The sequence below is a fragment of the Micropterus salmoides genome, unplaced genomic scaffold (assembly GCF_014851395.1).
Source record: "Micropterus salmoides isolate LMB-PRFRI ecotype aquatic unplaced genomic scaffold, ASM1485139v1 Ms_hic_scaffold_21, whole genome shotgun sequence".
Taxonomy (NCBI): domain Eukaryota; kingdom Metazoa; phylum Chordata; class Actinopteri; order Centrarchiformes; family Centrarchidae; genus Micropterus; species Micropterus salmoides.
This window is the reverse complement of record NW_024041262.1, coordinates 9,873,952-10,003,171: the sequence shown is the minus strand read 5'-3', so window position 1 is coordinate 10,003,171 and position 129,220 is coordinate 9,873,952. Positions and strand designations below refer to the sequence as shown.

The 129,220-nt window shown below is 40.2% G+C and overlaps 8 protein-coding genes across 13 annotated transcripts; 5 read left to right on the top strand and 3 right to left on the bottom strand.

The window, feature by feature from the left end:
* Nucleotides 1-4,637: 4,637 nt before the first annotated feature.
* tom1l2 (target of myb1 like 2 membrane trafficking protein) lies at nt 4,638-18,919 on the bottom strand. Of its 5 annotated transcripts, none has more exons than XM_038735312.1 (16): nt 18,788-18,919; nt 18,282-18,366; nt 17,519-17,597; nt 17,043-17,192; nt 15,728-15,862; nt 15,447-15,611; nt 13,564-13,680; nt 13,277-13,410; nt 13,074-13,125; nt 11,177-11,185; nt 10,189-10,357; nt 9,662-9,788; nt 9,250-9,325; nt 8,357-8,416; nt 7,461-7,497; nt 4,638-7,354 (listed from the first exon to the last, which is right to left on the bottom strand). In XM_038735312.1, the coding sequence occupies exons 1-16, from the start codon at nt 18,837-18,839 to the stop codon at nt 7,206-7,208; spliced, it is 1,596 nt and encodes a 531-aa protein (XP_038591240.1). In that variant the 5' UTR covers nt 18,840-18,919; the 3' UTR covers nt 4,638-7,205. The 5 variants fall into 5 exon arrangements, 3 of the variants coding, with proteins under 3 accessions (XP_038591240.1, XP_038591242.1, XP_038591241.1); XR_005446980.1 differs by having other exon boundaries at nt 7,303-7,354; nt 8,357-8,555; XM_038735314.1 differs by lacking the exon at nt 8,357-8,416.
* Nucleotides 18,920-19,137: 218 nt separating this feature from the next.
* Nucleotides 19,138-23,956, bottom strand: atpaf2 (ATP synthase mitochondrial F1 complex assembly factor 2). Its single transcript, XM_038735516.1, has 8 exons — nt 23,555-23,956; nt 23,428-23,472; nt 23,020-23,168; nt 22,513-22,610; nt 22,157-22,237; nt 21,930-22,042; nt 20,918-21,033; nt 19,138-20,121 (listed from the first exon to the last, which is right to left on the bottom strand). The coding sequence occupies exons 1-8, from the start codon at nt 23,670-23,672 to the stop codon at nt 19,984-19,986; spliced, it is 858 nt and encodes a 285-aa protein (XP_038591444.1). The 5' UTR covers nt 23,673-23,956; the 3' UTR covers nt 19,138-19,983.
* Nucleotides 23,957-24,158: 202 nt separating this feature from the next.
* On the top strand, nt 24,159-29,992 carry LOC119915781 (glucose-induced degradation protein 4 homolog). The gene is made up of 6 exons (XM_038735517.1): nt 24,159-24,529; nt 24,956-25,015; nt 25,583-25,690; nt 25,777-25,878; nt 25,964-26,094; nt 28,343-29,992. The coding sequence occupies exons 1-6, from the start codon at nt 24,338-24,340 to the stop codon at nt 28,404-28,406; spliced, it is 657 nt and encodes a 218-aa protein (XP_038591445.1). The 5' UTR covers nt 24,159-24,337; the 3' UTR covers nt 28,407-29,992.
* A 20,964-nt stretch (nt 29,993-50,956) lies between these two features.
* noxo1b (NADPH oxidase organizer 1b) lies at nt 50,957-54,570 on the top strand. Its single transcript, XM_038734988.1, has 8 exons — nt 50,957-51,102; nt 51,211-51,291; nt 51,399-51,471; nt 51,837-52,020; nt 52,123-52,331; nt 52,455-52,562; nt 52,858-52,975; nt 53,102-54,570. The coding sequence occupies exons 1-8, from the start codon at nt 51,028-51,030 to the stop codon at nt 53,760-53,762; spliced, it is 1,509 nt and encodes a 502-aa protein (XP_038590916.1). The 5' UTR covers nt 50,957-51,027; the 3' UTR covers nt 53,763-54,570.
* A 7,240-nt stretch (nt 54,571-61,810) lies between these two features.
* On the bottom strand, nt 61,811-76,231 carry tex2l (testis expressed 2, like). The gene is made up of 11 exons (XM_038735020.1): nt 74,789-76,231; nt 72,225-72,425; nt 71,450-71,777; nt 68,290-68,568; nt 66,812-66,966; nt 66,634-66,733; nt 65,886-66,018; nt 64,473-64,610; nt 63,723-63,932; nt 62,557-62,677; nt 61,811-62,464 (listed from the first exon to the last, which is right to left on the bottom strand). The coding sequence occupies exons 1-11, from the start codon at nt 76,199-76,201 to the stop codon at nt 62,285-62,287; spliced, it is 3,258 nt and encodes a 1,085-aa protein (XP_038590948.1). The 5' UTR covers nt 76,202-76,231; the 3' UTR covers nt 61,811-62,284.
* Nucleotides 76,232-84,170: 7,939 nt separating this feature from the next.
* neurl2 (neuralized E3 ubiquitin protein ligase 2) lies at nt 84,171-85,895 on the top strand. Its single transcript, XM_038736143.1, has 2 exons — nt 84,171-85,187; nt 85,582-85,895. Exons 1-2 carry the CDS (start codon nt 84,407-84,409, stop codon nt 85,695-85,697), a joined length of 897 nt encoding a protein of 298 aa, XP_038592071.1. The 5' UTR covers nt 84,171-84,406; the 3' UTR covers nt 85,698-85,895.
* Nucleotides 85,896-86,769: 874 nt separating this feature from the next.
* On the top strand, nt 86,770-91,063 carry msrb1b (methionine sulfoxide reductase B1b). 2 transcript variants are annotated; one of them, XM_038736145.1, is made up of 5 exons: nt 86,770-86,962; nt 87,647-87,789; nt 87,921-88,038; nt 88,798-88,822; nt 90,676-91,063. In XM_038736145.1, the coding sequence occupies exons 1-4, from the start codon at nt 86,908-86,910 to the stop codon at nt 88,812-88,814; spliced, it is 333 nt and encodes a 110-aa protein (XP_038592073.1). In that variant the 5' UTR covers nt 86,770-86,907; the 3' UTR covers nt 88,815-88,822; nt 90,676-91,063. The 2 variants fall into 2 exon arrangements, with proteins under 2 accessions (XP_038592073.1, XP_038592072.1); XM_038736144.1 differs by having other exon boundaries at nt 86,771-86,962; nt 88,798-91,063.
* A 15,951-nt stretch (nt 91,064-107,014) lies between these two features.
* si:dkey-121b10.7 (heparan sulfate glucosamine 3-O-sulfotransferase 6) lies at nt 107,015-126,088 on the top strand. The gene is made up of 2 exons (XM_038736688.1): nt 107,015-107,849; nt 124,373-126,088. The coding sequence occupies exons 1-2, from the start codon at nt 107,371-107,373 to the stop codon at nt 124,989-124,991; spliced, it is 1,098 nt and encodes a 365-aa protein (XP_038592616.1). The 5' UTR covers nt 107,015-107,370; the 3' UTR covers nt 124,992-126,088.
* The last annotated feature ends 3,132 nt before the right edge of the window (nt 126,089-129,220 follow it).

Sequence of the window (129,220 nt, the reverse complement as noted above, 5' to 3'; positions counted from 1 at the left end):
CAAACATCCAAGTAAAGCAAGAAGGAAAACACATCTCGGAAAATTTAATTTTACAAATATCAACAGAAAAAAAAAATGGGCCTTGCTTTTGCTTGACCTCCTATTTTTCAGTTGGTAAATTTTCAAAATGCTAATTAAAGTAGAATTTTCCAGGCCTTTTCCTTTGAGCACTGTAAGATCAAGATCTTGCATACTGCCTAGTTTGAGTATGTTCAATTTTGGCCATTTGAACAGCTGTTGTTAATGTTGTTAGTAGCCTAACACCTGTACTTTTGCTACTATGACATGTCAGCTATATTAAAAAGGCCTACTCTGAGCTCAGTTGTTTCAGACATTCTGCAACACATTTTGCAAATTCTTTCATTGACCTTTTGAAATCCTGATTGACTGACACTTAAATTCTAATCCAGTCACTCCTTATTATAATATATCATATTCACACACTTAAAAGAGGCCTAACAAAACAGAGGTCTGGCTAACATTTCTTGCCTGTACAAGGGAGATCAATCATGGCGTGTTCCTGTACCGTTGAAGGGACATTTTTCAATTTAACCTTTATATTATGTCTTGACTACATCAGAGGAGGGTTTCAACGCACTTAACATGAGTGGCATTTAATATAGCGTAACACTTGCAAGGTGAGGCCGAGATGTGACCCTATTTAAATACAGGGGCCCCTGCCTGAGTCTTAACAGCAAAACCTCCCCCAACAAGCTGGCGCGCGCGCGCACACACACACACACACACACACACACACACACCACGACGCAAATTATAATTAAACACACCTTATGCCTCCTTTGCAAATGCCCCTCATCGATCTGAGGGGTTTTTAACATTCATATGTGAACTGCCCCCCAGCAAAAGTCTGCGGCGGCACAAACGTTTATGGATCAGCAAGTTTCCATTAACAAAGTTGTTGATGTTGAATAGCAGGGCTGCTGCTGCTGCCGCCGTGATGCCGCGGATATATTTGGGTAAATTAACTTAGCATAAAGTGCTCCGAGGCTACGGGTCTTCTGAGGCAGCTAAAGAGAAAGCAAGGCACCAGTCAGGCCCGAAAAGTCAATGCACATATTGCGTTGCCAGTGAATGTATGAAAGTGTCGCTACTGGCACAGTACAAATGAACGGCCTCTATTAAATAACCAAAATGATCCTCTTTGTTTCCTATTTAATCCTTGTAACATCTCGAGCCAGTTGTTTATAATTAGGCCTACACAATAATAGTTCTCATTTGTAGGAGCGGGGGAAATGTGTTTCGTTTGGGACTTCATTATGTGAATGCTTCCAGGTAAAATGAGCAGCTCAGGGGCAAGAAACAGCAGAATTGCAGGTGGAGATTGGGAAACCATTGATCTTCGACGTTAATATAAAGTAGGCCTAAATCATAAACACAAATAGGTCATTTATCTTGAGTGCTTGTTTAGCGAATGGATTTCAGTGAGGCTTTGGGGAGGATTATGGGGATGAAGAAAAATACGAGTGTCTTGTTTTCTCTTCATGAGAGCATATAGCCTATCTTTGGTGCAATTTCTCTGCGCTTAACTGTTTCCTTGAGCTGTGTTTTGGAGGAGTACGAATAATCTACACTGGAAAGATAATGAAGATCAGTGAAATAGCCTGAGGACCTTGACATACACACATCCCTGCCCTTTGTCTGAGCTGCCGCAGGTAAACGCACTTTAAGGCTGGAATACGATATGATTTTTAAACGGCTTCAAGTGTGTGCGGGTCAGTAATGAGAAAATCAACACAGCATGTCAATCAATGGCAGTTGGGAGACGTGTTTACATCTGGACTGTTGGAAGGACGTCCCTGCTAGGAATACGATAGAAGTGGTTGACTGGAGGTGACCAGAAGGGTTTCTCCAGAAAGAAAATGGAAAATAGGCAATTTAATAAAGGAGAGGGGCCTGACATTCAAATGAAAATATAACTCAGAAATCTGCCAGATGTCTGTATAAATTTGTCAGTTCTCATTTGATAAACACTTCACTAGTGGTAAATTTTCAGGAAAGGTGTTCAGTATTTATTACACTGGAGGGTCCCAGTTTGACCCACTGTTTGATATCAGCTGCAGCCGAAAACCACTAAGAACTCTCAAGTCATAAACTGGACAAAAAACAGAAACACCTGCAATTTGTATAATGTAATCTGATACAGCAGTCGCAAGTATTGTGATATTGAATTAACTAATCTCTGACAAACTCCAAATAAAAGGTTTTAAGCTTAAAAATGGCAGATTTTCTAAAAGCAGCAATACCACAGAGTAGAAATAAAGTAGGTCTGTTAGAAGTGAAAGTCAAACATTCAAAGTTTTATGTATTAAGCAAAAGTACAAATGTATTACCATCAAACTTTAACTCCAAGTACCAAAAGTAAAAGTACTCATCATGCAGAAAGGTCCATTTCGAAATCATGTATATTATATTTCTGGGTTATAATTGTTGATGCACTAATGTGTAAGCATCACTTTAATGTTTGCAAAGATGGGACTTTAAAAATATTATACACTGCTGGGTATGTTGTGAGTTTACCCCCAGAAATTACTAAACAATAAAAATCAATATAATAACAATAACAACAACAATAATAATAGCCCTGCGATGGATTGGCGACCTGTCCAGGGTGTACCCCGCCTTTCGCCCGATGTCAGCTGGGATTGGCTCCAGCCCCCCGCGACCCTGTACGCAGGATAAGCGTTTGACGATGGATGGATGGATGGATGGATGGATAATAATACATTCTAATTATATTTTATTGTTAACATGAGTCTGCAATGTAACTAAAGTTTTCAAATAAATGTGGTAGAGTAAAAAGTACAATATTTCCATCAGAACTGTAGTGAAATAGAAGTATAAAGGAGCAGGAAAACGAAACACTCAAGTACAAGTACCTCAAAACTATACTCAGTTACTTTCCACCACTCAAAAATGGTACCGGATTGCAGAAATGGCTAAACAGTCAAACACAGAAAAAACATGCCACACAATAGGTAAAACATAATACATTTTCAAATCAAAGGAAGACGTTCCGAGAGGAATTTAAACAGATATCTCTATAAAATATAGAAATAATAGGTGTACCCTGGTGGCCTACGAGTTACATCATCATGTTGGATGTGATTCCCCATCTCCCTTTCCTCTCATGTCCTGTCATATGTCCACATTCAACTATACAATACATATACATACATACATATTCCCCTAACATTATATTGAAATTATTTTTATACCTAATTCTATATGATAAAGAAATAAATGTAGTAATCAAAAGTAGTAAGAAGACAGGAAAGTTTGTGTATTCCCTGAAAGTACAACAGTAAGTACAATTTTGATGCAAGTGAGTTTCTGTATAAGAACAATTGCTGAAGCAGTGAGTTGTTATTTGACCAAGTTCTGTGTTGCAAAGCAGATCCATTGCACTTTGTGAGCGTTAACATGCAATGCAACTACAATGCACCACAGCTCTGGCCGGCGTTTCCACTCTCACTGGACATTTGGTAAATGGTTGATCCAAAGGTTGTTGTGGAGATTGCTCTTCTTTTGGGGCAGTGGTTTTTTGCTGCTTTGTTAGGGAGGGGGGGGCAGTTTTACTGATGGTTCACATGTGCCATCAGGGTCTGTAGTCCAGCCACCAGGGTGTGCTAATGAACTGCTTGTGGAGAGGGGAAGCACAAAAGGGAAAAAGGATCCTCTGTATTTTTGCACTTCAGTGGACCATTTTTGGAGTCCAACAACTCTGTACGCTCAGGCCTCTGCAACAGATGCTAGGGTTAATGTGATGCTTGCCAAAATGTGATCAGTGTGCCTAATTCTTATTTGAAGGGGAGAACACTCATAGCTCAGCTGTGTTGAATCTCTGCCCAGATCACAGTTTCACTACAAACACATACCTTAAAGCTGCAGTTGTGGTGGCACATGCTATCACACAAACAGTAACATTTGCACAATCTCACACCTGCAAGCAGCACATGGTACCTCAGCTACTTGTAAAACATGATTTGTTTACTGAATTACCATCAGATCTGGATATATTTTTACCTCTAGCAATGTAAGATACATTCTAAAGAAATAAACATTACAACTTTTTAATTTAAATTTGACTAAGTTAAAAACATAAAAGCATCCATTTACCTCTTCAAGACAAATCCACAAGCTCTTCTGTGCAGTGTGACTTTTAAAGATATTGTGAGGTAGTTACTCATTGAAAATCTGCACATGTTGAGTCACACAGGGATCCTGTGTACTGGTGTATTCCAGTCTACTGTCCGACAGACACACCCCTCTTTCTTTTTGACCGGGAAAAACGCTCCAGTGACTGAGGCAGAATGTGAGTGGCCATGTTGTGGGATGAGGCGATTCTAGGCAACCAATGGGGAAGCCCCTGGTGTGGGGCCCACGGGCCTCCAGAGAGAGACGGGGAGGGATGGAGCGAGTAAGGTAAATGTAAAGGGTTTACTACAGGTCAGTTTCAGCTATTAACATCTGAAAAGGGATCCAAGCGAATGACGGTGTGCCAAGGAGAGGACTGGAGTGGTGGCAGCACGTTGTAGTGCAGCAAATAACAGGTTACGTACTGCACAGAATATCTGACTTTTACCATGACGACAAAATAATGACAAACAAAACAAGGATGCGGACACACTGCTAATGTTTTATTAGAGTTCATGCACAAGTCAACCAACACAAAGAAATGAGGCAACTCAGGAAAGGAGCAGTCACACAGCACAGCCTCCCTTATCAGCATCTCTTCTCATATCATCTAGAGGCGCACAAGGAAACGTATTGTTCCTCTGAAGAACAGCTCTGAGGGGACTCAGGCAAAGTTTTGGGGACTGATATAAACCAGGCTGATCCTGGGCGGTATCAAACAGGATAGTAACATGTATTCTTTAAACACACATTTGGAGGCTTCTTTTTTTTTTCCCCCCCTCCCCCGAAATCAACTGAGATAAAAGATTTCTGCGTTACAGAACAGCTGACACACACACACACACACACACACACGGTCGAACACTAAAACAAGGAAACGGAAGGAGAAATAGAGGTTTCCCTTTCAAAATGTGCAATGTTGATGATAGTGTCCTAAGTAAGTTAGTTATGTCTGTTTTTGTCATGTGCTTGTCAGTCCATAAAACTCTGAGTGAGTGAAACTATTAAAAAAAGAATGTATCCTTCATGAGATAGATGGGCAAACGGGTGTGTTCTCTTCCAGCTATGAATCAGTGGTGGACTGCACTTATAAACTCTGCCCATATCTTTACTGTATGGACACATTCAACAGACAAGAATATCCACATAACCATGACAAATAAGAATCATTAACCAGCAGCAATGTATAAAAAGGAAAATGTGAACTCCATAAACAAAAGCCAAAAACACTAAAAACACACACCGTTATGACAATTTCTCATTCTGTCCCTAGACGTAGTTCATTTCCCCGATTTCCTTTCGTACAGTATAATTATTTAAAATACTGATCTGAAGAAAAACAAAGTGCTGAATAAATTATTTCTACACCTCTACTCAAATATTTCACTTCATGAACAGTTCTCATTAATTACATCTGGGTTAAGTGTTAAGTGATTTACAGTACAGGTTGAAAAAGGTAACGCGGCTGTCAAAGTGCGGGCTTGTTTTAAGCTTGTTGTGATTAAGTAACATGTTGCGTTTATTATTGTCAAAGGAGCTCAATGTCTCATTTGAAGCAGTGTGTCTGCAGCCAGCTAATTTCTGAAAACAAATGTCACGTTGAAAGGTCAGGGCCTTCTGAGATGTCAGCATAAAGAAATAACGGAGAAATGCATAACGATAATGTGCAAACGGCTTCTTGCACTGTGATATTGAATTCTCATTTTCGTCCCTGGATGTTAAGCTGCGAATTTTGAGGTCAAAAGAATTTTCCTTCCACATCTAGAAGAAAGCACAAATTTGGTCCTCTGAACTCAGTTTCAGAACAGTAAGCATACAACAAAAATCTGCTCAATAAAAAAGGAGTTAGAACCTACAGCCAGTGAGTAAAAACTCACCAATGACAACATGTGTCTCTTCAGCAACCAGTACGACCAGCTCTGACCGGGATTCTGTTCAAAATAAAATTAGCGCTGTCTGTGTCTGCTGTCTTACGGTTATGACACAAAGAACCTGCATTCTGTTTAAAGAGGATTACATAAATGAGAATAATTAGTACTTTTCAGAAGGTGGAATTAAGCAACTACCAACTACCTGCAAAAACTCAGACAGCAGCTTTAGACTGATAACATCTCAGCAAAACAATCTCTTGTCACCAACATATCCTCAAACAACTGTAAAAGAACATATTTATTGGTGTGGTGCGCAATTATGCCGATCGCAAAAACTAAAATCCCTTCTTCTTCATCTCTTCATTTAAAGTATGTGTATACTATTCCCTTCTCTTGTGTAGACGCTGACCCCAGTGAGGTACTTTCCTATCGTCAGAGCAGCTAGAATATGAACCGTTTTTGTATTTATAAATCTACATTAAATCAACATCTCTTTCATACATATGTAGCTGAAATATACACACGACTAATAAACTTGACATTTGTCATTTACAGATTTACAATTCAACTTAGACTGACTTGCAATGGAACTGATACAGACACCAAAACAATATCCTCGCTCAATGCTTCTGCCTACAACGGCCATTTCCGCATTAACAACCATAATGTTGCTGTTGTGGGTTTTTTTTGTTTTTTTTACTGAAATGATCAAGTTTGGTGGTGTTAATGCATGCTTTAAGGGCTCGGGTAAGAAACTGATTTCCTACTAATGACGAAGACAGCAGGACGCCTTTTTTATAACACTTCACGTGGTCTTTTTAGGATTAGCTGCAACATGAAGCTCTGCAGTCCACAGCAGGCGGAAGGAGATTCTTCACATGTAAAGAAAAAGGATAAAGCAGGCACAATCTCTGACTCTGCTCACCACGGGGGCGAGATCCATCTGGTGGCCTATCAAATAGGCTATTTGTCTGGGTTTCCCTTTCTTGTCAGAATTTAAAAGAGAACCTGAATAATTCCCTTTTCATAAAGGACAGCATGTACAAATCTCTGTAGTGTAACTGAATAGTGTTGTGATGGATCAGAATGGAGGTGGATGTGTTTTAGTGTCATGTCAGTCTGTCCTCAGGTGATGCTGCTGGGCTGTTTGGGTCTTAGGCTGGGGATCAGAGGTCAGGTCTACATGGCGAGCAAAGTGTCCTCCGGCCTGTCTGGCTTCTTGCGGCTGGGGGTTCCCTGCGCCACACCTGGGTCGCCACTGGGGGGCGACGGTAGGCTGGGGACCATTTCTGCAGCTTTGGCTCTCTCCTCAAGGAACTTGTCGAACTCTGGAAGCATTCAATCAAATGACGGGAAAGAAACAAAAATATGAGAGGAAGTGTGGTTGAACTGTTGCTGGAAAATGAGAGAAAGGCAGCATTTACATTGCCCTACCTTCACTGGTCACGCCTTCCTCACCTTCATCTCCTTGCTGTTGAAACACAAACACAACAACGTCACACTTGAGAGTTGACTGTGCAAAACCCAAACCACTGTGAACCACCACAAAACAAAGTACAATTCTGAGCCTGTGAATGTGCCCAAAACCACCCACAACAACACCGCTGCATATGTTTCCACACACTCACTTTTTTTTTTTTTTTTTAAACAAAAAGCCACTTACCCATCATAACCACTCACCCAAAATTGAGAAAACACATTTGGAAAACATCACCCACCAGTTGTTTCCCCAACCAAAACAGCTGAATTTTTTTATATATTATATATTATAACTCAATAATGCAACACAGTCTCGTAAATTCGTGTAAAATGAGCATGAACTCTTGTAATGCTTTATCACTCATTCTGGTCCGCTAAAACAAAATAACACATTAAAAAGTTAACTGTTGGAAAAGCTTAGGAGTGTCATAACTTTTGGTTAAGGTTAGGCAACGAAAATTATTTGACCAAAGTTGGGACTCCTTACAAAAATGTAGTAACAGTAACTTAAAATCTGACACAGAAGAATAAAGATTATGCCTGGTTGTCAGAGCTGAGCGCAGGCGGATACAGAATGCTAATAGTGTGTCCTCTGGAGGCAGGAAAGCATCATCTCACACTGTCTGCATTCAAAACCTCATGCTCATTTCACAAAATGTTGCCATAATGTCAGTTTGTCCACACAACACACGGTTAGTAACTTAAAGTGAACTAAGATATTAAGATGTGACTGATGAAAAAGTGAGGAAATGTCAGAGAAATGTTACTTTAAAAATGGAATATGGGGATAAAACAGAGTGAAAAAGGGGACAGAGAACTGCAGGCAGAAATAAAAATCATGATGGGCTCACCACATCAGTACACAGCCACTCCTCTATGTCATCCATGACAGAGGACTGACCTCCAACACCCTACGTGACAGCAGCAAGACCGCCAAAGATGGCCGGGGGAACAACAGAAAAAACAAAAAAAAAAACCCCGCCCCAAACACACACACACAAAACTTAAATGAACTTCAAAGTTAACTCAAATGTAACTTAAATAAGTATTCTGTGAGGAAAAAATAAAGAAATAGAGATGCTTATGCATGGCGTCACACACACAAACACAGACGACAATGACAAGGAGTCACGTCAAAATGCAGGAGAATCCACTTTTACATTTAAAGAAACAAAAGACTGAGCATGTCACACAAGTTGATTAATTAAGCTGGGAATTCAATGAAAAGCTGGTGAAGATGAATATTGCAAGAAGCGTCATATTTGACATCACAGCACCCCGCTTCAGCCAAAAACAACAGACAAGACAAAGCCAATGTCATTCTTGTAAGTAAGAAAAAAAAAATCAACAGCAGCCAAGTATGAAGAAATTCAACTTGCTGGAAATTTGTTGAGAGCCACACAGAGCAACAACGAAAATGTTAGAAATGTAGCTCCAAAGTTTAAGCTAATGCTGTTAAAGCTGCAGGCTCAGTTAAAAAATGCAAAAAAACAAAATCTAAATCTTCCAAGACAAGCTTAAACTTGTTTTTCCCAATCTGTTAACTAATTGAGCGATTAGTAGCATGATCCAGCAGCGCGAGTGCATTAATACATGAGGAGAATGTCTGCTTCGTCATGGTACAAGCTCACTGCGTGGCATGTATACAAACAAACACTCCATATGTTCTTTGTGTGGTTATGAAAACACTGACTGAAACTGATTGCGAACACTGGACAGCCAAGCCTGTGTCTCTGAGACTCACCGCTCCTGCAGTTGGCTGTAGGACATCCAGAGTGGGAGGAGGGCCGCCCCTGGCATTGCCATCTTCTGCTGTAGAGCTGAGAGAACAGGTTGAAATAAGCTTTTTAATAATGCCGCTGGGAACTTGTTTTGGCTAATTTTTGTTAATGGAAAATATCAATAAAAAGGTGGAGTGATTAGTTGATCGACAGAAAATAAACATAGAGTCTCTGGTTTCAGTATTTAAAAATCACACACACACACACACACACACACACACACACACACACACACACACACACACACACACACACACACACACACACACACACACACACACACACACACACACACACACACACACACACACACACACACACACACACACACACACACACACACACACACACACACACACACACACACACACACACCTCTTGTGTGGTTCAGACAGAGCTCCAGTCCTGGTTTGAGCAAACACATCAAAGTCATCCTGGGAAGGTGGAGGCTTACAGCTAGATAGAGCGCTCAGGGTACTGCTCACACTGTCTGCACCCATGTCTGGAGGGGAAAATACAGTTGATTGTCAAGTAACCGTACAACATAAACCATAAGTACACTGCGTGAACTACAAAGCTGCTGGAATTGTGTATATTTTTCACATATTTTCTACAGAGACTTTGTTATTATGTCAGAAATCCTCAGCTAGCAAAGCCACTCATGCTGGTGTGATTCAGCGAAGCCTTTGTTTTTTGTTCAGAAGCACAACCAGCTCTAACAGCTATTGCTAATAAGATAGAGAATCCATCCATCTTCATCCGCTTATCCGGGGTCAGATCGCGGGAAGATACAGAATATGTATTTTAATTATAATTATAGACAATTGCAATACGTTGTATCAGAATAAGAACGTTTTGTTGTCTCAGAGTGAGCACTAATGTCTGAGGGAGGGTGTGCATACCAAGACCAGCCAGGCGGGAGGCCAAAGTGGCTGGGGAGGAGGGCCTTCCCGCTGGGGCAGTGATGGTGTGGGGCAAGCTGGTTGGGGCTGCGTTTGTCATGTTGCTGACCACTGCTGGGGAGCCTGGGCCGAGGTCTATGAGGTTGTCGTCTGTAGCCTCGCTCAGGACCTGGTAAAAAAGATACACACCGTAGATCTTCTTTCACGTAGAAGCAGAGAGAAGGATTTAGGGTTTCTGGCTTATGGGCAGCAAAACAAATCCTTTGTTTGGAAAGGCAGGACAGAATATAGTTCCTTGACAGTTTCTTTCAAAATTATGAAAGAAAAATTTAAGACAAAAATAAAATTGGGTGGTCTAAATGAAAAAATTTAGGCATGGTGAATAATGAGAAATACAAACTTGGAAAACGTGTTGGTTAGCTTCAGGAGAGCATGAAAATGTCCGTAACTGAGGATAGCAGGAAATTAAGTAAATTTCTGAAAGACAGTTTCTTAAGGGGGTTGAAAGAATATTGCTCTACACTAGACGCATGTTTAGGTTTTAAAAGGGGCTGACTAGAGACAAACTCACCATAAATTATAAAGAGTTGCCATTAACAATAAAAGTACTGATTATCAATAAAGAAAAAACAATCCCCTTAAGAAGGCAGAAATACAGCAGGGAAGGAGGAGGGAAGATTCAATCTTTGGACTCTGGAGGAGTTAATATATCAAGACCAGTTTGCAAATCCCCAACACTTGATGTAAACACAACATGACAGTGATTCTGGGGATACATTTATTTTAGTGCCATCTTAAGCTTGTGTCACTGTCAGTCTCCCTCCAGGTTAATCATATAATTGGCTGTTGGGGGGAGGGGGTGCATAGTCAAAACATGCCATATGGGGTGACAGATACTGTTAGGGCCCATATTATTTAGCCATGTTTTAACAATCGCTGTGGGGTGACACTGGTCATTTAGGGAGGTTGACAATATTTTCATACTTGCCTGTCTCAGCTAGCCACAGAACAAGAAGAACAGAAAAAACAGAAAGGAAGAGACAGTGATTACCATTAACATGCCTGTGCAGGGACAATGTAATGGCATGATAACTATGGAAGACACACCATGCCTAAATAAAACTGGAAACCCAGTGAAGAGGTAAGAATGTGCCAGAGTATCCCTGACTCACAATTTAAAACAAATAAAAATACAAACTCGTTTGAATCAGTTAATACAGAGATGAGGTGGGGACAACAGGAAACTAACAAAAAGGCATGAAGCAAGAAACGCCTCTACTGTGTTAGATAAAAGTAACAATTATACTGAAACAAGGCTTTCAACGATGCTGTCAGGTCTTTTGGCTGATAAATCCCAACTCTTTTCAAGCACATCACTATGCAATGACTTTTCTTTGCACTGACTAGTGTATTGTCAAAGTCAAGGTTTCCTCCTAATGGACAGGACTTACAGTATATCACAAAAGTGAGTACACCCCTCACATTTCTAAGCAAATATTTGATTATATCTTTTCATGTGACAACACTGAAGAAATGACACTTGGCTACAATGTAAATTAGTGAGTGTACAGCTTGCATTACAATGTAAATTTGCTGTCCCCTCAAAATAACACGCTGCAACAAATTGGTCTGCATGCATGTGGTCCCAGAAGGAAGCCTTTCTAAAGATGATGCACAAGCCTATTCGCCAACAGTTTGCTGAAGACAAGCAGACTAAGGACATGGATTACTGAAACCATGTCCTGTGGTCTGATGAGACCAAGATAAACTTATTTGGTTCAGATGGTGTCAAGCGTGTGTGGTGGCAACCAGGTGAGGAGTACAAAGACAAGTGTGTCTTGCCTACAATCAAGCATGGTGGTGGGAGAGTCATGGTCTGGGGCTCCATGAGTGCTGATGGCACTGGGGAACTACAGTTCATTGAGGGAACCGTGAATGCCAACATGCACTGTGACATACTGAAGCAGAGCATGATTCCCTCCCTTCAGAGACTGGGCCGCAGGGCAGTATTCCAACATGATAACGACCCCAAACACACCTCCAAGACGACCACCGCCTCACTAAAGAAGCTGAGGGTAAAGGTGATGGACTGGCCAAGCATGTCTCCAGACCTAAACCCTAGTGAGCATCTGTGGGGTATCCTCAAACGGAAGGTGGAAGAGCGTAAGGTCTCTAACATCCACCAGCTACGTGATGTCGTCATCGTGGGGTGGAAGAGGACTCCAGTGGCAACCAGCGAAGCTCTGGTGAACTCCATGCCCAAGAGGGTTAAGGCAGTGCTGGAAAATAATGGTGGTCACACAAAATATAGACAATCCAATTTGGACATTTTCATGTAGGGGTGTACTCACTTTTGTTGCCAGCGGTTTAGATATTAATGGCTGTGTGATGTGTTATTTTGAGGGGACAGCAAATTTACACTGTTATACAAGCTGTACACTGACTACTTGGGTGTTGTCAAAAGATAGATCAAATATTTACAAAAATGTGAGGGGTGTTCACTTTGAGATACTGTACATGCAACATACATGCTCTGACTGTATCTTAGAGAGACAGTGGAAAACAGAATATTCAAAATGAATACCAAAAATGTAAATAAATTATATTTGCATTGAATTTCACAATGAAAAGGAAATGCATTTATGTCTTTGTAGGGTTTCCGTTTAATTAGGCATGTCCATCTGGTAAATCACTAACAGGAAATTGACAGATAACAGCACTTGAAAGACAGTGTAAAGCCTGACTGGCAATGTAACATGCAAGTCCATACTACTGGCACTGAAAGCTGCCGACATCAGAGAATAAGAAAAAAGAAAACATGAGCACATCAGCAGCAATGCAAACGTTGGGCATTTCACCACCTGAGTTACTAACTGCTGACTCACCCCATTGTTGACACTCTGAGCGGAAGACCTCCCAGATCTGAACCTCTCATACCTGAGGCAAAGAACAGAATGAAAAAGCACTCTTAAGTTTACCTAACCAATTCTGTGGAAACCTACAATGATGTCAAGGTAGAGACAAGTTTGTGAATACTTTTTTCCTCCAAGTGAGGAGTTTGCACCTGTGTTTGTCAGTGTGTTCTAACCTTTCATAGCGTAGGAAAATGTTATTGAGGTCATCATTGACATGCAGCAACTCCTCAGTCACAGCCTCATTGGAAACACAGGAGATGAGCTCCACTATCCTCTGCTGCATGGCTCTACAAGTCCTGTTCAGCTCCTAAACACACACATGCACGTAGTACATATACATTCAAACACACATGTGTATGCATCGGTTTCAGTCTCCATTTTCTGTATAGGGTTCATTCACACATACTTCAGAAAGAACACACAGACGGGCAGAAACACACACCCACCCACACTTACTTACCTGAAGTAACTCATAGTCTGAAGCATCCTCCTGTCCTGGGACCATCTCAGTCAACATCTCTGACATCACCTTAGTGTTTCCACGAACAATATCCAACTCGCTACGCAGCCGGCAAATCTAGATGTCACAGGGTTACATTTATGTACAGTTAGTCTATTATTACGCAAATTGCTGTTTTTCAAAATGATCAATTTTGCAGCCGATTGTATTCCTTAGGACAGTGATTCCCACCCAGGGAGTAAATGGAAAGCTCAACTAATAATTCAACTTAGCCAACTCAACTAGAAAATAAAAATTGTGTTTTGATTAATAAAAAAAATAAAAACTGAATTTTTTTTATGTGTGAAGGAGGAAAATAAACAGCCAAATAGGATTACAAATTTTATAATGTTGACCATAAGTACATTTACAATAAAGCAGTCGCCCATCAGCAGAGAACTGGCCATATTTGGATGAGACGGTGGAGCTAGTTATATTGCTTAGCTAGGTGCATCTCTAATTTACCTTAACTGTCATATCAACAGGGCTGACAATTTTGTCGAGCAAACAACAGTCTTAAAACTAAATGTACTCACCAGAGAAAGTGAACAGCCAACTCCTAATAAGCTTTTATAATGGCGCTGGTTAAATTTACACACTGCCGTGGGTACGAGTCACTCTCGCCTGATTGACAGGTAACAATTAATCCCGCCCTGAAGCATAATCTGTTTTATGGTCTATTTTCCTCTAAATGGGACCATAATTTACTAAATGAACCTCATGTTGTATTGAATACTTGAGACCATAAATTCATTTTGAAAGTGTTCACGTAATAAATCAGGTTAGAAGTAGGGTCATTTTACAATTATTTCTAATGGAACTGGACTTCTTTTTGCAACCAGAAGAGTCTCCCCCAGCTGGCCATACGATAGAATGCAGTTTGAGGGACTTCCGCATTCGCCTCAGGTTTCTGACCGGAAGCTTCTCGCTTGATAATGTAGACACCTTATTTTTTGTGTATCCTCACGCTAAATTCAGTGTGACCAATTTGATAAATAATGTTGTATGTGGTTCACGTATTGCATAACATGAAGACTTCACAGCCTCTCTTCAGGTAGGCCTCTCAGACTGTAACACTTGTCTATAAAGAGAGAAACTGACAGGATAAAGTCACTAAACTACATGTCAGCTTGCACTGGTCTGTTTCAGTGGATTTACCATTAAGGCTTTAATACGTGTGCACTCCAAATGTAGGTGCGGCTAGCTTAATCGCCTTCTCACAGACGAGCGACAGAAACAGACCGTTAATGTTACCATAGTCACCTCAAAAGAAAAATGGTTGTCTCGAGTCGGATGCCAAAGTATGCGAGTGTGCAAGTTTACAGCAGCGCGGAGCAGCTCCCACATAACACAACGTTAGAGATCTGTAAGTTATTATGAGATGTGTAAAAATATTTTGGTTCATTTTGAAACTAGCGGAACAAATTTGACTGTGCCGGGCCGCCATGGTCTCATTAATTAATCGGAAACACCGAGCTAAACGTAAGGAATAAACAGTTGAAATAGATACAAGTAATGAATAAACCGTTATGTAATGACCAAAGCAACCTTGACAGTGAAATTTCAGTTATTATATATAAAAAAATGATTGCAACAATATCCACTTCTACATAACAGGGTTATATAACACTTAGTTTATAATCAATTCATAACAACATATTTGGAATGTGACAGGTGGTGTCAAATGACGGGTTATTTGAGTTCATCTGAAGCGGTTGTGGGAGGTAAGTCTGACAAAAAAAGGCTGAGATTTGGAGCCACCGGCTTAGTGTTTTAACCATTTTCTTTGTTTGTGTGGACAGATGTGTGGCAGTTTCAGTGCATTTACAGGAGTAACACTGTACCTGTTCAGGTGTGGGATTGATGGATCCAGATGGATGGATATTAGGGACCTGAGGAGTGGTGTAAGCTGGTGGGAGGGCCTGTGGTGTGGGCTGAGTAGTAGTAGCAGTAGGAGTAGTAGTGCTGTACTTATGTAGGGTGGAGTCGCCCTCTGGAGCAGAAGCTGCCTAGAAATAACAGAGACCGAATGTCACAAATGACCTGGGAAAATAATCTCACTTAGCGTGGTTTTTGCACAGAAACTTTTGTACACATTTGAGCTGCTTAGTATGATGCCTCCTACCCGCTGAGGTGTGTGTATAGGGGACAGGGTCTCCAGTTCTGACATGGGGAACTCAATGCCTTTCCTCTTTAGCTCCTCATAGATCTGGACCACGCCTGTAAGGTCTGGAATGCTCCTGAATGCATCAGCCCATGCCTGGAGAAGGCAGAGTAATAAAAGAGTTAAAAGAAGAGAAAGGGAGAGACTGAAAAAAACAAATGGGTAAAGGGAGGGCTGACACAGCAAACAAAGCAAGGGATGTCAGAACAGTAAAAGAGGCCTGTTCTCTGATCATTTCTGCCTTGAATACATTCAGTCAACAAACCACAAAGCTCTTGTCTTCTCTCTCTCAGCAGTTGGCAGACTGAAAAGAACTAAACTAAAGCTAAACTGGGCCATTACAACAGCTGAAACACATGACACACCTTTAAAAAAAACAAGTGCACAAGGACAAGGTCTTTATGCGAAAGTATTCACTCACTTCAAACTGCAAGCCAGTTTGATCTAAAATTGAAATCACCACAATGATTCTCTCACTTTGGTTGAAGTGTGTCTGAAAACAACATAAGGCCAAACACCAACACTCCAACCGAGGTTGGTAAGAGTTTGGCTAGAATTTATCAACTCAGAATGACTTTGAACTTAAATGCTGTAAGGACTATTAATTGTGCACACAAGCTCACTTTCATCAACTCCAAGGTACACACCTGAGAGATGAGACAGATGGTTAGGGGGTTGTACAACACAACCGCAGTCTGTTGGCCTACTGGGTATTTACGCATCTTACTAAAAGAAATGCCAATAAAGAGTACTGTTGGGATTTCCTAACTTCTGCTGTTCAATACATTTTCTCAGTTTTCCCAGCTAACCCTCCTCTCACAAACCTGTTTGTCCAATGACTACACAAACAGTCCCCCCCCCCCCACACACACACAGCTACTGTCTGCCCCGCTCCTGGATCCATGCTGTCACATGGCTTACCTGGTGGAAACAAGAGCAGCCCACATGAGCCTTAGGGATACATGAGCTATGACAGGTAACTAGAGCTGCTTCTGGCTGAAGCCCTTGAGACAGTGTACCTGAGGCTGTGCCTGGGGATGACAGTACTCCCTCTGGACTGCTGCACGGCCACAAATACTATAATTAACGCCTACCTGTACACTTCTCATGAACTGACTCAATCAGAAACATCGGTTTTCTCTCACACTGATGTCCAGCAGTAAAAAAGAAAATGTGGAGACTCAGTGCCTGTCATGGGAATAACCTATTAAGATGTATTATGGGCACTAATTATGCTAACATGAGACACAACACAAGGCAACAATTGTTATCTTACCTGAATCAGGGCGAGTACTTTATCTTGAACAATTGAAGGTGGGTTGTTTTTAGGGGAGATGATTTTAACAAGGACGCCATCAACAAAGTCCCTGCTAGTGACCAAAGCATGAAAACGATGGCCACAGTTCTTCACACACGTCTCAAGGACCTGAAGGACGCAGAGAAGAAAACCCTGTCAGACTGCGCTAATGTCTGACAAACTGTAAATCGAATGTTAACCTAGGCATGTAATATCTAAATGGGCATGATATTGCAAATTCGCTATGGATAATGTAATACAATGGAGTGACCCAAAGTAATTTGCTCTACATGCTATTGCATTATATGAGTGAAAAAAAGCCAGTAACTTAATTTGGCATGCAATTCATCAACTTATTGTGACATTAGGAGAACTAGACTACATTAACAACATTTCTAATTTTGCACCATGTAAATAGAGTGTAGCTGCCCTCACCTTGCCCACTTTTAACTCACCGTTAAAGCCAACATCACCTCCCTATAGTTCCTATTGCCATTCAGCCTCTTCTTCACTGCTCTAATGGCATCCTTTGGCCTGCACATAAGCATAAACACACACGTAAAAGCACACATTAAACACAAAAGGATAGCATAGGGCAGTACATCCACAGCTTTTAAATGGACAGGAAGAAATTAACAACAGAGGGCTTTAAGGGGCATTTTGATTGCCACTGACATGATTCTTTGATTTTACACACCCTCTGCCTAGGTGTTGTGACTGTTTTACCCTGAGGTAGAAATAATTAATTGCCTTTTGAATTCTTTGACCACTACTGAGATCAAAACAGCGTCACAGCAGTGGGCGTTTGACACGCCTTGCCTTCCCCAGAGAGAAGAAAAAAGTAGAGTCAGACCTCTTTTTACAGAGTGCTGATACACAGTACACTAGGCTAGACCAACCTGAGCCAGTTTACAACACTCTAATCAAACAAGACCTGGACGTCACACACCAGCTTAAACATACAGTACAAGGTTAATGGAGGGATGAGATAAGCAGTGAGGCCTTGCATAAATCCACCTTAAAACAGCCACAGCTAGGTTTCTCATTGTGAATGGAACAGATGAATTAAAAAGGGAAAGGACTGACTCTAATAGCATATCTTGCTGTAGCAGAGCATTAAGTAAACAGCACAGGAGCAAGGAAGATAGAATTAAACTAGTGCATATAAGAGAGTTAATCAATAACAGATGGTGGATATTGATTCATTTCGGTACTCACCCATCCTCTGTTTCATTGATGATGTCACATATCTCCATGTTGAGAGCCCAGTCTTCACTTTGCAGAGAGCCATCAGTGGCTCTCTCTGGAAGACACAAGCAGTTAGTGAAGAACATAACCTAAAAAGACGTCTCAGTAAAACACCAATTGTATAGCGATGGCTGGTGGCTAGCTAACTGTTAGCCAACTTAGCCACTGGTCACCTTTTAAGATAGAAGTAACTGTATTCGTTAGTGTTTTTAACGCTGACCTAAAAACTGACAATGACAGAAAACAGAGATTTAGTTTGTTAACGGTTTTTCTAGCACAGTGACAGCAGATGTGACCGTTACTACTAGATAGCTAGGCGGCTAACTTGGCTTTCCAGCTGTACAGAACTCACTCAGGGACGTTAGCATGCTAGAGGCAACAAGACCGTAAATGACTATCGCGCAACATACACACATTTCCACGACACATATATCTTTCTTCACGCGATGTAGCTTCCTAAACATCTGGTTACATACCAATGCAATGCCCCACTGGGGTACTGTACGGATTTCCCAAAAGGAACTCCATCTTGCTCGACCACAAACAAGTCAGTCCATGGGAGGATAATGATGATACATGAGGAAACGTCCACAAAGTCCCGCCCACACTGCAACGGAATTGGCCAAGAAATCCCAACCTTTACTGTGATTGGACAGCTGGAACACCCATCATGACAGCTGGGCGATTGTAAATAAAAGGCACCAAAGGTTGCATCAATAAAACTCAAATAGCTGTTTTATGACTGTTGTGCACTCATTCTGATAAGAGATGCCGGTCCGACGCCGCAGACACAGAATTTGCACATATGGTGATTAATCATGCCAGATGGCGCAAAAACATTTATTTCCATGTTTGGCTTTTAATTCACAATAAACTTTGCTGACATACAGTATTTTGCTTACAATAGTTGGTAAGGGCACAGACAAACATGAGTCAGATAATACTACTCTTTTAGTTGCTTTGATTCATTTCATCTGGAAACACAACAAAACCTTCAGCTTTGTATGTGAAAATACTGCTGGTCGAGGATGCAGTCCAATTTTCCGGTAAAATTCAACTTTTTGTAAAAGCAAAACTGCAGCGGAGATCATATGGAGGAATGGGCTTTTTTGTGTACACCTCATTACCACAATGAAAATGCTAAAACAAAACAGCAGGAATGATGACACTTAATTACAGATTTTTCACCTGTTTATATTTTTATATGCAGTGTACCCTTATCAAACAGTAAACGCAGCGCAGCAGGTATGGATAGTGTGCTGTTAGGATAACATATGTGCTTTGCAGTCTTCAAATGTAGCACCCAGAGAAAGCAGACATGGAAGTCACATTCCACTGCCAAACAAAACAAACATCATTAGTCACCATTCTCCTGAAACCATACGCAGTGTCCAAAATGTCATAGGCGACTGAGAACAGACTGGAAACTCTGTAAAGGGCATCAGGCTTGGCAGCTGTCACATATAAACACTGCAAAAACAAAAACAATGTTTACTGCCGTGAGATGACATCATAACAAATCCCAGACAGAGTAGTTGACACTGCTAAATAGAACAAGCAGAATGTGTTATGTTTGTCTGCATGGGTGTAGAAGCATAGATGAACTAAGTTGCTTGGGGTGTTGCTATGTACTCATTTTGAGTTTTATTTATTTAGTTTGAGCTTATGCTTCTCAGTCCTGCATAAGTTTGCGTTTGACAGTTGAACTCTCAGTTGACAGGTGAACAAAAAGAGCTCCGGCAGCAGTTCGTGCCCTGAGCTCATACATGTCGTAGTCATGGGCCCACTCCACATTTCCCCAGCTCCGAATCTGTGCAAGAGAAAAAGCATAAACAACAGAGTAGCATGTCAATATTTGTGTTTCTCAAATGTAGAAGATAAATCACTTTTATTGGCCAGGTATGTGTACACATGCGAGGAATCTGACTCAGGTCTTAAGTTGCTGTCGATGAACGTACATAATAGCATAAACACACAAACAAACAAACAGGACAACAAGTTCAACAAAAACAAACAATGTACAGACACGCACAAGCATAAAGAAAAACAACATCTTTTGTAGACAAGACAATAGCCTAACGGAGCAGAGTGCAAAGGATGCTGGAATACATCCTTGTTAAACTGAAGGCATTACAGGCAGCAGCGCAAGATCGCAAAATCATTTCTATTAACAAAGACATTTGTAGAAGTTCTGTAAACAAGTAAAGCCTGGACTCAAGAGCAAAGTCAGCCTGTACACTGCATTGTGTGCTAGCAGGTTAGGTTTCATGGAAAATATGATGAAAACAGAAGAGGGCACTGTTCTTCCAGAGTAAATGAAGCAAACATTTTGAGTGTCTGGAAATTACAGAAGGTGAAAGCAAAAAACAACAACAAACAGGTCCAACCGCTCTGACTGACTGAAGAAGCAAAGATGCCCGTAGAAAGAGAAGTACCAGGATTTCTGGGAAATGTGGTCATGAGAAACTGTAGCACAATGACATTGTCAGAAGATAGAGTCCGCTCAGCATCTTAACCAGGGTCTCATTTGCTTATGGTTATAATGGGAAACAAATATGCTAAACAATACTAACTAGAAGAGTTAATGGGAAAACCAACTCTCCTACCTGGTATTCCTCCTCCAGTCTGGAGAGCAGCACAGCCTGTTCCACACTCAGATGTCTGTCAATCATTCCCAGCGATAACACAACAGACTTCAGCTGGGTGATCACATACTCAAGCCCTGCACAGGAAAAAAGCACATTACTGTATAGCTCTGCCCTACTACTATTACAGCTTATTACACATACCTAAAATTCACAGTTACCACAGAACCAAAATAAAAACCATTCTATTCTTCATGTACAGTGATGCTTGAAAGTTTGTGAACCCTCTAAATTTTTCTATTTTTCCTGCACAAATATAACCTAAAACATACTCAGATTTTCACACAAGTCACACAAAGTAGATAAGGAGAAGCCAATTACACAAATGTGACAAACTTATTGTACTTTTTCATTTTTTCATAGCAGAAAATGGTCCAATATTGAAAATCTGTGAGTGGCCAAAGTATATGAACCTTTTCTTTCAGGATCACAGAAAAATAGTTAATAGTCAAAACTCAATCCACAGTTAGATAGACTACAAATGGATGAAATTGAAGACCACTGCTACACTCCATGGGAGTGGTCGACCAACAAAGATCACTCCAAGATCAAGGCGTTTAATAATCCATGAGTTCACAAAGGAACCTAAGGTTAATTCTAGGCCTCTCTCGCATTAGCTAATGTCAATGTTCTTGAATCCACCTTCAGGAGAACACTGAACAACAATCGTGCGCAAATCAGAGAATTTTGAAGAGATCTGCAATATTGGATCATTTTCCTCAATGAATAAATGACCAAGTACAATACTGTTGTTTAATTGGGTCCTCCTGATCTACTTTGTGTGAAAATCTGAGTATATTTTCAGTCGTATTTATGTTGAAGTATAGAAAAATTCTAAAGGGTTCACAAAAATTCAAGCATCACTGTATCCTAATATTTAGTACAAGTACACATAAACCAAATAAAGGCCTGTTTCGAAAGAGCACGTAATTATTTGAAGTGCTGATCTTGGATCTGTTTGGAGATGTTTTACCTATCAGGGACCAGAAGTTGTAAGAATTCAGGTGTTGCCGGAACGTGTCTTTGGTTGCCTCTGGGATCTCAGGACCCAAAATACTTGAAGAGGAGCCAATAGTGACATTATATCTGCAATTGAGTTGTGGGAGAGAAAGAAGGAGATTAATACAGTAGCTTCATTCACAAGGGCTGTATCGTCATTTGGGGGGACTTGACTATGACAAAAGCTAATGCTGCTGTTACCTGTTTTCAATCCAGTGAAGAACTGGGTCCCACTCATACTTTTGAAGCTCAACCAAATCATGGGGCTCATCTACTCTGTAACTACACAAAACACAAACACCATTAACATTTCAAGGCATAACTGCAGCTATGTTGATCTCTGTCTTCTACTGCCATTAAATGCATTGATGTGTAGACAATGGTTATATTGACCTTTAAAACCTATTAAGGGAGTATTGTTAGAAGTTAGCTCTGGCTATATACGGATGTAAAGAACACTGAATAAGTTATTGTTGGTATTCATAGCAACAATGATACCAGTAAAAAAACTGATTACTTTAATAAAAGGCTAAAGTGAATAGTAATTAGTATTATACCAGACAGTATCAGTCTCGAGGAACTTCAGGGCAGCATTTATCATTTGGTCCTTATTACGTTCGGTGGGATTGTCCAGAGCTGTGTTACACAGTGTAGTCTGCAGAAAGAGTATTCCAACATTACTATTTCAGTTATTGGTTAAAACATTCTTAGTGAGTGTTGTGAAAAAGCTATGATTGCCATCACCTTGTTTTCTAAAAATCAGTTAGTTCTGGAGTAAACCCCCCAGGATCTGGGTTGCAGCTACACATGGCATATCCTATGTTTCTTTCAGTCTCACACACGCAAACAATAAATCAGACAGTCGAGTTCTTTTGGGAAACCATGACCCAGATTTAACATCCCAAACTCTCACCACCTTCCCACACAACAAACTGTCAAGTTGTCATATCAATTAGCATATACTAATATATAAATAGCACTGGGAGAGCTCCAACCCTAAATTAGGTCTGACCCCAAGAATTACAAACTTTAAACCCTCTCCACTTCCCGGTCCAAGGCCGTACCAGGTGCATCGTGTAGAACTTGAGTGTGTCCCTTTGAGCATCCCACTCGGTTGCCACGGCGATGGCGAGGGTTTCATTTGGCACTGTGAACAGCTTCCCTCCAGGAGTTTTCAATTTTCTTTTGTCTAGGTTTATCTCATATAAACCACCTACATGAAAATGTAGAATTTTTTGGAATCATTCATTAAGTAGAAGAATAACACAGATACAGAGAGGGAACATCCAGTTACAAAACAAACAACTAGTTGTCTCTATATTAAAAACATTAAATGTGCACTTATTACCAAACTAAGAAAGCTAAGAGACACACTTCCATATCGGGGAGACCTGTTTCCCCTTCCAAATTAACTTAAGTGTCCTCAATAACAAAACTGCTATACTCGACCAAGAGCGAAATTTGACACTTACCGTCACCTTGGGATATACTGACATCTTGATAAAATCTTCTTCTTCCTGGAAACAGCAGAAAACATCACATCAGTCCACTCTCGCACAATGTAACAATACAAATGCATTGCTACACTGATAATCTCACCTGCTGTTGCTGTGGAGTATTTCAAAGCAAACCGAAAGGGCTGGCTTCTTGGGCACTCTTTACCGAGTAAAAGGGTATTTCTAAACTGACCCTGAAGTCTAAAAAGGCTTCTAAACATAGTGGCAGTTATATGAAGATGTAACGTTAATGTTTTTAAGAAAAGCTAGCTGAAAGGCTAGCAATATGTTTCTGCTAGCCTAATGTTACCTGTTTCTGACCGCAAGTCGTTATTTAATTAGATACAACATTGTTATACGAGTGTGTGTTTTTCGAATTAGCATTAATGATCGTTTATACTGTACTGGCTTAGTGTATAAAGTCGCTATTTCTCTATTTACTGCCGCACATTTCTTCCTCAGCTTTCAGTTCAAAAACACGCGTGTGACCTTCTGTGCTTGACACATAGCGTTGCTAATACTTTTAATAGGTGGGATATGTAGTTTTATAAGTGATTCTACGCACCTATACACAACAGAAACAAACTACATCGAAATGTTCCCATAAAGTCTTCCGCAATTGGAACCAATGAGCGTTGAAGATCTTAGCCAGGTGAATTTAGTTGACCAATGAGAGCAGATTCTGCTGCCTACGGGGCCGCGTCGAAGTCCACTTACTTTTCTGGGAGCTTGGATCCCGGTAAACTAAACTGTGGAGGTATCGGGGGGGGGTTTGAGTGTTGGTGGAACTCTTCAGTACTCCTCATCCTCTCCGTAGACGCTGACAGAGTCCATCGCCCAGACGGCAGTTGCCCGCGGTCGGTGCCCAGCCAGCGAAGCGGGAGCCATGCCTGTCCCCGCTGGATACCTCAGCGACTCCCCCGCTGCGGCCTTCATATCCTCGGCCTCGCTTATCCCGCCGCCACCGATAAACACACAGCAGCCCGGTGTTGTCACCTCGCTGCTGTACAGCGGCTCCAAGTTTAGGGGCCACCAGAAGAGCAAAGGGAACTCCTACGACGTGGAAGTAGTTTTGCAGGTGGGGCTGTGAAGCGGATAGTTTACTATTCAGGCGAGCTGTTAGGGGCATTTGATGAACTGTCAAACGGGCGGTGTGATGATTGACAGCTGGAAAATCAATGAGCCCTGGCCTGTGGTTGAGTAACTCGCCTAGCTAGCTGAGGGTGTAGCAATGCCAGCGACTGGTTACTAGCAAGCAACCCTATTCAACTAAAAAGAGACATTATTTAATGTTATTACAAAAAATACAACTTCTGTAGAGGTTTAATCATGTTTTACTTCCGTATTTGTAAGAAGACTTACAAACCTGCACGTTTATGGCTGTTTTGTGTGAGAGGATATTAACGTCAAATGTCGTGCATTCAGTTCATAAATCTCAACATTCCCACTTACTGCCATTTGAATATGAAGTAAATCTCAACACCCTCTGTTGTTTATTTTTAAGCATGTCACCATGGAGGATTCCTACTTGTGTGGCTACCTGAAGATAAAAGGACTGACTGAGGTGAGAGGAGTAATTCTCTTTATTAAGCCACAAACAGAAGTAATTTAAACCAGTCTGGCCACCGCTCATTGTGTTTGATTTAAAGCGAGGTCTGCCAACTACTTATTGTGTGTATGTGTCCTTTTTAAGAAACCGGTACAGTCCAGAGACAGGCTTTCCCATTCTAGACTTTACTGGCACATTGGCCAGAATGAGCAAAATATGTTATGGAAAGTCATTGTCCAGATCATATCAGTCACACTGAGTCAAGTGTCACAGAAGTAAATCTGTGAGAAATATTGATTTTTAAATGTATTTTTACTGTATACTACAATTTACAGTATCATAAAAATGTACAATACGACTACAGTGATTGAAAATAAACAATGAATATCAGCATGTGTAACTCACTTCTTACCCTGTAATTTGTTATGGAATGAAAACATTGAACTGACAGACTTATCGTCAGCATTTTCTGTGCCGTTCTTTCACTTACTTACAAAGAGAAGAAAAGACAAAGCAGTATCAGGTTGGCTGCGGCAGAGCAAACAAAACATCACTATTTTTCTGTTGCATTCATTCTCGCAGGAATACCCAACTCTGACCACGTTCTTCGCTGGAGAGATCATCAGCAGGAAGCGGCCTTTTCTCACCCGGAAATGGGATGCAGACGAGGATGTGGATCGTAAGCACTGGGTAAGCTTGTTCATTCATAATCTACACAAGTGCTCCACAGCTGGCTGGTTTACAGAGACATAATCCTTTTTGCTTGTTGTGTCAAGGGCAAGTTCCAAGCCTTCTACCAGTATGCAAAGACATTCAACTCAGATGATTTTGACTATGAGGATCTGAAGAACTCTGACTATATTTTCATGAGGTGGAAGGTAAGGTACCACCTTAATTGAGCCTGACCATATGTCGTTGTAAGTCCCCTCTAAACTGCAGCTGCTTCTATTTCTGTCCCCTCAGGAGCAGTTTCTGGTCCCTGACCACACAATCAAAGACATCAGCGGCGCTTCCTTTGCTGGATTCTACTACATCTGCTTCCAGAAATCCACAGCAACGATCGAGGGCTACTACTACCACAGGAGCTCTGAATGGTAATGCTTCACAACACTAGTTACTGTGAGGAGAAGTTGAATAAAGTTGGCTCAAATACCAGACCAGCTAGAAAAAAACTGGGTGGGGATAATCATCATCAGGCAAAATTTCCAGCTTTCTGCAGCTTATGTCAAGGTGCCCTTAAATCTTAATTTCTCCATGGAGCTGCACAGATGATTAGTAGATGGATGTGGCCGCTCCAGATTAGACTGCATGCAGCCTTATATGGATGAAGTAGAGCAATCTAACCCACAGTTTGTTACATTTGACTTATGTTGTCATACTGCCTGGTTATAAGCAAGCTGAGGCCTGCTTGTACTCCATCTGTGTTTTAATTTTTTTGGACATTCTTTAGCATTGCTTTCAAATCCCTCTACAAATAATGGTTTTGTTTCCCCCTCCAATCGCAGAATAGCTCTACTTTATGCCATTTGTGGAAAATGATCATCCTATGAATATGACACACTCACTATTACTTTGGCATTTAGCATTAGCACAGAAACAGTATCAAATGCAATGTGAATGTTGTTCACTTATAAGTTTACTTACATTCATTTAGCTGACGCTTTTATCCAAAGCAACTTACAATTGCTAATTATGTCAGAGGTCTGGAGCAACTAGGGGTTAAGTATCTTGCTCAGGGACACGTTGATAGATGTATCGCAGTGGGGGATTGAACCTGGGTCTCTCACACCAAAGGCAGGCATCTTATCCACTGAACCAGCTCTTTGCTGCCTTTTACCACATCTTTTGTGAAGCCTGCAAACCACTCCCTCCTTGATTCATTTTGTAGTATAATTACAGTGTTTCCCACAGGAATTTAAGAGACTGGTGGGTGGGCTTCGGACCCTCTCGTCGGGGTTCTGGGGGCATGCCCCTGCCCCGAAAGAAGACTTTGTACATTTTAAAGAGGTGGTTATTATGCTCATTTTCAGGTTCAAAATCCTATTTAGGGGTTGGACCAGAACAGGTTTACATGGTTTAATTTTCAAAAAACACCATAATTCTTTTCATACAGCACATTGCTGCAGCTCCTCTTTTCACCCTGTGTTGAAGGCTTCGTTTTAGCTTTGGAGTGATACATCTTGTCTCTACACAATCTTTGTTGGGAGTTGCTAGTTAAGGACTACTAGCCAATCAGAAGCAGAGGAGGGCGGGTCAGTGAGAAGCAAACATGGCTAAGGTTCAGCTGTCCATGTTGCCGACCAGCTTAGCAACATAGACTGGAGCAAGAGTTTCAGAGTGGTGAGTCATTAATCTGTAACAAAAGTATCTTTCATCCATAAAGTTTTAACTGAGCTCTGTCTCTACATCACAGTAACAACTTTATGTCCACTGGGTAGCTAGTGTTCGGAAGGGAGAGGAGAGTTGTGTGCTGCAGCTCACACCGGTGTTTTTGAGGGTGTGTTGGAGTAGCCGCTTGGCAAGCGTTATTTGAGGCGCATTTAGCTTTTCAGCTAAATGCGCCTCAAATAACGCGAGTAGAGTTTTCTGTGGGAGATGGGAACTCCCTTTGGGCTGGACTTTGGGCTTTTTCACTTTGCAAACCTATTACATCCTACAGAAAAGGTATATAACTCAATAAAGGAGAGGGAAAAAGCCAAAAAGCATAATACCAACTCTTTAAAGTTAAATGCATAAATTTGGTGCAAAAGTAAGAGGCTATCTATGAAGAACTTTGTACGCTTGTAAACAATGTTGTGCTCTAATAAAAAACCCTATATCAAAGAATAGAAAATAGAATGAGTAATTTCCCTAACATTTTCTTGTTGTTTTTTTTTTAAACTTTTATTGGACAAGTAACATTTTATACTTTCTAGTTTTTTTAACAATGAAAACTAGTATATAAGGAGATAATGACTGAATGTAAAAACATTTAATTGCTTTTGCTGAAAAAATTCAGGCAATAAATAGTTTCAAAAAAGGATCTGTCTTTAAACTAAAAAAAACACTTAAAATTATCTGAAAATGCATTTGAAAACAGGTGTATTTTAGCCCTTAAAAGGTTGAGATGCTTGGTTTTCACAGGATAGTGACGTCATTCAGCCTAAAAGCCTTCATGAATAAGCAAACATGCCTATACACCATGTACATGCTTTTTCAGATTAACAATTCATAACATAGGCAACTTGTGATTGGTGAGTTTATGACAAGGTTGTCCTGTTCACCCTTATTTTTTTCTAACATTAGCCACATACTACTAACACAGATACATTGTGTGACATATGCCGTGTTATTACACTGCAGGTACCAGTCTCTAAACCTCACGCACGTTCCCGAGCACAGTGCAGCCATCTACGAGTTCCGGTGACATTGGCTGGCATCGTGGATCTCTTTTTTTGTTATGGAAAGAGACTACAGGCAAAGCAGAGGTCTACGGATGCTACCGAGGAGGAAAAGGAGAATGAATGACTGGGGATGGGGATTTGGGCTTTGGAGAAGTGCAAACTCTTACAAGCTCCCAATAAATGGAGGGATAGCTGATGGACCAGTGGATGGGATATTGGACACGTGAATGTAGGAAAGGATAAGATGAGAAGAAACTGCAGCTCTGCTCCCGGGCTGGAATTTGTAAAGTTAGAACGAGCAGCAGAGACTGGGCATTGCTCATATAGTGTATCCCTTTGTTCATTTGTTTTAATGTCTGTTTTTAAAAACAATTGGCACGGTATCAGTCACTTTATAAGCTGAGTTGGGAATTCCCCTTCTTGTTTTGCAATTAGAATCGTTTCCAGCTTTCATCCAGCCGATGCGGAGTAAGCAACATAAACACATTTGCCTGCTGTTCAGACAAGGATTCCTCATGAGGCGTCTGCTCTTACGAACACAATCTCTAAAGAAGTGAATCACCAAGTCTGTGTGGAAGTAAAGCAAGAGAGAAATTTGGGTTCATGATTGATTGATTGATTTGATTGGCACAAGCTTTAATCAGCCCATAAGCTAGAATGACAGTATTTGTTTTGTTTTTTAAGCTAAGCTGGTTCTTTGTTTGCCTGCTTAAGAAGATATTTTGTTATTTTACTCTAAATGATGGACACAGAGTGGCACTTTTAAAGGCTGCAATGTGGGTGACATACAACAAGCTTTTCCCCTGTGTTCATACGATTGCTTGGGAGATTATCACATGTGATTGCTGTGGATTGTGTTCTATTGATTTACATTTGCACAAAGATGGACTATGTTACTAATGCTTACAGTCAGGATTTTACCCTCACATGCCCCAGTACACAAGCATCAAGGTGACAGGTCAAGCTTTTAGGCTAGTTTTTAAGAGTCTGACTGTTTGTGTGGAGGGGGTGTTTAGAGCCAAAACAATTAAATTAAGTATTCAAAAAGAGAGAGTATTTTTACCCTGCACTCTGCATTAAACAAATAGCTTTTTACTCCCTCGTGTCATTTTAACAGCAGAACCCCACTACCCCTACATATGTCTCCTAGACTATGCAACACTTTCAACATCGCACTTGGTGCATAAAACCTTCAGTTTTCAGAGACAAAATTTTATTCTATCCTCAAAGTATATAGAAAAAAAGAGTATATCTTCATTAAAGGAAATATTTTTGTCAAATTGTCTATAAAAACACCCCTTAATCATGTTCCCTTTCCATGTGATGGTGCCATCTTTCTAAAGCTTATCAGAGTTGTATTATAACAGTGTTTGAATTTGACTGGTGTTATGACTGTATGGATAAGAATGGATTATGGATTTTAAAAAACCATATCAAAACATCCCTGACTGTGTCTTGCTTGTTTGAGCACTATACCACATTATGTTTTTTTTTTTTTTTTTTCCTACCACAACTAACATTAATTATAAAGTTATTTACTTGTTTTAAAGACTAAATCCAACTTTTAACTGTATTCAGTTAAATTGAAATTAAAAGTATTTGTCAACGCTGACATTTTTTTTCCTCAAACAATAAACTTTGATAGTGTGCTGCATGCTATACATGGAGTTATAATGCTGCTCCTGGCTGAACTTTTTGTTGAACTGTCACTTTTTACCCTGCACTGCCCTCTGGTGTGTTAAAATATTTCATACAGTCTTCTGGTGTTTTTAGCATGAAGAGTTGACAGAATAACAATGTGAGAGCAGCTGTTGCACAAGAAACATGCACCAACGCAGCTTAAGGGTAACTCTGATAGTCCAAAAAAATAACTACAATTCTTAAAATTAAATCTAGAATTTAAAATCTAGGGTTGTGCACAGTAAAGCATGTAGCATTACTGAGGAAGGACCACAGTGGATGTAGCAATATGGAAATATTGGCGTGAGCAAATTTATGTTGGACGAACCAACCAAAAAATAAAACAGAGTTTACTGCTATGCTTGCAGCTCTACTTAGGCACAGTGGTGCAAGCTAAATACCCTTGTTCACATCTTAGGTTACAGTGTTAGCATTCTAACATTTGCTAATCAGCACTGACTACAAAGTACAGCTGAGGCTGATGGGAATATCTTTGACTGTGCAAGATGAAATGTCGGGATTAGTTATTAGTTATTTCTCCTGAGGTGGGAGTCAATGTGTGTAGCAGATGTCATGTCCAAGACATTTCACTCAAAACCATAAATGTCATGTTGGCGCTAGAGGAAAAGTCAAAGAATCACCAAAGACATTTTGTGCCAATCCATCCAGGATGTGAGAAATTTAACTGATTTCTAGCTCTCGGCTTTTTAAATTTTCTGCAGGCCCAGTCCTGGATTCCATAGTTTCCACCTGGCTGCAGATTGTAGCCATGTTGCTCTTGTGACTACATTTTAGTGGAAATGGCACAGGTAAAACACCTAATAAAATGCAGAAATAAATACATAAGATTCAGACCTGGAGCATACAGGTTACCCAAACGCCTCACGTGAGGCAGCCTGACCCTGCAGTGCTCTGTAATAAGTATTGAGAATCTTGAACTGGATACTATATGTGAGAGGGAGACGGTGAAGAGATCTTAATATAGGGGTGATGTGAGACTGTCTGTTTGTCCTGGTGACTAGCCTTGCGGCACTATTCTGGATTACCTGCAGATGATCAAGGGCAGACATGGAAAGTGATGAGAATAGTGCATTACAGTAGGCTATGAGATGAAATAAATAAGCATCTCTTGTTCTGCTGTTAAACAGGTGGTATTATGCTCATTTTCAGGTTCAAGATCTTAATTAGGGGTTGTACCACATGGTTTAATTTTCAAATAACACCATATTTTTCTCATACTGCACATTGCTGCAGCTCCTATTTTCACCCTGTGCGTTGTACGCTCCTGAGCTACAGAGTGATGCATCTTACTTGTACAACTTGTATCAAGGTAGTGTGATCTAAATCAAAGCCGCTTCAGACTGCGACCGTAACCTAGCAGATGATGCAAGTTACTGACAAGTCCACAACCACACAACATTATTGTTCCACATCTTACCATTAGGACTAAACGTTGAACTGTTGCCGTGTTCTGACGATCTATGCTGCCTTGCTGAAAAGCGCTACCATAGCGCAAATCGATAGACTCGACTCTACTCGGCCCTGCTCCGTTTTCCGTCGCAGATAGTACCCAGAGATAGTACGTAGCTGGTCGTCATAGTGACAACAAACACAACTGCCGCGACGTAATGTTCAATGCGACACTCACACCAGTGATCCACACAGCTTTCTCTTTTTTAAGTTAAAACGTTTCAACATTCCTCAGAATGTAAAGACAGATAAGCGGTATGAAAACCTTACAGCTCCTCTGCCGTTGTTGCTGCAGCGGTCTGTGTGAGGGCGGGAGCAGAGGGCTCTGTGAGCGGGCGGCTTACGGCGGGTGGATAGTGTCAGAGCGAGGATTACCAGGAGAAAGAGAAGGAGCAGTGTACCCTGCCGTCGCCGACAGACCGTGCGGATTTTTGAAAGGGAGTGATTTGAACTGCAGACGGGAGACCGGTGGCGACTTGGCGGCGAGCGTATGGAAGGAACGTGTTCCGGCGGGGACGTCACGGCGGCGTATGTTTGAATTCCTGTATAAATATACGCCTATGGCGGGTGGATTGTGCCACGGATAACCTACCAAAGGAGACCGTCGTGTGACAGCTACGTGTGTGGATAGGCTACTCCGTCGCCAGTGAACAACGTTGTTGATAAGCCCGTCGCCGTCAGGCTTGTTTTTTTCCCCTCAAACTTGTTCTTCTTTTCTCTTTTTTTTATTGGCGGTTGGCAAACTAGCCGAGAGGTGCATTAGCGCCACCAACTGGACTGGAGTGTGGAACCAGAGATTATTTTCAATACAAGGACTACAGGCCTACATGCTCCAGCCTTTTTGTTATTAAAAGTGTTGCTGTAAAATTAAATTTTACACAGAAATTTAAAAGGAGGGTAATCTAATGGATATAATATTTATCAAAGATATTAATCAACTTAATTTTGTAAGTTATGTCAGCTGAGAAGTTTACAGCAGAAACTTGAAAAACTCAATTGTGGGGTTTACTTAATTAAATATTACATTGAGTGTGTTTTTACATTTATTCATTAATAGACTATAGCTCTAACTTCAGAAATTACGTTTGAATCATTGTATAATAGTATGCTGGTTTCTCTTAGCGTAGCATCCCGATGGAAAATGAAGAACTTCACTGAGGATCTTAAGATTTTTTATTTGGTGTTTTGTACTTCAACAACAATGTAATTGCTAAAAAAAAAAAAAGTGCAGATATAAGGTAACATAGTATCTTATAACTCCTTTAGGATTACATTGATTAGTAATGCATTAGCATGATCAAAATAATCCAAATCATTATGCAGAAATATACATTTAAAATACATTGGCAATAAAATAACCACAGGCAAATGCCTATAACAAATAATAATAGAAACTGAATAAGCATGAAACAGCTCTAATACTTCAATGATTAATTTTATAAGTAACTGTAGGCCTAATACAACCATTTTCACATTGTGGGGAGGTGAAAGCATCATCTTCTTCAGTGGAATTTTATAGGACAGTGAATCCAAACAATAAAGCACAACACAGGCTATGAACTGTAGGCTACTCCAGAGTTCCCAGTCACCACAAGAATAAAAGCATTTCACACAGGCTGTACAAAGCATGACTTGAATTTACTCAATAAAGTTAAAATAGGAGTTACACTGACAATGGTGTATTGGTGGCGACGTACTTAGTGACGACGTGTGTATCACACGGTTATAAGGCGACGTACTTAGTGAAGACGTGTGACGTGTGTATCACACGGTTATAAGGCGACGTACTTAGTGAAGACGTGTGACGTGTGTATCACACGGTTATATTTAAGCACAATTATGCTTTTCTGTGAGAGCCTCTAAACTATGGAACCAATTGCCTGTGGATATTAGAAATTCCACCTCATACCATACATTCTCACACCATCTTAAGGTCTGGCTTTTGAGCATACAAAAATGTGAACACTTCTCATAATAATAATGTATGTCTGTCTCTATATTTTAGCTGTCCTGTAACTTTTGGTATATGTATGCTAGATAGATGGTTAGATGGTAACTTTATTAATACCCTAACAGTTGTATGGCTGTATGGTTATATGTTATATGTTTTATGATGTTATGTTTTAATGGAGCCAGTGCTATGGCATTATGTTTTATTGTTGTATATCAATTGCTGTGTGATTTAATGTGTTTTTTTTTTAAGCCATTATGTGCCTAGTATAACATCTTGCCAATGGACTACAGTTGAAAATTAGCCTGCTGGCTAACACTGGCACATTTACAGAAATGTTGATTAATGTGCACTGTCCTTAAATAAATAAATGAGAAATGAGAAATGCTAACAAAGTTCTGGAAGGAAAGGCTATTGCAGATTTTATCCACTAGATGGTGCCATAGCCTTTGTAAGGTGCTACAAATACACTAGACTATAAGCAAAAATTTTGAACTAACTTGAAGTGCTGCATGTAGTTAAATTGCACAAACTTTTAATTAGCAGATTATATACTATTAACTGAACAAAACGTAATACAACCTTGTTCATAAGATTTTGACATCGTATTCATTGGGTGAGTTTTACAGGCCCTTGTCTTGTCAGAATAGGCCTTGTGCTGAGTGTTTCACCATTTGATATTATATGTGGGCATGGCGGTGTGTTCGGTTTGTGAGACTGAGTGTGATGTAGTTTTAGTGTATAAACAAGTTCAAAGCAGACCAACGGAAACAGTGATAGCTGCTATTAATTTGGCCAAGTTGTCACTGCACTTTCCTTTAAGTATCTAGTTTTGGAATCCTTGAACTTTGGCTGGACAATTGCTGTAATATCTTGGCACTGGGGACGGAGTAGCCTATCCACACGTGGCTGTCACACGACGGTCTCCTTTGGTAGGTTATCCGTGGCACTATCCACTCGCCACAGGCGGCTGTCCAGCCTCACACGCTCCTCCCGCGGGTAGGCACAGCCTTCCCCCGCAGACACTTGCGGAGCTCCTCAACTCCAACAATATTCGAGCACATTTTTGTTCTGACATCACTTCTCGTAAAACTGTCAATATTTGAAATCTACAGAGCAGATTTCTCACCTCAAAACTTCTCAGAAGTGGATTTAGTGATGAAATTACATACGAAAACTGTAAAATATAAAACTTTCTGTTGCTGGCCTCTGTCTGGCGCAGGCAATGATGATGCAGTGAATAGTGACGATTCTCTCTGACCAATCAGCAGTTGTGTTTTCATGTTACATTTTAGTATCATCCCTCAGCTCGCTTGGAACCTCGATGGAGGTGAGGTGATACGAAAAAAAGTACCTGGAAGCAGGTACAACATTTCTACAATGGAAAACCAAACAAAGGCGAGTCGAGCCAAAGGGACTCTGCTCAGACTAGCTTGGTTTGAGGGCGTGCCTGACCCCGCAAGCGCTTGGCAAGCTTTATGAAGCGTTTTCATTGTGACATCACAAGTAAAGGAAGTGAAGGGCTGGACTACAAACGAGCTGTTTTCAAGCTGTTCTGAGCAGAGCTTTCTGTGGAACATTACATGCACAAAAAAGATATATAACTCAATAAAAACAAGATATGGTTAGCAGCCTAGCATGGGTGTCAAATGATGCGGATTGATTAAATATTACCCCTAGATTTCCCAGGTTGGAGTGGGCAGCAGTTCAGTTCAGTTTGTAAATATTTACTATATAGAACTACAGGTGTGTGTGTGTATTACCTGCAGGCCTTTCGTAACTGTGTTACATAAACCAGGCCGGAATTAGTCAACTATGCAAATGTCTACTCAGGAATTTGGATCAGTCTTTCCAGTGAACTGAGAGTGAGACTGACAAACAAAATGAAAATGAACGCCATACCACTAGTCGGGCAGTAATGCAGTCTGGCCTGAGGGGGGCAGCGTAGGAAGGCCACATTGTTACCTTTGTAAAAAGGGTTTATACTCTGTGCTGTACAGTGGCCAGAAAGTGTCTAAACTTGTCAGTCTGTTTGACTTAGCTTAACTTTTCAAGGCTCGGTCAGTCTGTTGTCAAAGGCAGGTGGAATAAAGTAGATATGGTTGCAGAGATAAGCTGTTAAAGCTGACTTGGCAGCAGCCCAACAATACAAATCACACATTTTGGTACATATCAGCGTTAGCAGCCAGTATTAATACACAAAACAAAAGACGTGGCTCTGGCCCATGCGTTTTTCTCTTTGCTTTTTCAAAATAACCTCATTTTAAGTCATCTGTGATTTAAGCAGCAGGTGCATTAGCCAAATACTGCTCATCCATATATTATGTAAAACAGTGTGCAAACTATACCATGGCTTTCAGGGGAGCTCACATCTTTATTTTCCGAGATGTGGTGGGACAACAGACTGTGATTCTTACTACTGAATCATTAATAGCTGACTGTGAAAGTATCAGGCATGTGTGTCTTATTACAATAATAAGTAATATTATTATTAATAGTAGCAGTAGTATTAGTATTATTATCATATCAAATAGCTGCGGCTGTGTTTACAACCTGACCTTTCTTTTCTCCATGAGAGGCACCCGCCCCGCTGCGGACAGTCGGGATTGTTCCCTCTGGCTGGATGAAGTCTGACACTCCTGATTTTACGCATGGATCAATGATGATAGAGAAATATAGAAATTAATGGCAATAAAGCCTGCTGCCAATATTTTGTAAATTGGCAACTGATAGTAGTGTAACATTCTGTTTATATAACAAGTCATGTAAGACTTGGTTGTATAATGTGGTTGTGGTTCAACGGCTCTTTGTTTCCTCTTACAATGAAATGTAATGTGAAATGTCTTGTTATGTCACATTGGTTTCTGCCAAAAATGTTATGACACAGTTATTTAATTTATCTCAAACACATTGGCAATCAAGAAAGAGGTTTCGTTTTAACATTGGAGGGGACACATTCAACTTTTAAGCGTCAAATACCGCTGCATTCTGATGAATTTTCTGTTGCCAAATTTTGCATTTTCTGCATGCATTTATGGTAACAGGGAAACACACAATTCAGGTGGCAGTTCAAAATATAAAAATATATTGAAATATAATGTACTTTTCTTTTGAATTCAGATTGAAGCCAATTTTGGTCCTATTTAGCTACTTCCTATTGGCACCAGGGTCTACTGCATATGATTGCGCAGCATAAGTGTGGTTTAATAACGTAGAGCAACGGCAAAAACACCCTGAATTTCAACAAATGGCTCACTGTGCAAGTATTTTACTTTTGGTAAAAACTAAAGTGAAATTAATTAAAAAAGATAAATAACACTTGCAGAAACTGGAAGTTTGCCAGAACAGGTTTAAAAGTAGTAAAAGTCATCCAGTATAAACCTACTCAAGTAAAAGTAAAACAGTACCTGGTTTTAAAAATAATCAAAAGTAAAAGTACTACACATCAAAATCTATTGTTCTTACAAGTCGGATAAGTCTGCGTTATTGCTCTGCTGTTGTGGTAGTATCCCCTTCAGACCATCTGACAGACACAGAATCCCATTTGGGACTTTGGGTATGTGAGAATGAGAAAAGGAGGCGGAAACCAAAACTAACTTAAACACTTCTGAATTCACAATCTCACCAACACGTTACCTTCAGCACCTCTCAAAAAGTGCAGCTCACAGTCCCAAACAGAGCAAAGCTGGCTTCAGTTTTCAGATGTTTATATTGCAAAACTCTCTCAACTACGTTACCACTTGGTCGCAAACTGGCTGCGACTCACAGTTTAAAAACAGAGCTGCTGCACAGTCACACCTGACACCACAATGCTTTCACTACAATCCTCCCTCTGTAAGAAGCCTGAATTGAAACCTCTTCTAAAGTCCAGTGCTGGTTTGAATAGACCTCTGTGCATTAAGTCAGTCCTCATGAAGTCTGCTAAGACTGTGGGCCAATCTGCTGGGTCATTGTGTCATGTGCTCATACTGGCTGAGGCTGCCTGTGATTGACATGGCTCTGGGACCTGCTAAAGATGTCTGGACTGGGTCTGTGCTGGTACTGGCTGAGGCTGCCTGTATTTCACCTGAGTCTTTGGGACCTGCTAAAGACGTCTGGACTGGGTCTGTGCTGGTACTGGCTGATGATCCAGCATCTACTCTTCTGACAAACTAAAGCACAGCCCCTGTAAATTATAGATATTTTCTATAAAGTAATGTTATCAGCTGCATTATGCTCATTCAAACTGGCTCCTCCAGGTTTCCTTCAATACATTTTCAAATATAAAAAACTATTTATAAAATGACTGGGCTGCATATGTGATGCTTATTATTTACTGAGATGTGCATCTATACTGCCCAGTCTGTCCAGCTAATCAGCATTTTAATAGTCAATGTGAATCCACTGCTTCCCATCTTGCATTAGTCCATAACTTAATGTACTGTGTTAAAATGATGTATGAGCATAGACTGTAGGCTATATAAAAAGTGTATGAGGAGTGCCATCACATCCTGTCTGGACTGGTCCCACAGATGTTTCTTGCTGGAATGTGCGAGTTTAATTACGTGAGCGCACATATGAACGCATTTTCGCAACTATATTTTCCAAGCTGCAGTTTATAAACACCATGGCCCGTCGGTGTTTATCAGACGTAATAGTTATGTTTCACTCAGCATTGTTCAGTCACATTCTGCCAAGCAACCAAGAAACAGAGAGACAAGAGCTGCGCTGCGCAGCCGGTTAGCAGGACAGACAGAGAGATTCTGCACATTAACATTAGGCTACATGCTGACCTCAGACTTTGAGAGAAGAGAACACATGTTTACCTGATGTTCACGCAGTTCACTCTAATTTAGTTGTTTCTTTTCTCGGAAGGATAGTTCCTCTTCATCCTCTCATCATAGTTGTAAACACTGGCTTTCACCTTTGACATGAGCGGCGGGGCCGTTCGACAGTGCATAATGATAGGTCAAACATTTTGGTGTCACACCGGTGTCGCATCAGCTGGGCAAAGTTGATTCGTGCCAAGTCGGCTTTATCAGTTTTACAGTTGTGTTTCAATGCTGCTCCACTCAGCTGCGCTACATAGGCGACTAATAACAATGTAACGAATTCTCGTGCAGAATGTTACGGAGTGAGAAGTCGGATATTTCGCTTTTAAATGTAGCGAAGTGAAAGTAAAAAGTTGCAACAACTACAACAAGTAAAGTACAGATAGCCTACTAAAAAAAATACTGAAATACAGTAGCCTACTTGTAGCCTACTTCCTTAGTTTCCACCACTGTATTCCATACAATAATAACACACAAGTGTTTAGCAATAATTCACAGCCCATGTGGAGAATATGAGGACAGTACTTTAGCAGCTCACACAACATGATATTGCCTAAAGCTAAAGCCAGTGTGATAACTATACCATAGCCTAGCTTTCCGGGGAGCTCACTTTATTTCCCTGGGAGGGGTGGGGGGGACAGTGATTCTTACTGCTCAATCATTAAAAGCTGGAGTTTGTCTTACATCATTATCATATGTAACCAGGCAACCTGACCTTTCTTTTCTCCATGAGAGGGAAGAAGTTAAAGGAATCTGTGACACCATTCCAGTTCCCGTAAATTGGCAAATGAAAGTAGTGTAACATTCTTTTTATATAACAACAATTCATGTTGGTTGTATAATGTAGTTGTGATTCATTGTCTCTTTATTTCCTCTTACAAAGGCATGAGATGTCATTAGTAAAAAGTGAGCTTAGGAAAACATTTTTGGAAATGCTGTGACACGGTTACGTAATTTATCTCAAACACACTGTGAATCAAGAAAGACATTTAACATTGGAGGGGACACATTCAACTTTTAGGCGTCAAACACTTCATTTGCTGCATTCTGATTAATTAAATTTTGTTCCAAATTCCCCCCCAAAATATCATAAATCATACAACTGATATTTGCTGGGCTTTTTCAGTTGTTCAGCTGGGAAGTACTACTCTGCTGTGTATTGTATCAACAGAGTGCAGTAAGACAGACACCATTCCTGTTATGGCTCTAAAAGAGAAAATATTACACACTGAAGGAGAGCAGAGAATTATTATGTGAGCCTCCCTGGATACGCAGCAGTCTGAAAACCAAGAGGCAAAGACAAAAAAGGTGAAAGAAAAATGTTCCCTCCCATCAGCCCAACACATGGACTGAAAACCACCAACAACTCAAGAATTTGGTAGACTGTAGGACCTTGGTGCAGGTATCAGTATATCCAGCATATCAGGAGCAGGCAGGGTAAATGCAAGTCATCGCACAAGCATCAGGGGTCTGAGAAGAACTATCACTTTCATTCTGAGAAAATGAAATTCCCAGCTCTGAAGTGGGCTGACTGTGAATTTTTTTTAGACTATCTGATCAGCTCCTCTTGCATCATTCCACCTCCTCTTGCAATGAGACTATGATGGAGGTGTGTACAGAGGGACTGTCATCTCAGTGCAAGCCACACTGTGACTACACTTACAGTATCTGTTGAGGTCTGTGGGCCTGTCAGCCCAGTGTGCTGTGACAGTTGAATTTGAACATCAACCCATCCCTTCTAAAAAGATCTGTCTGGCTCAAAGAGAGGGTTGGTGTATTGGTCCCATGAGTGAGTGTTTATTTGCTGTTTAAAATATAGACTATACGACTGTTGTGTGATAGGGAAAAAGTGACACTGTATGAGGATGTTTGTTTGCATTGCAAAGCAACAAGAGATGCATTAATTGATTGGCAGGTGACCGTAATTGGACCATTTGTCAGCTTGATCAGGCCATGACTGGTGACCAGATCAGCCTCACATATCCATTTCTTTGTTGGTAAAATTAAATACACAGCCACACGTGCTAAAACATGTCATCGGCTTGGAAGTTTTTACATGAGTGAAGCTTGCAATTTGTAATAGGCTACAGGTAAGGCCAAAATTCCATTTACTTTACTACGAATCGCAGTAAGGTGCTCTATGATGTAAGATATACATGTAGAGATTTGGAGGGGTTTGTTTTATACCTGCCAACTGTATGACCAATAACTGAAAAACATTTCCACCACTTGGCTTTTGTTAACACTTTCTGGACCAGTTGTGTTTTTGCCTTTGTGAACGCACACTGGACCAGTTGGAAAAAGGAAAACGATTATCTTTATATTCAAGCATAAATCATACCAAAGTATCAAAACACTTTACACGTTCTCTGAACTTCAACATAGGCCTAAGCTACTGAATGTAAGTAGGCCTAGGCCTATTGCAAAAGTCCTAAAAGCACTCCCATATAAAAACAACCTATTACACTGTTAACTAACCGGTACACATAAAGCACAACAGTGCAAAAATAAACACATCTATCTTTCAATAATTTCTTTAAGATATAGCCTAATTTTATTTTTTAGACTACTGTAGTTCCTCCAACCTGTTGCTATCCGTTCAAAACATGAACTGGCCACCGGTAACAAGGGGAGAAATCCTGGGAAAAAGGTTAATATCCCTGACCCAGCAGAATACATTGAGTTCACTCAGGTAACTCAGGCAAAGGCTGCATCAAAGCAACACACACTGGAGGATACTTTGATTTAATTGAATGTACTAGAAGTGTGCACTGCTCAACTGTATTATCTAGGAAAATACAAGTATTGAATCGTGGACTCGGAATCAGCAGACACTCATTATTAAATGAATCGGATTGGGATCTGGGGCAAAAAAACGTGATTGGGACATCCCTACACTTCATAGTGGATTTAATAATGCTATAGCTGGTTAAATACATCTTTGTTATTGTGTTATTAAAGTGAATTGAATTGAAATTCAAATTGTTTGTTTACTGTGTACATAGACTATGGGAGTTAGATCACAACCTAATATATTAATAATCTTTATCTCTCTAATCACAGAGGGCATAAAGATGTCCATCTTGACATTTGTTATTTGCATTGGTTGTCACCAACTTTTCATCCGAATCAGAATTGTAATGAGATAAGAAAACAGACAAGCTGTGTTGTAAAAAAAGAGTAATTATGCCCTTACAAATTGTAACCTGCAGAGCGTAAATACCTCTGTATATAGTGTTCACAAAATCATGCAGCCCTCACTTAGAGACATTATTTATAAACTGTAAACCGTTTTATTCACCGCAGGAGTTTTCCTCATTTGTTCTGGTCACTGTTTACATTCCACCTCAGGCCTGTGTTAGTGAGGCGTAACTACACCTGGCCGACCGGATAACTAACGTGGAGAAAAAACATCACCAGACTCCCTGCTCACTGTTCTTGGGGACTTCAACAGAGGAAACCTCAGCCACAAACTCCCAAAGTACAGATAGCACATTTAGTGTCCCACCAGGGACACTAACACACTGGACCACTGCTAAACAACATTAAAGGACGCCTATCGCTCTGTTCCCCGTGCAGCCTTGGGACTCTCTGATCACTGTCTGATTCATCTTATCCCAACATACAGGCAAAAACTGAAATCTGCTAAACCTGTTGTAAAGTGTCGCGGTGACAGCCCGGCTGTTGGTGAGTGTCCTGTTTCTCCTTTCCCTTGCATTCTGGTTTTTCCTGTGCCTTCTCTCTCTCTCTCTCTCTCTCTCTCTCTCTCTGTGTGCTCTCTCCCTTTCCGCTCCAGAGCCCGGCTGGCTACCCACACCTGCTCCTCATTAACCTCCATCCCCGGCCGCCGCACCTGCCAGCCATCAGCCTCATCACGACCAGTATTTTTACCCCAGCTTTCCACTCCATCCTCGCTCGATCATCGCCGCTCCTGACTTGGTGTCAGCGCTTTGTTCTGGCTCTTTTGAAATTTCCCTTTGTTTCACGTCCTAGTTACCTGCTAACTCAGTCTGTCTGTTTCCTCCTGCCAGGTTCACTCACCTCTGCCTCCTAGTTCGGCCAGCCGGGCTTGCTCGCCAGCCTCCTCCTCTCGCCGCCTCCACGACGCCCTCCGGCTTCCCCCCTTGCACCCCGCTGGGTCCCCAGTCACCGCATCCTCTCCTCCACGTCTGCCAGCCTCCCTCGAACCTCCAGCCTAAGCACCTTCCGCTCCTCCAGCTACTCGGTCCCCGAGTAGTAGTCCTCGTCTGCCACTCCCCTTCTTTTCTCCCGTCCCTCCTCGTCCCCCCTTTTCCTCAATAAACCTCTTTTTCAAACCCTCAGCGTTGCTTTTGGGTCCGTTCTGTCTCCTACCGTTACAGTAAAGACTGTGAAAAGATGGACCAACGAGTCAAAGCTGGAGTTACAGGCCTGCTTTGACTGTACTGACTGGAGTGTTTTTGAGGCTGCAGCTGGACGAACTAACTGACACTGTGACATCTTAGTTTTTGTGAGGACATGTGTGTGCCAGCTAAAACCTTCCGCACATACAACAACCAAAAAAAAGCGAAACTCAGGCAGCTTCGTCAGACCAAGGAGGAGGCCTTCAGAAGTGGGGACAGAGTCCTGTGCAACCAGGCCAGGAACACTCTGACTAAAGAGGTCAAAGCAGCAAAGAGATGCTACGCCGAAAAGCTAAATAACAGCTTTGCAGCCAACAATCCTGCGTCAGTGTGGAGAGGCCTGCGGACACTACAGGACTACCCCTAACACTGCTGGTACTCAACAACTGGCAGATGAGCTCAATGGCTTTTATTGTAGGTTTGAAAAGCCCACAGCCACACCTCTCAACCCCTCTAACACCATCTTCAGTCACCTTCCCCCTATGACACACTGCCACACCCCGTCTCTGACCCCTCACCTGCACTCAAGATCTCAGAATCAGAATCAGAATCAGAAGGAGCTTTATTGCCAAGTAGTGTTTTACACATACGAGGAATTTGCTGTGGTGATAAGGTGCTACACATAGACAAACATACGGTCAACATAAATAAATGTAGAAATATCTAAATATGGAATGGATCTGTGAAGAGGACGTGAGCTACCTCTTTCTAAGACAGAAGTCCAGGAAGGCTCCTGGCCCAGACGGTGTGTCACCATCCTGACTGAAAATCTGTGCAGACCAGCTGGCCCCCATCTTTACACAGATCTTCAACAGATCACTCAGCCATCTGTTTACTGGCTACAACTTATTATTTATTCACCATTCTCTATTTCAGAGCTGTTCATACTGTTCATATTGTATATTGTATATACTGTATACCAATCCACCTACCTCAAGTCATAACTCCTGCACAAAATACTTATACTTATGTATTCCAGTATCCTTTGCACTATGCTTCATTGCACTGTGTACATGTGTACACGTCTGCATGTATATGCATGTATATCCATATCACATCCACCTCCGACATGTACATACTCCTGCATCCTTTGCACACTGCTCATTGCACTATTTGTCAATATGCAGGGCTGGACTGGTAATCTGGCATACCTGGCAAATGCCCGGTGGGCCGACGCACCTTTGGGCTGGTGTAACGTAAATTATTTATTTATATAACTGTTTTTAAAAACGACGATCGGCCCATAAAGCACGAACAGGGGCCCATTGGGTAATTTTCTATACTGACTCTGGGCTGGCCCAATCACATCTCTTACTAGCCCCCACCCCTTCTGCTCTCTGTTTCTTGCGTTGTGGGCCAAAAAATAATCTTCAACGGAGGCTGCCAAATGCGCGAAAATAACCAATATTTTTGCTACAGGGGCTGCAGTAGCTTCAACATCAGCCGCAGTACCCTGCGTAGAGCAGGCAGGCACTTGAAGGAGTAAAGGAGAGCTGTAGCCACTGCCAGGCAGAGGAGAAGGCGTGTGTTAGCGAAACAGAGGGACAAAGTGACAGGGCCGAGTGAGAGAGAGAGCAGGAGGAGAGTGGAGGTGAAGCGGTAAGCATGGAGTAGCTCAACCTGGGAGGCATTCACACTGGGGACGCTGGAGAAATGTAGGCAGGCATGTGCACACATAGACATCAAAAGGGGCTTCAGCACCTGCCCTTTTTCTTCCTCAAGAGAAAGTGCTCCTTTTTTCTGGGATGCTTTTTTAAAATTTTTTATAAATGAATATACCGTATATTTATTCCCGTTTCCAACAGATTCCCTGTCAAACAAATATATTTATTGGGGAAAAAATCTAAATAGGCTATCAGGTCGGAAGATGAGACTTTGGAGTTCCGATGCTCTCTCTCTCTCTCTCTCTCTCTCTCTCTCTCTCTCTCTCACACACACACACAGACAGACAGACAGACAGGCCTATGTCTTGCTAACATGTATGACTCATGAGCTGAGCTATTGTAATAAGTTAGCTGAAGTTTAGCTAAGGCAATATCTCATAGCCATACAACCTAATGTACTGATGGAGACACTACAGGTGAACACAGTAACATTTGTGTCTAATAACGTCATCACAGTCGCCCCATTGATATGCAAATTAGGCGTTAACTAATTAAAATTTTTATTTTTATTTTTATTTCCATTAGATTCCATTAGAGTAAAAGAAAAAAGTCTCAAAATTGACCACTCCATGAAAAAGTGCCATTAAGAGCTCCTCATCTAATAACTATCCATTCTATTAGTTTGTTGTATGCTGATAGAACTTTACATGATACCGACAGCCCTCCCTCAAATGTGAAAGTCCATGTCACCATCAGTAGTTGTGTGTGTGCGTGTGTGTGTGTGTGTGTGTGTGTGTGTGTGTGTGTGTGTGTGTGTGTGTGTGTGTGTGTGCATGTGCATGGTAAATGTAATATAATAGCAACAATAATAAAATATTTGATCAATACATTAATGTAGTCAGGCAATTCAGTATTCTGTTGCTTGGCTGTGTGAAGCTGAAGGTTACTTTTACTCATTTGGCATCTTGCTTGTGAAACAAAAAGTAAAAGTATTATATATTTATTTTTATTATGCCTGCAGCCCAATGCCACAGTTTAGTGTGAAGTGTTATGTATTCCAATAACACCAAAAGAATTGAAACGATTTATTGTGTGAAAAATAAACAAATTATTAATGAAACTATGTCATTTATTCTAAATATATACTTGAAACTTGTAGAATAGAAAACATACACATTGTGGCATAGTTTGCTTTGCTTTCGCCTGCTCCTGTGATAAACCTAGTGAATACTAAAGAAGACTGTGGTCTCTGTGTGAACTGATTATTTTGTAGAAAAGTAAATGTTGTTGAGTTAATATATTTGTCTTGTTTAAACTTGAGCCCCTGCCCACCAAAATGTCTGTGCACGTCCCTGAATGTAGGCACCACATTTTGAAAGCATTTGTTAAAAATGTTCTGAAAAATAGCTTGCACCAAAAATTAATTAAGTTAATTAACAAATAAAAATGCTACAAGAAAAGTTAAGAAAACCTGCAATGCAATGTAATGTCTGCCACCTGAATTTTGTGCTTCCCTTTATAAAAATAAAGAAATTTCCACCATAAATTGGTGCAGAAAATGGCCTCACAATGCAGGAAATTAAGTGTTTAATGCTATATATATATATATAATCTATAGAGGTGACCTGGCTGCAGTAGCTGAAATGTAGCAATTGGGACCATCAAAACACCCTTTGTTTTTAACAGGAAACGTTTAAGGACAATTCTCGCTCTGAAACCTGGAAAGACGTGTTGTTGCAGGAAGGCGACTCTGGAAACGTGAGTCAGAATTGGAGAGAGGAGTTTATTGTGTTGGAGCTCTGTTGCTAGCAGATTCTGTATCATATGTACACAACAATCTCCTCTCCCTCATTTCCACCGGTTTTACCTGCAACAACTCACCTGTCATGAGATATCAGAGAAAGAATTGTCCTTGAGCGGGACTTTTTTTTCTTGTTAAAAAAAAAAAGGGAGGTCCTAGAGAAGTTCTTGAAAAGGTTTCCATTTGCAGGAAGCGGGGATGGACAGCTTTTCTGATCTGTGGGTCAAAGTTTAGATCTGAGTCAAGTATTACTCAGAGCAGACTTCACATTAGCGGACAAGGGACCAAGGCCATTTGAAATGAGATTTCTGGTTTTGAGTTGTTGATTAACCACTTCCCATTAAAAATCGCACTTCCATTCCAAGTTGCTGAGCAGTGAGATAAAAAGAGCATCAGGAAAGATAAAGAAGAAAACAAGACGCATGCCTTTGGTGTGGTAGACACAGGTTCAACTCCCCACTGTAACACATCCACCAATGTGTCCCTAAGCAAGACACCTAATTGCTAGTTGCTCCAGAGGCAGTCGTAAGTCGCTTTGGACTTAACTATCCATTCTATTAGTTTGTTGTATGCTGATGTGGTATTAGCCATATGGAGTGGGAGACCCAGGTTCATGAAGAACAGATAGACTGGTTAGCGAGTGTTGAAATGTTAATGATAAAAAGTAATAAACTCATTATTATAAAGTAATAAAAGTTAAGATGCTTGGCAAGGGATGAGTATTTATTTTGCCACCAATCTTTGGCGCACGATTTCGGGACAACATCTGTTTTTGAAGGGGCATGTGGGTACTATACATAATATAAAGTACTGTACTCTTGAATCTTATGTTATGTGTGTTTACACTGCTAACTGTTTTATTGCTTTATTTTATCTAAAACAGAATTGGGTTGGTCGGTGATGTAATTTACATTGCATATCCCATAGAGCGAGCTCTAGTCTGTGTCTCCGTCATTAAATAAACTGACTTGAGAAGTGTTTTTTTTAAATCAGGTTATGTCTTCTCCTATTCAGGCAACATGTTTGTACTACTTGGCTTGTACCACTGTATATCCTTGTTTTGAACTGTAAATTTATTCCTTAAATAAATTGACTTAACAGCTGATTATTCTGTTGTTTCTAACTCAAGTTATACGAAGGACTTCTTCAGTTCTTCAGAACTGAAGAAGTCCTTTGGATAAGGGACGAAACGTCTTCCAGTAGCTTCAACCAAGTCCAGTTGCCCTTCATTTTAACCCTCGTTGGATAACTATGACCTGGATGACTGAGAATCTTCATAGATAACTCAAGCTATGTCTTCCCACATTTAGGGGTGTAACACATACACATGCTACGTGTCTTTTGTCATTATTAAACATACTGTATAACATAAATTACTTCCTCATTACAAAAAACACAACAGGGAAGACATTTTTGCTTCCTTCTTCTGGCTTGTAATTAGAGCCACTTGAATGTTACAGTAAAATGAATACACCTGGACAAGGGTTGGGGTTGTTCCATTGTCACTTTCAAGGAAAACCAAACAAAGAGGTGATTGTGAAACCAGTCCAAAGCCAACAAAATGATGATGTGTGGTGCTATGTGGAAAGACCTGGTGAAAAATGTTTCTTTTTAGGACAGAAGTCTTTTTGACAGATAGATCTATTAATCCCAGCTATAAATGATTGGCACACAGAGATCCACTACATAGCTAACCTCTGAATTGATCAAAGACTCACAGAAATCTTATCTATGAGCCTGCAAATGATTTGAAGTCCACTGTGTTGATGCTGGACATAACAGAGGAAAAGTTATTACAGAGAACAAAGGACATCTGTCTGTGATGATGAATGTTCTTGTATCTTTTTGTAAACTGAATTTTTCACAGCCATCATGGCTTTTTAGAGGGCTTAATTAATTAAATGTTTCAGATCAGAAGCAAGTGATGCAACAAGCGCAATGCACTGTTTGCTGTGACTCCACTTGGGAAAAAACGTCTGTTTCAACATCAACCAATTAACTATATTGTTCATTGTTCAGAGGAGGCATCATTGTTATGACCTTGTTGTGTCAGAAGATTTGATCCAAACAAGATAAATCAGGACAGGTGGAATAATCTTTCGTAATTATCATTTAGATTTTATGTGGGAAAACTGACTGTATCCATCTGTGTTTTGGAGGTTTCCTGTGCTACTCCCTGTCTGAAACAACACACACCCTGACACCATCCAACCATTCTGTACAGCAGCAATCAATTCACAAAATGCACACTTTTGTAGCCAGATTATCTGCTGTCATCCCTTCCAGCACCACCTGGTTCACAGTAAAAGATAGACAGATAAACAGAAGTTAAGGTGATAAACTTTGTGGGCCATCCTCATTCTACAAAGTGTTGAGGTGGATGGGCTTTGTTGCACTAGTGAAGTGTTCTGAGACGTCAGGATCTATCCCTCCAACAGACATAATGTATCTAAGACAGCATTTCTCAAACTTAATCTGTCACAGCCAGAAAAATTCATGCTCCCCCACCCAGCGAAAGTGGATTTAATTTTTGTCAATCATTAACAATATAGCAAAATAGCCTAGCTAGCACTTTTATTTGTATTTGTCACCACATGAATCATTCATGCCACTATAGGTCTTCTCAACATCCACAACCCCCCTTAAGGGGCTCTACCCTCCCCCGGGTTGAGAAACACTGCTAGAGCCTGTACATTTTCAACTGCATTTTAATACTGTCTTGTACTCCTCAGTTACTCAGAAATTGTAATAAGTTACTATTCACTTGAGGTAAGTAACAACTTTCATGTTGCTGTATGCTTTAGCAGATGCTTCAGTACATTAGATGTAGAATTGTTTGCATTGAAAGCTTGTTGCTGGTCGCACAAAGTTTACAATAGATGACAATGTTCTTTGCATCTTTGACTGTGAAACAATAATAGCAATACTTGCAGCTGTGGTAAGAACACCTTTTTCCCTGGTCTCCATTCTTCCTTTAGCATGAACAACTCAAGGTCCGGGGCCACTGACCTGCCGCGTAGTCTAGTAACTACGTAGTAGCATTAGTAGTAATACTAGTTAATGGGAAAAGTAATAATATTATAGTAACACATTACTGCTCAACACTACATTGCACATTTTGTATTGCTCACTGTGCCTTTGTCACCTCTTGTGTCATCAACAAATGTCCAAAAGGTTCTGAGTCATAGTCCTCTTTTTCAGTGTGGGTGCCTTTACACCCAGGTGTTGACATCTTCTTAGGTCACACACAAAGCTGGGCAGTCCCCACCTTTTACACCATACCACACCATTGTGTGTATCTGTATCTCTGTGTGTGTGTGTGTGTGTGTGTGTGTGTGTGTGTGTGTGTGTGTGATAAAATCCTGGCATCACTTCAGACAAGGACTCCACACCCACGTCCATCTAATGAGTGGTTGAGAACCCCCTCTGTCTCTGGCCCTTTAATGCAATCCTCACTTTGAAGAAACACCTGCTACCCCCCACGCCCTTACCTGTTTAGCCAATCTCAGCAGACACACACACACACACAGCTCTCCACACTAGGTCCTGATAAGGGATATTGCTGCCAGATGACAAGTGTGGAGTGACTGCACGTGCAAAAAAGTTTTAATTATTGAGTTGAGGAAGCAGGAGATTCCAGAAAGTGATTGAGGAAGACAGGAGTGGAGCAGCTGATAATGTAATAAACTCAGTGTTTGCTTGTTTCAAATAAACAACCTTGTTTTCAACTGGTGCATTAAAATAAAAAGCTGAAAAACATACCTGTATTATGCAAAATATACCCCTTACATGGATCTGCTGATATCAAAGGAATTGTCGACTATTTGGGAAATTCACTCATTTGCTGTCTTGCCAAGAGTTACATGTGAAGGTCAATACCACTCTCACAAGTTTGTGCTAAGCTACAGCCAGGAGACCGTTAGCTTAGATAAGCATAAAGACTGAAAACAGGATAAACAGCTCTGACAGGAAGTGGCTGTCGGAGTGCACACAAGGTGGACCTTCAATTTCATCTAAGTAAATCAAAAATATAACATATGTATTGTTTAATTATTGTTTTAGTATTTTTGTTTTATCAACAAAGTTTTACAAAGTAGGCTAACAAATGGCTCATCAATCAAAATAAAAGTTTTTAGTCTTCAATAGGCTATGTGTTATTTAACTTTGTTACTGAACTTTATTCATTGCACTGATTTGAGAACGTCTACTGAAAATCCAAGGCAATCTTAGATTTTTCCTGCCTTTTCAACCTGCTACAAAACGTATCCCTCCTCTATAATAAATGAACAGCGTACGTTCATGTGAGGTACTAAGCTTTAAGAATTCCTAGATACAAGGAAGCTTGAAACCAGTTTCAGATTAAGCGGTCGGAAGAAGTGCCCTCTAAAGCTTCATAGTATTTTTGACATGATTCGTGGTGCGATACATTTTGTGGAAGGTTGAAAATGCAGTCTAAAAGAATGTGTCGGCCCATATATTTATATATTGTTATCATTAGATGAGTCCTTCATGTAAACAATCCCATAAAACTGAATACAGCAATTCATTTACTACATCAGGAGGATTTTGTTTTACATTCTTTGGGAGTGTGTGTGTGTGTATGTGTGCATGCGTGTGTGCAGGTAGTCTATTCTTTCATGACATATTACTTTTTTCCCCAGCTCTACAGTATTGCATTCTTATACATCATGTGTTATGCTCATGATGTGATATGAGCTCCAGAACCACCTCTGAGTTCTGCTGCTGCCCACACCTCTGAATGTTGTTATCCTTCCTTTCCAGCCCTCTCCAGGTATTTTTCACCCAAGACTCCTCCCTCTTCCATTTGTATATATACTGCAGCTGACTTGCAGAGTTGGCAACGCAGCAGAAGACAGGTCAGATTGAAACTGAAGTTCATTAAAGCAGCTATTCATCCTAGAGCAGAGACACAAAGAAGTGCAAGATGACCGGTGAACAGCGCTTTGTGATCAGTACCCGCATTATTGGAGCTGTCCTTAGGGACACACCAAAACTCAAGGTGAGTTAAGACCTCAGACATTATTATTATTATTTGAATTGTTAAATATCTTTGCTCTATTTGAGGATGTTTCTTTTCTCTGATCCTTTATTTTTTCTCTCTCCACAGATGTTCATGATATCTGTGTTATGGTCTGATGAGACGGAAGTGATTATCTACAGGTCTTTCCAGGATTTCAAGAAATTTCATGTAAGTCTAAAAAAAAGCACTTTGTGTACTCTACTTTGTGTGTGCTGTTTACATTGTAGCAATAATAATGAATAAAACTTCATAAATATATATCTTCTTTTAAACAGAGGCAGCTGAAAAAGAGGTTCCCTCTTATGAACCTTTTCCGGAAAAATGACAGAGTGATCCCCAAATTTAAAGGTAATATTGTTTCAATTGTGTGTCATCTGATTTTTTACAAAGTATATTTACATGGTCTCATATAAGTAGCTGTGAACCCTTGTTGTACTGTATAGGCAGCCAGTAATTACAGGAATAGCTAGCTAAAACAGTTTAAGAATCTCTTGAAGGTGGAATGAGTTGTTGTATCCTTTTTAAGGCATCCTTTCACTCTGCATTAGTGAAAGGATGCCTTAAGTGCATTAGTGTTTCTTTGTTGAACAGATGTGAGCATTCAGAAAAGGCCATGGAAATGACATTTAGCTATTAGTAAGACAAATGCTTTACAAATAGAGTTCTTCTGCTCAAAAACAAATAGTATTAACCATTTCCTCTCGTGTTTCCAGTAAAGGCCAGGCGAGGCAGCTTCCAGCAGAAGGGATCCAAGCGATCCGTCCAACGCATGAAGTTCCTGGAGAGCTACTGCGACAAGCTGTTGAGATGTGACCAAACTGTGACTCAGAGCTCGGAGGTCGCACAGTTCTTCATGCCCAAAGACCAGGACCTGCAGCCAGACTTCACCAAGAACAGGTAGATTTGTCACATCAGTGTTTAGCTCAAATGATCTGAGAGGTTGGTAGAACTTCTTGATTATTAGATGACCGTTGTCAAAACAACTTCTCTCTCACACAGCATCATGATCCTGCTGTCTGATGATCTGCCTGATGGCCCAGGTGGAGGGGGTGGCAATGTTACTCGCCAGCATGCGGGCAGCATCACTCACCCATTTGTCACCCAGACTTATCGCTGCGTGGCTGCTTATGAGACAAAAGATACCAAGAATCGTCTGTTTAAGGTTGCTGTGGACGAGAAGCTGGATGTCCTGATCAAAGACCCTGCAGGTCAGTGCTTTAGCTTTCGGGCAGTATTTGAACTAAACATTTACAAAATCTTCTCTTGTGAGCCCTGAGCTTCCTTCACACTCATTTCTGTTGTGCTGAATGTATGTTTTATCTGCTCTGCAGGTTGGTGGCTGGTGGAGAAGGAGGATAAGTGTTTGGCTTGGTTTCCTGCTCCCTACCTGGAGTTATGGGAAGGAGAGGAAGATGATGATGCTGGATTCCAACTAGGAGGTGCGAGTGCACTTAAGCACACACTGATCTCATTTAACAAGCTTGATCACATAACTGTACTTCAGTACTTCTGCTATTTTGGCATTAACTGTCAATGCAGGCAAGATGCACATTCTTAGTATGTTATTTTTAAACATAGTTGTTACCAACAACCAACACTGTGGGGTGCTCTTTAACCTCATTTGTGAAGAGAGTCTGTGTATTTGTCCTTATTTTACCATGTCTCAAGATAGATTTTTAGCTGTACAGCAGTGTCTGCTTTGTTGTTTAGAGCTTGTTTTCCTGTCACCTTTAGGTGCCCTGTACTGTGCTGTGAGGAGTTATTCGACTAAGAAGCACGATGAGGTGTCTGTGCCAATTGGCTCTGTGGTTGAGGTGCTGAGGAAGTCTGACGACGGCTGGTGGCTCATTAGGTAGGCTCTCTCAGTCTTTCATATCTATCTGCACTGCAAATCATACCATGTTACCATAGTTTGCACTGTTGAATTAATTATGATTTACAGAAATAAATTCCCCATTCCCTGCAATCCTCTCTTCAGATTCAATGGTAAGACGGGTTACATCCCCTCCATGTACCTGCAGCCATTCAACAACCCACGTGCAGGCCTTTACAGCCTGCAGAGAAAGTTGCATAGCTCCACTCTGAACTTGGCAACCAGCAAGGAAGCTCGGGCTTCTCATCCACACAACATCAACAAAGAAAACAGCCCACAGCTGGATCCTGCTGGTCAGTCCAGAGGAGAGGCCAGTGTTCCAGGGCGTCTCCACAAGGCCCAATCCCTGGACGTTCTCCTTGAGAGGGACGCCTCAACTTCAGCTGGCCGCACGCGCAGCACGAGCAACACAAGCAACACAAGCAGTGAGCTCAGCGTCTACGGCTGCTCCTCCTCAAGCAGCGGATCCTCCTCGAGTTTAAAAGAGGAGGACGCACAGCATCAGCTCCGCCAGCCTGACGTCAGCGACAGTGAGCGCAGCAGCCCTGATCTCAGTCTCTCCGACCGCCGCGGCTCCAGCACTACCTCTGAGAGTTCTGTATCTGTCAAGTCCAACGGCAGCGAGACGTCCTCAGTCGCTCCCAGGGTACCACCCAGACCCAAAACCGAGGAGATCTTGACCCGCTGCACCACCATGACCCGCAAGGCGGCCCTGGCCACCAAGACTCGGCTTCATATTCAGCCAGAGTCCAACCACAGTCGCTAGGGAAATGACACTGTGACACTTTACACTACAAATACTCTTAATCGTGCTTTCTTCTTTATTTATATCTTTTTATTATGTATCCATGTAAAATATTTCACCTGTTAAGTCAGTCAAGTGTGCAGCATTGTTCATATCTCTCATAGTGCTTGTGATAGCAATGATTGAAGAGATAGCAGCAGTGGCAAGACAAACCTTTGCTGGATTCCATAAGATGATAATCTAGGAATCTTCCATTTGATTAAATGGAGCATGGCATCTTAGATTTGAATATTTCACTCAGTATATGAATGTAGCTTCAGTGAAGCATTAGAAGGAGCAGGTTCAAGAAAATCTATCACAGTAGTAAAAATAATAAAAATAAAAATAAAAATTTTTTCCAGCTTTGAAGCCACTTAAGGAGGATTTGAAGTGGATTGTTGAGGTTAAATATTTACACCGTACTGTATTTTAGGTATGCCTCTTTTCTCACATAGTTTTTTAGCACAAATCAGTGCTGAACTATTGACGAATATTTTATCCTAATGGAAATGAACATATGATATCCAGCAGGTCAACATGTAGCGAATAGCAGCAGAAAACATGGCAGTGAAGAGTGAAAGCCTTATGATCAATTGGTGTGATAATCAAGCTGTGAGCAGACAGAGAGTGATTTACCAGCGTCCTTCCACAGCATGTTGATTACCTTCTATTTTAATTTTTTTGCTTATTGTCTGAATATGTTGCTGCCTCATTTTATGTACTGCATTATCGACTGTAAGAGTTCACATGTTCAATATTAACAGGTCAATAAAATTAAATTTGCACTAAAGTAACAGGATGGGCCTCATTCATGACTGTTTAATGGATACAGAAGAGTGTTTGAGTATAACTTTTCAGGTATTTCTACATAAAGCATGGGTCAAGACAGAGACACAGTAGCATCATCATGTTTTTACAAATGTCTGAAATATAGAAAGACAATTCTTAACAGTTTTCTACACTTCTAGCAACATTTAGATTTATTTCTATTTATAACAGACCAAAATTAATATTAACAGCAATAATTATCTCTATTTATATAGGGTTATTCTTAACAAGGTTATGAGGTTCTGCAGATATGAAAGTGACAAACATTAAAAACAACAGTCAAGTAATAGCACAATTATGAGAATATATAAAATGACCTTATGAAAGTCATTTCAGTGTTTTTTAAAGGGATTTAAAGGCAGATACAGAGCTAGCTAACAAATGCAGAATTTCAAAATACCGTAAAATAATTAATAGCCCAGGCTTTTATTTGCTTCATCATTGAACCCACCGTGCCTATTTGGGACGGACCTTTAATTCCTTTACCATACTGGTAAATGTGAATGAATAATACTTTGGTGCTCACTGTTTCTGTAAAATTAAACATCTAACCGATCTGATGATGAACATGTCCATATTGAAAAAAGTTTAAACATTTATATCGGTATGCACAAGCAGCTTAGAAGGACCACAAGCAGGTGACCTGGTGGGCTTTCAGAGGTTTTATGCATCCAAAGAACTTCTATAAAAACCAGACCAGGTTCAAAACGTGTAGCCACACCAAGCCAGTGAAAGGGAGAGGTGTCTAATTGGGATGAGGCTTTTAAATGAAGTTTTACAATAGTTGGATGGAAACAATGACGTTGAGATTTTTGAGGTATCAAAAGTCAAACAAAAATTCTCAGTTGAAAGGTGAGCCGTATCCTTGTTCAATATTTTTTAACTTGTGCAACGATGGAAGTTTGAATCACAATAGATCTATTTAAGCTCATACAGTGCATACAGTGCATGATTACTCAATGTCCCATGAAACCTGGGTCATGATTAATCAGTAATCAGATTACCTGATTAAATATAAGGTTATATATAAATGAGGGAATATTTTGTGGTTGAATGGTGTTCATCCCTCCAACAGAATCCCACAGACTTGGCAAGGAGCACTGAACCTGTTCTGGAGTGTTGTGGTGGCCTGACTCCACACGAAGACACTTCATGACGGTTTTTATTTTAATTTGTCGCTCATCTTTACTTGATGAATCGCTAGATTTCCTCTGTTCAGTGTTCAAGTAGGATTACACATAGGGATTAGCCTACTTTAAGCAGAAAGGTTCCATGAAAGAAACGCAGTGCTATTTGCCTCCGTATATGTTTTTATATACAGTCTATGGTATATGTACGTATTTCTGTAAAAACGCAAAGCTTGGGAGGGATGTGTCGCAGACATTGATTGGTGTTTACAGTCGCCAGTAGTGCCAAATGTATGTTACGCCCCCTCCCTGTCATGCAGACTCTGTGCAGACTGGTTCCAGCTATCAGCAGGCCTGCCCACAGAAATGACTGGGCCCCTGACAAGATCCAGTAAATGGGCCCTACGCAAATTTGCTTTACTCATGTCAGTGCATGCTGTGCTCTCTCTATCTCCTATAAACACATACATGGCCTGCCGCATGCGGTGCACTTTTAATGTTTTGATGTTGTGTACAGTAAAAATTACTCATACCATGTTCAGGAGAGGAGGTTTCATTATGAAACAGGCTATATTTTACTAAAGCAACATTTTAAAAAATGTAATTTTTTTTAATGGTGTGTTTTTTGGTACAAAATTAAATTTGGTGATCTTGCTTATATTTAGAATGAACATTATTAGTGCTGGACTGCAAGGGCCCTCCTAGTAGTTAGGCCCCAGAATGCTTTCCCGTTTTCCCCCCTTATGGACGGCCCTGGCTATCAGTGAGTGAACATGGCAGCAGGACCGGAACAAATCGAGCGCAGCCTCCGAGACCGACAGAGACCAGTTTGACCACTGGGAATCCAGTACTGAGGTGGTCTTCTTGCTGGGTTTGGTTGTTGGCACCCCGGGGCTGAGTAAGCTAATACAACCGTTAGCAGTACGGCTAACAGACCGAGCTAACTAGCCGCTGATGCAAGCAGATAGGCAACAGTTAGCGGTTTAGCAAAAAGTAAAGCTATCCATCGAGAAGTGCTGTGTAAATCAGCTCAGTACTGGATTCTGTTGCGTTTTTTCAGATTTTGAGAAAGGAGAGGCTCAGTCCAATGAAAATTTACAAGAAGATTTAATTACAAAAATTTGTGAATAAAGAGATGGCATTACAGAATAAACAAATAACACTGCAGTGGACTGAAAAGTTGGTCCTCCGTTCAGATTTACAGCTTTCAGTCAAGTCCTAACAGACTGAGCTAAAGCCGCCTCCAGCAGTGGACTGAAAAGCTGCTTCCCAATCAAGTACACACCCGCTCACCCGGCTCCGGTTCCCAATCAGGCGCCGCACCTAGTGCAACTTAAACACCTTTATACAGTCTATGGTAACCACTAACACTCCCCTGGTGCTGTGGGCTCCCAGTACGACAGAGTAAGCTAATTTGACCAGTGGATGTACAGAATAGCAGCTAGTTAACTTTAGCTGTTAACTGACTTCTGCAACAAGTAAAGCTACTCTGAATCACAGAGTTGAGGCAGAGCAGCCGGGGGACATCAGAGAGAAAACTAGTATATATTTTCTCCATATTTCTAATATTTCTCCATAAAATATGATCCAGTTTCACCAAAATCAGTGAAAAATTATGTGTTTTTGTACAGTAATCAGTGTGGCCCGGTCCCAGAAACACTATGCTTCAGCAGCGTCATATTGAGAAATCTTTCCATTAAGTGCAGAATGAATCATCAACATTTTAAAATGGTTTTCCTAATGACAAACTGTTAAATATCACCAAGAATACCTACAAAACACATTATTTTGAAAAATAAAAAACATTTAAACATGGATTTTAATTTCATGGGGAACGAAGATTTTGTATATTTTTCTAATGCATCATTGACACTTCTCTTGTCTTAATTTGCCTATTTGGCATTGAAGTAATCCAAAAGGAACTAAAAGTCATCAGATTACATTACTTTTATTTTGTGGTACTTGGATTACGTTACATTTTTTAACAAGTAGGCCTAACTACATTTTTTAAGTAATCCTCCCAACCCTGAGTATAAATTGGCCTTAATGAATCCAAACCACTAAAGGTGCCATGGTAACAAAATAATCTGTGTAATTTACTTCATCATTGTGGCATGTTAGCATGAAATGCCGGAGTCTTATTTTGTTATCAGTTCAAGTGGAATCAGAATATGCAACATCAATGTGTATTAAAAAAATGGCTTCTGGCTGTTGATATTCACACTTGTCCTTGTCATTTTCATACAGTTTTGCAAACACATTTCTCAAATCGCAAATCATTGGATGGAAAAAGTGACTTTGAGATTTATAGATTTTAAAAGCCAAACAAAAATCTTCAGCTGAAAGTTGAGGCGTATCCCTGTTCAGTTGATTAAAAGTTGTGCAATGATGGAAGATTGAGCCACAAAAGAGCTATGAAAGCTCATGCAGTACACAATTACCTATTGTTCCATAAAACCTAGGTCATGATTATCCACTAAACACAATACATACAGCCAATGTCAATACATTACATTTAGGTCCGCCTTTCTCTGCTTTTATCTACGAGCACAGTGAGCAAATCCACTGGCCTACAAATGAGTGGATTGTTTTAGCTCTTATTAAAAATGTGTATATAGAAGAGATATTGTTTCATAACTCTATATCCTGAAACTGAATTGTTTTTCAGAATAAAAATAATAATAATCTTGACAATAAATTATTTTTACAGAAGATTTTTACAGGAATTCAAATACTGTACTTCAAGTACTTCCTATTGGCCAAGCCAAGTAAAAGGAAACAAGTGTGGTAACAGTAACTCCTCTGTTTACTTTAGGAGGGGCAGTTATCCAAAGAAAAGATTTATTGTGTTTATAGACGGACAAGAAAACCTAAGGTGAATAATTAGCCAGAAATGTGCTGCTGATAAAGCTGATAGATAAAGATAATGAAATTCTATTTATATAGCAAAACAAGTTACAAGTGCTTTACAAACCCAGAACAACAAGATACGTTACCAGATAAGTGATGATTAAAATAGAATAGAGTAATAATAGCAAGTGAGGTATGAATTACTACAACACAGTAAGGTAAAAACGATTCACATTAAGCTATTCTGATAAAGTGTGTTTTAAGAGACACTTTAGTGACTGCAAGACCAGCAAAACAGTTTTATGGATATGGAGTGTGTGTGTGTGTGTATGTGTGTGTGTGCGTGTGTGCGTGTGTGTCATATTTACTGTAATCAGGAACCTTCAGGAAGTGGCACTTTCCAGTAATGTTGATGAAGATTAAGAGTGTATTTGACAACTTATTAAATGGTGAACACTGCTAGCACTAATATGTGTAGTTACCTTTATTGCCATTAAAGATAAATTGTCCTGCTATTTTTATATATGGTGAAAGGTTGATGTATTTCATTTGTTTTATATAAATATATCTGAGGGGAAGAGAAGCAGATGATGACCATGTGCACAGGAAAAGAAAGGAAAATATTTATATATATTTGACTGGACAAAATCCATGCAAGTCCTTGATTAGTACTGAATATGTAAGGGAATATGTAAAGGTTAGTATACTTGTTGCATAACTTCCATTTCTCACAAATTCCAGGTTCAAAACCAATTCAGATGGATTTTGTTTTATTTATGTAAGTCTTCTTAGTCTTGGAATTGAAAACATCCTTTCTTCCTGAAACTGCCTTTGCACAGCAGTCTGGTCTGGTACTAAATGACATGTGCTCAATATGAGTACTATGCTTCTGGTGTGGTGCTACAGCAACTATCCAAAGCTTAGAACTCTGAAGACAAATAAATATTAGCTTTACCCAACCAGCTATGGCTGTGAAAACGTAACCAAAATGTAGACAGTAGACTGAAGATATACAAGCTTGATTTGACCATAAAGACATTTGCTTTTGCTTCTATTTAAGTGTCTTAGACCATTTGGTCTTAGTTTTTCCAAATTAAGAAAATATTATTGACGCCACATTCAGACCACGCCAGGCGACCAAAATTGAAATTTCCTTTTCCCATCACAATTCCTAGACAGCATCCTTGCAGCTTTATTCATATTACAACTACAATTAGACTATTGTTATGTGCCAAGAAGAGCCTTCTTCCTTTTTTTTATAAAAGAGGTCAAAGGGCAATGTGACATGGATAGATGATATCTGATTTCTTTGTGTCTCACGAGAATCAAACGGGCAGGGTTTTTTTCTAGCAGTGCCAAGAAGAGCCTTCTTCCTTTAAGGAAGTGTGTCTAATATGGTCCAGGTAAGTAATGGGTAAGGTCATCAGCAATGAAAAGAGTTACAGCATTTGTTGCAGAGCAGTGTCATTGTAAGTGCTGTTCCAGGAAGACAGGAGAATAGGCAAAATGGAAGTTATGAAAGTATACTGACCTTATTTTAAGGTCACACATTCTGTAATTACAGTAGATTGTCCACATAATGGTACAGATCATTTCACCAGAATGCAGAAAATGAAGTGTTCATGTGAAAATGTGAAGATTTCTGGGCCCCCACTGTTTCAGGTTCCTATGATCCTGGTTAGCGTGTAGAAGGCGTGCTGTAGTAGTCCCTGCTAGATGAAGAGGTGCTGCCCTCTATTGCTTGCCTGCAGACTCGACATGGTTTATGATCAGCACACATTTTCAGTTTTAGGTTAAATTAATGTTTATCTTCAACACTTTCCTAAATGTACCTGCATACACAATCAGTAATTTCTAGCCACAGTGCCAGCAGTGAATTTGCATCTCATGCCTGTTCCAATCAAAGACCTAGTGCATGTCTAATGAACCACACTGCAAATAACTCAACAGTATCCCACAGAGTGACATGTGCACCCATAGTCATGCGCACCCTCCCACACATTATCACACTCACACTTCTTTCCCATGTGATTTCATTTTATGCATGGAGACCTTTTCCCTGGTTTTGCATTTGGTACAGGCTTTTTTTCCCCCCACCGTGTTCTGTGGTCGTTTTGTCGAACTGTTCATTTGAATCTTTGCTTTCCGTCTTCTGTGTCATTGAATTAGGCCTACTTCTTACTTTCAGCCAAACCTTATCAAATAATGTTATTTACAAGCTTTTAGTCTCGAAACAAGTTCAAGCAATTGCTAAATGTCTCATGTTATTACATTATAAGTTCAAATTATGCAAATTATATTAATATTATTTAGTTCAAGCGATCCCTCCCTTTGCATCAGAGAAGTTTTGCAGTAAAAGCTGGTGAGTAAGCTTTGTCTTGTGGTCTGCAGGAGCATGTTCAATCCAGCCTGTAGTTGTTCTTTTCTACATCTTGCCTGCAAACTGAGGTGGATGCTATTGGCACTGATGATGACATTGCCTAACATCCAAAATCCAAAATAATGAAGTGATCTAAGAATATAAGCATCATCCTCTGTGCTCCGTACTTGATGACTTTGGAAAAGAAACTGAATGTAGCCTTTTTACTGAATTTGAAAAATATATAAGAAAAGAAATGCCTGCTTTAGGTATTGCCCCTGATTATTGTAACGCCTTGTTAATGATGGTTTTCAGCTCTATCACTAGATGGTTTCTTGCTTGTTCATTCTAACTAGGGACAACCAAGCAGCAAACCAGAGGTTTGGGGTGTTTGATTTAAAGATCATTTTAATTATTAAGTGTTTTGGAGATTTTCCATATGAACACAACTAACAAAAGAACCAGTTTAGTCCCGAAGCTGACAGCTAAGCTGAAGCTAACAGTGAGTGAGTGATATGTTTGTATGAGGGCTAGGGTTGGACAGTGCATGATGTGTCAAATCATAAGCAACAGATTAATAAGAGCTACACCAAAGTAAAGTATTAATGAAGTATTAAATACACAGCAATATTTTGTTTAACTGATTTTTTTGAGACACTGAAACTGAGAGGGAGGTCCATGATAATGCTACACATGAACGAATTTGTACGTGCAGGAATGCAGGAAACGTTTCACAAGCGTTTCATCTTTACTGTTTGTTTTTTTTATATAAAAGAGGTCAAAGGGCAATGTGATATGGATAGAGGATATGTGATTTCTTTGTGTCTCACGAGAATCAAACGGGCAGGTGTTTTTTCTAGCTTTTATTTAATAATTTCATCGTCAAAAGCAGCTTATACATGTATATATAAATACACTCACGCACGCATGCACGCACACACGCACGCACACGCGCACGCACACAGACATTCTCATAAGGATCATTCACATGTAAACATTTGCAAAAGGTATCACTTGTCAATGTTTGCAGTAATCTGTCCTACAGCAACTTTTGTTAAGTTATTCTCTTTTAAATGGTACAAAAAACCCACAGACTCTCCATTACACCTACACGTACAGCGCTAAACATCAGACCTTTAGAAACTCTTGGTTCAGACACAAACGCAAAGATTAGTAAGCCTGTCTAAGAGGTACTGAAGTCTATAGAGGCAAATGTCACTTTATGTTGTGCTTGGTGAGTCTCAATCCTCTGCTTCTTCCCCGTCTCTCACTGTGAACATAAAATTATAATAAATCCATTTTGCAGGGTCATCTCTCCTTTGATCATCAACAGGGAGGCACTAGTTATTTTTTGCCCCAGAGATCTTCGGTGGGATCCTTTCAATGGACTCTGTGGAGGAGCTTTGGGACTGCTGGGACTGAGACTGAGAGGGCAGATGCTGCGATGCTTGAGGGGTGTCCACCCCAGAGTGCATCAGGGGTAAGTAGATGTCATCCATGTTTGGAAGTACAAACACTTTCTGGAGAAAGAAACAACATAATTGTGAAAGAAGGGAGGGAAGCTGGGAAGACGACAGCATTGTACATAGTAGGTGCTGTTATTTTTATTTACCTGGAACTCATCCTGCAGTTTCTTTTCAATCCACTCGGTCACATGACAAAAAGTCACCTCCCTCTCCCCTAGTTTGGGACGGACATGCAGATCCAACTTGGGAGGCACACAGAAGCTGTACCTGCAGAGGAGATCATCACATCATCAAGTCTACCGCATGCATAGTGAGATTGTTTCATTGCTGGTTTCAGCCACATTTCAGTCTCATGGTGTTATAGTACTTGAAACAGGATTAGTGCTCAACTAAAATAGATTGGTAGCATAAATTAAAGGATATGGAGATGATGTGAGAAATGTGAATCACACCACTGAAACATGCAGCAGAACAGTGGGAACTGATTTGTTTTCTAATTAGCATCGTTTTTTAAGTTGCAGTGCATTTACGCAATGCAGCATATAGTCTGAAATAAGTACGTTAATCTCTATAGATTAAATAAGATAGGATGATATGTCAACCAGGCTGAAATGTCTGCTAATATCATTTTATTACAGATATCATATATATGTGTCAGCCAAAACTAGCAAGAAACTGCAGTACAAAAATGCCAAACTAGGTTTGAGATAGTTTAAAAACAGTGACAGTAGATCTTTACACTGTAAAATGTTCTAAAGAAAATACTACAGGCTGGTATATAATTGTCAGATTTTTTTAACTCACAAACATCCAGTATCATTCGGGATATAATCCAGAGGCACTATAAATAGCAAGAAATCTAAAATTCTAAAAATGACCAAATATACATAGAGCAAAAAAATCAAATATTGATGGAGAAATCATTTGAACAACTTTCCAAACAATTTAATTTACCCACACATAAAAAAAATTTCTACAATTGAGAAATTATCTTCAGAAACACAGCGAATATATGACAAGTGACATACAAACTAAAGAAAGTTTTTTGCAGTTGACACAGGCAATGAAAAGTATGCTAGGTAAATCTGCAAACTCCAATGTATATGTCCAAATAATCAACAGAAGAGAGACGGACACCACAAGATGGACACCACAAGCTAAGATCTTTTTTCTTAACTTTACTGAATTAAGTGAGAGATGATGTGGAGGTTGAACAAGTAGTTTTGAGAATTTCAATTCTGATCTGAGAAATGTACTAAAGCGAGAAAAAAAGTGTTTATAGCTTCAGTTGCTCTACTGCCTCAGTACTTACCATATTCTGTCTGTAGGGGGTGGTGGGATGTTGACGACCAGAGTCCCTGACAGCTCTTGAACCTCCACAGTGAGCAGCAGGGGCGTGTTGGACATCTCCTCAAACTTCTTCTTAATGAACTCGTTCTCCGTCGCCTTCTGGAAATACTTGGACTTAGCGATTTTGTCCACAAACCTCAAAATCTTCCTCCCAGTCTTTCCACCCCCTGTCCTGTAAGAGATTAGATTAGAGGAGAGAAGCATCAGTATGATCTTGCACTTGTGAGTAGATTTTTTAGTGCTCAGATGCTAAAGTCAAAATCTGAGGAGAGATCTATAAGGAAAGCGGCAGCCATCTGGGGTGTGATATCAGTACAGTTTATTTTCTACTTGAAAAATGAGCATTCACAATACAGAAGGGGAGAAGTAACACTTCACAGTGTTTGTTAGTAAAAGTTGCACCTTTTCCCTTTTTAAGTAGCTGTTAATGTAAATGTGATTTGACTTAATTATCACACAAATGCAGCAGCTGATGGTCCATTTTCATTTGCAATACTCAAAAAAAGTATTTTTTTTAACACATCCCTACTCTATATGTAATAAATGGTAAATGGACTGTATAATGCCTTTCTAGTCTTCAAACCACTCAAAGCACTTCACACTACATATCACATTCACCCCATCCACACAAGCACACTCACACACCAATGGCACGGTTCAGTGCCAAGGGCACTTCGACATGCAGACTGGAGGAGCAGGGAATCATATTTACCCATCATTAGCTGATGTGGATCCCTTCTCCCCAACTGGTCCCTGAGGCTCAGAGAGAAGCAACTCTTCCTCATCAGATGAACCAGCACTGGAGGACTCCTCATCGCTGTCCGCCAACACGCTGAAGATGGGTCTGCAGCTGGGAGGATGTCCAGACAGACATTTCAGGAATGGGCAGATAGATGAAAAAATTAAGCTATGAATGGAAGCATCAATGCCAACCATTTTGACATTAAAAAAGTAAAATTTAACAATGCCCTAATTGATTTCCATGGACTTATGGACAGATGCAGGTGTAAGCTCGAATCTTGCATTTAGTGTTAAAGTCTAAATTTTTTGAAAAGATTAAAAAAGTCTCTGTGTAAATTTTCAGATGTACCACAGACAGCTAATGTAAAGCTCAGCCTGGGCTCTAATCCCTACCACAGTGGGTCTGTGACAGGCAGGTCTACGCTAATCAGTGTAATGTTAAGCTCAGCTCTGTAGATGAGAGACTAGAGGGATCAGGGGACAGAATGAGAGGTGTGTAGGTGTGTGTTTGTGTGTGCTCAATAGAAATGGTGAGAAAGGGTTTTCTGTTATTAGGGCTGTCACTCTTGCTACTTGGGCTCGGTAATATGACGAAATCCACCTTGAGATGATAAAAATACTCAAGTATTGATGATACCATCGGGCAGGCAATTAGAAAGGCTACGGAACTGCATTATAGGGATTGTAGGCTCCGGCGTTTTTGAAGCATGACTAAGGACTAAAAGTCAGGATAAATTTGCATTGATTTTTACCCTTTACAAAAAAATCCGTTTCTCACTTCAATAAAATCCCACAGCTTTATTAAATGCGATACTAAATCACTGAAGTACCTCTTTAATATCTCTGGGTGTGCCATTGCAGATAATAAGATCTCATAAACCGCTGAAGGGTGAGAACCAGAGGGGCTTAAGTGACATCTGACCAACTTTTCAGGAGAGCCAAACCAAAAAATTACTAAACCTTGTCCTGACTTTGTTTAATAAGTTCAATCTTTAGTATTGAACTTTCCAAAAAAATGTGGATGACAATTTAATTAATTAATAATATTTTCAAATTTGTTTGGATTAGCTACAAACAGATATGCAGTTATTTTGTCCATAAGATGCCGCTCAATTCCAGTGAATGTAAAGCATCAAAGTATATACCAATATACTATAAAATGACATATTGTGAAAGTCATTGATACTGATACTAGTAATGGCTTCTGCTGCTACTAACACAAATAACAATATCACATTATTTTAATACACAAAAGGAGATTTTAAAGAGTCAGGTGTTAATAGCACAAAAACTATAAAGGTGGATAGTTGCGTCAGGTGTGTGTTGTGTGTGTGTGTGTGTGACTGGTGTGTGTGTGCATAGTGTGATGCCTTGTAGTACTGACCGTGGGCTACCAGTTTCCGTCGTACAGTCTGTATCCTGGACGCCCTCTTTACCCAGTTTGGACAGGTTGAACTTAGTCTGAAGTGTCATCTGCAGGGCACCAGTATAGACCAGCTGCAGCTCCACCCACAGTCCTGCGGGGGGCAGCACAAAGAGGTCAACGCCAGACCATCAAAATTAAACAAAGCTCATACACACCGCCTAATCCAGACACACACCGCTTAGTGAGCGGATTAAACAGCTTTCACTGTGATTATCGAGCCTTGAAATTAAATTTATAATAAATTACAACGGATTATGAATCCCCCTTTAGGAGCTGACACGTGGACTGAGCAGGGAATAGCAGGGAAACTATGAAAACAGGATCAGTTGTTTACAGGCGGTTGTGTAACAGCGAAGTGGGCGGTGGGGACATAAAAAATCATGAGGTCACACATATACACGGAGACACATGTTGACACACTTTAATTCTCATTACAAGTGTTGTCTGTGAGATTGCCTGATTTGTACACACAATCACACTCACACACACAAGCCAATATGCTCTAAATGTTGAAGGCCATGGCGTAATGGCTCTCCTGCTCTGTGAGATTACAACAGGATAACAGCGTCTGATCTGATGTTCTGCAGCACTCAGCTGTAATCACATAAGCAACAGGTCATCTTCTCACTTATCTCCTGCTGTTACAGTGTATGTGTGTTTGCATTTTGGGCATCTGTTTTTTGCAGTGTACCAGGTCTGTACTCACCTCTGTGGTTGACCTCTGGTCTGGAGGTAGTAGTTATTTGTGGCATAGAGCAGCCCATATCCAACTCAGTCAGAGTCAGCTCATTCATAAAGTAAGGCAGCTGTAAAGATACATGTAACAGTTAACATTTTCTGTGATTTTAAGCTGACACGGTAACTTTCAGTAAAACTGCTCACACCCTGATTTTGCTCAGTTTCTTCTGGATCTTATGGGAAACCACATCGGCCCAGTGCTTCTCTCGCAGGAAGTCCCAGAAGATTCGACCAATCAGAACGTTAGCCCATGCAGTCTGGCTCGTCCCAGGGTGCTCTGCTAGATCACAAGTACACTGTAGAAAAGACACCAGAGTGAGAGATAAAAACAGAGGTGGGAGAGTAGAATCATTTCGTAAATGCTGGAAAATTCCCTGCTAGTTTTTCCACTGACAAATATCGATATTGTGTTTTTTCCCTTTTGATATGTACTGACCCACTTTATTATTTATAACATGTTTAATGGCTAATGCCATTTTATACTAGTTACGCTAGTGTCACTTTACTCTCTGTACCTCCACTTGTACTCTTGATCCAGTGTGTAGCAATTACCTCAAGATTGTATATGACAGCATGGCTCCCTCCATTCTAAAGATAACCGTCAGAAACAAGTATCTTGAGATGTTGCAACAGTGAAGTCTCTTTTCAAGAAGCCAAATCTAGATGAAAACATCCTTAGTAGTTACAGGCTAAATCCAACCTGTACTTTATGAGCAACTTGATAACTTTTTCTATCAGAACAGTACTCCAATCTACTTTTATATCCAACCACAGTCCAGAAACTGCCTCAGTCAAAAGGTAAATGATCTTGACTTCAACTAAGTGTCAATCCTCATCCTTTTAGGTATAAGCTCAGCATTTGACACTTCAACCAAACTATTTTAATCAGTCGTCTTGAAAGATGGGTTGGTGTCTCTGACACTGCTTTTAACTGCTTTTGATCCTACACAACTGGTAGAAGCTTCTATGTTAGTCTGGGTGATCATGTATCTGTGAAACATGCCATTTGGTATTGCACAAGGAAGCTGTCTTGGTCCCTTCCTATTTTCCTTACATATGCTTCCATTAGGTTACATAATCAACTATTTCAATACAAATTTCCATATCTACACAGATGACACTCACTTATATATTTCTGTTGAGCCAACAAACCCAATTGGCCTATCGTCTCTGACTGCCTGTTTCGCTTCAATACTGCTGCCAGGTCCTAATTGCAAGAGAGAGACACTTTTTAAAAGGCTTGGGAACCTGCCTCCCCGGACCAAATTAGAAGTTCAAAGTCTTGGTGTCATCTTAGACTCTGATATAAGCTTTGAAGCCCATATTAGCAGGGTGACCAAGGTTGCTTCTTAAAAAAGCAGGAAAATTTGCTTCATGCCTTCATTAAAGCTGGGGTAGGCATTGCTGGTGAACTTGCAAGAGACAGCAAAATCTTGAAAGTATCCAACCGAAAAGAAAAGGCTGGCATTTAGTTATTATTATAGTGTTTTATTTCTCTCTACTACCATTTATACTACTTTTTTCTTTTTATTTTATTTTTAATGACATACTTTAAAGCACTTTGAGCTGCATTTAATGTATGGAATGTGCTAATTTGCTTAATTGTATCTGCAAGCATGACTTACATTTCTTTTTATTGTGGGGCTTGTCTCTGTGCTGCTGGCTCCAGTACTGGAGAGAGGGGTCAACTCCTCTGTGGCCAGGAGACGAGCCATGTAGCCGGGGTAGTCTAGCAGTGAAAGGCCCCTGGTGCTACTGGAGGTCTGACTGACATGAGCAGCAGGGATGCTGGGGAACTGAGTTGTGGAGGTGGCATCGTCGTCGCTGCTGCCCACTCTGCTGCCCACTCTGCTGTTTGGAACATTACCTGAGGCGCTAATGTTCTCTGCCAGAGCAGGGTCACCTGTGAGAATACAGGAAACATGTAACTGTTGGTATAGATAATGTTCACAGCAGAAACTTTTTTTCATTATAATCACTGCTTTGGAAACAAATGTCTTTTGGTTACAATGATCATTCATGAAAGAAGTAACCACCATGATTCTTAAAGAGAGCAAACATCTATTCCTGAGGGTGTAAAGAGAAATCAATTAAAATATGAGTGTAATTGCACTTGTTTAAAGAGATAATATGACATTTTGGGAAATACAATTATTCGCTTCCTTGCCTTGAGGTGGATGAGAAGATCAGTAGCACCCTTATGTCTGTACAGTAAACAAAAAGTCCCTTTAATGACGTTCATCCACTCTGTGGCTGTCACACATGAGCAAACACTTTTGGATGACAAATGATATGTGTATTGGTTGATGATACAATAAAGCTTTTATTTTTAAAACAGTTTGACATAGGGATAATACACCATGGAACCAAGTTTGATCACGAGCTAGGTATTTTAAAATTAGTGTCAAAAGTCATAGATGCAGTAAAGGCCACAAAATTAGCAGAAAAAAAGGTATATGTATAAATGTACAATGGAGAATGGGACTAGCTTGGATCACATTCAAGTAAACTCTACTGAACTCAAGTGTTTCACTGAAAGGATTATAAAGGTGTGTGAGAAGACCCTGGAGGCATCTGACCCAGCTGAGGGTTTTTTTCTCCCACATCATGTTATGTCTTTTTTATACATTTCTCTAGCAGACATTCTGAACACAGCTGCGTGACAGAGACCACAATTTCAAGTCAAGTTAATTTTATTTGTATAGCCCAATATCACAAATTACACATTTGCCTCAGGGGGCTTTACAATCTGTATACAATACTTTTTTTAATTGAAAAGTATAATAAAAAGACAGTTGTATAATATGCTTCTTCGCGGTTTTGTTTCTGTGACAGTATCAAGACAAACTAGCAAAGCTACCAAAATTAGCCACCTAACAGCCGTCGCCCTAGAGATCCATCAAAAGACTGCAATTTTGTTACCTTTGGATACCAGGCTACCTATTTCCCCATATCTTCAGTCTGCTAAGCTAAACTAAATGTCTCCTGGCTCCAGCCTGGACAGACATGCACAGACATTAAAGTGGTTTAAGTCTTCTCATCTAACTCTTCCTTAAAATCACTAAACCAATTAATCAGTTAATTTGTTTGTAATGCGTTTCATGATAACCTTGTGGAAGGCCATGAGAAAAACATATTGGTCTAACAGTAAGCTTGTTCTACTATATACAGGTGAAACTCGAAAAATTAGCATATCGTGCAAAAGTTTATTTATTTCAGTAATTCAACTTAAAAGGTGAAACTAATATATTATATAGACTGATTACATGCAAAGTGAGATATTTCAAGCCTTTATTTGATATAATTTCGATGATTATGGCTTACAGCTTATGAAAACCCCAAATTCAAAATCTCAGAAAATTTGAATATTGTGAAAAGGTTCAGTATTGTAGGCTCAAAGTGTCACACTCTAATCAGCTAATTAATCCAAAACACCTGCAAAGGGTTCCTGAGCTTTTAATTGGCCTCTCAGTCTGGTTCAGTGAAATTCACAATCATGGGGAAGACTGCTGACCTGACAGTTGTGCAGAAAACCATCATTGACACCTTCCACAAGGAGGGACTGAGGCTGGAGTTACTGCATCAAGAGCCACCACACACAGACAGGTCCTGGACATGGGCTTCAAATGTTGTATTCCTCTTGTCAAACAACAAACAACATCAGAAGCGTCTTACCTGGGCTAAAGAAAAAAAGAACTGGTCTGTTTCTCAGTGGTCCAAAGTCCTCTTTTCTGCTGAGAGCAAATTTTGCATCTCATTTGGAAACCAAGGTCCCAGAGTCTGGAGGAAGAATGGAGAGGCACACAATCCAAGATGCTTGAAGTCCAGTGTGAAGTTTCCAGTCTGTGTTGGTTTGGGGAGCCATGTCATCTGCTGGTGTTGGTCCAATGTGCTTTATTAAGTCCAGAGTCAGCGCAGCCGTCTACCGGGACATGTTAGAGCACTTTATGCTTCCTTCAGCAGACGAGCTTTATGGAGATTATGACTTCATTTTCCAGCAGGACTTGGCACCTGCCCACACTGCCAAAAGTACCAAAACCTGGTTCAATGACCATGGGATTACTGATTGATTGGCCAGCAAACTCGCCTGACCTGAACCCCATAGAGAATCTATGGGGCATTGCCAAGAGAAAGATGAAAGATATGAGACCGAACAATGCAGAAGATCTGAAGGCCGCTATTGAAGCATCCTGGTCTTCCATAACACCTCAGCAGTGCCACAGGCTGATAGCATCCATGCCGCACTGAGGAAGTAATTCATGCAAAAGGGGCCCAAACCAAGTACTGAGTACATATACATGATTTTACTTTTCAGACGGCTGACATTTCTGTATTTAAAATCTTTTTTTTTTATTGATTTCATGTAATATTCTAATTTTCTTTTTGAATTTGGGGTTTTCATAAGATGTACGCAAAATATAAATCAAATAAAGGCTTGAAATATCTCACTTTACATGTAATGTATCTATATAATATATTAGTTTCACCATTTAAGTTGAATTACTGAAATAAATGAACTTTAGTTTGTATATATACTACGAGTGTTGTTGGTGTTTTGACCTCTCCTCTCTCAGTCGTTTTATATAGTGCTCCTAACTAATGCAAAACAAAGCTGGTGCCTCACCAACTAACTATCTATGTGCTCCCTCGAAAGGGATTGGCTTTGAAATGCAAAGAATTGGAGCATGTAATCCATAATCCACACATATATGGCATTTGTATAGATGACTTATCTGGAAGCCATCTCTTCTCTAATGCATTACCCAACATTTTATCACTCATACCAGATCTGGACACACATCTGCCAGGCCTCTGTCTGTCCCTCTCCGGTTCATTCTCTGCATCCATGGATGCAAACAGGAAGTGACGAAACCACTCTTCTTTCTCTCGTCCTGTGCGGCCGAAGAGGTAAAGAGTGGTGGGAAGCTGCGGGACGTGTTTGGAGGAACTTTGTTCTGGACTCCCCGGTTCAGCTGGCTCCTCTTCCTGACTCTCCTCAAACCTTCCTCCCTCATCCCCCAGAGAGTTTGCGCTCCCTGCCAGTTGGATGCAGATGGGATACTTTGGGTTCCACACCCTCTTCCGAGCCAACAAAGATGGCAGCAGGAATACCTTTGGGGAACAATAGCAGAGTTTTGTTGAGTCAAAGCAAACAACAATTGTTAAATGGGAAAAGCAGTCAGATGTCCCATTTATGAATTATTAATTAAGGCTGAAGAGTTTAACCATTATTTTTTTCCTGCCACTTAGCCTTTATTTCAAATATGCTTTTCTCCACCTTTGTTTATTTTCTCTCAGGCATTTCTAGCAAATTCAGACATTCATGGTAAATATAGCCTCACAGAGCTGTTATCATAGCATTTTTTTATCCATAGGAAACTGAGTTATTATTTAAGTATTATTTTGCAATATCAAGTATACAGTGTAGTTCCTATTTTCTTGATCTTGTACGGAACATCACAAGAATAACAAAATATATTGAGTCTTTAAAGAAAATACAACAGCCTCAGATATAGAACAAATAATCCCTTAACACGATTACTTGGGCAGTCAACATACTTTGCTCTTTGCAAGCTGAAAGGAGCGTGACTTGACAAACGTGGCCTCAAGAACTCTCTCATCGTATGTGGCCCTCCGGCTAATGTTGGTACGCGGCGAGTCCAGGCGGAGACAGGTGCCCTCCAGGGTAGCAAACACGGAGTGAGTCATAGCTGGGTGGTAGATTTCTGGGTCATAATCATGTATCTCATTCATCCAGCCCTGAAAAGGAAGTAAGTAAGTGTTATTTCAATCAACACAATGCTCAAGTTTCAAGTGAGTAATAAATACTTGATCTGGAATTGTTTTACTCTTGAAACTCATGTTATTAGTATACAGTAAAAAGTAAATGTGATTATGAATGTGTCGTTTTCAGTGACAGTTTTAGTGACAGATCTGAGGAGGTTGGTCCAAACTATCAAAGTCATGTAAATTCACCTGAGTGGATTTCAACATCAGTTAATTTTATGGTAAATTTAGTTGTAGTGCAAATGCAGTACAGAAGGCGAGTCTGCCTGCGGGTTTAGAGGAGTAGTCATCCATAATAATGCTGGTGCTAGAGAATATGTAAAAAAAAAAGAAAAAAGAAAAAGGCACATTGTGTCCTGGATTTGGCTTGCCAGGCAACACATCATTCCTGGCTTCACACTTCTGTCAGCAAACTCTAGCAAGTAGAGGCTTTAGATTACAGATGGTAATAGTTAGGGTTAGACCCAGGGTTCCGGTTAGAGTAAACTCATCCTAGTAAACTGAACTAAGAGCAAATCAACCCATGAGCTTCATATACACAAGACATTCATGTCACAGTTCACCATTTTGGGAAACATGCGTATTCGCTATTTGGCTAAGTTGCACAGCATTACGTAGTAACTCTATTTCCAGTCTTGCTAAGCTAACATCCCCTGTCTCTAGCTACATAATTAGCATACAGAGTGATATTGGTCTTCTCATCTAAATCTCACCAAGAAAGCAAAGTTTCCACAATCTCAAACGATTTCTTTTACATCTGGATTTACAGTAGGTCAACATAAATTACAAAGCTTGAAAACTTTTTGATAGTCATAAAAGCATATTTAGTGTGAATTTGCTAAATAATCCTGTTAAATAAAGAAGAAATTTTAAGCTTAAAACTTTGCTCTTTGCTAATACTTTGCTTTTCACATGTTAACAGCCCCCAGACTGAAACCAAACTACTAAAAATCAAACAAGGGAATAATCTCTTGATGCTCCATCAACACCACTCTTCACCCTCCATACCCCCCTCGCACGCGTCATCCTGCCTGTATCCCACACTAATTGCCTTTGGAACTGACAGTGTCTGGGTGGTAGCTTTCCTCTCTGTTTGCCCTGTGTCAAGCCAGGAGGAACAGTAATTACCACTGCAGCTCTGGCAGTTTTGAATATTGAAGGTTTTAATTCCATTGTGGGCAACTTATGTAATTGCATGCCACTTTCAAAAGCTTTAATCTGTGAAGGAAACAGTCAGCGGAGGAGCTGGAGTGAGTCACTGATTTGACACAGTTCTATATTAGAACAAATTACCATGGGTGAAAACTTATTAAAAGTACTGTTACTGCATTTGGAGTAGCATTTAAACATGCTTTTAAAGTGCATTCAGAAATCACTTTCACCAAATCAATTTTCTATTGACTTTGTACACAGCTTGTGTTTTTTGAAAGGCTGCAAGTCGGAGTGGTCTGCAGTTACGTTGTTACAGTAGGGCACGGTCAAACAGATTTTAAGTTTCAATTAGTTTTGAACCTTTTTTCACTTAATAATAGACAATTTCTAGATTGTAGGAAGGCTGGTTGGTAAGGTGTATTCATTTTGAAGTTGCTATGGTCAGAAACCCACGCTGGCCATTTCATTACATATAACATATAACTGTAACAATGTACTGTAGCTATAAGTGCATTTTCATCCACCTGTTTTTATGCGCATTTTCAGTTTGCACATAAAAACCTTTTTTTATTAACTGTTAATTTGGAAATGCCAGAAATGTGTTGGACTATTGCAGTTTTTACTTTTGGCAGAGGTGGAAAAGTTGGTGTATCGATAGCAAAATGTGACGTGGTGTAATGGTATCTGATTTAGCCAATATTTCATGATGTACATGAAATATGTGACTTAAATGTCCACTGAGGCTGGCAGACGAAAACATCAGGTGTGTATGGACCAGTAAGGAGAGTGTAACAACTAAAAACAGCCATATTTACATCCATTAACATTTGTACTGACTATTGGCTGGCTATTTCCTCTGTTCCCAGTCATTGTGCTAAGTGAACCTAACCGGCTGCTGGCTCCAGTCTTATAGTTAACGGACAGATATTAGAGTGGTATTGATTTTCTCATCTAACTGCACATTTCCCAAAATGACTATTCCTTTAAGAAACAAGTGGAACACTTTGGTGGAACAAAAAAAATTTAATTCAAAGTCTATAGACCCCTGTAAGTAATCTGTCTCAGATGTTATTTATGGAAGACCTGTTGAGAAATGTGTGAGTGTTGGAATGAGACTGAGGTGGCTGAATATAAGGTGAGAAGAAAAATGTGACATTTTCCTCCTTAACGACTCATCCATTTACCTTCAGGATGTCAGGCTCAGTGGTCACAGTGCCATCTGTCAGAATACTCTCTCCCAACAGAGTCTGTGCTGGTCTGTTTGGAGGATCTGAGCAGGGAGAACCAGAGGAACCCATCCTAATGAGGAACAATCCTAGCAAGAAGCCCGATGCTAATCCCAGAGCCAGGCCAGAGAAGTATGGACTGAGAGGTAGGGTGAAATAGCCATAGGACAGCACTGCCACACAGAATAAACTCATACGTGGCAGAGGATGAGGGCGCTGAGAAAGAGGAGAAGTCCTAACCAGGGAAGCTGCAAGGACTTGAGGTCCAGCAGGTGTTCTCCTCGCCTGCCCACGAGTCTCAATGGCTAATACTTGCATTATGTCACCGTCTGTACATATTTCCAGCTCCTCATCCTTGTGATGTGTTCTGTGGTGATGCACGGGGCAGAGGCTACGTTGGCGTCGTTCAGGATGTCTAACAGACGGCCAGTCAAACACAGGCAAAACATCAGCATCTGTTTTTCTAGTGTTCCTCACAGGAGACTCAGAAAGAACTGTGTCTGTGCTACCTTCACGCCCCAAACCTCTGGAGCCTACCAGAGGATGAGCCCCTTGGGTCTTACCCTGGTTTTTGGGGCTGCCTGTGCTCTCCTCTCTCATGATCTTACTGAACATGCTGCTCAGAGGCTCGTGCACAGCCTCCGAGAGCTTCCTCTTGGTGTCCTCTAACTCCATTTTGAAGAAGCCCCCTTTCAGACCCTCTCCACTAGGGGAGAGTGCGCTAGGAGAAGGGGGTGCAGTGCGAGAGTCCCCATTGCTGCGGCCTTTTGGTTGGGTAAGCTGCTTCCACAGGTGGAGGTTGAGGCGGGAGTCTGATTTTGACTGCGACACCTCGGGCTCTGAGCGAGAAATCTCCGTGGAGATCGACTTTACGAGGCTGAGAAGGGGCTTAGGTCTGAGAGTGGAGCCTTCTTTGAGCTCCATCTCTGTGGAGAGAGACTTGACCAGGCTCGCAAGTGGTCGGTGGGTGGGTGAAGAAGGGCCTGGTGAGAGGAAGCTGGGCCCAGTGGTGGAGCAGTTGCCCAGAGAGCCCGGGGACGAGGGAGAAAGAGGGACATGGAAAGCTTGGGACTGCAACCCTCTGTCATCCTCAACAGAAAGCTGCCTCTCCTTGGGGAGAGATATAGAGGGGTTGTCGTCATCGTGGTCAAGGGAGAAAATGAGCTCACTGTCATCCAGACTGTCCCATTCTCCCTCTGTCCCAGTCAGCTGGATCACAATCCCTCGAGGGAGATGCCTCTTGGTCCCAAGGGAGGAGGCGCCGACTGGGGAGAAGCCAAGAGCCGGGCTGTGGGGCTCCTGAAGAGGCCTGGCAACTCTTCTTCCTTTATCCTCGTGTTTTCTGTCCTCATTACTTCCACTCTCTGCCATTTCTTTACATTATATTGCTCAGCCAAGGCACCTAAGAGTCACTGAAAGAGAATAAATAAAGAATGTGGTCAGCTACATTATTAAGCCTCGGAGGCAGAACAAATATAAGCAACCAGGGAATGAGTCATAGAGAGAGAGGGAATCTTTTCTACGCCTGTGCCTCATTTTCACAGAAACTGTATACCAGTGCCAACTACGCATTAATGTGTGAATGTCACATAGTTCCGCTCTGAAGAGTTGCGGAAATCTACATTAATCTGAAGACTAGTGAGCCTGAATCAGATCCAAGTAAGCACCTCTCCCATAGCTGTCGCTCCACATACTGAAGGAGTTTTAGAGGCATGCAAAAATAGACAAGACAGTCTGTCTCCCCGAAATGTTGCACAAACTAGGGCAACTCTGGCTTGTATCTAATGTCTTTTGGGGCTGATTGGATGTCTATATAGAATCCATTCAATTCATGTGCAAGGACTTTCTGTGCGCATGAACATGAAATGAAAAAGTAAGTGAGCAAAGATGTAGCCTTTCAGCAGAGTATATTTTGGCTTTGTTAAAATTGCAATCTCCAAACAAATACTTAATGTTTCCATGAAGTTATATTCAGCATGTCAACTCCCCAGGGAAATAACTAGTGTCTTCCAGTCTCACCTCCTAAAGAGCTAACTGTCAGCCATAAAACCCCTGAGTCACACCCTTCCCTCTGATGTCTTCTCGAGCTGTTGAAAGAGTTATTTATGTAACCCTGAGATGAATAGTGAGGGGAGCTCAAAGATAACACATCCACAGCCACCACCTACTGACTTGTCAAAATTATACTAGCCAAATACAACACAGAACAGAGAGGCAATGTGTATTATCAGCTGTCATTTTCTAGGAGAAAAGAGCAGTTCTGCATCACTGGACAAGAGCTAGGAAACAGCACAAAGGCCCAGTAGGGACCCTTTCATTCGCTGTCTCTCTGGGTCAAGTGCCCTGCTCGTTATGCAAGTTAAACCCTACCTCTGACTGGTCAGATTTATGTAACTGCATTACAGCCCTGTGTGGCACAATTTCAACCAATTCCACAGCATCTGGTGGATTCTGACTAATCTGCCCTAACCCAAAATGGAGGGGATGGTGGGGATATAAATCTAAATAAATAATAAATCTCACAGACGCACATGCAGCCAGGAGGCATTAGACCTTCCTCATAGCTTTTCACAGGGTGGGAACAGGGACCAGAACCTGCCAAGTGCCGAAAAAGAGACACATATACACACAAACACACATGCACATTAGGCAGGCTAAACTACTGTTAAGCTAACAATATTTTGTCCAAGCTAATAGGAGAACACCAACAGGACAGGCCAATGTTAACAAAGTGCCAAGCTAGTTTGGACTCCATAGGCTTCTGTATTTTTTAAATTAATCCCAATGTTCTTATATAAAATCACTGCAGCTACTAGACTTAGGGTACATCTTTTGGCCTTGAGTGGTACAATCCACTGTGGAGAGGATTTTAAAAAACAACATGTTTGGCTACACAGTGTCAATACAGCCTCTGAGTCTAACGGCTCTGTGAGGCTGTACAGTTGTGCTTCAAGCTAAATGAGAACATTAGCATGCAAACATGCTCAAAAGGGCAATGTAAACACGCCGATGTTTAGCAGATATGTTTACCACAAATATTTCTTAGTTTAGTGTGCTAGGATTTTTTTTAGCACTAAACACAAAGTAATACTGAGCCTGATGGGATTGTCATTATCTTATCAGATATTTGCTGAATGGTGCAACTAGAGAAAAAATTAGAGGATCACTAATGTTATTACAATTTATCTTGTGGGGAGATGAATGTCTAGGTAAAAAAATCCATGGTCTTCAATCTGATATTTGTTGAGACACTTAACTCAAAACCACAAATGCCAGCCTCATGGTGGTGCTAGCGGAAAAGTATGGATAAGTAGTATTACTCCTCTAGGGACCATGAATGTGTGTACCAAATATATTGATATGTCTGTCTGGACCAAGATATCCATACAGCCACGCTGATGCATGGCATGGCAATTTTTCTAGTTTCAAGTGATAAACTCTAAATCTCTGTTTTCTACTATGACTCTGTGCTTTGGGCTTTTGGTTTCACTGTGCTGTTGGAAGTATTCAGCTGTGACAACCCCAGAGGCCACAGAAAGATGAGTAAAAGTTTACTCAACCTTTCTGTGGTTTAAACCAGGACAACCAAAGAAAGTCAAGAACAGAAGGAAGAGTGGTGAGAATGTGGTACTGTAAATATACTACTGCATGATTTTAGGACTCCAGGGGCCAGTGATCTTTCTGAGCTTATAATTGCGGGTCCAACCAGTCATTTCAGGTCCCTATCCAGCAGCATGTGATGCTTAATGATAAACTCCTATAAAACGAATGCACATGAAACACAGAGATCATGTGAGAACTGTATCTGCACTGTAATGTGTGTGATCAATCCATTACGTTTTTAATCAGTGACAGAATCTGCCTGACAGCATGTCTGACTCAGTGTGTGCATGTAGGTGTTTGTGTGCCGCCCTCTGATCAGACACGAACAGTAACACTCTTAGATTAACGTTAATGCAGGGTTTTACTGTGAAATCTGACAAATCACACAGCCGGATTATGGGCTAAAACCAACATTTGGTGGGGTGTGTTTCCATGCTATAGCTCATCTCCGTGACCCAGTGTTGACTGTAGTTATTAGTAACGTCACAACCCTTCTGAGTCCTATACTATCAGCAGTCTTGTGCTTATAAGGCCATATACAGATATCTGGCAGATTAAAAGAACAATCTGTGCTGAGAAACAAATGCAGATGCTTACCAGGCAGCTGGTTAAGTGAAAGGTTTGAAAATAGATTTCAACTCATTGGAAAACCTATGGGACACTTTGACCAAAAATTAAATAGAACATTCTATGACAGTAATCATAGAGTAGTTACAGGGTATGTCAACCTTTTTTAAAGGTACTTACAAAGTAAGTTTTGGGTATGGGGTCTGTAATGTGCAGTACAGTACAGCCTTTCAGTATAATATATGCTATTACATAGAAAACAAAATATGTTTATCTCAGTGTTAAAACAGAAATAAAACTGTAATTAGTAAACATTAAGTAGAATATATAACACTTGAGAAGGATTAGTCCTACAGTTTTTCTTTTATGCAAAGTCAATATGTCATAAAGTTCATTTCATTCATTCTTTTTTAACTAAGTGACAGTGCCACATGCAGATTAGCTCCTTTTTCATACTGTGCCTACTGTGAAAAGACTAAGCCTGTTGGTCATCTGTCTGAACTCTGTAATTATTTAATTCCTACTGGGTCATTATAAGCTCCCCCATTAAATGCTAATCAAAGCACACACTAGACTTAGCCGCCAAATCAAAATTGCCTAGGAACATTTTGGGATCAACAAGATAAAGTATCATGAATGATTTCTTGAAGCTCATCATGTCAAGCTGTCCTTGGATCAGTTGCTGACTAGAGTTTCTTTATACAGAAACCATTAATCAACTATTCTGATTATTAGTTAGGCCTAATCAGTCATTTACCAAAACATTCAGTCAAACATTTGCTGTTTACAGTTTCAGTATTTGCTGCTTTTCTTTGTCATATGTGATTGTAAACTGAGTTTTGGACTGTTAGTCAAATGAAACATGTAATTAAAACATATGACTTTGGGCCCTGATGTTATAATGGACATTTCTTTTCTACTTCCTGGCATTTTATAGACAAAATTATTCAATTAATTGATTAATTGAAACAATAAATCGACAGATTAGTTATAGCCCTAATTACACCAAAATGAGTAAACTATGAGCAGACAGATGGATCTCTACACTGCTGAAAACAAATGTATGCAGTCGGCGCATGTGACCTAATCCAAAAAACAAAAGCGTCATATTATAAAATATAAATACACACAATACATCTGGCCCCAAACTTGTACAGTGGCTATAAGTAAAATTCCGGTCACAGAATCCTGTGTTACACCTCAGAGCTGCAATCTTTCTCACATCCACAAGACAAGTGTGACATGCTGACATGAAGAAGTAGAAGTTAAATGGCTGAGAAAATGTTACATAACGCCATCAGTCTCAGGTAAAATGCCTTATTATTATACCAGACCACTTCTATTCTTGCAGACTCCTGGTCTGACTTTTGAATAAAATGTCTGCAGCGCTGATGGTGTTTTGCAGAAAGAAAATAGCAACACGAGGAGATGAGGAATATATACTTACCAGAAAAATAATTCTGTGAACAGATATGTGACTAAAACTGCCGGTCAGAGTTGTTTCTTTCTAGCTCCCTCTCCATTTGTGTGCGCAGGGACCGCGGAGTGAGGAGTCTCACGCTGGCTCTCTCTCTCTCTCTCTCTCTCTCTCTGTGTCTCTCTCTCTCTCACGCAGCCACACGCAACCTCCCCTCAATGACTGCCAGCATCCAGATGTGTCATGCGCTGCCGAGAATCACAGCTCACCCAACTGATTATGAAAAGCAAGGCTGCACTGCATGATAATCCAGATTAAGAGTCCTGCAGCCCCAACAGAAGCATGCACAAACTCACAAACTCACCCACACAACTCTGCACCCTGAGTGCATATGCTGTCTAATTGTACAAAACGTAGTGACAGCCAAAGTTCAGCCTGAAAGCATATTATTTTCTTTTCTGGTGAGCATGCATGCAAAACTGAAGTACTGGCCTTATAATCAAGTGTAGCAGTGGGCCTATTCAAACTGTTACCATTAGGTCTCTGGCACTTTTTAATATTGCACATATTCATTCAGATTGAAATATTCTCTTGGCAATGAAGAAAGAAAGAAGAAGAAAAAGATATATATAAGAATAAATTTACCCCCACCCCTGATGTCCCTCTCTCCTTACCTCCGTCCATGTTGGCCTACATAAAACACTGGAAGCCCTAGAAATGACAAGAAGAAGAACGGGGCAGAGTGGCTTGCAGGCTGCAGCCGGAGCGAGAGACAATAACCCCCATGCATCACTGACTGGAGGAGGTGTTCCTCGGTCTTGCTGGCTGCATTCATGACATTCACTGAAGACCACTAATGTATGTACAGTTTTGTGATTTTATTGATTTTAATTTCCATTTTCCTAATACTGTCTCTAATTCTTATGTATTATTTGTTACCTTTTATGATTGCAAAGTTTGTGGTGGATCTGAAAATAATGATAACATGCAGAAGGCCCTTTATTTTCAGATCTTCACCACATTGGCCTTCATAGTCTGGGAACTAGCATCAGCACAGAAGTAGAACTAAAAAATATTAATGACTACATTTAAAATTACTGCAATATTCCAACATGAAAACAATTAGCCAGTGAAGGAATGTAACAAAGTATATTTACTCAAGCAGTGTGCAGTACAATTTTGATGTACTTGTACTTTACTCAAATATTTCTAGTTTCTGCTACTTAGTACTTCCAATTTCAATAGGAATATTGTACTTTTACTCATCTTACATTTATTTGACAGCTATAATGTACTAGCTGTGAACATAGTGCCTAATACAGACCAACTGGTACAGAGTACCAGAAGTCATGCTATTAATTTAATCCATTCAGGCAATTGATTTGTGGTCTCTGCACCTGGTAGCTACAGGCCTGTCTATTGGCTACCTGCTTTATGATGAGAGATGAACTACAACATGCTGAGCTTCATTGTAGAAACTCAGTGTCAGCCAGCAGATTATGTGCTGGACTGTGGAAATGGAACGGATTATTATTACCACAGAAAGCAGAACAGCCAGCAGCACTGGAGATTTAAGACTCCAGAGCAGTTTGCTTAGGAAACGGGACTCTACACTCAAGTGTCTTGAGAACTTGAGGAGGTGATGGAGATGAACTGTGGTCACCAGAGAGACTGGCATGTATTAGTAGATCTGGTCAAGCTGACGCTGCAGCTGGCTGCAGACCTGCACATCAACCCCCTGGAGGTTCTGAAGCCTCCCTCATAGCTCCCATCCTGACACCTGCAGAGTGATAATAGACACTGAGGAGGCTGACCCAGATGTTAGCTGGCTGCCTGCCTCAAATCAGACTGCAAGACCGGGGCTGGAGTCAAACAAAATTACACTGCTTAGAACCCGAAGGAAACCAAAAGAAGCGGATGTCCCGTCTGAGATCAAGGCTGAGAAGCATGGCTGGTTCAGACAAATCATAAAAATTATTACAGGAAGAACAGTTCAGCTTGTTGTTATAAGAATCAAAAAGAGATTGTGTGATTGCAAAAAAAAATTGCCATGTATTTGTTGAATGAAAATGGTATATAAGTTTTTATTATGTGAAAGAAATGCTAATCTGTCCTACAGTAAATCTTAATGCAGTTTGCTGAATACACAGCTGGACCCGGCAAGTACTGGAAGTCCAGTTTAAACCTCCTCTCCTCACAGACGACCATGTTATGACTCTTGTTGTTTTATCTGTTCTTTTGCAGCATAACACCCACACAGCACTCATCCGATCACTACACTACTGATATTACAGATATTACTGCTGTGTTAGAACCCCCTACTTACTACTACAGATGGATGTGTCTACTTACAGGCATGACAATATTTTTCTTAAGAGGGAAGGGGGCCTACAGAGTCTACATATGTACAGGGGCCAGATTTGTGTGCTACAGTATTCCACTATGTCTAAGTGTTGTGTTTTTGCATTTAAACCATGCCCAGCCTAATCAGATTTTTATACCTTCATGTTAACAAATAATGTCTGATTGTTGTTTTATTAATTCTTTTGCAGTAATCAGAAAATATACTTCCATCTTGCCTTATTTTCCAGGCTTTAAGACAAAGTTAGCAAACTTACAAACAAGCCAACAGTCAAGCTTTTACAGGTCATGCAGCTTTTTGATATAAAGCTTCTTTTGATCACATTTTTGATCACTCAGAGATTCCAAAATCACAGCACCATATAAAGGGATCCATTATACTGCATACTAATACTGCACTGGGATCAGTACTATTTATTAAAGTGGGCCCATACATTTTTGGGTAATGGTCAATGCTCAAAAACATGTGTAAAAGCAGGAAAAGGAGAGAAGAGTCATTAGCATGCTAATGTTAGTGACTGAGTATTGTCAGTTATACCGCAATATTTATGTAAAGTTTGCTAACATTAGCATTCGCTACCAGAAGTTAGTGGTCAGACCAGACCACATAAGGCTGTAGCAGCAAAAACCCTGAATGTACTGAAGCGAGTCAGGCTGATTTTATTTCTCACAAATTTAAGTAAAGAATGAGATCAGTGATCAGTGATCCCACATCCTGAAAGGAAATCCTTTCTTACATATGCCAAATTACTTCACATTACACTTAGCATGTAACTAATGAGGGCTAAACCACATGTGGGGTAGCTCCCAATTTATACAACGTATAATTAGCATGACCCGATGAAAATTCTTTATACCTCTAGACCGAAATGATATGAACTACTGTAAATCGTGTGAAGGAGCCTTTACTCTTAGTCATTAAATAATGAATTTAAAAATGATCTTTTTAAATATATAATTCCTCTTCATATTCTCATGCTATAATTCCATTATCGAAGTACATCTCCACAGACCTCTTTATCCTGGTATATTACTTCAATTGCTGCTTTACATAAGAATGAAATCCACACTGTATTTGCATGGCATGACTATATTTAGAGTGCAGCTATGAAAGGCCTGCTGTTCAAAATATCTCACTGGCGTATGGTATTATGATAATTACGCAGCTACTACTTCAGTACATGGGTTTGTGAAATTGAATGAGCACCAGGGCCCGGGGAGCTTTGTTGCTCCCACTAACTCCACCTCAATTTTTGTGCACGTCTGATACGTGTGAGTGACTGTGGGCATGTGCATGATGGCCACCCCCACTCAACACACACAAACACATACCATGCCATCTGTTGACATATGCAGCTGTTCAAAAATAGCCTTCTACCAGAAGCTTCCCTGAGTGGCCCACAGATAGGCAGAGCAGGGATCTTGTCGTGTGTCAGTGCAAGTTGTTGAGTCTCTACTATGACCACATGTTGGCCGGCAATGGTCTGAAACCACTGCAAGACTGTTTGACTGGCAAGTTTCATTAAGTCCGTCTCTGTTTGATGTAATTTCTGACAGCTATCCAACTGGGAATTTGTTGTTGATAGTCTTTTTTGTTACTTGAAGTGAGAGTGACTGCAAAACTGAAAATGGAGCCATTTCCAGACCAGTTCATGGAATTCCACCCCATCCACGGTACCAATGTCAGACTGGACCACTCAGGGACTCAGGCCACCCGGGTGGAGAGCTTTGCAAATGGAGTGTGTTTCAGCAAACACCCTCTGAAGCCTGGGGAGATTTTTCTCATAGAGATCCAGGATAAGGAGCTGGGCTGGTGCGGCCACCTCCGGATTGGCCTGACTGCCAGGGACCCGAGGGGATTAGAGGTGGTACCTGAATATTCCATCCCAGATCTGACAACCTTAGGGGACAGCTGGGTGTTTGCCATCACTCGCAACCACAATAAGATCATAGAGGATGCTGAAGCAGGGGGTGAACAGGCTGGAGACGGAGGACTGGCTGGAGGCCAGAGACTTGGACGAGGGGAGGTTGAAGATGGAGCTGGAAGGGAAGGAGATGGAGGAGGAGGCAACACCAAACCAATGACTTTCTTCACTGACTCTGACTTGTACATTGAGAATGTTCGGATTCCCAAAGACAAGCTGGTTGGCCGGAGCAGACCCGGACGTTACAGCCACATATTAGATGACTTGTATAAGACCAACGCCCTGCCTCCCACAGCCAGACGCAGCCGGATCGGAGTGCTATATGTGCCCAAAGGGCGAGACCTGGCTGACATGCACATTGTCATCAATGGTGAGGACATGGGAGCTTCTGCAAAGGGGATCCCCACCATCCAGCCTCTCTACGCTGTGGTGGACATCTTTGCTGCTACTAAGTGTGTCCAAATTGTCCAGGTGGAGTATGGATGTGAGTGTCACAGTGATACTTTTAGTCATGGATCGTTATGAAATAACCCTGGGCACAGACATCACTGGGTGCTACTGAAAAAGACTCTCTTTTGCATCAAGTTTAAGTCTCTTTGTACTCATTTTGCATCTCTTTGTGGTCATTTCGTGTGTCTTTGTGGTCGTGTTGGGACTCTTTGTGGTAGCTTTATGTTTCTTTGTGCTTATTTAATTGACTTTCCAACAAGAAATATTAACCGTGTCTTCCTGTATAGACTCTGGCCCAGGGACCCGTTAATTAATCCATTCATGCTTTCCAAGCATCTTTTGTCATTATTTCTTCATAAATTCTCTTTTTATTCTGCTAATCCACCGTCTTATGGTCTTTTTTTGTCCTCTTCCTCTGCTGCTTCCAGTCTCATCTTTGCAGACGTTGTGTAGGAAGGCCATCCAGAAGCACATGGTCCACAGGATGGCCATTGACTCGCTGGAGCTGCCAGAGGCACTTAAGAACTTTTGCAAGTACGAATAAAGGAGACAGACCTGCAATGGACAGAAACATATTATCTGTGCTCTCTCCCAGTTTCCAACAAGTATTTATTTTCATGATGGAACTGTGTTTCATTAAATAAAATAATCTTAAGGAGGTACGCTCTTGATACCTGCCAGGCTCTGATAATGTTCATGTCATTTGAGATGACAACTAAAATAAAATAAATTCAGAGTACTGCTTAGGTGTCTTTGATTCTACTTCCTCCTCACACTGTATGTGTTAGTGGTGTGATTTATCATTACTTTCTCTCTTTCAAGAACCTTTAAAGGAATGAACAGAGATCACAATAAGTAATGTGAATTCTGTTTACTCCTTCAAATGAACGTATAAATATGTTACATAATGATAATGAAAAGTTATATTGACTTTAATCCTATCAACCCAAGTTTACAAAAAAGTGAGCCAGGACTTGTTTACTGTGTGCAGTGTTATTTTAAATTATCTGTATATCATTTTACAAGTAAATTATGTTGTAGCAAATGGATATGGCATCAGTCTGCAGCAGTGAGAAATGAGGTCACACTGATCCGCTACATTTCTTCCCAAAGATCTGACAAAAACCTAACCTGTAAAACCTCAACATGACAGAATCCATATTCTCACAGTTTTCTGGGGGCCGTTTGAACATTTCCATCATATTAATATTTTTGCAAAATAGTGTGAGTGAACCAAGTCAAGTTGCAGTAGAGAGACATGAAAAGGTGACAAACAGACAGGCCTTACTGTAAGTCTGTTACACTGAGACCACAGCCATGTTACTGAGATATGGGCACATTTGCTGATTCTGATTCATCCTTAAATTTAATACAACTCTGAGATGTTCCACATAAAACTAAATGTACATGGACCAATTTAAGAAGTGTCACCCCATAACAATTTAAAAGTATATGCTCTGATTTCCTGCACACATTCATTTTACTGTCCAAAACCATAGGATTAGCACATAGGCGAACTTTCCATCAGTAAATTTAGGTCCAGGAAAACGCTTCAGTGGAGTAACTACGACATCTAGTGTTAATGCAGAGAAAGGCAGAAGGCGGAGCTCCCGTTAATTCTCCAGTCAGGATCACTTCAGACGCCAGGAGGAAATCAAGAGAGCGCCCAGATGATCCGTCCCTGCTGTTCGAAGAAAGACTGAGCCAGATCGAGATCTATTTTGCCTCTAGCTGATCTGTGCAGACGTCACAGCATGTCTTTCTGTCAGTTTTTGGGCGGCGAGGTCTACAAGGATCATTTCAAACCAGGTAAGCAGGCGCTGTCTGCTGTGATGTAACCTCCCTGTAGTCTGGATTTCAGGGGACAAAATTACCATTTTATTTTAATTCTCCGCATGAGGTTTGTTTAAAGTGTCTTTTTTGGCTACAAATGAACTGGTTTTAATGGAAAACGATATGATTCAATAATTGCGTAATGTCACGGTGATAGTAGAGAGAGGAGGGGCACGTGGTGTGACAACATTTGGGGAAGCAATTGATAAAGATCAGTTTAAATTTATTTGTATTTGCATATTTCAGATTTGTAAGATTAACATGAAGATTCTAATAGAAATATGATAATAGTAATAAAGAGATCTGCTATTAATGATTTTGGAAATGAACTTGCACTAGCCAAAAGTGTTGGCATGTTTAAGTAAAATTACCCCATTACAGTGCTTACAGCCTTTTTTTGGTTTGTGACCCTTAAAATAAAGTATCATGGGACCCCTCCTCACATGTTGTGGCCCTTGTGTTGACAAAAGTTTTCAGCTGTTCAACCAAAGAGTGAGATTTGCTTCTCACATCATTTAATGTAGATCAGTGGTTCGAGTAAGAAAAAGAAAAGAAAAGCAGAATTACAGGAAAATTAACTTAAGTTTGTGTAAGGTTAGGTTTTATTGGGGTACAAAATGAAACTGTGCCACAGCTTTTAAAAGTAACTGTCTCCTGCAGGCATGTATGTGTGCTCCCAGTGTAACCACCCACTGTTCTCCAGTCGGTCCAAGTTCGCACACTCGTCTCCCTGGCCAGCTTTCACTGAAACCATCAGGGAGGACAGCGTCACCAAGATGATGGAGACTCTCACTGCCTACAAGGTAAGAGTCACACTCACTAAAGTTCTTATATTTTTACTATCTATATGTCCTCTTTGTTTTACTGCTGCTTCAGCATTTGCTCATTAGGATGTGACACAGGAGGCTGATGTGATTGTGTTTCATGGATACAGGTACTGTGTGGCAAGTGTGGCAACGGGCTGGGCCATGAGTTTGTAAATGACGGCCCAGATGAAGGAGTGTCACGCTTTTGAATATTCAGCCACTCGCTTAAGTTTGTCCCCAGCAAAGGTAAGCAGGCCACAGACATGTGTGAGGCAAAGACATGGTGTCAAGGGCCAGGAGTTTTCCCAAATCCTAAAATGATCTCAAACTACCTTCCCAAAAACAATGCCTTTTGTTAATGAGGACAGTTTTAATTGGGAAGTATTTTCACCTCACAGTGAGGTCTGTGGATACTAAATGAGTAGGACATTGTTTCTGGAGAGAGATGTTGGTTTTGAAGATGTGTTTCATTTTTACGATGCTTTGTGCACCAAGCACAAATTAAATTCCATTCACGTCTACTGCTCTGGGGTTGCAGTGTCAGAGGCCCAAAAATACAGTATGTATGCAAATAAAAATGTGTTTCTGGGTTATTTGGGTAAACTGACAATTTCACAGTGGTGGAAGTATTCAGATGCTGCTGTAAATGTAGTAAAATTATTAATACAACATTGAAAAATACAGAGGTATTAACAGCATAATGAACTTAAAGTAACAAAAGAAAAAGTGCTTATTTTGCTTAATGTGCCCTTTCATAGCGTCATATAGTACACTATATTATAATACATTATATATAAGGAGTTATTCAATAATTAATTTTTCAAATGCTTAAGTTGATATGCAGTGAAAACAAGTAAAAAAATAGTCCTTATCCATTGGCAGATGTATTTTTTTTTATAAGAAAAAAATTGCCACAACAAGTTGATTAAATGTATTTAGTTGCTTTCTACCTCTGCATTTAATTCTGTCTTCAATAAGTGTGTTTATCTCTTGTCTCTGTCCCAGGCAAGGACAAACAGTAAAGAGCGAGGTAAGAGTTTTTCACTCCAGCTGCTGTATCTGCTGCTCTGTCCAGACTGTTGAACAGGCCGGGTCAGTGTATGACGTGGACAGGGGAAAGGCCTGAGATGGACGTCCTGTCCACTGAAGAATCTTTGACCAGCCTGTGGCACAGTGACAGGACCACACCTCTGCAAATATTCCTTTGAATACCTCATTTTAATATATATTAACTCAAAGATTATGATTCCCTCACTCTTGATAAAATATATCAGTATATGCATGTCATTTTAGCAAGATTTAACAAGGTTTTTGAGATATAGAAAAATTAGGCAGTTTTCATTCAGCCGGCGCTCGCCAGTTATTGCTGTTATCTCTTTTTTTAATCTGTTTAATTTTACATTACATTTTACACTGTTGCTGGTGTCATTTGGCTTACTCCCATTTACTTCCCTAAGGTAAATTTAACCATATTATCTATGCACTGAAGATTGTCAAGATTAACAAATCAGCTAAATTTTTGTCCTTTTTGTTAATGTACTATAAGCAGGTTTACTTGAACAGATACGTTTTACAGTGCAAGAATGTTAAATAACAGAATTTTTGTGCATTCACATTTTACTTAGAGTAACTCAGTCTAAGATTTAGATTTTTTCTCCATTGTTAGTGTATTGATGCTCAAATGAAGGGAAAAAGTATCTGATTTATTTGCAGTGGTGGCATTTAAGAACATTAACTCAAGTACTGTACTTTCTACAATTTTAAAGTACTTTACTACAATTCAGAGGGATGCTTTTAAAATTTAACATTCAAAACATATGATGAGTAAATAAAACACGATGGATGCATTGTTATAAATTGAACTAAGATTATGTAAAATAGTTTTAATTATATTTCACCTAATAAAACTGCAAAATGCTACTTACACATAATGCATCAGTAATAATAATGTAACACTCAAAGTTGACAATTAGTTCATTTTGCTAATAATACTTGCATACTTTTCCAAGAAAGATATATAACTGTAGGGGAGACCAAGTATGATTGTAACATGGGGAGAGTTGTAACAACACGAATTCCACCGATTAGAGATAGGTGATCATTTCAGTATTTACCTACTTCCTCCAGGATTAGGCATGCTGTTTGTCAAGTCTAGAAATGGGTACATTACGAATATGTAGACAAAAAAATTATTTTGAGGTCAGAAAGTAAATTTTTTGACCAAAACTATATTTTTCTGAGGCTACACGTGATGCATTTTTTCCTTTCTAATTTTTAACCACTATGTTTAAACAACACTGGCTGACGGGTGGGATGGGTTGTAACAGTTCTTTAAAAAGTGCTATGCATACTATAATATTGTACAGAGTGCCATTTGCAGTCTGGGCCCACCAAGCCTGCACTCTAGGGTTAGCAGCATTCGTTTGTCGACACTTCGACCAGTTCTTCCCATTCAAATGTATTCATATGTTGGCGTCTGTATCGGCCGTCGATCTTTTCCATATTCCGTTTCCGCCGGTGGAGAGGGCAGAGAAGTGTATGGGCAGCTTGTGAGAAATTCCAGTACACAAGAAAAAGTCCGGGTACGCCAAAGAGTAAAATATAGAAGTTTTATTAAAAAATTAATTTTCTCCTTTTACCAAATATGAAAAAGGTCAATGCGCCCATGCCAGGAAACTTAATGTCTTATAATTTACTTTATAGCCCCTTGCTCAATTCTTTATTTTTATTAAATTATTATTGTATTGGTTCACCTTTCTCTACTTAAATACTACTGCTCTTTATTTTGTGGTTACTTCCTATAAGTAATTGATGGTTACATGTACCATATGTATAAATTGAAAACATCTTATCTTATCATCATGACAAATGCTTGTTTTTCAGGATTTCTCCTAACTGGATGGATTTGAAAGAGAAGAAATCTGTATTTATGGTTATGGAGCTTAGCTAATCATACAAGCATTCCTGTAAGTTTTGGATTGTGTCACAAGCATAAAGGAGATAGGAAAGGAAGCAAAGAATTTGACCAGCTCTTATCATGACTGCCACTTAAATACCTCCAGGTCACTTCACTCAGTTAGGAACCTTCCCAAGGAAAAAATAATATTCTATTGCAACTCTTATATAGGCAGAGGAACCAATGTTCCCTAGATTGACCTCAAGATGGAGTACTCATCCTGCCAGATCACAAGTTCCTCTCTACAGAAGAATAGATTCCCCAGTTTTGTTTGAGTGAAAAGTCTGATTAAAAACAATAAATAATATGTTCTTATTTGTGGTTGTGCATGTTTCCACTGCTGCGTGTAGAGGCTTGCTTTATATCAACATAAACGTGTTTTATTGTCTTGCATCAATTGTGGATGTTGGTTGTTTCAGTAGCTTGGGCTCTCTCCGTGGCCCAGCTGCAGGCCATATTCTCTGGGCTCCATGGGTTGGCAAACACCCTGAGGTTTAGAGGAGCAGCCTGGCGAGAGACCGAGGGCTATCATTACAAAGGAAGTACACACACACACACATGAAATCCCAGAAGAACGTGTGTGCCAATCAACACATTCTCCTCCTGGACGTCACACACACTTCTCATGTCTCTTTTCACCTTGTGTTGCCACATGCACTGATGTCTTACATACAGTATTTGCACATGCCAAAACACACACAAAAAGACACACACTTTACTCCATTTTATTGGTCTCGCCACAGACAAGTTAAGTCTGAAGCATATTTTCTTTCAAAACATCACTTCTTGTAGTGTGCAATTACGAGGGGTCATCATAACATTCGTAGATGTCGTTGAACTCTCAGCATCAACAATTTGAATATTCTGGAGCACCACTCTGCATCCATCCAGCTTCACTTCTACACGCTACCAAAGGTATTCAAATGAATTTCAGCCCTCAGTGTGGCGGAGAAGCCTGACCTTGCACTGAGGTTGTTATGGTTGAGTAAATGTCCTCTCTTGTCTTGGCAGGCAAACGCTCGGCAGTTTATTCTTTTGTATTCTTCCATTTGGTGGATGTTTTTACCCAAGCTGCCTCAGTGTACTGTGAGCGCATGCATTTTTAGCATAGGTGGTCCCGCTAGTAATCAAACCCTCTACCTTGGCAGCGGTTGTGTTGTGCTCTGCCCGTCAAACTCTACAGTACTGTGTCAGATAAGAATAAAGCAAATACAGGGAGATGACAATGTGATTGCTGAATCAGATAACTGAAGTAAACTCTGTAATAGAGAAAAAAACAACCCTCATTGGATCATCTTGTGCTGTCGGAGAAGTTTTTTGATGTAGTTTAACCTTTATTCTAGGTTACTTTAGTTTTGCTTCCCACAATTGCTTTCTTTAAAATTCTCAGACTGGCTCTTTCCATTGTCTGCCCATTCCTCATTATGTTTTCTTTCCTCTTTTTTATTTTGTTTGATTCAAGATTTGCTTTATTGTCCCACCTTGCAGTAAATTTGGATTGGGCATACAACCATGCTGCATCCATAAGAAGCATTTCACATATATATATATATATATATATATATATATATATATATATATATAGACAAGGTTAAGACCTTTACAGGGAACAAGAAACTATCTAAGAACATTATAATAAAACATACAGGGGTGTCCTTATCATACATTGTGTATGTGCATTCCTGATTTGTATTGTATGCTGCTGTATTGTATTTTGTATTGTATTTCCATTTGCTAAGATCTGTCATGACCTGTAAACCTGCCTATGTTTACAGCCATGCTAGCAGTTCTGTGGTGCTTTGCTCTAAAAACTAGTGCCACAAATCTAACATGCTCAATAACAATAGCATGCTGCATATTAATAGCATATTTAGAAATATAATGTTTCCCAATGTAACATCATTAGTTTTGTGTGTCAGCAGACTTTAAAATCAAAGTATTGTATAAATTAAACTGATTTAGCTACATGATACAATAGTGAAGGGATACCAAAGTTATTGAGGTGTTTAAACAGACAGCTAACAGTTACCGTTGGACTGTTGGAAAGTGTATTTGCCCCAAACAGCCGACTGAATTGATGTTAGCTGTAAGATAGCTACGAACGTGCTGACCATTTTGTTAGCGAACCGTGACCGTTTTTGTTCTTCCTGTTATTTTCCACAAATCTCTCCATTTCCTTCTCAACTTTTGTACTTTTATGAAGTACATTCATCCCCACCGCTGTGGCTAAAACACACTGCTGTACTTTTAATTTTCAACTTGTCATTTATATCTACCTCAGTTTGTGATTTCTAAGGTTAATAACTGTACCTTTGATTCTCTTTTGTTTTATTTCCCCCTATTTCTTCTTATTTCCATTGTTTCTTTTCCAGACTAGACACCTAACTATATTTTGAATGACAAAATATTATCCTTAGGAAAAAGAAAATACACCATGAGCCACTGTGCTTAATTGTTTTACTGTGTTTTTTCCTTAAGGGTTGATGCAGGTAAATGATAATAGCCTTTCCAACCGTGATTTACAGTTCTATTTCCCAGGAATTCAAAGGAGTGTTTTGGCAATAACGTGTGGCATGTGTCATGGACCACAAATGGGTTAACTACCAAACTGGTTTGGACAGCACTGTGGTTCCTCTGGCATTTTGTGCTCAACTAAATAGATCAGCAATGATGATCTTCTCATCACTGATGTTACCCAATGTATGAGTCATATTCATCTTCAGACCCGCAGTATTTGGGGTTTCACATTTTGTTTTCCATTGATGAAATGAAAGAAAGTCCTTCCTCAAAGCAGTGTGAACTCAGGACACCTTTCTTTACCACTGAACTTGAGGTTAATGGTAAATCTCCTCACAGGGCAGACAGTACGCTGTTGGGTGACACAGCCACTGCATTAACCTGGCTGCCCCAAGTCGTTTTAAAGACGGGGTTAATGTTTGATTCAGCTGGAGAAAAGAACATTGCGTGGGCACGACAGAGCTACCTACAGAGTATAAAAAAAGGAAAGGCTATTCAGAGGACAGCTGAATCCCCTAAAAGGTCATTTCAGAGCACTTCCATTGCGCTGTTGCATTCAAGGATCCCCACCTTTCCTTTCTGGGCTGAACAGGAGAATCTTCCATTAAATATGAACAGCTTAGGTAGAAATCCCCTACCACAAAATGATTGAAAGGGTAAATTAAACCAAATTAGTGTATTTTATGAAAGAAAATGTTTTGGTCTACAAAATAAACATTTTTCAGACTTGGTAAACATTTATTTTAGAGAAACACAGTGGAAAGACCTCTGTTGTACCATTTTCCCCAAAGTGGATAAACCCCCGGAGTATTTTGGAATAGATGACTTTTCACATTTATGGTTTGTAATTTCTTTGGGTTTCAGCTTGTGAGCTCCAGATCAGATAAGATGATTATTCAAAATTGTCCCATCAGTCATTGCGGCCCTGGAGCCAAAAAACAGGTGAATGACATCACGGTTATTAGGGCATATTAGAGCAGCTTGCCGTGCCAAGACACACACACAAGCACTAAAACACACACACAGACGTTTTGCTATGGGACAGTGAAGCACTGTCTCTAGATCTAGATCAAGAGTTAGATTTAACCATTAAGCATTCAAATGCCTCTACTCATAGGGGCAACTGCTACACACTACATTTTTTACCACACCAGCATCTGGGCGTGTAAGTGGTATCTTGTCTGACAGGGGAACAACTCTTTTTTTCAGAAATAATATACAGAATATGTGTGCCTGGTTAATCCTCACTAAGTGTGAGGACAATCTTATGCTGGTAGATGATCAATATTTTGTAATTTACATTTTTAGTGTATTCTTACTCTAAACCTCCAGCAAATTCTTTCTTGCATTTCCCAGAAATCAGCCCTCAACTTGCTTTCTGTCAAAGGTGTATGAATGTAATTTGGCACAAAAGTAATTATATACTGCTTAACTGTTGTTGGCAGCCAACTACTTTTTTAATCAGTGTGTCTGTGATGTCAACCATTTCTTATATGGTGATAAATGTCCCCGTGCATGACAGAATTTTAAGCTCAGTGATCGGATGTTAACTTCTCTCCCCAAAGTCTTTTATGTTCACAGGTTTGTAATTTCGACTTTTTATCAAATAACCAGGGATTTTCTAATGCAGTTCTTAATTTTTTGGACTGATTTGACCGGCACAGTTTTAAGCACAAATAATGCGAAGATGTTTCTTCTGCCTGATGTTACTCTTTATTGTTTGAAAAAAATGTCAGCTCAGAAATGTGATAAACTTGATGTGTGAGAATATAACTTTAAAATTTTGTTATATCAGCAGCTGCAGCAGAGAAGAAGCTGCTGGCGTGTCTCTCTCTGTCTGTTCACCTGTTCATCTGTCTGTCTGAAGCTGCTGGTGTGTCTGTGGCTGCAGGAGGGCAGCGGTTTGTGAACAGTAGCTACAACAATGCACAATAATGCACTAACATTAAGGGTGATATCATTATTTAAAAGTACAATATGTATTAAATAGTTTTAATGATTTGAAGGTAAAACTATTCGTTAACTATTATTATAACAATTAAAAAATACAACATTTGCCCTATTTTGCATGACCCCTTGTTATGACCCTGGGGTCATATTCTGTTATTTATCTCTCTCCCTGCACTGTCAGCTGTTCTCCTCCCTTAGAGTGTCTGTGTGTGTGTGTGTGTGTGTGTGTGTGTGTGTGTGTGTGTGTGTGTGTGTGTGTGTGTCATTTGTTCTGGCATTGCTTGGGAATGGGAAGAGTGGGAAGCCACACCTTTATGTCCAGGATACCCCTAGACCTTGGGACATAACACCCCTGTATAAACCTCGTACACATCCGGTCTTCTATCTGAATACAGAGATAGAGCCTGATAATTTACAAACTCATTTAATGTCTCTCTAACGTCTCTTTTACCTCTCTAGTGTGTTCTGTCGCCCTACTCTGGTTTGTCAAGATTGTGCCTGTAGACTGCAGCGCCCAGCTCACCATTCCTTCTGTATGTCCCCACTGTCAGCGGCATCTCTCAGGTCCCTGAGGACCCCACACACTTTTCACCATGCATCATACTCAAAGATCCAGAGCATTGAGCTGCTGCTCAATAAGTCAGTCAACAGGCGGCACAGATGGTGAGGTATCGACACCTCTCAGCTCCAGATGGGTTTTTAGTTAGAAAGCAACAAGGGACTGAATGACTTATTGCCTTTCGCGAACATTTCCTAGATTTTACACAATGGCTCTGATTCAGTGTTAGTCTATATGTGTATGTTACATGTTAAATGCCCTTGTATGTTGCTGAGAGGAGAAGCACTACTTTTTCGCAATATTGCTGTTAGAAAACAAAAGGACTACTCAAGGGCCACTCAGTCCATAGAACTAAAGCTGAGGGTTGTAGGAAGCCTAAGGCTGGGCTAAGCTTGACACAAACTAGTTTTTATGAAGTGTCATCAAGCCACATCTAAAGGCGTAATTATACCACTTTCAAATGACCAGGAGGAATAATTGTTATAATAGGGATTAACGTGCATAGTTTCAGACAGTCTTTCCGCATAGGCATTCATGGTGTTTCTTGTTAGTACACACAAAAAGTGACAGAAGTGACAGAAAAGAGTTTAAGAGTAACCATGCTTACTTCCTCACCTGGTCAATTTGTGCGTAAAATGATATGGGATAGTTACGAAAATTGTCAGACGCAGCCTGCCAGTTCCCATTTTGGAAAGGTGTGTGAGGAGGGGGTTTCAGAAGCTGTCTGACTATCCAGCAGGCACTTCAGTTGAAGCATACTACCGCCTTAACACCTTCAACATTAAACATAACGATTTGTATACTGCTTGTGGAAAATCTGCATCACGCTATGCAGTTGGTTTTGTTAGTATTTACCAAAGATTTTGAGATAAAATCTTCCATTTATACTCGATGAAAAAACATCATTTTCAACAGTTTTTTACAGACAATAGTTCCACTGAAAACTGTACAAATAGTGTGTTCTGTGGATTATACAAACCATCACATTGTTTCTGGAAAGACATGTTTTTAAAAATATTCTGGTTGGGTATTTCATACCTTTTATTAGATAGTTAAAAGTAGACAGATGACAAGAAATAAGGGAGAGTGAGATTGGGAATGACATGCGACAGGCACCTTAATTTTCCAATGCTTCAAGTGCCACATATTAAGTTCTATTCACCTCCATTGTATTGGGATAAAGAATATCTCAGAGACATCTTAAACTAGAGGCATAGAAAGAAAAACAGGTATTCTTTGTAATTTGGGTGAACTGACCCTTTAACAAACATTGTGAGCTGATTCAAAGTTTACACTAAGTGCTTTATGGCGTGTCTGGCGGCATCAGTTAGAAGCACAATCCACAAAGCACAAAGTTTCAGACCCAGTCATCACCATCTGATTTGCCTTCTGTTGAGCTACATTTCTGCTTCACCGTGGATGCCTCCTGACAACGTCACTGACTGTTTGTAAACATCATGTCTGAGCGCTGTCTAACTGCGTTATCTTCAGTCCCCAGGAGCAGATAACAGCCAAACACAGTGAGTGGCTTCAAAGCTGCTGAGCTCTCCGAGCCGGAGCGACGCACGCTCCAAAACTATTTAATCAGGAGTTTTTCTCTTGGCCTCTGCTGCAGACCTGGAACTGTGATACGCACTGAGAGCAGACGTTGGTGTGTGTGAGTGTTGTTTGTGTGTGGTGGTAGTGGTTAAGGGGGTCATGTTTGTTTAGGCTGCCTGTCTCTTTCAGTGGGTCGAGCTCAGGCTCATAGAGGCAGAATTCTGTGGTGAGACTGAAGATTTTACTGGTTTTCAAAGTTTTCCTGAGGCCCCTCTCGCTCCACAGTGCATTGATTTCTGCAGCTTAAATTGTCAGATAATCGAATTGAGGATTCTAAGGCATGTTGATGAAGTTATAGCTTTATAAAGCTCCTGTTTTCCAAACTTCAGCATCTGCACAAACACCATGTTAGAGCTCAACGCTGGCATTAGTCATTTTTATTTTGTCCTTGGTTTCTGCAAGTGCCTGTCTGGTCTACCAGCGCGCTGTGTCTCTATATTTACAGCTGAGTCCAGCTTCTGATATATCATCCTCCTCTGTGGAATTTCATAGCAGAGAGAAGTGACCAGAATGATTATAGGCCAGTCTTTGTTGCATGAATGACATCATGACTGTAGATCATGGAATCGTATGGTTTTGGAAATCCTCTATACGCGGCGCAGTAAATCGCACAGTAGTTGTAGCGTGCCGTCCAAGACTCTTGGCTAAATTTTTTAATTTGATGCAGAGGAAAATGGAAGGTCAACGAACGGATGCCTACATGCAACAACACACAGACACACGCATGTGCTGTACGCACATGACCTGTGTGTGGAGTGGAGTGGCTGCCGTGCGGCTCTAATCAGCACATTTTACATGGTGGTCTTATTACCTTGAGTTACACCTGTCAGATAACCTACAAAGAAGCTGATATCTTACTGCTGTGAAGTGCAGCTCAGATCGGCTGATAGCTCTGCTGTCATTAAAAGGGCCTGACGTCACCTGTAGCCTACTCTAACTTCATTCCTGTGTTTTTTTCTTGGCTGTTTTGTACTAAGGTGTTTTTTTCCAACTTCACATTTTCTGTTATATTTATTTTTAGCTTTACAGACATACATACATTTATAAGCTTTCTTGCTGAGAGTTAGATAAGAGGATTGATATTACTCACACAGTATTTGTTCATTAAATATGAAGCCCACAGCCAGGAGACAGTTAGCTTAACTTCTGTTAGTTGGAAAGTAACTAAGCCCATTTAGGCCCACTCAAGTACTTTACTGTTTTTAAAGGAATCGTTTGACATTTATGTCTGAATGGTAAATATGGAGCTACAGGCAGCAGCTGATTAGCTTGGCTTAGCACAAGGACTGGAAACAGCTAGCTTGGCTCTGTCCAAAGGTTAAAAGCTCTAAAGCTCACTAATTAACATGTTATTACTTGTTTGTTTAATTTGTACAAAAAACAACAGTGTTAAAAGGACTGTTTGGGATGTTTAGGGATGATTCTTTTTGTAAACTCTGGACAGTGCCAGGCAGCTGTTTCCCTCTGTGGCTGATCTTCTCATTCAACTCTTGGTAACAAAACTCCTACAAATAGATTCCAGTTTAATACGTTAATGCAGTGAGATAAATAAATAAATAATAATAATAATAAAGACCTTGAAACTCCCGTTTTGGTGATATTTGTGTTTAAAAGTTAAAGGAGTCTGTTCTTTCTATAGGAGACAGGAAATTGTAAAAGCTTTGGGTTCATGAAACCTTTTCAAACTCAACAGCCCCAAAAAATGCACATGGCTGGAGACAGCTTTTTCCTTCAGTGGACATTTTGAATACAACTCAACTTGCAAAAGGAAGTTTTACATCTTTGTTTGAAAAGTAAGAAAGCATTTTTTTAAGGAAATACAAGTATACAGTAGGCTGCCGTGTACTATTTGAGAAAATTATTTAAAGCTTTTTCAAAGTGCGGGAGAAACTCTAACCTAAGTCACCTCTCCCAATGTAACATTTTGCTTCATCCAATTTCTTCTCTTCAATCTTCTAGCAACAGAGATATTATAAGTTGAGAGATAAGCTGATTTCTCCCCATGTTTGTTTTGTCTGGATCTCAACACTGCATTGTACACCTGAAGCCTTATCTCCTCCTGCATTGTTACTTCACAAAGTTCTGAATGGGCCCAAAAAGCTAGAAGCTTATGATTGGTCAACGTGCTGTCAACACTGATCAACAGATAATTATGTACTTCCCCCAATCCTATTACACAAAGACTACATTTATAATGTCTGAAGGAGAGTCAAAATATTTATTTTAGTGCAAAACCAGAATGTTTCACTTAGCAGGAACCATCTGAAGTTCATTTGTGCCCCTCCAGTTTGTCTCTCAGCCAAGATGCTTCTTTCACAGTTTACACAATCAAAAAAGAATCAGGCAAGAAATAAACACAAGTAAAAGGCCGCCATTTCTTGCTGCAAATAACCAACACACAAAAACTGAAGTTTTATCAGAGACAGTGGTCACTGTTTAACCAAAAAGTCAAAATATGATAAGACAGGAAGGCATCAGAGTGAGTTTCATGGAAGCAGCTGCTTGCACTTTTCCCTTTGTATTGACACAGCTTTAAACAGGTAAACAGCTTTTATTATTACCCTCGAATTTCCCCATGTCATACATTTAGGCAGCGATCCTGTGCAGGCATGCCTGGCACTTGACGTGCCTTCTTTACTCCACAATTGAAAACATTTTTCGAGCAGCGCGCTCATAGCCACACCCATGTGATAATGTACAGTGCTGCCGTGCCCTATACTTACCCAGCTCACCGCAGAGCTCTGCCCTGCAGTTACGGCTGAGAATATGGCCTTGCCACTAGCTTTTGCACAACACACAGACTCACAATGCACAGATACTGGGACTGTATGGACTCTCCCATTGGTTGGTTTCTTTGCTTTGTGTGTGAAGTTTTAAAATGGTAATCTGCAGGGGTTTGTTTTCTTGGCAACGTCATTGGTACTGAGCACAAATTCCTGCAGTGTTTTTTGTGCTGAATGAGAGTAGCTGTCACTCAAGAGTTTGTCCAGCACTTGCTGCAAAACATTTTTTTCCCCTGGATGTTTTGTTGATAGAGCAAGATGTGGTATCCAGACCAGTTTATGTCCCAAGTGTGGCCCAGAATCATACTGTACCAGCAGGGGTCTATTAGCACAGATGTGTTATGAGGGCTGGTTACTGCACAGCAATCAGTCAACCTCACAAATGCAACTGAAAAATCCCTGCATTTTTGTTAAACCTTTGCCAGGCAGACCTTAAACAGCAAGTTATTATTTGTCTTTATATTGTTAATTTGTGTTATTTGTCAAGTCTGTTGGTTGTGCAGACATTCATGTTCTCCTCAGGATAAATTGTAATACTTTTGGTGACCTTCATGATTTTCATCTGGCACCATCATCAGGTCAACATATATAAGTTTTTGTTCAGTACTTTGAGTTACGACCAAATAAACCCAAAACTAATGACACATCAACCTCAGCTTTATTTTTGTTCTGATTAGCAAATGAAAGCTTGCTAACACGCTAAACTAAGATGGTGAACATAGTAAACCTTAAGTTAGCATGCTGACATAGCATTGAGCTCTGAGTTCAATTTATAGCTCTAGTTATGCTGCATTCATGTCAAATCATGCAGACTATAATTACAACCAGCTGAGATGGAAAAATCTTTCATGTCAGACTGCTATTTGTAATTCCAAGTCAGAGATATCTGGAAAGTCTGACAGCTTTTCTCCCACTTGGTAAAAAAGAAGAATATTCATGTTAACAAACTGGTGTTAAAATGACACATCAAAGCAGTTACATCTAAATAAAATCCAAAATTAACACTACTACAGTCAATTCATTTAATTAAAAGGAGCTACTTATTTCTGGTTTCAGTTATTAATAAATGGTCACAAATATGCAGCCAATTCAGGCTTAGTTTAACATTTGACTACAAGACTAGCAGAAACCCAAGTCAGAATAACGGGAAGGTTTCCTGTTCTTCCCATTCTGCCTATATGGCATTAAAGGAGATCCCCTTCTTGACTTGCTAGTTTTGAGACCATCAAAGCTAACATAGCATGTCTGACCTATGTAAGAAGCTAATAGGGTATGAACCTAATGTCAGTGGACTAAAAGGACCGTCTGACTTATTAACATTGAGGATGTACAGCACTCAGACTTCATAAATTGAAATACAATGAGTTTCAAAACATATACTGTGTAAATCAACTGTCAGATCTGTGTGGGAGTCATTATGGTTACCCTGACTGCTAATAAAAATAAAGTTAACAAAGTATATATAACAAAATGATATCTTTATTTGCAGCCTGGACTACAGCCTGGAAAGTGTAACCGCATTTCCTGATCTTTGGGTTGGATCACCTGGACTGACTTAAAAAACCTGCATGTAACTCATCCTTTAATCCTTTCTGGCCTTTAATGATGATGGTGATGTCTCTGGGAATTTGGTGACGTGTGTGTGTGTGTGAGAGAGAGAGACAGAAAGACATTCCATCCAGGTGATCTAACAGGTCATTTGAAGAGCAGCTGTTCAGTAGCCAGTTTCATGTATTGTATCCTCAGTGATCCAGTGCAAGGCTGGGACAATGCTTTGTATTCTCCTGTGGGAGAATGACAGCTAAGCCCTTCAGGACAACTTGAGAAGTCTGGAGTGTTCATTTTGGCCTGTAACAGTGAGGGGATTAGCCATTGTGTGAAACACAATAACAGAAAGCCTTTTAAAAGAGACACAAAGCAAAAAGTCATATCAAATACAAGGATTGGTTAAAAATGCTTTGAATTTCTTAACCGCTGATGGAAATCTCTGCTATCTTACTGCTAACTGCTACTTACAAGTTTGGATCCTCCAAGTATACGAAGCTTATCTTGGCAAAATATCCATTTGGTCACTTTGAGATGACATATAATATTTGTTTCTGCCAACCTGCTGTCTGAAGGTAAAGTTAAGATATATATTTTTATTGGCCAGTAAAACAGTGCTGCCTCTGTGGACTTTTGGTGTCCGTATTTATACAGATATCCCCACGTTTCATCAATAAATATATATAAATGAAAATTAACAGAGACAGTGCTGCCTATATTAAATTTAGATTTTTTTTTTAAAATACACTTTATAGTTTGTATAATAGGTGTATCTAGGTTGTTTTTTTTCTAAAAATAAAGTCTGTTCGTGGACCTTTTCAATTAAGATTATTTTGTCCCTGTAGTAGTAGTAGTGTAGAGTTGTGTAAGAGTCATCACCAGAGCCCACCTGAGCTGCTGGAGTTTAGAACTCCTGAGCTAAAGTTGCCAAGTTAGAAATCCCAAGTTTTTTCAAGTTCAAACTTGGGGTACTCTGTATTGAGAGAGGTCTGCTGTCTCTGAAGCAGCTGCTGCAGGACGACACAGGAACTTTACTGATTACAGAGAATCGTCACTGCTGAGCTTTATACAGGTGTCTGCCTTCCCACAGCCACAGACCTTACACAGGTGGGTAGGAATTCAGCACTCACAAACACAAGTGTGTGCATATGTGTGTGTGTGTGTGTGTGTGTGTGTGTGTGTGTGTGTGTGTGTGTGTGTGTGTTCTCCTGTAAACTGTCAAAGTGAGTAAAGTTCCCATACCATCGACTATCATTCAGGATTAAACAGATACTGTACATGAAGGCTGATATTGGCGTAAATATATAAAGCACATTGTTTTCTTTTTGGTGCTATCTACAATATGTGTTTTGTTCCTTTGCACATGTTATTCATGAATTGATTATATATTTTATGTTCACTCAAGTGTCTCATGATGGCATTAATTCAGTTTTGTACCCCACCCTGGCAATTATGTATACAAACAAAAAGCAAGCAACTAAACATTAATATTGTCAGGATGAAAATGGTCAAATTCAAATATGAGCTATGCATATGATTAAGCATTACCTAAAAATAAAAAATACATTTACTAATCATGATGCAGAAAAAAATAAAAAAAACAGCTACAGCAAAATTCCTGCTTAAGCTAACTACCTTAGCAGTAACTGCCATCTCAGCTTTTGGCTCAAGTGGAATTTATGCAGTTTGGTGTAAGAAATCTTTAAATCACATTTTTAAATGTACTAAATAGTAAATCATTTTATTATATTATTTTAATGATAAATATTGGATAACCTATGAACGGTAAATAGTGTAAGTTACAGTTGTTTTTTACAAGTCAACATGAAGAAAAAAGCTAAAAGATTGATTAAGGCAGAGGGCCCTTAAAAAACTATCTTGGAGACAAACAAGTAAGCAAATATGGTGTAAAATTGCCTTCAAAAACCTAAATCCTTTGAACCTTGCACCTAAAGTAAAGAGAACACAGCTCAGTGTGGCACCAAACAAAGCAAGCCCCATTATCGATCACTTTGACTACAGAGTGGCACGTCTCCGATTGTTTTTCAACATCACAACGGATCAATACGAAGGAGTGCTCGGAGACTACAGAAGGGTAAATGATGCCTTCTCTATTTAGAGACTTGGGGAAATTGACATACTGCCAGCTTGGAGGAAGCCTGGGTCGATTGATATTGTCAACCCCTTCAGATCTATCATCCATATGGATGTGTTGCCATGTAGAACCTCACTTATATATCAACATATAAGGTGAAGGTGCCAATGTATTGTGATTTATACGATAAGACATAGATTGTCAAAAACTGTATTGGGAAATGGGTTTAGTATCCAGAAGCATCCATTTCAGAAAAGTCTGAGGCTCATATTGGGGTTGGTACTCAGTGTAAACTTGTATTTTAATAAGATCAGCTTGGGTGACTCCACTATGGCACAATGAGTCCTGCCTGAAATTCCACAGTACATAAAGCATGTCGTCTCCTGAACTCTTATGAGGAACCCAAAACTGGTTCATTATGTTTGCTTGAAAGAAAATACCGTCTTACACACAAATAAGTCTTTTTCAAATAGAGACTGTCTAAACACTTTGTCACTGTTGCGCTCCACTAACGAAGATTCAAGCTTCATCTCTGTTGTAGTCTGGTCTATTAAGATTTCTGTGGGTTTTGGAACTAGTCTGTCTGTCTGTGATGGATCCCTCACTGTATGACTGATAGTCATCGGTTTCAAATGAATAACATAAGCTTTGATGGGACATGATTTAAGTCTGGGGGACAGTCACCAAAAGTTGTGTGTTGACATATTTTTTTCTCATCACACTCCACTTTTGCCGCATTACAAATAAATCTAAATGTAATGTTAAGTATATTTGGACATTTATTCATAATGATGTGGAAAATGCACAGATTGAAGAAAAGACCATCAAATGCATGCAAGAGTAGTGATGTCTGTGTGATGATAGGTAGTCCACCTGTAAAAGCTTGTTTTTTGTGAACAACACTTAGGTGACATAAATAAAACAAGAGAAAGTGATATAACATAAAACAAGAAAGCGTATGAGGGCAATTTAGTAAAGGTTGTTCCATCTACCTGTCCAGGCAGAGTCCATGCAATTCATGTGATGAGCACCGCCATACTCCCTGAAGCAGTGATTTTCCACATTTCTACTGCTGAACCTTTGGCCTGGTGATGGCAGTGGACAGTTCCCTCATCACAGTGTCCTGCTAAAACCATATACATTGTCCAGGAGGAAGTTTATGTGGTGTCATCCATCGCAGACCTTTTTTTTTTTGCTGCTGTTAAACCGGCCAACAATTTACATTGCTTTACATTCAGCTGTACATTTCAGTCATCATCATTAAAAATCTACCTGTCAGGGGAAAATGGGGATTTATTTCTACATCTGTGTTCTTCCAGTCTATCTTCTCCGTTTTGACTTGTTATTTAAAACATGACTTAATTTTGATTATTAACAGTAAACAGTTAATAGGGATTATGTGATTGTGTGTATCTGTTTTGCTATAGAGTCTGTCCATATTTAAATGAATATAATACATGTATTAACTTTTTCTACACCTGAATGTGTGATTTAAAGGTAGATTACACCAAATTGCAAAATACCACTTGAATCAAAAACTGAGAGAGCACTTACTTCCTCTCTGCTAAGGTAGTAGGCTGCAATTTTGTGTTAGCTGTTTTATTCATCATGATTGGATTTAGCTATTTAGTTGCGTGGAATAACCAAATTACCAATATATAATTTTATTAAGATGTATATTTTAGATAACAATAAGGAAAAATCTAAAAGCAAATTTAGTTTTAGTTTTAGGTGAGGTTAGCCATGGCTATTTCACCAACTAGCTAACACTTGACATAGCTGTGTTGCTTCTGCAGCAGGGAGAGCAGTAAATGCAACTGGCAAAATCTCAAGTGAATGAATCTGGGATTTGGACAACCCCACAAACTCTATTTCAAATCAGATGTGATCCAAAAGTTTACAGTGATATCAAATATGGCAGAAAGGACAAATGATGATGCAAAATAAATGTGACTTGTATAACCGATGAAACGCAGTTATACAATGTGGCACCTTATTCTGGATATTTCATTCACTATGTATAGCTTTGAAGCCACTTGAGGGGACATTTTAAGGGAAATATTGGAATCGAATGGGTTCAGTGGTTACCTTGAGCTGACTGGAGCCAGTATTCCTTATCAGTGTGTGTGTGTGTGTGTGTGTGTATCAGCTTTCCACAGAAGACTGTGACAGTGCTGGCTATAGTCTGATTAAGAGAGGACTCAGAGAAAGGCCTAAAAAAGAGAAACTAGTAGAGAACGCAAATAATCTGTTCAAAATATTGAAAACAAAAAGGACTGTTGCACATTTCCGAGGGAATAACCAGCTGTAAACTGTGAGCATCTTCAGTTCGCAGGAATAAAACAGGGCTGTACTAAGATGTTTTCAGTGCAGCAGTACACCTCCAGTATCACAAGGAGGGAGGGATCCTGACATATTATCCGATGTGTCACTGCTGAAAATAAAATCTGTGTCCTTGGGCTTTCTTGGTAAGATTCAGGAAGATATGTGTAGATGTCGAGGACATATGGATTTTGTAACAAAAACTTATGCATCAGCAAATATATCATATGGCTACTTTTTAAATGTTTTTCTTAGCTTAACTGTTTTTTGGTCTTAATGATTTAACAATATTTTCCTGTACTGTAAAAAAAAGTAGTTAACATTTACACACAAACACACAGGGAGAAAGGAACTGGAGAAAGCTTATAGACACCTGTCTGTCCCTGTTGGGCAGGAGTGTAAAGGTTAAATGTGTGTGTCATAGCTGGCTCCAAGGGAGTGTGTGGTCAGGAGGGCTAGCAGACAGCAGGTGGCCACTAGCCCCATCCGCAGCGAACAATTTGGGCAGGAAACAACGTGGAGCTCAGACTTTTCAGTGGATGTAGTGATTTAAAGGGGAAATGAGGGGAAATTACATCCTCAGTCTGCAATCAAAAACTAATATCCCCTCTTCATCGTGTTCCAAATATTCCCCTCCTCTTCTAATGCATTAAATAGCCAACAATTTAACTAACGACTATATTTCGCTAAAATTGCTTTCAAATAATGTGATATGAGTTTCTGCCTCTCTGTCAGCTTGGAGAGGGTGCAATGAGCCTGTTAATTATTTTGCTCTGTTATTTCAGTGTTGCAGGGCTGACGGTGGAAAGGGGCGTATGTTTGATGAACAGGGCGTGGATTTGGCAGAGAGACGGGAAGGGGTTGTTGAGGGTTTCCTATAGAGCCGCTGCCAAAGAGCGACGGGAGCGCACAGAAGGCGCGGAGCGCTGCGGGACATCCATTCACAGCCACCTTTCAGCTGAGCCTCACTGGGACTTCGCTAAAGTTATTGAAAAAATCTACAAGTTTTCTTTGGAGCTTTTGACGAGCTGGAGCATACCGAGAGAGCCAAAGGGCGAGTGGGACAAGCAGAGGAACATGTGGAGCTTTTTGACGCGCGCAGGGCAAGTTTTACTCCACTTGCTGCTGTGTCAGGAGCGCGTTGATTTTTTAAAAGCGTTCTCAGTTTGAGTATCTTATAAAGTGAGTAGTATGAAGTCCTTTGATATGGCATGTTTCCTGCGTTGTGTCCTCATGCTCAGGATTGCGACTCATGGGATGTAGTAAATGGAGATCTGCGTTCAATTTTGGACACCTGAAGGTGCAGTCCAAGCTGTCCGTCTTCTTTACCATGATCCTTCTCTTCACTTACCTCTTCTACTGCCTCAACGGATACTGTGACTCTTTGCCAAGGCCTGTTTATGACCAACAAAGTCATTTCCAAAATAAGTTTTTCTTAAATGATGGACATGAAGCGTCACCGCAGCAGCTCGGCGCATATAACGCGTCTCAGGTCTCGTTTGTCCGCGAACAGCTGTCGGACTTGTCGAAGAGCGAAGCTCCATCTAGCAATATCTCTATAGCCAACAATTTCGGCTGCAAAAAGTTTCCTCAGGCCATCATTATAGGGGTGAAGAAAGGTGGCACCCGGGCTCTGCTGGAGTTTCTGCGCATCCATCCAGACGTGAGAGCCGTCGGATCTGAGCCGCATTTTTTCGACCGCTTCTACGAAAAGGGGCTGGAATGGTACAGGTAAGGAGCTGTTTTACTTGGTGATACAACCATTCGCTAATTATTTGTTTAAAATCACGAGTTTCCCTGCTGTGATGAACGGGAAAATGACCGGAATAGTAATGAACTGTAAGGGTCAAAGTTCAGATCAGAAGACGCTTGATTAGAAGTTGTAGCTGCTTACTGTCCCTTGCCAGAAAAGTCTGGTAATTTAAGTTTAACTCAGAGATTCCTTATTCTTCCCCAAGATCTCTGTAAACGTGTGCAGAAGCCTTTTATCTTTATTAAGCTGGTTCATTCTGGAGGCTAGAAATATACCAGGGGGCATTCATTTAAGATGAATTCATTCAAAAACTGTGATGAGTATATTATAGCCTAGTAGTCTTGATGTGCATTAGTAAAATCAGGGCATGCAGGGCAAGTAGACAGGGGGCCCCACAACAAGTGCCCAAAAAGTCCCCTGTTTTTTCACAGATTCTTGTAGATTACTCTGTCATACAAAATGTGCATGATATATCTTCTTATCTCTGTTATTGTTAGTTGCACATGAAGTGTTTTTAGTGGATCCTGTCTGACCAGTCTGATGGGGTAGATGATGTCCACAAAGGGAAATCTCATTTTGTTTCTTTGGAATCTCTTTGACCTTTAAACTGAAAGTGTGTTTAAATAAACATTAATAAATAGTAAAGTATGAACATTTCAAACTGATAAGTGGGCATTTTGAGAGCCATATGTTCATCAAGGACTTTTGTCTTTTCTTTTTTTCCCCCATTCTGGTACCACAATGGAAAAAAGTGCTTTCATGTGCTGTCCTCAAGAGCCAAATGAACACAATCCCTTATATGTATTTTCTAGTTCCACGAAATATTACCGACTGGGCATGATATACCAAAAACAGAGCTAGTTCAAAAACACTCTCCACTTATTAGCCCACATAAAGCATGCTTTTGTGCAGGCGAACGTCATCTCATGCTTCTGTGATCAGTCCCTCTCCTCTCATCTCATTATTAATATCCCTCACCACCAATAAGAGGCTCTACTGATAGTTTCCAAGGATGGCAGCGTATTCAGACCCCTGCCAATAAATTGCTGTTTATTGAGCTGACACGCTGCTTCCGTAAGTGTCCAGTGTTGGTCCCCTGAGGGCCTCGCTACCAGCCTGATCACACAGGGAGGATGGGTTGTTGTGGATGGTGGCAGTGTGGATGACCCCTCAGTCGTGTAGTCATGTGTTTGCTTGAGGATCAGCCCAAATGGGCTTTTGAAGGTTGACAGCAGTATTTCACAAATAGACCAATTCCATTTTAATTTTTCAGTGAAACCCAGACACATGACGTTGTTTTCAGGATAGCAGCCTGCAGAGACACACATTAACCTTAAGTTTACAATTTAAAAATGAATGTGTGGCCAATAATTAAAATGGAGGATTTAATTTTTTTTGCAACTTAAAGAATGTTTTTAAACAGCTGCCTGATATCTGATAGCACAAAGAAGGAGAGACAGAAGAAAACCATTACAGAGGAAGAACAGGGGGAAAAGGTCTGGGGAGTAAATGATGGTTTGATAAAGAGACAAGTAGAAGAGAGTGGAGAACATGGAGGTGCGTCAGAAAAAATGTGGGGTGAGAGAAGAAGACAGAGAGGCGCAGGGAGAGATCAATACAGCCGGGTAATGATCTGTTCACTGTGATCCTCAGGTGGAACAGCACTAAGTGACATCAGAGATCAAAGCGTGTGTGCGTGCACAAGTGTCGATTTGCTTTCTTAATACTGTAGCATGATTTTCAGTAAGAGGAAGAGGCTGGGGTTTCCCTGCAGGCTGCATCAAAATGTCATGTGTGATGATAAAGTTATGAGTCAGTTTCACTTCTACTAATCTACTTAAAGTTAGCTGACTACATACAAACTGTGTAAAGTCTTCCCACTCTGTGGATATGATAGGGTATAGGGCTGAAACTAATAATAATCTCGAATCAACAATTATTCCTTAATCTGCTGAGGACTTTCTCTACTAATGGTTTGTCTGTAAAATACCCCAAAAAAGAGAAAAATGTATATTATTTCCCAGAATCCATGGGGACATCTTCAGATTCCTTGTTCCTTGTCCAGAACCCAAAGATATTCAGTTTACTATCATACAAAACAAAGAAATGCAGTAATTCTTACATTTGAGAAACTGAAAACAGACAATGAAATGTTTAATTGATTATCAAAATAGCTGCAGATTAATCTTCTGTTGCTCAACTAATCAATAAATTGACTAATTGTTCCTGCTCTAGGTGAGCTGTTCCAGATTTGTTTTGACGGAGAAGTCTTACTTCTTTCTATTTTTTTTTACAAAATGTGTCCTTTAAAAAAAAAAATTTTTGTCCAATTCTTAGCAAATGTAAGGGGATATTTAGGGGAACATAAGGGTAAAAGACGTTATGGTTTCCCCAGCCTCTCTAATATATTCTGCCACACTTTTTTACTCAAGTCCGGGTAGGACCAGACAGTAGATTCAGACTAGCTGAATTCAGAGATGCACAAAATTAACCCTTCTACTTTCTTTTCTTCACCGTCATAATTTATAAGATATCCAAATCTCCTCAATCTCATTAAACTCATCATGTTTTCCATCCACTAGTTTAGATTTACCTAAAGAAATTAATCTAATAAGAGTATGGTTAAAATTCCAGTGGAAACAGCACGCTCTAGGATCTGGTGAATGGTGACAAAGCTGAAGTGAATAGTGTTAAAGGTGAGAAGACCGGCGACCTTTACACGTTCCTTTTACTGCTTTCTGTTGTTGGGAGGATGACCTACCTTGTAATCTCTTAAAACAGACATGGTGTGTTCACCTCTGTTTTATCTCTTCCTCTCCTTTTCTCTCCTGAAGGAATAATAAAACGTGTTTTTGCTCCGTCCTAATCCGCTGACAGCTCGTGTCAACGCTGTGTGAATTGGACCGATGTAATGACAGGTCAGGCATTAACATGGACAGCTCAGGGACAGGCGGATTGTGCTGAGAGGGATTAGCCCCCCAGTCACAGTTAAACAAGGCCTTATGAAGCATTAGTCAACACCACCACCCAGCCACCCACTCAACCTAGCACTGGTCTATGATGAGCGCTCCAGTTATCCTACACCTCAACCTTTAGTGCTACAGGGGAAGCTTATTGTAGTGTACCCAGGGGCTGTGTGCTTCACTGGCTTACAGACGGGCAGTTAGTTTTATTTATTTTATTTTTATTTTTATTTTTATATGATGTAAATGTTTAATGCACGTTCAAGTAATCTCTGGTCCAGTGATTCACACCCATGAGTTGTACCCTGGGGGGTACTTTTGCAGTTCAGAGCTACGTGGAAAGATTGTGGAGAAGCTTATTTAAAAAAAATTAAATTATGATATGATTTAAAAAATATATATCCACATATTGAGTAAGAAAACGCTTGTAGCCTATGTGGTGTTCTAAAGGGCATTTCTGTCGCTTAATTTGGAGGAGTTGTTGGTGTCGCCTGAACACTATGTATTGCGAAGAGTGCATGAAAACAAGCCAGCAAAGAAGTCTAAACAGCTAGCTAAAAGTTATGAATAAAGGGTTAAAATAGCTAGCTAAAAGTAATGGATAAATGGTTACAATCGTTAGCCAAAAGTAGTATATGAGCTTATAAATAGTTAGCTGGAGCAATGGATAAATGGTTAAAATAGCTAGCTGGAGTCGATGAAGTAGTAACGTTAGCCTAGCCTACTTGATTATGTGATGGGGCTGTGGGGGTAGGTTAGATTAAAAAAAAGTACGACTGCTCTAGTCTCTTTCTCTCCTTTCCTTTGTCTCTCACACATCACTGCACACATAGTTCTGAAAATATATATATGAAGTGTAATAATGTATTAAGGATCTCAACATTGACCTGTCTTTATGTTCCTCAGTGGCTTCTGAATAATCAGTAGACAAATACATCCCTATGACTTCCCTCTTTCATTTCTCCCTTCCTTTCCCGCCCTCCTGCCTATTCCATACTTCCAGGTATCAGATAAAAAAATATTATTCATTTAGTGTAATTACATGTTAAGGACCCAGTGATTTAAATATATCAATTTACAGAACCGTTGAATGTGAAGCCAACATAATCATCTGAAACTGGGCTGGAAATTATCACTTAAACATTTATTCTCTGACAGAGCTCTTCATTTCAAAGTGCTGTCTGTGTCTTTGAGCTCGGAGAGAACCTTGGCCCCTGTCTTCAGCTGGTAACCAAGTAAAACACATGAACATCCTTAAAGGAAGCATTTGGCAAATTGTTTCAGAAAAAATGCTTATATGTGGAAAAGCCTTGGCTTTGCCATCTACTGGAAACGATTCTGTGGTTTGGTGGTGGAGAATGAGGGTTCAGACAGCCATAGTGTGCAAGTGAGCGAGTGTGATCATGTGTGTGAACTCAGATTCGTTCACACTGCTTCAGCTCCACCTGAAGTCTATCCACTCCCCCAGTTCTTCTCAGCGTATCTCCATCTTTTTTTGACCCCATAAATATCCAGGCGATATAAATGTCATTTCCTGGTATCGATCACCTAAAATAGGTTCTTTCTATTGATCTCTCTCACTCTGCCTTTATCACGCTGTTGCAGCAGAAATGAATTAACTTCTGAATATTCAATCTTGTTGACAAGGAGCTGTTACTCCCTTCCACCGCTGACATTTATACCCCATAGTCTGAGTGTTGCTGGAGCGGATTTATTGGCTCGTTCAGGTCACTCACACTACATAATGTAAAGCCACTGGATGAGTCCTCGCTCCTGTTAGAATTGAGTTGATTTCTTTTCTCTTGGTTTCTAAATCTCTTTCCTTATCGACTAACTTCTTTGTTTCATGTTGTATAATTCAGCTGGATGCGCTGCCTAGACAGGAATGTCCAGGTTTTATTTCCTGTTAGACTCTTCCACCAAGCACAGGGGATTCTCCAGTTGAATTCCTCTATGCTCACATTCTTGGAAGCTGCATGCTCCAGAGAGTGTTTTTCAGAAAGGGGTTTGGGCAAAGAGAGGCTTTCAGGGAAGAATTTGGAAAAATAAGAAATGTATAGATTTGCTGGAAGAAAGAAGGCTTTGTGCAGAAGCAGAAGACAGGGTCCAATGCTTTGCGAGTATTTGAAGCTGCATTAGCGTAGGAAGGAAAAAATAGGTTGCTCATGTTCTATGAACATGAGCAACACTATCTGACATGTCTGTCATATCTAATAAACATAATGTGACACGTGCTGCTATTTACATGTGATGGGCTTTTTGTCAGAATTAATACACTATGTAAATTAAGCTGAGAAAACTATAAGGTGATAATCAAACATGACTTGATAAATTGGTGCGGGATAGGTATGGATTTTTACTCGATGAAAAAAAGGTCTGATCCAGCTCAGTCATCAATATTTTGACAGCTTGTCATTGGTCGACCCTTCCCCTCCCAGCATGCAGCGTGTCTCATCCAATCAGAAATAATAAAATCAGATGATTGCACGGCGAGAAGATCATTGGGGAAATACTTCACTCACAGTTACAGAGTGCAGAAAGATAAAGTTTGCGTCGTTCATCACTGTGATTGATTTTTAATTTCTCGTGGGTTTTAATTTCTGACTGTCAGACTGAGAATGTACATTTTAAGTAAAGGACTCAAGACATGCTGTTACTTTTCTTCAGCCGTAAACTCATCAAAGTCTGCCTTTCCTTGTTAAACAGACAGAGATCAGATGATTGATGAACAGCCATGATGGATCACAACAAAAAACTAATCTTTCTGCTTCCTCCTCCTTTTCTTCTCTTCATGTCAGTCATTTGACTTTATTTTCGCTCATTATCCTTTAAATCTTCTCTCTCTGCTTTTAGTCGTCAGCCTTTTTTAATTGAATGGTCATACAGGAAATGAGTTACTCATAAGAAACGAAAGGAATTGAAAAAGGAATAGAAACATCAGGTTTTGTAAGATGGTGGAAATTAGCTAAGTACATTTACTGGAGTGCTGTACAGTTTTGAGGTACTAGTACACTTTCTACTTTTTTACCCTAATAACTTCATTTGACTCCAATACCATAGTTACTAGTCACTTGCAATAGCAATGATCAGATAATAAAGCATGATGGCATATATGTACACATAGTATTTAAAGGGTGGGTTCATATTTTGTCAAGTCATGTCTTAAAACAGTACTCACATGCCCATGTTTACATCAAAATGCTTCTTGGCCACTGTAATAATTTCTCCCATCAATACTGGACTTTAAGGGACCTTTTCAGGACCTCCATTGAACTTATGAATGCTTTTTTAATATAATAATAAAGCATGTCTTCACAGGCAGCATGAACAAGAGCAACAAGTACAGCAACCAAAAACTGTTTGATTGTACATATGGGCATGTGAGTACTGTTTTAAGATAGACTTTTAAAAAATGTGAGTGTCTCTTAGCTAGTTATTAGTGATGCATGAATACACTACCTTTTGAAAAACTTCAAAATCCAGAATGTCTAGTATTTGTATAGTGTACTAACGCTACTCTTACAAATCTATACAAATAAAGGATAACTAAGAACATCTGATATTGTAATCTTGTAATCTTAATTTAAGATAAAAACTGCAATAAAGTAACTTTGCTTTTAAATTGATTAGTTTTTGGTCTATACAATTTCTGAAAACAGTGGGAAAAAATGTCTGTTACAATTTGTCTAAGACGAGGTTTTTGCAGTCAAAAAATCCCAAAGACATCCAGCATACAATGGTATAAAACACAGAACACTCCTCACAACTCAGAAGCTGGAAGGAAGTTTGGTATTTTTCTAGATAAAATTACGTAGATAAATAATAATAATATTTAAATATATGAATAATAATGGCAGTAGTGTGTAATGGAAATCAGTTTATCAACTAATAAATTAATTGTTTCAACTCTCTATAACACCAATATATTCAAGACGATCATTTTGGGGAGTGTTGTCTAAAGGCTCTATTTGTCCCACTGTTTTACACTGAAAAAAGTGTCTCACTCACAAACTCACTTTCTCCATTTATGTCAATTACATAAGTATTTTGGTCAGGAAAAGAGACCCATCAGAAGTAGATACATAAATGCATAGTTTCAGCTGTTTGATGGACAGAACACACACCGAAACCCATACTGTTAACTGTCACAGGTCTGTCTAGAGAGGAAGGTAATAATTGACTCTGTGTGTGTGTGTGTGTGTGTGTGTGTGGCTGACCGGTGTTTATCTCTGTTTAATGTCTGACTATGTGAGTGGGGGGTTGTGGGGTCATGAGAACCTGCAGCCACCTCGAGAATCCCAGAGAGAAACGCACCTTTCTTTGTCTGCTATTAAACCTTCCTGGAAACCTCCCATTGGTTTGACTTAACCAACTTAGAAGTATTGGTTAATTGCCTGTGCTGGTTTTGAGAGGAAATGAGATTAATTATGCCTGAAAGTCTGGCACCGAGAGCTAGAGCTGAATTTGAGGACAAGCAAAACATCAAACAAGAAGCTGTGATGGGAGGAAATCTGGAAACCAACACCAGCTCCCGCTTCATGTCCATCCAAACACGACTGTGTCCTGTGTGTTTGATGTGTGTGTAAGTGTAGCCGAGGCCCGCTGAGTCCACTCTGATGGAGCCTGATAGATGGCACTAATAGCAGACCGCTGAATGGACTGTTTCCAGTTGTAAAAGCCCTGCCTCTGCCAGCAGTGATTTCCGTTTCTTCAGCTTAAGACACTTCTAACAATGAGCTGAGAAACCACAAGGAGTGGCAGGCTGAAACTGCTCGGAAGTGGGTTTTTAGGATAGGACAGTATCGAGTGTTCTTATTGGTCGGGACCTGGGGAGTTGCCAGACGAGCAAAAGCCCATACTGAGTCAATTAGCCTGTATCTATCTATCTATCTATCTATCTATCTATCTATCTATCTATCTATCTATCTATCTATCTATCTATCTATCTATCTCTTAGTAATGTAATGTTGAGGTGATAAGTGATTATATTAGTGCGTATCACAAAATATGGTAAGTTCCTCAATGTAATATAATATAATTTAACATTTATGAGTAAATACTTGCAATGTATTTTGGCTATGGACTATTGCACCATATTTCTAATCTAATTTCTAATCTAATTCTAATTTATCTAAATATATGAAAAATAGGTGATGCTCAATCAGTATAATAGCTGATATTTATGATTAAGTAAGGTTCTGATTAATACATGAATATTTACTCAATTCTTTTTGTGATCCATGATGTCATTTGTCCAACCAGCAGAGCAAAATCCAAAGATATTCAGTTCAATATGATAGACTAGACTTAAGATAATCATTGAATATTCACATTTGTCAATAGATAATGTTAATTTTTTGGCATTTCTTCTTAAAATGACATAAACAATTAATTGAGTATTACTAAAGTTTCCGATCAATTTTCTGTCAATGAAACAATTGAGTAACTGACTAATTGCTGCAGCTTCAATGTAATAATTCCGTGGTAAATTGAAGAAAGGAGGAATTTTAAATTTGAACTGCCAGTTAAGTCCACATACGTTCCTTACTCATCACACCAGGCTAACAGCCCAATTATGTAACTGTGGCAAGGACATCATGATATCACAGAGGTCAGGATCTACCGGATCTATTCGTCTGTCCCTCCCTCCCTCCATCCTGTGTTCCTGAAATCGGATGAAGGCAGGGAGGGGCCCCTCGAGGCCCCTGGCAGCTTCGGAGATAAAGCCACACAAGTAGTGCACGGTGGGCCCGGCAGGAACACGACTGCAGATTTTCCCATTTGATAAGTCAGGGGGGGTGGGAGTAATCAGTGGCAACTTGCACACACACACTCACTCACACACACTCACACACACACACACACACACACACACACACACACACACACAAACACACACATTAACTCACACTCATATGGACACATACAGCACACACACATAACAGGCTTTGCCTTATTTCCATGTGCTGTCATTACAGATTGTTACACTATCAGAGAGATAAAATCACTGCATCCCTTCTTCCTGTTCTTTATTTTCACAAATTTTTCTTACTGTGGTCATTGTTAAGAATTAAGCATTATGGTGACACGTTTGGTTGTAGGTGCTCATTATCATGATATTTTTGCACTTTACTTCCCAGAGATAACTTGTTGCTTGTGTGTCCAGCCTGTCACGTCCTCATTTTTAATTTTTTATAGTTTTATATATTTTTTTTATTTTGCTGTTAATTTACAAAAACAGTTTAGAACATCTTTCAGAATATTGACACAATAGTTTGACAGTTTTTGGGAAATAAGCATATTCGCTTAAATGAGAATAGCAGAGATACCACTGTCACATCTGTATGGTAAATATAAGGCTACAGCCAGCAGCCAGTTAGCGTAGCACAAAGATTTCCCCTGTATCATACAACTCGCCAAGAAAGCATATGTCCCACAATGTAAACCTATTCCCTTAAGACGAATCGTTATTTTTCAACTTTTCAGAGAGGATTCAAACCGTTGCGAGCTAATGCTCAACGTTCAAAAGGTGTAGAATTAGTGGCTTTGCTGAAATTCACACACACACACACACACACACACACACACATTTATCTTCCTCTGTCATTAGGGCTGCCCTGATTCCTCAGAGGAAACTCTGACTGACCACCTCTCACTCACTCACCGCTCTCTCTCAGGTCCTGTCTCTATTAACTGTTACGCCTCTATTTTTCCCCTCAGCTAGACACATTCTTCAGCTCTTTCCTACCGACCTACCCCAGTGATGCAAAGCTCCTCGGTAAAAATACTCCTCACCACCCTGGTGCGTCAGCCAAACGGTAACCTTCGGAGTGTGTTATCGTCTGCCACACACACATACGATGAAGTAAGATGCAGTAACATGAGGTGCAAGCAATGTGGGTTTACATAAAACAGAAAATTGCATAAGGGGCTGGTGGATGAAATCTTCTGCTAATATTCAGTGTAGAACAGGATATCTGTAGGTCGCTCAATCTTTTCATTCCTAAAACTTAAAATCATCCGCTGTATCTATCTAAAATTTTTTCTTTACAGAAAAAACCTCTGAAACTGCATTTAGACACATAAACTCTTTAGTGAAAACCAGAGGCAATTACTTATCATTTATCACTTTAGGGCTTCAAATCTCCTTTTGGCAGCCTGACAACAAGAAATTTGACTATCTGAAAAATTAAGAAAATGTCCAAGACCAAGTCCAAGTTCTCAACATCATCCAACTAATGTAATGGCCCTACTCCAACAGACACAAAGAGAAGTACTACTTTACCTTCCCTTTGATTGAGTTACTTACAGTCCCGGCTGACTTCTAATCAGCCCACAGAAGCTCCTCAGGCCTGTATTTGCCGTCAGTAATGACAAACCTCAGCGTCCACGCAGCAGCTTTCACAGTCCCTCTGTAGTGGTCAAAAATGTCGATGTGTTTTAAAATTTCCTTCACACGTGTCAAATGTATTCATAACAGTCTCAGTTTGAAGGATACAGTGGAGGCCAAGTGGAGGCTTTGAAGTCGAAAGAGGGAGATGGGTCCTCAGTTAGAAAAGTGGAAAAAATAGAGGAGGTGAGTGAAGGAGAAATGGAGCGAGAGGAAGGAAAAGAGGGGAAAACATCACATGTACGAGAGAGAAATCTGCACATGATGACATGTTGCATTACATGATCCCCTGTGATCCCTGGTGGTCTCGGCCTCTGAATCACAACCATCTGCCTCTGACCTTCAGGGTGGAAGAGTCCATTTCCGCACAGTGCAGGCTGGAGGGGATTAAGAGGGTCCGGGCCCTGGGCCCAGCAGAGCCTAAATGGATCACAGCGTTCAGAGCTCTGAACCCCGGACCAGAGGGAAACTTTCTAACCCAGAAACACTTCCCTCATCTCCGCCATACACACACGCACACATACACACATACTGAGGACTTCATTGCTCCCAGATGTGGATCCATCCTGTGGAAGGCATGTTCAGATGGTTAGCGTGTGTGCGTTGTGTTTACATGTGTGAGTGTATGTCACAGTAGAAAGCACAGAAAGAGAGAGAGATGGGTGGTGTACAAACAGAAATGAAAATGGCTGGAGTGTGTGCTTCCCACTGGAAAAGCGATAATAGCCACTGTGCTTACAGTACTTGCAGGTGCCCTTTTCACTTTAAGATATACACATTTGATAAACACTTTAGCAGGTGAACCCCTTCATTGGGGGCAGCAATCTTCTCCACAAAGTCAGAGAGCAGTAACTACAGGAAGAGTGAAGCTCCAAAAGTTTTGGCAGGTTGTAATGCATTTTACCACATTGTATTTTGCCATAACATACAGATAACCTAAAAATGCAGATACTGAACTATGCCTTTGCAGAGTTGTCAAGGAAAATGAGGGGAAAATGCAGTTGCTACAAGTGTTCTTTAAGCTTTTTTTTGTTTAAGACAATAAACTAACAACTATTATTTATACTTAATAACTCATCTGCTCTCTGCCTCTCAGTCTACAATTTGTAATATAAAATGTTTGATATAATCTACATGCAATGTAAAGTTAGCTTAAAGGCGGCACTTCAGTAATTAAGTGTTGCACTTTCACATAGTTGGGCCATTTGCAAGAGACTGATTTTAAAAAGGTCAAAATTTATGCAGCTGGGGACGAGATATCTTGACTGTTATTCCCTGTTATGAGTCCTACATTTCCCATAATGCATCTCCAAGCTGAAGACGAGATAACACTGATGTCACCAGGGTCATTTTCCTTCAAAATGTAGAAATCTTTCTCACTCGACAACTGGATTTAATGACTGTTCATCTACAGTTAACAGCTATAGTAGTAGGCAAAGAAAGTAAATATACTATACTTTCAGCTAAGGTTAGTCTCACTGATCGCTTTCTTTAACTTGATATAGCTGTCTCTCTGTGGCAGAGATTGCAGAAAGTAGTCGTTGAACCCAGTTTACCAAGACAGAGTGCAGTTTGGCTTGTTTGGCAGTCTGGAGTGCGGTTTGGCTTATATTTTATTGTATCTGCATTTTGTAGTTACTGCAAATTCTACATAATGTTTTCATGGAAATGTTAAATTTCTATGGCATAATCATTTTTTATGTAGTAAAAATGTCAGATTCTCGGGTTAACTCAATTTTGACCAAATATGTACTTACCTCAATTTGGCTTGTGGGGCAGAAATGGAAAATTCTATTTAAATAATTGTCTATTTGTCTACTACCTCCGTATGCAGTAGCCCCTGCTCATCTCCTGTTGCTTTTGTTGAGAGCCTGATGCAGATCCTTTAAAGAAGCTCATTCGTGTGTCCTCATATTTGAGTCATAAACAGTAGTCTATTAGCCTGCAGTCCTTTAAACAGGCCCTAATAAAGCTCAGCCCACCCACACACAGCACAGTTAAATGTGAGCATGTGAGAGTGCCTGGACATATTTGTATGCAAAGATAAACGCACATCTGCGTATTTTCAAAGCCAACCGCATTCCTGCTCCAGATGCTAACGTTAAAGGTGTGATGAAAACAAACATCAGTTCACTAGGTTTTCCTAAAATCTCTTTTTGGAAACCACACAGAGGCCAGCGGTCAGTGGCGTCGCAAACAGCAACTGGTATCAGATTTTTAAAAAAAGAACAAACACTGTGTTTTTATCTTCATGAGCGAAAAAGAGATTAGACGCTTCTGAACAGTGACTCCAGGTTAATGAGAGGATTTTGTGCCCTCTTTAAGTTGCAGCTGTTTTTCTTCTCTCCATCTTTGCTTCTACCTCTCATTCCCTCTTTCCATTTAGTCTTGCCCACTCTTTTTCTGCGCTCTTCTTCTCCTATCCCTTCCCTGTACACCTCCTCCCTGTACTCCACCATCGTGTGGCCTCCTTCTGGGCTTTTTGTTGTAGCCAGGCAGTTCTGTGATTACAGGCTGGTGGTTCAAAATGTAAACATGTTGTCAATGAAAGCCCCACTCAGCTTCAAATGGAACACCATGGCTTCCATTAGACTGATGTGTGCTAGAGACACAATCACAAGACACCAAATGGCGCAAACACACTGGCACCTCAGCTGTTTTTGTTTTCAGATCTGGTTGTAGGCTTTGGATCTCGATGCCTGCAACCACAGAAAAATACAAAAATACTAAAAATGTCTTGCATGTTATCCTGCATTTTGCATATCTGGGCCCATATTGGATAAAAAAGATGTTGATAATGCTAGTCACAACACCTATACTTTGTAGTAGTAAATTGTTCCACAATCTAAAAAATCAACAGTAACAAACAAGCTTTAGCCACTGTTTTGCACCAATTGTTGAAAGTCATACTCATGTAAAAGCAGACTCCACTGACAGCTATATTAAGGGACTTTTTTTCGTGCATGTTCTCTTGGGGGGAGAGTCAGCTTGTGAAATGTAGGAAACAGAGGTACAGAAGGCAGGTGAAGGAAAGGTAGTTGAACCAGAACAGCATGCAATTACCACAAAAGCACATCACAGATTGATGACACATGAGAGTAACAGTGGGGTGGAATTTCCCCTCAAAGCCAGAGTTGTTAAACTGTCCTTGGATCCAAATGAGAAGTTTAGCTTCTTTTTTCTGAAATACAGATTCATAAAAACTATATTGCCCCTCATGTCATGTGGTGGACAGAAATAAGCCTGCGACCCACAGTCTCAGAAACTTGGCTTCTGAGTGATAGGTTGTAGCTTACGCTTTGGCCTGGAATGCTCATTGTAATACATCCCAATGTTGAGACTAGCCATAGAAACAGTATTGTTTTTGTAAACATTTCCCCCTTCGGTATTTGCTGTATATTTCTCAATTTTGTTTAGCCCCGGCCCTGTAATAAACTCAAGGGTTTCTTATGAATACCACGAGTTGTGTGTTTGGTGTTACCCTCTTAGTTCCATGCCAGCGGACATGCCAGACTTGGAGCTGACTGTGTGTGTTGGATGAGAGAGAGAGGAACGGAGTTGGCTCCATCACCACACACCAGAGCTCAGAGCCCCATAAGCCCTTCACTTACAGACCAACCACGAAGACTCTGACCCAACCATCACCACATGCCTGCAGAGGAGGGATGGGGGAAGCATGAAAATTAGCTGAGGGATCTTTCACAGTTGCAACACTGGCATTCCTCACTGCTTATATTTCTATAACACAAACTGAGCCTGAGATTTGAATTTACTCTTTTAACTCAACAAAAGGGGCAGTATTTTTTTTTTTTTTTTTTAAAGAGAGGAAAATTTGCAGGATTTTTTTTTTATACACCGGAGGTTATTAGATTCCATTTTAGCGTTACAGTAGCATTTGATTTCAATAAAGGACACGAGACAAATAGGTTTTCCTTTCCCTCCCATTTCCCTCATTTTATATACAATCTGCTTTGGCACATTAAATGGACTCTCAGTCAAACGCGGGCTTTGGTCAGGGTTTGTTGAACTTTTTGAGGTACTACTAAGTCTTCTCAGCCTCTGAGTCATTTAAGTAGGGGTAAAGATCAAGAGGAAGAGGGCCGCCCAGTTTTCTGAAAGCCAAAGTGTGCCTAGAATACCTCAACCACTGATGATAATAACAATCAGAGGGCCAAAGGCAATAACCAGGATTGAATGCAAACACATGCTACCATAAGACAATGCTCGATTAACCTGTTTGTTACAGGATATTTTTGGACTTATGCCTTTTTTTTCTGTACCCATAATTTATAAAACTACAGTAGCCAAAATATTCAATACATTAAAGGATCATTTTACTGTATTATAACTTATTTTTGTAATTATGGCCATCATTGCTATCTGTAATGATAACATTGTATGGATTAAGTTAATTAATGAGATGTGGGAACGTGGCAGTACTGCTGTAACAAAATCTGATAGGGAAAGAAACAAGTGGTAAGACAATCACACAGGTTGTAAATAAGCCAAATGACCACCAGAAAATCTAAACCACTTTATTTGGAGGTTAAAAAAAATTCTTCTAAGTTTTGCCAACACAGAGACTTGTTTAAACGTTGCCTGATTGTACTACCTACTACTTACTTATGTTGGAATGTTCCCGAGTTCCCAGATGTCAGCAATGGACCTTCGTCACTTAAGACATATTGACATTTAGCTGCATTGGTAACGGGGTCCTGGCTGGCTGTCATGAGACACTTGAAAAGAACTGAGCTATCGTTACAGTTAGAAACACATGTGTTTCTCGTTCTGTAAGTCAAAATGACTGCTGTGAAAAAGGCATATTGACTTAGGGAGTATAATGTATTTTATTACAAATTCTATGAGAACTACGAAAATAAGACAGAGTTGTAATAAACCAGAATCATTCTTTAACACTCTACTCTCACTTAATCTGGTCTGTTGTGTAGTTAAATAGGTAACTGCTGCTACTAACTGCTGTTTTCCCATCTGTTTGATTACATTATTAAGTAATGTGTACAGTAATTTTTTTTAGGAATTAGTAGTGTAATTGAACATTTGGTAATTACACAGTCACTAATCATGGTAATGCTCTATTAACTTGGTGCAGGGGCTGGAGGTGTAGCAACACAGTTAGCCTCTACCAAAAGAGAAGAAATGTTTCTCCTGGTAATTTCAAATATGTTCTTAGTTGGTGGGTGTGTCAAACCCACAACTTTTCACTGTGAGGGCTGAAAAGCTGTGTGCAGTCATTGGCACTAACATTAAGCTAGCTGTTGATGGTCAATAAATATATAAAAAAGATGCTGGCTGCTTGTTGAAGAGAAATGTGTCTTTGTTTGTTTCTGCTAAAGTCAGAATATGTGATGGGTGTTGAAGGTACGACAGAGCTGGGCCAAGAAATGAAAGTAACGAATAATGTAGCTAACTTTAATTACTTTTGTTGTTGTGTAGTGTTACTTTTTCAGTTAGTAAAATGTAATGCGTAATTGAGTCCATTTTTCAAGTAACTGGCCCAATACTGACATGTGAAAATGATTATCTTACAGTGCACACAAAAGGGGAAAACAAGGAATTCAATTGAAAAAATATACAAGCACTGACAATAGCTTTTCCAGCCCTGCTTTAAGACTACAAATACCAGTGGTATGACAGTAATGTGGCTATTAATTTAGTTCTTTGGGACGTTCTCCCAGGTTCAAGAAGCAAGAGCAAAGGGAGAGTCCAGGCTCTCATGAGCCTGTTGAGGAGGAAGCAGAGGAAATTACTTTTCTGAGGTTAATATAGCTTGGTGGTTTTCCTACAGTTTTGCTACAGTAGCCGCTCACAGACTCCCTCACAGTCTGTGCTGACATGGTCACTCCATCAGTGCCAGCAGCTAATCTTATGTTTATCTCCCTCTAATCACAGATTGAGCTCACTAATTACAAAGCAAAATCAGAAAGCCTTCAAGGCAATTAAGGCCCCATCAAAGGAATGTGAGGATTATGAGAAAATCAAGGGAATGTATACATTTTTGTAATACAGATGTTATTTTTATAATATAAAGCATACAGTATGATGGCATTTTCACAAGTATATGCTCATGGAGAACAGTTTTATTAAAGGTGTCTCTCTCTCTCTGTCTTTCTTTTTCTCTTTCATGCAGGAACCTGATGCCTCGTACTCTGGAGGGTCAGATTACCATGGAGAAGACTCCCAGTTACTTTATCACCAAAGAAGCCCCTCGCCGTGTCTTCTCCATGAGCCGCCACACCAAGCTAATCGTGGTGGTGCGTGACCCTGTGACCAGGGCTGTTTCTGATTACACTCAGACTCTTACCAAGTCTCCCGGGCTCCCATCCTTCCAGAACCTGGCCTTCCGCAATGCTACCACAGGCCTCATCGATACATCTTGGAGTGCTGTGCGCATAGGCATCTATGCCAAGCACTTAGAGAGCTGGTTGCGATTCTTCCCGCTCTCACGCCTCCTCTTTGTCAGCGGGGAACGCCTTGTGACGGACCCAGCAGGCGAGATGGGCCGGGTCCAGGACTTCCTGGGAATCAAACGTGTGGTGACAGACAAGCACTTCTACTTCAACCAGACTAAAGGTTTCCCCTGCCTAAAGAAGCCTGAGGGAAGCAGCAGGCCACGGTGCCTGGGGAAGTCAAAGGGCAGGCCCCATCCCCAGATCCCCTCTGAGGTCCTGCTTAGGCTCAGAGACTTCTACAGACCCTTCAATCTCAAGTTTTACCAAATGACCGGCCACAATTTTGGCTGGGACTGAGCAAATACTCATCAAAGCTCTTAATAACTGTTAGTAGCATTCTTGTTCAGCCAACTACCAAAACCAGACAGGGATACCTTGAAGACATTGTGTGTTACCAAAGCTTTTACAGTACAAAATATGCCTTTCCTTTATTTCCCAAGATATGAAAACTGTCTGTGAAAACTCCTGCCGTCCTACAGATTTACAACAGTCATCCTAACAAGGTTTGCGAGAACTTCAATTCCTTGAGCCAATTTAGCAATCAATGTTACACAAAAGCTTGGGAGAAACGCTGGTTGTGGCTCAAACTGCTGCAGTGTGACAGGCGCAAGCCACATTGAAGCATACTGCTTATTTGCTTTAAATTGGAACTTCTAGCACTTGGCACCCTGAGTGCCAGAAGTATGCTAAGCTCTCTTTGCTGTCCAAAACAGTTAACTGCACAACCTCTATATTGAAAATAACCCCAGAAAGATGCCAACACTGCAAAGAGATGTGCTGAAGTAAAACCAAATGGCAAAAGAGCAATATGCCTTGACAGCCGGGCAAAGCTACAATAAACCAAATGACATATTGGAGTTTTGTGACACAGGAGATCTGCTAAAGAAATGCCACTGACAGCGAGGAAAGAAGCAAAGGGTTTAAAATTGTGCATAATGGTGCAATCAAAATATGTGTACATGTATGTTGTTGAGACATAAATTAATAATTCAGGATTACTTAAATCCCATCAGCATTGTTTATTTCACCTCTGGGTAAACAATCTGACACGTTTACAGTGGATGTACTTTTAACTTTATAAAAGATGTAGCTAACACAGGTACCTGGTACTGGTGCAAAAAATTTACCAGAAATGTTAAACACACAGTCCACTATGTGCTGTAGATTTGCTGTTATTTATGCCGCTAATACAATGCTTGTATAAAATGTTCTTTACAGACAAACACCTGTATTTGTGATTGTTTTGTACTTCATTTAATCAACACTCACTCTACAAACTGTACTTACATGCAACTGTATATTTCTAATTTATAAGATGACAAACTATTGTTATTATTGAAACTTTTGTATTTGCAATTCTGCTGGAAATTCTAACTAAAGCCTTTATTGTAAAACATGTTTTGGGCTCATTTATGCATTTCTGAGAACCATTCAGTTCATCCTTTTTGTATTTATTCCAAACAAGCCAATGTTGCTGCTGCCAGGAATATTACATCTGTGTAGCAGATGATTTTTTTCTTGGAAGACACCTATCAGACACTGGATGGTTAGAAAAGCAAATACAATTAATCACTCTTCTGTGATTTTAAGGGATGACTTAGTAGAAAAGGTGACATTTATTTATAGTATGAAAAGGCTGTGGATTGTTACTTTAATCTTTACTTAGCCTACTTGTAAAATCAAGTGTTAAACTTACAAACATGATGAGTAAATAACTTTTTTAAATGGGCTCAGTCTCGGATTTTAATGAATAAAGAAAAATTGTTCACATCAACAGTTGAAACTAGAGCCATGAGCCAGTTAGCTTAATGTAGCATAAACACCAGAAACAGGGGGCTCTGTTTGTAGGTAATTAAAAATTACCAGCACCTAAATGTCAGTTTTGTCAATGTTTTAAAAAACATTTCTCCCTGTTTCTGACTTTAACTTCAACTTTAACTGTAATTCCACTGAGCTACAATTAGCCAATTAAATCCATTGTCATGTCTGTAAGGGAAATATAAGGCTAACTGCTAGTCTGGCTCTGTCTAAACATAACAAAATGAGACTACCAGGACCTCTAAAGCTCACTAATTAACAAGTTAAATCTTGTTTGTTTAAGATAACATCTTCTAGCTGTGTATTTTCACTGAACAGACAAATATGAGAGTGGTTTTGAGCTTCTCATGCTACTACGGCAAGAAAGCAAATAAGTGTGTTTCCCAATGGGGTGGGGGGGTGTAGGATGGGTGACATGGCTGTAGGAATCAGGGGCTAAATTTGAAGTTAACGCAGGACAGTGGCTTTTCTGATGTGCAAGCAATCAATTCACTTGGGTGATTGGAGACCTTTTGGGGATGGCAATCTTTGACCTCTTCTCTCCCCCTTGACCTGTGAGCCTGGCCGCCATAAACTGCAGACCGCTGCCGCCACACTGGTTAATGGAGTCGCCTTGCATGAGCTATGAGTAGGGATGCATGCTCTCACACACATGCACACACACACAAATAAACACACACACACAGGCATACAACAACTCCCCCTTGATCCATTAATATTGCATTCTCAACCTCTGGGACCTCCACTGAAGGGAGATGAACCAGATCAATAACTGCCTGTTTAGTTTATTGCTGGTAGGGATATGTGCTTATACGTACCATGTCCCACTGTCACTTTGATTTAACCCAGGGGTCAAGCACGGGTCACTATCATACATTTGTAAAATATTATTTAACACCTGATATATCTTCCATACATCTCTAATCGATGCAGGACCTAAACACACATAACACAATGGTGCACATATGGATACTGGACCAGGGTATGACTTTAATCGTTCCAGGGCTGCACAGTCACTCCAGTGGTTTCTGTTCTGTCTCCTCTCTGATTCGTACGGTTTTTAAAGTTCATATTTAATTTCATTACAAATCACTAGAGGTATCAGTTTTAGGGTTTTTCCATTATGGGGGATAGTCGTGCCGAACCGTGCTGTGAAAAGCCATGAGCATGTGAGCCTCGCTAGCACTGACTTGACTGGCTTTTCCATTACAGTTGGGTGGCTCGGTAGAAGCTCTACCCTGCTGACCATGATCACATGTCAATGTAATCAGAACAATGCATTTCTCCTCTGCGCTGGTGTAAACACCAGCATTAAGCATGGAGCTCTTGGGGCTTGCCGTTCTTTTATCGATTTTGTTTCATCAACAGAGGGAGAACTCTTTCACTGCCCCTGTCTCTGTCGCTTGTATGTGACAACACGCTCTTGAGTCAATCCATTGACTGCGACGACGTGGCTCTGTTGAGGTGTGGTTGTGGCTCTGCTCACCCCTTCTAGCTAGCAGGACCACAGCAACGCGGCTACCCCCTGCTGTGAGACTATAGTTGAAACTCATGTCATCAAGGCTTGGTTTGTCATCAAGTTGTGATTTTATGTACAGTGCTTTGAGAAGCTGCTTTTAAAGGCACTCTATAAAATAAAGTTTATTATTATTATTATTATTACTATCCCTCACTAGGTACATCCATGAAGAGGTCATTAAGCAGGGAAAGACATTTTTTTTGTATATTAACAATGGATCAAATGACCGCATATAATGTCAAAGGGGACACTCACAGTAAATAACCCACAGAAAATTCACCCTGCACTTCCCCTCAGCACTATGAAGCTTCATAACACCTTTCAACTCACTACATTTTTAGAATAGACTTTCAATAATTGGTTACCTCAGGACAATACTTGCAAGCATTTGACAGGTGGGTGGTGTTAATTTTCAACCCTGCATACTCTTCAGTTATAGAATATCTTCAGGTCACACAACCCCATTCATGGATGAGGAGTGCGTAACGGGAACCAGCGAGCTATGTCTTCGAGTTTCCCGCTGCTGAAAAGTTTCCTTTATGTCTCTCTGCAGCAAAGAGCCCTGAGACTTGAGATAGCAGCAAATCTCTCATTCATCAGCTGACTGAAGTTATTCAGGCCTGAAGGTATTGATATGCAAACAAGATGGTTCAGCTACAGGTCCGCAGACCAGGCCTTTATCCAAAAAGCCCTGGCTCCATTCCTGATACATTTCTATCGCTCACACAATGACCCTCCTGTCAATGTCCCATGTGAGCGTCTTGCTCCACTGAGGTTGCATAGATCAAAACACGCATGGATTAGGCCAAACCCGGATATTGGGATGGATGGGCAAATGTCACCCCTTCAGATCTTTACACTCCAAATGAAAGTGACTGGTGATCCTTCATGAGGAGGTCAAGTGTCCTCACTCGGGCGTGAGAAGAATGGCTGCTTGAGGACTGCCTGCCAGTTTGCCAGCCACCTTACAGGGCACTGCATGGGTGCAATCAGGCATGGAACTGCTGGAGGACAGAGGGGAAGTTTTTTTAAACCACAACTCTTACCAGGCAGTTACATAGCTTACTGCAATGCCTACTGCATGTCCACACAGATGGAAATGAATTCTTTGTTCTTTCTGTGAAATTTCACTGTCCATTCTGAAATAACAACCATTTATTGAGCAAACTTTTATTGGCATGCGCCATGC

What these genes read in the sequence shown, in the direction of transcription:
- tom1l2 (XM_038735312.1), bottom strand. Translation starts at nt 18,839, where the DNA reads ATGGAGTTCCTTTTGGGAAATCCGTACAGTACCCCAGTGGGGCATTGC. An exon ending in CCCAGTGGGGCATTGCATTG is followed by an intron (nt 18,367 to 18,787) that starts GTATGTAACCAG and finishes TGTGTCTTCCAG; the next exon opens with AGAGAGCCACTGATGGCTCT. An exon ending in CAGACTATGAGTTACTTCAG is followed by an intron (nt 13,411 to 13,563) that starts GTAAGTAAGTGT and finishes GTGTGTGTTTAG; the next exon opens with GAGCTGAACAGGACTTGTAG.
- atpaf2 (XM_038735516.1), bottom strand. Translation starts at nt 23,672, where the DNA reads ATGTTTAGAAGCCTTTTTAGACTTCAGGGTCAGTTTAGAAATACCCTT. An exon ending in ATACTCCACAGCAACAGCAG is followed by an intron (nt 23,473 to 23,554) that starts GTGAGATTATCA and finishes TGCTGTTTCCAG; the next exon opens with GAAGAAGAAGATTTTATCAA. An exon ending in AGTTCTACACGATGCACCTG is followed by an intron (nt 22,611 to 23,019) that starts GTACGGCCTTGG and finishes CTCTTTCTGCAG; the next exon opens with ACTACACTGTGTAACACAGC.
- LOC119915781 (XM_038735517.1), top strand. Translation starts at nt 24,338, where the DNA reads ATGCCTGTCCCCGCTGGATACCTCAGCGACTCCCCCGCTGCGGCCTTC. An exon ending in ACGTGGAAGTAGTTTTGCAG is followed by an intron (nt 24,530 to 24,955) that starts GTGGGGCTGTGA and finishes TTTATTTTTAAG; the next exon opens with CATGTCACCATGGAGGATTC. An exon ending in ATATTTTCATGAGGTGGAAG is followed by an intron (nt 25,879 to 25,963) that starts GTAAGGTACCAC and finishes CTGTCCCCTCAG; the next exon opens with GAGCAGTTTCTGGTCCCTGA.
- noxo1b (XM_038734988.1), top strand. Translation starts at nt 51,028, where the DNA reads ATGACCGGTGAACAGCGCTTTGTGATCAGTACCCGCATTATTGGAGCT. An exon ending in GGGACACACCAAAACTCAAG is followed by an intron (nt 51,103 to 51,210) that starts GTGAGTTAAGAC and finishes CTCTCTCCACAG; the next exon opens with ATGTTCATGATATCTGTGTT. An exon ending in TGCTGGATTCCAACTAGGAG is followed by an intron (nt 52,563 to 52,857) that starts GTGCGAGTGCAC and finishes TGTCACCTTTAG; the next exon opens with GTGCCCTGTACTGTGCTGTG.
- tex2l (XM_038735020.1), bottom strand. Translation starts at nt 76,201, where the DNA reads ATGGCAGAGAGTGGAAGTAATGAGGACAGAAAACACGAGGATAAAGGA. An exon ending in AGAAACTGAGCAAAATCAGG is followed by an intron (nt 66,734 to 66,811) that starts GTGTGAGCAGTT and finishes GTATCTTTACAG; the next exon opens with CTGCCTTACTTTATGAATGA. An exon ending in ACCAGAGGTCAACCACAGAG is followed by an intron (nt 66,019 to 66,633) that starts GTGAGTACAGAC and finishes TGCCCCCCGCAG; the next exon opens with GACTGTGGGTGGAGCTGCAG.
- neurl2 (XM_038736143.1), top strand. Translation starts at nt 84,407, where the DNA reads ATGGAGCCATTTCCAGACCAGTTCATGGAATTCCACCCCATCCACGGT. An exon ending in TGTCCAGGTGGAGTATGGAT is followed by an intron (nt 85,188 to 85,581) that starts GTGAGTGTCACA and finishes TGCTGCTTCCAG; the next exon opens with TCTCATCTTTGCAGACGTTG.
- si:dkey-121b10.7 (XM_038736688.1), top strand. Translation starts at nt 107,371, where the DNA reads ATGGGATGTAGTAAATGGAGATCTGCGTTCAATTTTGGACACCTGAAG. An exon ending in AAGGGGCTGGAATGGTACAG is followed by an intron (nt 107,850 to 124,372) that starts GTAAGGAGCTGT and finishes TCTTTCATGCAG; the next exon opens with GAACCTGATGCCTCGTACTC.